Raw genomic sequence first — 144,179 nt, forward strand, 5'->3', positions numbered from 1 at the left:
GGGACCAAAAAGTTGCGATGCAATAGTATCGAAACAAAAAAGAAAAGACCGGCTATCACTAGCGAAAAAAAAGCCACGAGTTTCCGGCCGTAGAAACACAAAGAAGGAGTAGAAAATTTTAGAAAAGAAAAGAAAAAAATAGCCACGAGTTTTCCGGCCGGGAAAAAACGCAAGAATTAGCTTTTTACTTGCGCAGTTAATCGGAAATTTTTATAAAACCAAAAAGGTTTATCGTAAAACTAGTCCTATAAGGCGTTATACCAATGAGAAGATTTGCGATTTGCTTCAGCCTAAATTTTGGCGGCCCTGCGACCATACCAAAAGGATCGTATAATATCTAGGACACAACTTCAACACCAAAGGCGTCAAGCTCAAAGACTGCTTCATTAGCACTATTGCTTACCTCAGCTGCACGTCCCCAACTATATTCAACTCATCGCAAAACACCCTCGCGTGCTGTGCATATTTTCAAGAGAGTATTGTGAAGAACCAAAGGATACCAAACCAAACTACCAAAGAATAAACCGGGAAATGCCCAGAAACTAGGAAGAGTCGATAGCGCAAAGTCCATTCCGACAAACCTCTTTTCTACTCGTCTATTTTGGGTGGTAATAAACATTACAACGGTTATGTTGTGTTGGCACAAACTCAACGTATCGAATATCCAGTTGAAGTAGGGCGGCGTTTCACAGTCACACCTAGTGAGGAAAGTACAAGTGATTGCGATTCCGATTCAGACGGCACTAAACTAATTGTGATGACAACCCTTGTTATCCGAAGATAAACCCCTTTCTCTACGTTTACGAAGTACACTACCACCTTCGGAAAAGCGTCCGACACCACCTCCGCCTCCAGGGCCAGCAGTACGCTGCAGCGTAATACAACGAACGCCAAAATTACCAAGTCATCCAGATCGTAAAGGTCAGCACGAAGTTTTATCGCCACCAGGTTCACTCGATTACCTCGGACCAGAGCGCAACAACCACCAACAGTACCAACACAGCGCGCCCAAGACCGCGCGCCATAACCAACAACGGCGACGGGTTCACCAGCAACAACAACATCACCAGTAACCACGCCGGCAGAGGCCCATGGTACGTACTCTGGCGGCTATGTAAGTACCAGCAAAGTATAACCTTAGATATAAATAGTTAAAAGAAACTTCTAAGCAGCACTTAGAGAGTTTTATACAGCCCGGTTAACCCATTTAAAAATGGTCGATTTTTCTCGTCAAATTTTATTATTGAATACTTGAAATTGTTAGCTTTACAACAAAGGGCATACATCCTTTTTTTTATATCATTTTAATAATATATTTTGTCGCTTTAAAATGTCTGAAGTTAGCTCTATAAATTTTATTGATAATAAGCTGTCCTTATCACGTGAAACGTTTTAGCGATCCATTTTTGGAGCTCAACCATAAATTGTTAGAAAAAAAAAATTTTATGCACGAATTGGCTAGAAGATTAAAACTCTCTTTTCTTATATCATTCAAATACAATATATATATATATATATATCTATACATATGAATCACTATTGCTAGCGATATCGTTCGAACAACCAGAAGAAAATAATATACGTGCATATAATACATAGCGCTATACAAATTTAATCTTTATTGCTTTTATAACAAATTTTCTTGGTACATATTACATGTTAGTGTCATTATACTATGCGTTATACCAAATTGCTATTTTGTTACACTCAAAAATAAGTTCTATTACAACAACATAATAATTTTGTAAGAGAGCCCCAATTATCGGAATTTGTATCCCAACTTTATAGCCCTAAAATATGTTTTGTGAATGGAAAACAGAAAAGGGGTACTCGACCTATTCTTACGTTGTATGTAGTATATTTACTATACATAAGTACATTTAATTACATTTTTTTTTCTTTCCACACAAAGCGTTTATAACGATTGTCAAAAAAATAAAAAAAGGGGGAGACACAAATATATGTATAACGCGAAATATTACGAGCAAGAGTAAGAGAAAAGAAAAGAACCCCCAACAGAACAAACTGGGCCAGACTTAAGTATTCATATTAGATTTCGTTTTCGATTTCGGCCCAATAAAGTGTGAACTGTTGGATTATTTTTTTTTTCCTCTCACTCTATACCCTACACACACTTACCTACATTTTCATAGTGTGAATAGCTATTTGTAGTTCAACAATGCTTTAGCCCTGGTTAAGAAACCTGCACTTTCGTATTTTTTTCGTAGCATACATACGTTAAAAGAAATGAGTATTGAATAAACTTTTGTTCTGGCTCATTTAGAAGGCACCCGAAAATTTAGGTGCGTCGGTGGCCATGGATTTTGAGGGTGGGTTAAAGCACCGGGCGTCGCAACACCACCCGCGGTGCCCCTCTATATATTCGGCCCATTTCTGTTTCTTCTTTTTTTCATTTTCAGCTTTTTTTTGTATTTTAATTTTCAACAGTTAGTAACCGGTCGTTTCCGGTTCGATTTTTTTTGCGTTATAATGTAGTTTTTTTTTGAATTTTTGAATTTTGCTTAACGGTCTGTCCGTGGCATCCGGTTCGACCGGATGTCGGTTTGTTTAGAATTTCCAGCGTTTTGAATTAGTTCTGCGCTGTGTCAGTTTTTTAAAGGCATGATAGGAACTTTTTTCTGATTATGGCGCAGAAACAGTAAGGTTGGCAAGGACCCGCCCCAGCCGACAATGACTAGCCATTGCGCACCACCGCATCATGCCGACCGCCTTCCTTACTGCTTCCACCGAAAATGCGATTCCATAACATGTCTGCAAAAATTGTTCAATACAGCTCTATTATGATCCTTATTTAATACTGTTTTCACAAAGAAACTTAATGATCTCATTTCACCTGCTAATGGAATCGTAAATTTGTTGCTTTCACACAGAAGTAACTGCTCGATTAGTATGAATGATGAGACAGATAATCATGGCGGAACGATACAAGGTGGGAGCATGGTGGCATACCTACAAACAAAAAAATTCCATGTACTTGTAAATTCGATGGACAAATGTCAAAATCGTACTGCGCCGGTAGTTGATGTATCAAATCAAATAAAAAAGGTTATAATCAGCTGTTCGATGCGGCCACCTTGTATCGTTCCGCCATGCAGACAATGACATTTGCTTTGACAAATGACATTTTTAAGCACTGAACACACCAAAAACTAAGAAGCGGAAACGGAAGCGGAACGCTCCCAACAGAGTTGCATTGCGCTTTTGACTTCATTAGGCATTCGATTAGCTACCCTACAAGACAGGTACCCGTTACCTAATCGATTACTTAATCGTTACCAATAACTTGGTCACCAATTATCGTCATAATGACTTTTACATTGCTGTCGGGAAAAAGGTAACGCATGCGCTCTCTCAAAATAGTGTACGTGTGACTCGCTTTCTCGCTCTTACCTATTGTGTTTTCGACATTCCTTCTCGCTCGATGTTATTTACATTTTTAAGTTACTTCATTAGGTATGTTTTCGTTATCGCTAACCAAAACATATGCAACAACAACAACACGGGTAACTGGCCTATCGGTTACCCATACCGGTTACCTTCTGTCAATTCGCTATTTATATGAATGAAACGCGTCCTTTTTGTTTAAATAATATTTAATTCATAAATAATGCATGTTTAAAATAGTTTTTACAGTTAAAATCATGTCCTATTATTCTAGTAATTTTTACATATGTGCATTTTTATATTCATAAACTATATAAATACATTAACGTCTATTCATAGGCGTGCACTTTCCGAAACCTTGTTTTGAAATTCTTATTTTTCATGCGGTGGTGGTGTTGCTCACTATCAGTTTCCAGAGTCATATTAGTTTGGTAGGTATAGTAAGTTCAGTCGTAGCGGAATATAGGCAGCATGTCAGGAGCATCACCAGAATCCAAATAAGCATTGTAATTCATTTCGTCATTATAAATAACTTGTAGATGCCACATAGGTGTAACCATACTCTGAGATTTTTTCCGTTCAGATCTTGTAGTGTACAATGAGCAAACTTTTCATAAACATGCACACGTAAACTTGTATTTGTTCAAAATTCTTCACCACATTCGAAACATGGAAAAGATGTTCTTTCATCCGTTGTTTTCTTTTGTTCCTGTGTTTGCGTAGGTACCATTGTGATGCAAGTTCTTGATTACAATATGGACAAACAGTTAATTCTAGACTTTTTGTTGTTACATCAATTGTTTCAGCGTGTTGTGCATGTAAATTAAATTTCATACTTGAATGTGTTTTAGTCTTCCAATGGCATAATTTACATTTTAAATAATGACTATTGGGCATATGAGAAATCTCATGGTCCAATAATTTGTTGAAGCTTGGTGTAGCTGTTTGAAAATCCCACAATTTTTAAATTGTAAATGTTCTAGCTTCTCTAGACGATGCATAAAGTAGAATGGCGTTGGCTATCTTCACCTGGTATATATTGATATTCGGGCGAATAAACAAATGGACCACTTATAATTGCACACCTAATGTGCATTCGCATACATATGTTGCATATGTGAAACATATAACGATGTACCAGCGGATTTTTATGCAGCTGACGCTGGATGAAGCATTGGATTTTGTGTTGCAAAGTAGGCGACATATATTGCTGTTGATGGATGCGCATATTGCGAATATGTTGGTGGTTCACTAGTCATTAATTGATTAGAGGTTTCAACTTGTTGCGATTCTTGTTGTTGTTGCTGGCTGCTGATGTGGTGTTAACGTCTGTTGTACAAAATTTATTGTTGGTGTTGTTATGGTGCTTACATAACCGGTTGACTCTAAAGTAAAAACCAAAACAGAATATTAGAATCAGTGTTTATGAAAAACATGTTTAAAGTAAGCTCTTGCAACAACGTGATCGGCGGCTACATCCTGGAGTGCAGGATAGTGGTTCACTAGTCATTAATTGATTAGAAGTTTCAACTTGTTGCGATTCTTGTTGTTGCTGCTGGCTGCTGATGTGGTGTTAACGTCTGTTGTACAATTTATTCGGGTGCTTGCACATGTTGTTATTATGGTTCTGGAAAGCCTTCCGATATTGAAAGTCGTTGATTAATGTAATCTCAACGTAGTGAACTACTCCCACGGCCGCGTCCGCGGTAAGTATTACATTTGAAGGCCCTTAAGTTACATGCATAGTTGACATCACTTACATAACCGGTTGACTCTAAAGTAAAAACCAAAACAAAATATTAGAATCAGTTTTTATGAATAACATGTTTAAAGTAAGCTCTTACAACAACGTGATCGGCGGCTACATCCTATGAAAGTAGTGTGGTGTTCCACCTTGTATAAACATAGGTACTGGATGTGCTCAACCGTGCAGATTAGCATTACCAGTAACATCATTTACATAAATTGGTCCAGTTTGATTTGCACCAGGCTCTGGCGGAGGAGCTCCTAACTTCCAAATCGATTCAAGGCAAGTTAATTAAAATCATAGAAACTGTTAGAATCAAATTTCATTATTAAATTTTTAAAAAAAATTAATTAATTATTATAATTCATACAACATACTTGCACGCCAGTCATTGCTATATTTGCCTCAGGAGATGATAATAATGGCACAGCAGTATTGCAATGCATACTAACCCGATTTGATTTGTTGTGTGATGGATTTTTTTTTATCGAGGAATCAATGATTGGACCACTGCTTTGCCGATTCACTACCAAATTAGGACCATTATTAGTGTGCTCATTTGTCTTATGATGACCAGGTGTTGCATTATATTTTTATTATTCGTGCTGACATAATGACTGGGTGCATCAATTTGACAACCATGCGGGGTGTGAGCGTGATTATGATATGAGAGTAAAATATTCTTTTGCACATACAACTTGTCTTTATATAATTCAACTTCCTCCACCCATAATTCTTGAAAATCTAATATTTCCAACCCTTTTGATTTTGCGCTTCCTTCCCCCATGTCTTAAAAGGTGGACCGCAAATTTACTGGGTGGTCGGCAGGCAACGGTGCAATTTAGAAACGAAACATCAAAACCAAGAAGAATTAAACAAGGGGTGCCACAGGGTGATGTCTTATCCCCACTTTTGTTTAATTTCTACATATCTAAACTACCTTCGCCACCAGAAGGAGTTACTATCGTTTCCTACGCCGATGACTGCACAATAATGGCTACAGGCCCAGGTCCAAAGATCGATGAGCTTTGCAACAGAATAAATGGCTACCTCCTTGATCTCTCCAGTTTTTTCGCCTTGCGAAACCTGGCATTATCACCGACTAAATCCGTCCCAAATGTCGACCATTTTGAACATCCACGTCGCTATCGCTTCCCAAGGCAGTCGGTTCTATGTACCGGAGCGACTCGGGATTTTTCCCGACCAAGGACTGTCATTTCAGTGTAACCCCATTTAATTTGTTTCGGCCCTCCCACAAATTGTCATCCTCCCAGCAGCTCCTTGCAGCAGGACTGCTCCATATTCTCTTGCTCCGGGAAGGTATCGAATCCAATCCGGGTCCGTCTCCTGACCCCGGTCCTGAGAAATGGTTTTGCTGCATCTGCCGGAAAAGAATCTTTTTAGGACGGTCATACTCTGTTCAGTGTGTCTCGTGTAAGGGATGGTTGCATCGGACAGGTTGTTCTGGGCTTGATCCCAAAACCCGACGTCCACGTAACCTTTATAAATCTTTTGTGGCTCCTTGCTGTTCACACCCAAGGGCGCCCCGTAGTCTACGTCTAAGCGCCCCCCCCCCCCCCCCCCCCATTACCTTCCAGCAGCCCCGCTGCTCAGCAAGCCACAACAAGTACCCGCTGCTGCTCGCGCCCCACGGCGCCAACAACTCATAACTACAATCTTCGTAGTAGAGTCGGAAGCAATGCTGAGCAACAGCCCCTGCCCCCGTCTTCTCCCCCCCCCCCCTCTTTTCCGGCAGCAATCGTGTAGGTCAGGGAAACATACTCTTAGTCCCTACCTCCGTTTGCACCGTTTGCCAGCACAGAATATATATGTTTGCGACATCCGCCCAATGCAGCTCCTGCCTTGGGTGGTGCCACTTTCCTAGATGTTCTGGTCTCCGCGACGGCAACCCCTCGACGGGTTTCATCGCGCCATGTTGCCAGGTCGCAAACCCAAATCATCCGGGTACCCTAATGCTTGCCCAAGGACGCCCAGTCCCAGGGCCACAACAGCAATTGCGTCCTGGCCTTCCTCAACCCAGGCGTAGTCACCCGTCACTTACCCCCAGGGTGGCGACGTCTCCCCTCGTGCACTTCAGAATTCTGCAGTTAAACTGTAATGGACTAACTGGGAAGATTACGGAGATAGTCAATTTCATGAAGCGGCACAACATCCGCATTGCTGCGATTCAAGAGACTAAACTCACAGCACGATCTGCATTGCAGACCTGCTCTGGGTATAATGTCCACAGAAAAGATCGCGAGAGCGGAAATGGAGGCGGCCTCGCGTTTATAATACACCACTCTGTGCAATATCACATATTTGATCCTGGCATCGACCGCAGGGACAACGTCTTAGAACGTCAAGGCCTATCTGTCCGGTCAGGCGATGCAAACCTAGAAATCATCAACATCTACATCCCCCCTGCCACCTGTTGCCCCGGTGGATACCACCCTAATATCAGAGCCTTACTCACTGGAAACAATCGCATTATTTTAGGCGACTTCAATGCCCATCATGATCTATGGCATTCAAATTTGCGGGCGGACAGTAGGGGCGAGATGTTGGCGGATCAAATAGAAAAAACGACGTTCTGCACAATAAACGGAGACGCCCCCACACGTATGGTAGGAAGCTGTCACAGTTCGCCAGATATCTCAATCGTGAGCGCAGAACCCGTAAACTGCGTCAACTGCCAGCCGATGGTATCATTGGCATCCGACCACCTGCCTATACTTGTTTCGCTCGAGCGTACCGCCTACTTCATCGTCACCGAAAAACGCACTTTCGTAAACTTTAAAAAAGGAAAGTGGGAAGAATATAAATCCTTTACAGACAACCTCTTTGCTGCCCTCCCTATCCCGACTGATGCCCGCCAAGGGGAGCGTGCCTTCCGCAAGGTCATTGAATCCGCCTCGGCACGTTTCATTCCCGCCGGGAGAATTCCCGAAATCCGGCCCCACTTCCCGGCGGAGGCCGCAAACTTAGCGAGAGAACGTGACCTTATAAGGCAGCTTGATCCAGGCGACCCCCAAATAAGGGATATAAACCAACGCATCAGATTGCTTGTGGATGAACACAAGCGGGCGAAATGGGAGGAGCACCTAAGAGGTTGTAACCTCTCTACCGGTGTGGGTAAACTTTGGTCCACCGTAAAGTCCCTATCGAATCCGACTAAGCACAAAGACAAAGTTTCCATCGCCTTTGGCGACAAAGTGCTGTCGGATGCGAAAAAATGCGCGAGCGCTTTCTGCCGACAATATATAATGCATTCTACGGTCGACAAAGATAGACGGAGGGCCAACAGACACGCACATAAACACAAATTCAGCGCGTCACCAATCACCATCACCGCTAAAGAGGTTGAGGACGCCATTGGTCGCGCTAAACCATCCAAAGCAGTGGGCCCAGATGGCATAGCCATGCCGATGCTTAAAAGCCTAGGGAAAGAGGGTTTCAAATATTTAGCGCAGGTCTTTAACCTGTCTCTTTCCACCTTTGTCATACCCGAGAAATGGAAAATGGCCAAGGTGGTCCCGCTACTAAAGCCTGGTAAACCAGCTAACATAGGAGAGTCGTATCGTCCGATATCTCTCCTATCGCCAGTAGCAAAGACGCTCGAAGCCATTTCGCTCCCTTATTTCCAAGCAAATTTGCAACTAGCCTCCCACCAGCATGGCTTCAGAAAACTCCATAGCACTACCTCCGCGCTAAATGCCATTGGCACCCAGATAAATTGCGGTTTAAATCAAAACCCCCACCATAGAACAGTACTCGTAGCGCTAGACCTATCAAAAGCTTTTGATACGGTCAACCATGGCTCGTTACTACAAGACCTGGAAGGGTCTACCCTTCCCCCATGTCTTAAAAGGTGGACCGCAAATTATCTGGGTGGTCGGCAGGCATCGGTGCTATTTAGAAACGAAACATCAAAGCCAAGGAGAATTAAACAAGGGGTGCCACAGGGTGGTGTCCTATCCCCACTTTTGTTTAATTTCTACATATCTAAGCTACCTTCACCACCGGAAGGAGTCACAATCGTTTCCTACGCCGATGACTGCACAGTAATGGCCACAGGCCCAGGCCCACAGATCGATGAGCTATGCAATAAAATAAACGGCTACCTCCCTCATCTCTCCAGTTTTTTCGCCTCGCGAAACCTGGCATTATCACCGCCTAAATCTTCCGCGACCTTATTTACAACATGGACGTCCCAAATGTCGACCATTTTGAACATCCACGTCGATGGCTCTACGCTACCGACTGTCCTACACCCCAAAATCTTGGGTGTGACGTTTGATCAGGATCTACATTTTGGTGAGCACGCAGCCGCAATTGTTCCGAGAATTCAGAGCCGTAACAAAATCCTCAAATCCCTTGCTGGCAGTACCTGGGGAAAAGATAAAGGAACGCTCATGACTACATACAAAGCAATTAGCCAGCCGATTACGTGCTATGCGTCACCCATATGGTCGCCAAGCCTAAAAATTACCCACTGGAAGAAGCTACAGGCCTGCCAAAATACTGCTCTCAGAATTGCCACGGGCTGTCTTCTTATGTCCCCAGAACACCATCTACATAATGAGGCGAGAATACTCCCCATCAGGGAAAGAAACGAGATGCTGACCAAACAGTTCCTGTTGAATACCCAGAAACCTGGGCATCCCAACAGACATCTGATTGACGAGCCAGCACCGCCTAGGGGCTTAAGGAGTCATCTCCGTAAGCATTTTGAGGAAATACGGCATCTGAGAACACAGCCGTATGAAGCGAAAAAACACAAGCAGGTCCTTGGTGAACTCCACAAACAGGCGTCGGACCTTTATGCCGGGAATTGCCCGGTGAACCCAGTACTCAAAGTAAAGTATCCAAAACTTGCGGAAGAGGAACGCATACTCCCCAGGGAAACGCGTGTCACTCTGGCTCAACTTCGTTCTGGATACTGTAACAGGTTAAACTCTTACCTATCCAGAATCAACCCCGACATACAAAATGTATGCCCCGCTTGCAATGTGTCCCCACATGACACCAACCATCTCTTTAATTGAAATGTGGAACCAACGCCTCTAACACCCCTTTCCCTATGGTCCACCCCTGTTGAAACAGCAAGTTTCCTTGGACTCCCGTTAGAGGATATTGATGACAGTTTGTGATCGGTCGCGTCTGTTAGGTGGGGCGAAGCACTGCTACAACAACAACAACAACAGCTCAATATTAAAGAGCACAATGAAATGCTGATATTTTTTTTTTGACCCACTGTGTCAAACATGCAGCCTTCCACCCCACCAAAATCCATGTTTGCGTACAAAATGCGCCAACTGCGATAAACAACACCCATCTATTTCGAATAAATGGCCGGTTCCTTCCAGAAGGAAAAACTTATTTCCTACAGCTTCATCCCGACTCTCCTTCGCTGAAGTAGTCCACCCCAGCAACAATGGACTTACGACAAAAAACATTCGGCATATTCGATATAAAAGCTAGTGCAAACTCAGATCTGTTACTCATAGGAGATCTGAATGCATGGGGTTCAGAAACCACCAATCAAAAATGGAAAATAGTTGAAAACTTTCTGCTATCCAAGAGCCTAAAAGTTTTAAACGACATGCCACCGACCCATTTCACAACACACCAGATACATATTTACACACATTAATGTATGCATATGCTCCGCTGGGATGCGTCCAAAACTAAATTGCTCAACCCTATCCCAACTCCATGGAAGTGACCACTTCCCTTTGGTCACAAAAATGCTGTTACCTGGATCAAACCCGCGCACCCCCAACCCGAAGATCATTATTAACACTTCGGTAATAGTCTAGTTGAGGGGTCGACTGCTAATACGCGTCAAAAAATATCGAGAGAAGTGTCAAAAGACGCGTAATAATCTCGAGAGCAATAATCCGAAGGAGGAAAAGAAAAATTGTATCTCTGTCCGGAGATATTTGCAGTTGAAGTTGGTGATTTTCATGTGGTTGTTGTTGTGTTTGTACCCACAAAAAAAATGTGCATCACCGTGGGGGTAGCCACGGTTATACCACACACCCGGACTTGGCATGACGTAGCACAGGATCATTTTCTATAAGCGCGGCCGAAGGCCGCCAACGCAGAAAGGTGTTCTTCGCAAAAATACTATGGATCCCACCCCGGTTTCGGAGGTACCCGCGGGTCTTTTTTCGGTATTTCCTCAATATCTTTTGAACGAGTTAAAATTTTTATTTTCCGCCTTCGGATTATCAATACTGATGTCAAGACGCGTCGTTTGACACCTCTCTCGATATTTTTGGTAGCGTATTAGCAGTCGACCCCTCAACTAGACTATTACCAACACTTCTTTTCCTCTGCTAAATAAATAAAATAATAGGCGGTAGTAGTGCAGTTTAGGGGCCCCACCCTAAAGTTGGGCCAAGACTTTCGTGTGAGGTATCAAAAGACGCGGATTAATCTCGAGAACAATAATCTGAAGGCGAAAAAAAATGATATCTCTGTCCGGAGATATTTGCAGTTGAAATTGGCGATTTTCATGTGGTTGTTGTTGTGTCGTACCCAAAAAAAAAAATTGTGCATCACCGTGGCGGTAGCCACGGTTATACCACACACCCGGACTTGGCATGGCGTAGCCCAGGGTTATTTTCTATAAGCGCGGCCGAAGGCCCCCAACGCAGAATGGTGTTCTGCGCAAAAATGCTATGGATCCCACCCCCGGGTCTTTTTTCGGTTTTTCGTTAATATCTTTTGAACAGGTAAACAACGTTAAAAAAACTTACATGTTACTCGCTTCATGCTACTAGCTGACTTGCTGAGAAGGATGATGCTGTTCCACAGTCTTATTATTGAACTGAATTGGCTGTAATAAAACAAAGAAAATATTGGCTTTATTAAGGCATCAATTTTTGTAAAACTACTTACATGTTACTGGATGATGCTTTTCCACCGTCTTGCGAAAATTTTATTGAATTGCAGCTAAAGACAAAGATGGTCGTACCGTTTGAGAAATTTATAATAAACGAGAAGTTTTGCCGGTTTTTCTTTAATGAGCGAAGGCCGCCAACGCAGAAAGATGTCCTGTGCAATACAATTTTTAATTCCCGTTTTCAGATTCTAAAAACGGAGCTCGAAATGCGTATTTTGTTACCACCTTTGATAAAAATTAGGTTGTGCTCTGTCTTGTAAAACGTTACCTTTTTTGGTTTTGGAAATCGAATCTTCCAATTGCAATTGGTGGCATGAGGACTTGGTTGCCTCTAGTTATATAGCCAGGTTAACGTATAAGGTAGAACGCAATATACTTACAACATTTAGAAGTGCCCAAACAACTAGCACATATCACAACTAAAAGCACATGAATTTTTCCTTTTTATTAACAACTTAATTATATTTTTTGCGTTTTAATATTTTCCGGAATAATTATTGTACCGTTATTAAAGATGACACTGTCATTTCGATGACAGCATGAAACGTCGATGGGTTAGTGGAGAGCGAAAAAAGCTTTGAATGTGTGAGTGCACTGGTTACCTCCGTCTTGTAGGGTACTAATGAAATAATAATAGATTCGAATTTTGTAGGGAAGATTGATAAGTGGTAGATAAGCGGCATAATGTAGAAAATTGCCTTTATTATTCAATAAGCCGTCTGTGTGAAAATAGTATTAAAATGGGACAAAATGTTGATTGGCTTGAATTGACATTTCATCCTCGTGTTCCAATGGTACATGAACCAGGGGCCCTATTCAGTAGTGTTGGGAACTATCGAATGAAAACTATCGAGTTATTCGATAGTTCACTAATTTTCATTCATTCGATAGTCATTTGAAATTCGTTCATTACTATTTTTTCGAATTACTAGTTTTAGGTATGAATGATTCGTTCACTACTATTTTTTCGAGTTACTAGTTTTAGGTATGAATGATTCATTCATTACTATTTTTTCGAATTACTAGTTTTAGGCATGAATGATTCGTTCACTACTATTTTTTCGAGTTACTAGTTTTATGTATGAATGATTCGTTCATTACTATTTTATCGAACTACTAGTTTTTGGTATGAATGATTCGCTCATTAGTATTTCTTCGAATCGTTCGTCCTATTTATATTTTTGCTGTGCATATATCAGTGTTAAAAAGGTATTAAAATAAATTTAGCATACGTCAACCTAATCGACAAACGTTTTAAGCGTGGTAATTATTAAATATTTTTAACTTAGGAAGTGATTTTAACGATTTAATTTGTGTAGATATTTATAATGCGGCCTGGATTGAAGAGATCTTCCGTTTGGGAGTTTTTTTTACCAAAAATGGCAATGAAGTTAAATGCCATATATGCAAAAAAAAAATTTTTAAATTTCTGGCAACACATCAAATTTAAATGACCATCTACGCCGTAAGCATCCGTCTTCCTCAGAACATAGGAATCTAACTTCAGGAGAAATAGCGCCAGTAATTTCAGAAGAGGAACGTAGTTCCACTTCTCTTTCGTCAACTACTGCAGGGAGTGCAGCGCGCAGTTCGTTAACAGTACCTACCGAAGACATTTCCAATAGTGGATGTTTGAGAAGGACTGTTCAAACAAAATTATTTGTTACCAGCACACGTTCTGAGCTCTCAGAGCAAGAAAAAAATAATATTGATGAATCTCTTTTAAAGATGATTACAAAAGACTTGCAGCCGCTTTCCATAGTTGACAATGTAAGATTTGTAGAATATACAAAAAAGCTTCAGACATTATATTCCGTGCCAAACAGAGAAGTTTTATCAAATATAATGCTACCTTTTAAATACAATGAAGTAAGAAAGAAACTGCATGACTTGCTCAACATTGTAACACATATTTCAGTTACAACTGATATGTGGACTTTTGATAGTCAAAAATCTTTTTTGTCAGTTACTAGTCATTTCGTTCGGGATAACAAAATGATTTCTGCAGTTTTATCAACAAAGGAAATCTTAGGAAATCATACCTCCCAAAATATATCTACAGAATTGGTTAATATTTGATGAGTGGTCCGTTTTTGACAAAATAGTTACTGTAGTAAGTGATAACGGGGCTAATATTAAAAAGGCTGTAATTGAAATGCTACAGAAGCACCACCACCCATGTGTAGCGCACACATTAAATTTATGTGTAATTGATGCCATCAAAGCTGTTCCACAAGTTACTGTGCTCATAACCAAGTGTCGTGCCATAGTCACTTACTTTAACCATAGTTCTCAAGCGACGGAAAAATTAAAAAATATTCAAAAGCAAATGGGCGTTACTGAACTGAGGTTAAAACAAGATGTCCCTACCCGGTGGAATTCCACCCTTATAATGATGGAGCGCATATGCTTGGTAAAAGAACCACTCTCTGCCATAATAACTTCTTTACCAAATGCTCGCGATTTCCTCAATTCATCAGAATGTGAAACATTGTTGGACTACACTAATCTTTTCAAGCCCGTAGAGGCCATGACAACCGAATTGTCAGGGAAAATTATCCCACGATGTCACTGGTAGTGCCCCTAATCAGATGTCTTCAATACGCAGTACGAAATCGCAAAATGAAAACTGTAGAGGGAGAAAGTTTGAAGAGCAGATTGTTAGAGGTAGTTTGGAGACGATTAGGGCAGTTGGAGTCTGAAAAAATGTGCGCCAAATCAACATTCCTAGATCCTAGGTTTAAAAAAATTGCGTTCGGTAATGAAATTAATGCAAATAATACAACAAAATGGCTAGTGGAAGAAGTAACTTCCCTAATACGGCAACAAAACACAAGTGTTTCTACCAACACCCCAAGAGAAGTATCGGTCGATAAAAGCGAAGTATCTCTCTGGCACCTTCTCGATGAAAGAGTTGCTGAAGCAAAAACAATTTGTCAAAACGCGCCCAATGTCAATGCAAATATTCAGTTGGAGCAATATCTAAGGCAAAATTTTGTTGATCGCTCAAATAATCCCCTAGACTATTGGAATCGTAGCCAGTCAACATTTCTGGAACTATATATGCTTTCGAAAAAATATTTATGTATACCCGCAACATCGGTTCCGTCAGAACGAGTTTTCTCGAAAGCAGGGAAAATAATTAACGACAGGAGAAACCGACTTAAAGCACATAAACTAGATATGATAATATTTTTGAACAGCAATTTAAACATTGAAGGTATTTTTCATGTCAACTCGATGTACATACTTGTATTATTTACTTTACAATCAATTTTTTTAGGGGTTTAATAACACAATCAGTTGCCATCTCTGCGGCGAAAATTTAATATAGACCCTCATGCACCATCCGATTTTGGCTAGAACAACTATAGCGACTTTTAGTATTTAAGTGCTTGAAATATTTGTTTTATGTTTCTTTTATAAGTGAAATTTAATGTGCAATTTTTATATTAATTAAACGTGACCTGAATTTTGGAAAAAAAACAGTAGCTTATGTATAAGTTAAGGCAATCAATAATGCCTCTGAAACAGATTTGAATAATACAGATAAAAATCAATTTTAAGTAACCTTCTTTCCTATTGTTGGTGTTGTAGAGGCATAAAATATCCCCACAGGTTTGGGGGAGACCAAAAAACTCAGTGGGTTGCGAACCAAGGTCATTTGCATATCATTCATGCGCTTTGCATAACATGTAACAAAGGCATTTAAATTGAATATTTTCATTATTTACTTGAAGCAAAATTTACACCATTTTACGTTTTTGTTACGTTCCAATGTAGCGTGATCCAGATACGGATAGAAATTTAACATACAAATGCAACAACAAATTGATCCATATGGTTCACATTGTTGTCGCATTTGCATGTTAAATCTCTAGCCGTATCTGGATCACGTTTCATTGGAACACGACGTTTTTTGTCTTATATAGGTTTGTTCTTTAGCTACCCCGAGGGGTAACTAAAACAATCCAGAAATTGTTCTTTTGGCTTCTGGCAAGCTAAAGAACAAATCAAATGAATGAATGAAAAAATTCGTTCGATAATTAAAATCATTCATTAACTAACTATCGATTGTTGAATTCATTCGATAGTTCCCAACACTACTATTCAGTAACTAAGAGTTTCGAAATGTACATTTTTCTTTCATACAAATTATAATATGACATGCAAATGCAACAACAATGTGATCCATATAGTTGTATGGTGGTATGAATTTGACATTAGCTGTGCTTTTTTTACCTCTATATACTTTTACGCTTAAACTTTATATGGACCGCTAAGCGACAAACTTTAAATACACCTCTGAAATTGCTGCGCATAAAATTTGTCCTACTAAATTTCAATACGCATTATACTCAGATGTAACTGGAATATGTCTCTTTGTTTCACCCTCTACACTAATTCTACGTATTCTGTGTGTGTCCACAATTCATTGCAACTGATTCAGCCATATGTTATACCCCATGGCCATCAGCGGATTGTGTCTCCGCTTTTCGGTACACCCTGTGCTGCAGAGGTAGTTATTTGACATATATGTAATACTCCTATATTGCTACAAAAGGCTAGGTACATTCCCAAACATCAGAGTGCCGATATATTGCTTTTTAAACGTTTTGTTTTTGTATTCAATAATTGAATGTACCTAAATTTTAATTTTTTCTTGTCACACTTATGCTGCTAGAATCACAAAAATTGTATAGGCTGTCTTGTTTTGATTTCGAATTCAAACACATTGCGAGCATTTTCTATTAGCAATATAGGAGTATTAAAGCCTTCCGCGATTTACAACCAGATTGACTGAATTTTTGTATGTGTGCGTGTCGGGTATTTGACGCTTGCCCCGCGACTATCAAATAAAAAGCCATCAATCAACACTTGCATTGAGAAACCGTAGCGTTCGGACGTGAATATGCCGTCATCGGATGATGACCTTTTTTTACTTGCAATTACAGCAGTTTTATTAAATAATAAAAAAATTAATAAAAATTTTATTAAATAATAATAAAAGCTTTACATTCCATAAAGCTGCTAAACATTGATAATTTTCAATAAATTTTAATATGAATTGCTGTTCTTCCGCGCACTTGTTCATTTTGAATGTCGACACAAACTAAATACAACCCTGCGTTTTGTCAATCACACCCCGCGACTATCAAATAAGCTAGCGTCAAATGAAAAAATCAAAATTTTTTGATTTTCATCAACGTGTAGCCGACAACAAATACGTGTGTCACGAAGCCACCCGACTGCACTAACACACACAAAATTCAGTCAATCTGGTTGTAAATCGCGGAAGGCTTTTACATATATGTTATTTAACCACTGCCGCTAGATGGGTCTCCTAAGCATTATCTAAGCGAGGGTATGCGTTTTTTCACGCGCAAACGTAAATGTATACGCGTTTGTAAAAAACACGGCTATTAGCCTTGATCCGGTGGCAAAGAGCCTGACCCAGATAAATAATTTTGCATGTAAATGCAACAACAGTGATTTGAGCCAGATAAATCCAGATAGAAGTCTGGTTCAATTTGTAAGCCAGATAATTTGTTAATTACTTGTCTTGAGTTTGGCAACGCTGCCTTTAATAAACCTACTTTTTCAAAAAAAAATAGTCGCTGCTTAGCCTTTCGCCGTGTGAGTTAAATGAAAAACAGCGGCGACATGTGCCTATCACATTTCACGTGTGCGAAAATATCACGACATCTGCTTCTCAAGTCTCTCAATGATCCAGAGCATTCCAGTGAGAATTGAGCGTTAGCCGGAGCTGTAAAACTCACTGGATGACGGCATTATCCATATGGTTCACATTGTTGTTGCATTTGCATGTTAAATCTCTATCCGTATCTGGTTCATGTACCATTGGAACACGAGGAATGCTGGCTTGAAATTTGACAAATTTGTCAACACGAGTTTCCTGGAGTTTGCCCAAAACAATGTTTTATGCGTTCTTTACCCTTCCAGCAACATTAATTTGGCAATTTCCAGGCTTTTAGCATGGCGAAACAACCATCGTAAAACCAAAATAAAAAAATTTCCTAAATTTCCAGCGTAACTGCATATGATTGCATATACCAAAAAGGCTTTAATTACTAACTAGTATTTTAGCATATGTAAAATGACTCCCAAACTTGGTGGTTGGATACATAGTTTTGCCGTCACGGATACACAAACACACAAAGGCGGTTACACCATTTACAAGATAACTTCAATCGTAACTATATTAAGATAAATAATTTTATCTGTATGTATTTATTAATTACTACAAAATTCTCTAGGTTTTTCCAAGGTCCTTACCGCAAGCACTCACGTGCCTCACAATATGGAAGCGTTTCCACGACGTCAAACGACTGCATCGCGAACTATCACGTCGTCATCGCAGCCTCAAATTGCCAGGTCAACTTCCTGAGCCAACTGATTGTAGTTTCTTCAAACGTTTCGACACAGATGTTATACGACGTCGTAAGGATTATATACTAAAATTGCTGGATTTTACGGCACAACATCCAGCTCTATATAAATGTCACGCATTCACGCAATTCTTTAGTGAGGCACAACAAACGGGCATAGGAGGGCTGACCAGCGGTGGTTCAAACAACTTAACTTTTACACCAAATGCCTCTCCATTACACAGCTTACATACGGCATGTATAGATGGTGCAATAGAAAATATATGTGATAACCTTGATTTGCATTATGACCCATACGAAATAGGCATAGATAAAAATTTGTTTGATTCGGAAGAGAACAATTCGGGCACAACCAAAGATGGCGCAGAAATCGTTAATAGTATAAACGCAGATAAGGAAAATGATAATCTTATTGTTACTGATTCGTCAATTATTGAAGATGGAGTTGAAGAACCAAATACACATACAGCCGCACAAGATCAGTTTGATCAAACACCATGTAAAGATTATACACGTTTTCTTACGCCAATGGCTTCAATCGAAAGTGATGATAGTGATTATATATATGAAGCAGCTTTAGAGTTCAGCAAAGCTGTACAAGCGGAAGCAAATTTAGATTATAAAGAAGCTTATTTGCGTTATAAGCACGGAGTGGAGCTCTTACTGATTGGGTCCAAAGGTTAGTACATGAACATTATTGTAAATTACCTTCTTACAGGTAAGCTATACTGCATTTTAAACTGCTAAGGGAAAAAAGTATGTTCCACTGTAGGCGATAAACTCCCTGCTTATGTGTAAAAGACAATATACTTGAGAAGTTATTTAAGGACGATGATCTAAGTGGACAAGCTTCCCCCAGCGGGTTACAGGACTTAGAATATGGTACGCGGCAGGTATGCCTGTCGTAAGTTGCGTCTATAATACCAATTTGATTTAAGGGAATTTGTCAAGGGGTTGGTTGTCAGCGAAATTTATGGCTTCTCCAACACAATTGTCAACCTCATCTTCCCGTGGTGAATCCTGCTCCTTCAGCAGCCGAGGCTCTGGCGATCCCAAGTGGATCTAGGGGATGGGATTTCGGTATTCCTAGAAGGTTTCTTGTGGTCATACTAAATCGTTCCCGTGATGGGGGGCCTATCGCTACAAAAACCAGAATAACAACAAGGTGGAGATATTGATATATATGGTCTGTGCCCCCTTGTCATCAGAGTTATTATAACGGGAGTGGTATGAAGATGACATTATCGGCTAATATCAATACTCGTATCGTTACTCTCTCAAAGACAGAACTACTCAGATTATTGTTACCACTAAAACACTGCCTTTCTTTATCATCTCGAATGTTTCAACCATCCTTTGCACGTTACACACTATCGAAAGTATGACCGGGTTAAAAAAATTCTTTTCCGGAAAATGCAGCGAAAAATTTCTTGGTGTGGGATTGGTTTCAATACCGATCGAAAAAAAAATTACACCGAAATGACAGACTTGGGTCGGAGAAAAAAAATCTCCAGTCGCTCCGGTAAATAAAACCGGCAGTCGTGGGAGTAGTAGGAAGTATTTCGGATATGGGCACTCCTTTGTCCTTTCACACCCTTTCATTTGGTATGCTCCTCGTATGAAAAGGACTGTAAATACACTACACTGTCACATCAACCAACCATACCTACTCTTAATAAAGCTCAATAATTTCTTTTCAGATGATACAAACGATGAGCGAAAATTCATCGCTAAAGCAAAAATATCTAAATATCTCGCCCGCGCCGACGATATATTTGATAATTTTGTATGTGAAAATACCAGTACCGGCTTTAATGGTATTCGGAAAAATTTTCAGCTATCCATTGATGTGGCTGAATGTGGTAGAGATGATCAATTCACCGCTTATCTTGAACGTCCTTGGAATCATTTAGCAAAATATAAAGTTTTGAAAGTGCTTGGCGATAGTGTAATGCAGGTTTATTGCGTTACAGAACCTGAGCCGCGCACAACATACATAATGAAAGGTATTGAGAAGCCATCAAGTAATATGCCTACGCAGACCATTTTTTTGCCACAACATGTGCCATATATGGTCGATTTGTTGGCATTCTTTCAGTCGGAACAAAAAGTATTTTTACTCTTGAAGCATGCTGAAGGTGGACGCCTATATGACTACGTACAATCTTATACATCAGCAAAGACAACGGCTAGAGCAAGTAATAATATTTCATCTCTATTCCCCGATGAAATGGATATTCCAATATTGGTTGTGTTGAATGGATCACCAATTGAAATTGATAACGCCGTAAAACAAAACGAATTTATACTACCGCAACAAGAAGAACTAGAAAATAATGAATTTTCTCCTGATGATGAAACGACACAATTGACATCTTCAGATTCTGTAGATTTTACGGAATTAGTACGTTCATCTCAAAATTTGCTTCAATCAGTATCGCATACTTTGCAGGAAATCAAGCAATTAGAAGAGATGCCAAAGCCGGTGATTATTGCGGCAACAGCTCAACCCACAAGTGATCCAGTGCCAGTTTTAACATCACCACTAACCAATGAATCTGTTACAAATACATTTACAATATTACCTGAGGCTTGTCTAAAGCAATGGGCGCGAGAGTTAGCGGTTGCTATACATGGACTTCACGTTAAAGGAATCATATTGAGGTGAGTGTAATAGTGTCTTAAGTGCTATTATATTGATGAAATGAAGTTAGCTGAAGACAAAGCACTACTGTTTTGCAGGGTAGGACAAAGTTAACTTTGTATCGAATTAGTTTAGGTCAAGACTCATGCCAATGGAATTGCATAGTTCGACTAACAGCCCAACCTATCACTGAAAGAAATGGTGCGAGTAAAATCAACAAATCGGCTCTGTTGTTCTTGACTTAACGGAAGTTAACAAAACTCTGTAAAATTGACAGATTCCTAATCAATCTAACTTATTTTTCTGTTAACACAACTGATCTCACGGGTCATTTTAACAGCGAACAACAGTCAATGCATGAGTAAATTTCAAAGAGAATTTTACGTTCACTACGCTCTCTACTTTGTACTTATGACGATGGTGCCACTTGTTGAAAACAAAAACAGCAAAATAAGAAAACTACCAAATCGAAAAAACACACAAATTGGGAAAACAACAAAAAACTAGTTTTTCAGTTATCAATACAAAAAGGAAAACCCTTTTTTGAATTTACCTACTGTGCAAAACACAGCAAAAAATTATGCGATACCGGGACACCTATTTATCGGGTACAATTTTGCAACTTCTCCTCCAAGCGAAATGCAAAATTGCGCCCTCTTGTTGCAAAAGTTTTGTTTGAACGAACAGGATTTTTCCAAAATTAGTAACATTTTGTTCAAGTTTTTACGAATTTTCACTCACGCGAACGAATCTAATAAGATAATAAAAAACGTCCTTTTTTAATATTGATATTTCCGACAGCATACAAGTTTGAGTTGTTTTGGAATCGTTTCAAAATAAAGTGTTACGAGAATTTAACTAGCCGAATTACATATAAAGTTACTCCAGTGGTGAATTACCTTCCCGCGATTTTATTCTTTACTTTTCTATAACTTACAAGTTCTCTACTTAAAATGTTATGTCAAACATTTATACAACAAGTTTTGTTCGAAACAATCAAGTGTGGTAACTCTACATGCGAGAGAAAAAATTGCGAATGAGCTGCAACTGAAAGAATTGAAAATCAGTGTCGTGACTGCTACGAAGTTCTAAACCAAGCGTCGGCAAATTGGAAATGCAGATGTGTTAGTGAGAGCGCGATAATCGCGCACATCACGTGATGCCTCGGTTAGCTTAGTTCATTCGCTTCATTGCGAATCATAACTAAGTGTGATATCTTATTTGTCAAATGCCTGACAGGATGTTCAATATGGCTACTTTTTAGCGTTTTGACAGAGTGTTCAATATGGCGGCGGCTATCTTCAGCGGGTGATAGAAAGAGATACGCAATGAATAAAGAATGAGACAGCGATAGTAAAATTCAAATCAGGTGATCCAATCACTTTGGAATTTTGACGTCTATGCAGAAGATATCACACTTAGTTATCATTCACAATGATTCGCTTATTAGCAAGCAACAAGACAAGATCGTTTGTTATTATATTTTTAATGCGCACAATGGGAAGCAAAAGGTTTACACAATTAAAGAGATTGTATTTGCGCAAAAGGGTTGGTCAACATTAAATATTTTTCGCTTGTGCGCACTGAAAAAATTAACAAACGATCTTTGCTTGTTGCTTGCTAATAACTTTCGTCAACATTGCGAGCGACGCTTACAATCGATGTTGCTGCGCCAAATGCTCACTGACTACTAAACTAAAGAGAATAAGAATACATGTGAATTGAGTGTGCGCAATTGTGCCAGTAAATGCCGATGCCTGTTCTAAATTAAATAAATTATAAAAAATAATATTTGGTGAATGTGCGTTTCATAAAACAAAGTTATAAAGTGTATAATGCTTAATGTGTGCCAGCATATTTGATGTACGCCCAATTGAAGTTCGGTTAGTAAGTACATACATATGTAATTATGTACTTATTTGTCCGATTTTTGTTTTAAATTTAAAGAAAATGGAAACATTTTGCAGCGGTCTACTGTTATGGTCTACAGTTACGGTATACTTGAGAGAGTCGGCGTGCGAACACGCCTAGTGACTAGTGATGGGACCTAAAAGTTGCAATGGAAAAGTATCGAAAAATGACAAGAAAAAGATCGGCGATCACTAGCAAAAAAGAAAGGGAGAAATCACGAGTTTCCGGAAAAAAGTCGAGGAAGAAGGCCGCTGGTAAAAGGGCTGATAGCGAAAAGAAGAAAACCACGAAACCACGAGTTTCCGGGGATAAGAAAATTTTCTCTCCCCTTTTTGGTTGGCACGCTGACGAAACCGGTCAGAAAAAAATTCATTCGTCATCATATAAAGCTGGAGCACAGCCGTATTTCTGCTAACGACAATAAGAGGAAACATTGGGATTAAGGAAGTGCATAATACAGCGTAATTGCTCACAAACCAACGAACAAACACCGGCATATACATACAAACAAGCGCAGCTCGCGCCATTTCGAATATTTACACCCTTCGAATGTTGGAACTTGGTTAAATTTTGTACTAAATCATCGCAAAAGCCAGTCCAGACTTACCACCAGCACCAGCAAGAACCATAATAGCGGCAACAACGTCTAACCTGCAACAACACAGAGGTACACCAGCGGATGCCGCCGGACGGTCTTTTGCCGGATAAGTATGTACCGGCCTACTGGGTGAGTCCGTTTTTTTGCTTTAAAACGCGTACACATCTTTGGGCGCTGATACTTTACCTTTCGCTTGTGGGTCGTGCGTTTATGTACCCTATTGTATGAAGTCCTGTCAGAAGGCAAACCATCATTGTCCCAATTGTAATGCATTCATTGGCACCTATTCAAATTGGTTTCCAGTAAACTGAAACCGAAAAATTCTAATATGTCCTCACTAAAGCCAGAGCAGAAAAATTTCTGTCTTAAACAAATCAGAAGACAGCGCGAGTATAGATCGGTTGGAGGTGATAGCTTTCACATTACAACATCCCAAGGGCGTGCACATAAATGTATTTAGACATATACGCGCCCATACTTGCTATTATATGTATTCAATCCATATACGACCCCAGTAATTTTTATTTGTAATATGTCATATTGATAATATGGCAGCATTAACGATTATGAAATTAAAATAAACTTTCTACAAATATTCACTTGCATGTACACTCAAAAGAAAATGGGTTGCGATTTTTAAGTAAAATTTCTGAAAATGATTTAATGCACTTTCTATTTATGTATATTTTTCTCTGTATACCACCATGCTTTGGTATTTTTATAAGCCAATTTAAAAAAAAAAGAAAACTTTGGAATTATCTGCCAGAAAATAGATTGTCATATCAAGGCGGTAGACTTCGCTAAATCGTAAATATATTTCTAACATATACATATATTTTTCATATGCCCTTTATGAGAATTAGCACATTCATACCTACTTAAGCATATTGGAGTTTTCTTTATTTTTTTAACTTAGCAAGTAAACATAATATATATTCTAGATGGTATAGCGCGCCTAGTATTTATTTCTTTTTATATCATACCTAAATATAAATGTAACCTTTAAGTACGGACGTTGAAGAATTACGTCAAACGTCAAAGGTTTATTGCTCAATTCTCACCAGCTTATGTATCAAAGTACTTGGAGAAGGTTCGTGTTTCAAAACCTGAAGGATTTGTAAGAATACATTCGTCTGTACCCGCGTATAATTAAGCATGTTTATTAAAATAATTGATACTCAGAAGCTAGATCACGTTATCATTGTAATATTTCTTTCATCTAATACCTGTAATAAGGTTAACTGATCTGATAAAAGCCCATAATTTGCATGTGTAACTTTGAGCGGAAAAGGAAATTTTTATGAATAGGGTAATAAAAAGGGAAAATTGGTATAACTAGAAGTAATGTTGAGCGAAGTGACATTAAAATAGAATAAAAATGAAAAAGGTAAACAAAAATTTAGTTAAAATAACATTACCTAAAATAAAATAGACTAAACTAAAGTAAAATAAGATAAACTAAAATAGACCGAACCAAAATAATATACACTAAAACCAAACAGGCCAAAACAAAATACAATTAAATAAAATACAACCAATTTTTTCCCTTAAATACATCCCCCTCTACTTAAATACATCTAGGGCCTTCCGCCAAATTTACTACTAAAACTTTTTCTTGTTATATGGAATATCTAATTCAACCAGATCCTCGTACATTTTGTAATACATACCACTTAAGATTGTTTCTTTTTATGCTTTAGGGTTCTACTTAGATTATTTCTAATAAGTCTCAGTATTGTAACAAAATGAATTATAAATAAATTGTAATTAGAATGGGAATGCTGACGTCTCCCTTTATTTAGAAGGCATAGGGTAAAACAGGTAAGGGGCCACCGAAATATAGGTGCGTCGGTGGCCATGATTTTTGAGGGTGGGATCAGCACCTGGCGTCGCAACAACACCCGCGGCGCCCCAATGTATATTCGGCCTCTTTTTGTTTTCTTTCAATTTTTCAGCGTTTTTTTTTTTGATTTTTGTATTTAGCGTTAGTAACCGGCCATGTCCGGTTCGGTAATTATTTTTGCGTCAGTTTTTTTTTTGAATTTTGAATTTAAAAATGTTTGAATGTTAACGGTCTGTCCGTGGCATCCGGTTCTGTCGGTTTTTTCTTGAATTTGACATCTGTTGGTTTTGATAGGCATGATATGACTTTTTTTCTGATTATGGCGCAGAAACAGTAAGGTTGGCAAGGACTAGCCACTATGCACCACCACACCATACCGACCGCCTTCCTTACTGCTTCCACCGAAAATGCGAATCCCTAACAATTTTATATCAAATGTGCGTACACAAATATATGTAAATATAATTATAATATAACAATATGGTGAAAATTTTTGAAGAAAAAGTTGAAATAAAGTTCTTGAAACCGACGCCAACGTGGTTTAACAAACGAAGCAGTGCCGTTATTTTCCCTAGAGCATGTACAAACTCGTGTGTGAATATGTATGTAGCAAATATGTACATATGTAGCAAGTAAGCATTTACGTATATATATATGGCAACATACTTTCGTACAAAGCTGTCGTTGGTAATTCGGAACAAGTTTTGTTTATTTGAATTCAGGTTTCAGTTATTATTATTTTAATTAATATTGCTAAATAGCAATAAAATCATTAGAAATTAAATGTTCTTATGTGTAATTTATACAAATAAAAAAAAACTACATAAGTTTAAATATATGTATATTTATCCGGCTTTTATTTTTTCCACAGGTATTTATATCATATGAACAGAAAACTCTGTTGATGTAAAAGTTTACGCTATTAATCTAGAAAAAACAAAAATCTATGTCATTTCTACGGCTTTCACTGTTAGTCTCATCTTAACATAAAATCTGTTAATCTAACAGTTTGCACTAGTCATTTAAAAGAACAGAAATCCTTTCCATATTGTAACGAATTTAGTGCAATTCCGCTTATTCCAAATCTTGTACTAACGTTCGAATCACTAAACTGTTGAATAAATAACTCCAATATTGAATAATGTAAAAATGGCCTTTATTAAAGTACTTCACAATAACACTTATACTTCGCAACTGATAGCTTGCTTAAACCAAACTGATTGTCGCGCCTCTACTGTTGCTGCTTTTTATACTCTTCGATTTCCTCGTTCCATACTTCTAGGCGTTTCTAGAATTTACTTAGTTACTGCTATAAAATTATAACTACAGATGCACGTGTATAGCTTCTCATATACGCGTGTATATGTGAGTGACACTTCCACAGATAATTGCCTACTTTTGTGAGCATCTCAGATAAGATATATGCATGTGTTTGTGCGTCTCTTCTCTGCTGCGTCTACGTACATATGTGTATACATAATGATTGATTCGTATATGTAAATACAAGTGACTGCCTGCTTTATTGTTGTTGTGGCTTCATTTACTTAGCATTAGACTAGTGATGTGAGTATCACTTAGTGTCACTAATATTCGTCACACTGGCCTCCACCTATGTCTGATCGTCCCGATCAGACAAACATCTCGATCTAACCGCTGCTAGCATCTCGAAATGAACCACCCTTCTATTTCGTGAAGTCCCAATGGTTTGTATGCGGTAGATGGTATCACTGATCTTCTTCACAACTTTGTACGGGCCTTCCCAAATGCACCGAATTTTTGATGGAACACCTTTCCGCCGGTGAGGGTAGTAGCAGTATCAAATCTCCCTCCAAGAAACCTTCCGAATTATAGTTCTTGTCGTACCTGTGTTTCATCCTACTACTCGTTGCCCTGAGCCGTTCCCTTACACTTTGTTCTTTGGCCAATGAACTACTTCGCAGAGCTTGCGCTTGACGGATTGGCTTCGCATAATCAGTATCGTTCCCACGTTTCCCAACAGTAGTGCGCCCTGGCTTGAAACTTCCCTCGCATTCCTTCTGGGAAATTCTTTCCTTCGTTTTCGTGCGTCCTTTTGGTTTTGTCAATTCCAGTGTTTCTCTCGCAGGTACTTTTGATTTCGCTTTATTTGGCCCATTCGATCCATCAACCTTTACCTTTGACTTTCGTGGTATTTGTCGAGTCTTCTCCACCAGTACTCGATTACTGCTGAACCCTTTCTCCAAACTAAAGTTAAGTGGTATATCCTGGTTCTTATAGCGCATATTCCTTCTTTGCATGTCGATCCTGATGTCATGGTCAACTAAGAAGTCCACTCCCAATATGACTTCATCAACAATCTCCGCCACAATGAATTTGTGTAGAACCATGACCTTCCCAATTAAGACTTCACATATCACTTCTCCCTGGACTTGGTTATACTCGCCCGTGACCGTACGCAACCTTGCTCCAGGTAACGGTTTTACTGTCCTGTTGGCCAAATCAGATCGAATCAAGTAATGAGATGCGCCCGTATCTACAATCAGTACATGTTCTTTGCCATCGACATTTCCTTCGGCGGTAAGACTGCTCGCGTTTCTTCCAATTTGCGAGATAGATATCACAGGACATTCAATAGCTGGGGCAAGTTTTTGTTCTTTATATCTGACTCGCTCTTGCTTATCTCCTCCAGCTTTACGTTTACGACCAGCCAAGTGACGACCAGCAATGACGTGCAATGTGACCGGGCTTCCCGCATTTGAAGCATTTGATAACTCTTTTCACCCCGCTTTTGCGATCCTTTTAGCGCCTCCAATATTGCGTCTACCCACTCTGGCTTTTCTACTTCCACATGGCGTGCTTTGAAAACTGGCTTACACAGAAGCGAAGCTGTTTCCTGAATCAGAGCATGTGATACCGTCTCTGTGAATGTAGGTTTTGGGTTTGCGTATGTCGCTCGCTTCGTTTCCGCGTCCCGTATGCCATTTATAAAGCACGGGTGCGTCCGCATTCGCCAATATGCCAGCCTTTCAACATCCGACGCAAACTCTTACAATGTTTCACCAGGCCTCTGGAAGCGGTTCAGTAACTTCATTTGGTATATCTGTCTCCTATGCTTAGTTCCGTATCGTCTCTCTAGAAGCGCCAAAAGATGGAGTTTTTACCTTTGTATTACTCGCTAAAGGAGCCGGGCGATTAAGTTGCAATTCCTGTATACGACCTCTCAAAACATCCACCTCGGCTTCGATTTTTTTCTCAAACTGCGTTATTTTCTCGTCCATACGCGCTTCGAGTTTTGAAGATATACGCGCTTCTTGCGCTTCGAGTTGTACTGTTATGCGTGCCTCTTGTTCTTTCAGTTGTGTTTCCATCTTTGATGTTATACGTATCTCCTGTGTTTCTATCTGTGATTCCATGTATGTCTTCTGTTCTTCCAGTTGGGATGACATTTGCGACGGCATTTCTGAAATGCGTGCCTCCTGTGCTTCCATCTTGGATGTTACTGTCGATGTTTGAGCAGATACTGCAGCCAAAATCGTGTTCAAGTCTGTGCTCGTAACTGTCTATGATGTTTCGTTTTTCTCTTCAGTTTTTGTTGTTGATTCTTCCACATCAGGATAAAAGACATACTCGTCCACATCAATTCATTGCGACTCCATTTCCTCTCGTAGCCGTGCATGAAGTTCGATCTTATTGCCGGTTGTATTCAATCCACGGTTCTCCAACTCCTTTTTCAGTTGCTGGATGTTTAATTTACTCAACTTTGCCATGTCCAAGTTGTATTCAAAATCTTCGGAATTTATTCATTATTGTAACGAATTTAGTGCAATTCCGCTTATTCCAAATCTTGTGCTAACGTTCGAATCACTAAACTGTTGAATAAACAACTCCAATATTGAATAATGCAAAAATGGCCTTTATTAAAGTACTTCACAATAACACTTATACTTCGCAACTGATAGCTTGCTTAAACCAAACTGATTGTCGCGCGTCTACTGTTGCTGCTTTTTATACTCTTCGATTTCCTCGTTCCATACTTCTAGGCTTTTCCAGAATTTACTTAGTTACTGCTATAAAATTATAACTTCAGATACACGTGTATAGCTTCTCATGTGCGGGTGTATATGTGAGTGACACTTCCACTGATAAATGCCTACTTTTGGGAGCATCTCAGATAAGATATATGCATGTGTTTGTGCGTCTCTTCTTCGCTGCGTGTACGTACATATGTGTAGACATAATTATTGATTCGTTTATGTAGATACAAGTGACTGCCTGCTTTATTGTTGTTGTGGCTTCATTTACTTAGCATTAGACTAGTGATGTGAGTATCACTTAGTGTCACTAATATTCGTCACAATATTAACAATTTTGATTGGTATTCTTAGAGCGACAGTAATAATTGTTAATTTAACAAAACTATTGGTAAAGTATAATGAAACAACTTTTTTTGTTTATTTGACTAATAAAATGGTCAATTACAAATCAGCGATTTGTGCGCAGTTGATTTAACATCTTGTTGCTATGGATAAAAATTTACAGAAATTTCGGTTGAATTGACCCGTATTTCGGTTGATTTTACTAGTCTTTTTCTTTCAGTATAATACAAATGCAGTGCGTCAGTTTTCTGTCAATTGTCTCAGACACATACATTTTGTGTGAGAGTAACACAAATTTGGATTTACTGTGTAAAATCATAGTTTGGGGTAGTGCACTTAATTTTGATTACATTGCACATTGATTAGCTTTACACTATGTTGGAAACATTTTAGTGGGCACATTTTTAGTGATAGTGCTGCATTTTCCACTACGGAAAAAAATTTATTGCAGTCATTTTATTTTTTCACTGCCACTCAGCTGAGAAAAACAAAAAATATCATTCTTTCATTTGAGTGAAGCAAAATTTTGTACACTTAGCTGAAGCTGGAAACATTCTAACTTTTAAATTTTAGTGAAAAACTTGTCAGCTTCCAGTGGCGTAGTAACGGGAGAGGGGGGGACAAAACCCCTCCCGAAATATTAGTAGTGTAAAATTGATTTGAGATGATATACATTTCAAAAACGCGAAGCTATTCTCAAGTATGCCGTCGAAACTTTGAATTGTCCAACAAAGAAAGAACGTTTGAAGCGATTCAGTGAAACAAGATGGACGGAAAGACTAGATGCTGTGATATGTTTCAAAGAAATGTTTGCTCCCATTTATTTCAGTTTAGAAAAAATTCATGACTGTGGAAACGCTGAAAGTTCTAGAAATGATTTCAGTTATCTACACTGGACTGGAGGATTCATTGTGGCAATGGTTGTTATTAACGAACTTTTTTCTTTGGCTCAACCTTTAACCTCTTACCTTCAGGGGAAAAGTGTTGATCTTTTTGCAGCAGTTACAGCGGCTGATGATCTGGATGTTTTGTTGAAAGAAATGAGGGAAAATGCTATGTCAAAGATCAAAGAAATGGTTCTTGATGCTAAAGAAATAGCTGAATATATCGGAGAGAAGATTGAAGTTCACAGGATTGTGAGTCGTCAAAAGAATTGAGAAAACTACGAAAACAGCTCAGCAGAAGAATATTTTCGCAAATCAATATTCATCCCTTTCATAGATCACTTCATATATTCAGTGTCTAATAGATTCATCAAGCATAAAAACACATTGCCCATTATTGAAAATGTCATTCCCGATAAATTGGTCAGAAAAGTAGGTGAAAGCGTTTCTGAAACTGTCGAAATAATAATGGATCAGTGGCCAGCACTACAACAACAACGTTGGGTTGGAGCAGAATATCGCTCAAAGGCATTCATCGACGCATTGAATCTTTGTAATGAAGAACTTTTTCCACACGTTTTCAAGTTTTTGAAGATTGAAGCCACGTTAGTTATAATCATTGCCAGCAGTGAACGAAGTTTTTGAACTTTGAGGCGTTTGAAAAATTGGATAAGGAGTTCAACCGGAGAAGTTAGGCTGAATGGACTTGCCCTATTAAGTATCAATAGAAATATTGATATCACGGTGGAAGAAGTCATTGACCGATTCGCTCAAAAACAGAGGAAAATCAATTTGCATTTTTGCTTTTTACTATTAATTATTACAACAACATTTTCAATAAATGGATCACTGAATAAATACAATACTATTTCCTCCCAATAACATTATTCCATGCAATAAGTGGTTTTGCAATACAGGGTAGTTTTTTTTTCTCCGAAATTTGTATGTGCTCACTTCTAGAAATATTCTATTAGATATAAAAATGCAATTGTAAAAGTTTCAGCTAAATCGGAATTCGCCTTCCCGTGCCTAAAGAGCGTGGAAGTTTGACAAAATCCCAATTTTTACCGAAAACTCGAAAATTTTTTGTTTCAACCTGCGATAAGATATTCGCATTGCAACAGGTGTATTATTAAAAGAAATAAAATTTAATAGACTTTAAAGTATATAATAACATTTCTTCTCTAAAACTGGACAGTTGAAAAGATATTTAACATTTAGTGGACAAAGATTGTTACCTGGTAAGGTATTTCGTTGTTCCTCACAATTTCGAAAACAATTTTACGTTTACCTTACGTTATCTTACCTTATATGTAATCAACGGATGCACTTAAGTATCTTTATTTATTGTAATAGAAAAAACTGAAAGTTAAGAAATTGTTGTAGTTATGTATTTTCAGTCTTTAATTAATGAGTACAATGCTTAACAAAATGGTGAGATGATGGTAACCATTCTAGAGTTCACATTCGAAGAAAGAATTCATATTAAAAATAAAAGTTAAAAGGATTAAACAATTAAAAAATATTGATTTTCAATTTCAGTCATTGGATACGGGTTGAGAAAGGGTACACTTTGAAGCATCGGGGTAAAGCTGCCGGCAATCCGCCACCACCTGAAGCAACAATTGGGTCTGCTCCTCGTCTTTTGTAAGAGTGTTATTAAAATCTTGAATCTTTATGCTTTTAATAAAAGGTTCAAAAAGTCTTTATTATCAAACCAGCTCATTGGGGCCTCTGCCAAAAAATCCGTTCCGACCTCAAAATACTCGAAAAATACAAGAGATTGGTCAGAAATAAACTCATCAAGGGAAACATTTTTAAAAAACTTCACAGCTTCCTTTTCAGAAACTTGTACTCTCACTATCCTTGGGGATCATTCATTTTCTGTTAAATCCTTGTATGATAACATCTTTTGTGCAATTTTTCCCCTAAGTTCATTTGAAAAATTTTTATCGAACAGACTGAAGCAAACCAATTCCGGATTCAGATACGACATGTGATGCAAATATTTTCCCAATACCTTTTCTGATATACCTCGATCAAAACGTTTGTACTTAATGACGTTCTGAATAAACCAGGGATGCACCTTAACGTTAAGCTAATCGTTTATCAAAAAATTTCCACCGTTTCCGTTGAAACACTTCGAAATATTATCGATAAAGAAATTATCAAGATAAATTGTATCTCGTTTTTAACCGAAATGAAAAGCTTTCGTTAACGTTAAAAACGTTAACAAAAACGTGATACTTTATGTTTGAATTGTGCTGGCAATGCTATAGCCATGGTGAAGCCGTAAGGTGGCAACAACGAGCGCACATACACACACAAACTCCATGTAATTTGTTTGTGTAATTCGTTGGTGGTAATGTCAAAAATACTCTGAGAAATGTTCGTACTGTCAAAATTCATGAGAAAAGTTGCAATCAGCCTGGCTAATGCTTTCACCTTTAATGACTCCGCCATCAATCATCTTTGCCAGCATAGTTTGAAATTAATAATCAACATAAACGATTTGATTTCGTTTTGATATGGCAGAAAACGAAACGAAATCACTTCGTTAATTTGACGATCTTAACGTTAATAAACGAAACGAAATGACTTCGTTTCGTTTATTAACGTTGATTATCGTAACGAAATGATATCGTTTCGTTGGTTAAGCATGCCTGGAATAAACATTAAATCAATATTTGGCGCCATAATAGCGTTTGAAGCTTGACACCACATTTTAACATATAGATTGACAATAAATAAACAAGTAACTTTTATTGAACTGAACTCTTCTTTGGACATGGGAAATTGCTCCCTAAAAATAAAAATTCTTAAAGAGTAAATGGCTTTAGCCATCCAACGAGCGTGATGATAAGCATCAGGAGAGCGAAATGAAACATCACGAGAAGGGAGTTTTCCTAGAAATATCAAACATAACTTGATACATTCTAGGTAATCATCTCTCAGCAGTTTTTCAGTTAACTGAAGGCGAAGAAATTCCGAAACGTCTTTTTCGAATTCTTTCACTGATCTCTTTACCGAATCATCTTTTACCCCTTCCAAGTACTTAGACTGATCTATGTTAGGCCAATGAATTTGAAATTTTCTAAAAATATCGGGTGGGGGAGCAGTTGTTGATCCTATTTTGTACTCAAACACTGACCGTAAAACTTCAAAATGTGATGGCGACACGCTAAGTGCAACAGAGGTCTACCCAGCTCTTTTTCTAACAAGGTGCAAGCGTCTTTCATTCGACCGGTATTGGAAGCTGTCGTGTCAGAACACATACCAACAATTTTGTCTCGAACATTCCATTCTTCTAGGCAACCGCTAACAGCTTCCGCCTGACAGAAACCTGTGCTATTCTCTAATTCAGGGACTGCCAGTAGTTGTTCCTCATCTCCTGTGCGTACTAAGATTGCAAGCCTTTCAGTACAGTCATTCTGAAGAAGTTTTGGCAACAGTTTTCCATTCCAATGAACAACACAACCCTTCAAGTCTGAATTTCTAAATCTGGCCTTGATTTTCTGTGCCCTTTGCTCCCGAAATGATATTCTACGTTTTCTTATCGTACTTCTACTAAGTGCTAGTTCGTCCACGTTAGAGCCCAGACTTTCAGCTGTTGCGAAAATTATTCGCACAGCATTTCTATCTACATCTATCTAGCACAATCGACAACTTTTCCGTTATTACTTCCTTCTGCCCACGACTATGTACTGTTTTCGTCGTCAATAAATTCTTCTTTTGAATCCGAAGTGGAAGAAATGAGTTCTCTTCCACTTCGGATTCAAAAGACTCTGAATTATCTTGCATACTTTCCGCTGCAGTGGTAAAAGAAGATAAAGTTTAAAGTTTTTAGGAGGAATCTACTGTTGAATTTGGTAAAAATAAAAGCTATCACCCCTATTCAGCATTTCGATTACGTTCCCGTTCTACGCTCCGCTTAAATCGAAGTTGGGTATTCTGCATTACGACGGAATCGTAACGAGAAGAGGAAGAGCAAATGATTTTTCGAAATCAGCTGTTTGTGCGGAATGTGTGAACATTGGAACAAAATAAATTAAAGAAAATTTGTAAAAAACACTGAAAAACGTTAATATTTTATTATCCAAGACATTTTATACAAAGAAAAGGAATAGAATATATTGCCGCCGTGTTATATTTTTTTGAGTGAAGAGCTTTCATAATTGTTAGTGTGTTTTTGTCGTTCTTTTGTCCAATTCCCTGCCGTGGCCTCCAAGTTTTGTTAAAACGGATTCCTGCACGAATATAGTTGCCATTTTCTGAATTTTATGGATGATAATTTCATTGCAGTGGCCTAAAATACTTTATGAAGATTTATTATTCTTTCCGCAAGGATTGTTTACGTTTTCGCTTCACCTTCTTCTACGCCGGCAGCTTGCTTTGGCATAACACAAATTAGAGCTGTCTATTATAATGGAAGCAATGGCCGCTGCATTATTTGTGGAGTTGGAAAGCAACGCATACGAAAATGGCCAGGCGAGAATGGAAAGGCAAATATTGCGAGATTTGTGTAATCCATTTGAGATGAGTGCCGAATTGTAAGAAATTTAACTTAAAAGTGGTAGAGTTTAATGAGTTATTTTCTTATTTAGGTTCAAAAAAAAACTTTCGACTTAATAAGGATGCTTTCAAGTATGTGTTAGATACTTTTGCGGGGCAAATACGTCCAAGGACTTCGACATCGACATGTTGTTTTTGACCTGGAAACATATAAAAAACAATCATCATCAAGCCTTTTACGTTTCTCAATAAGTTTTACTTACAATTTTGATAAAATTTCTTCTCTTCTTTTCTCTCTTTCTACTCTTCTTTGATCAGCTCGAGCAGTATTCCTATCGACACCTTCCATGTGACCTTTGCGACCTTTCATTCTCTGACTTTCCAAAAATCGAACATCTTCTTTATTCGACATTTTGGAAATGGCATCTTCCACTGCTACATCAAAAAGGTCGGGCAGCTTGGATTTGAATGCAAGATTCTTTGCGTCCTGGCATTTTGTCTTCAATGCTGAATTCCTTTCAAGTGATCTCCATTCGTTATATAATTTTTCAACTTTGCAAACAGCATTTTTCGGCATCTGACAAGGTATTCTTGGTTTTGTACGACCCGTTTACACTAGGCAATTTTAAAATTCATTTTATGTATAAATATCAAATGAACTAAAATATGCCAGAAGTTTCAAGTATCAATATTCGCATAATTAATTTTAAAACTATTAGACTATATTCCAATTGAGTTATAAACTATTGTTTATGGGACGTTTTTGACATTATTTTGTATTGTTTTTGTCAAAAAACTCGAGTTTATAGGTCTGTTTAATGAACAAAAAAACGTTCAGAGCAGGTTAGAGCATAGCAGAGGACAGCTGACAAAATAGATATAGAGCAAATTAGAGCAACTCAGAGCAGAAATGACATGAAACACTTGAATCTCGATAGTTTCCATTTATTATTATTATTTTTTTTAAATCTTCAAAATTAATGCAAATGCACGTATGCAAAAACGTGGTTTTTCTGGCAGCAATTTTTTTTTAAGTTTTCGAAAATTTATTTTTTCTTGACTGACAATTACTTCTCTTACTCCACAAAAAAAGCTAGAGCAGAAAAATTCGAAAAAAAAAATTTAAAAACCACCCTAATAAGTACTTATCATCACTTAAAAAAATTTAAATTTTTTTTGGGCTGTAACAGAGCTGTAAAAGTGTGCAATCATTTGAAATTTTAAATCATTGATTTAAGAATGCTGTTTCTTCATTCTTTCATTCCTTGTTAAGGAATGTGGCTTAAAAGTCAACCCATTCTTCATTCAGTAGTGAGAAAGCAAGAATGCACTCTTGAACTCTTCGAAGAAAGAATGAAGTAATTGAATGAAACACAAACATTTTTCAACACAGAATTAGCATTCAAATGAATGCAGAGTTTGCTGAGTGTGCACACACTTTTCTAGTACCAATCAATTATGAAAAATGTCGTACAAGCACAAAACCCGCTCAAATATCACATGGTTGCATTTAATTAAACCCACTTCAAAATATCAACACAAAAATTTAGTTATTGACAGTGATGACCAGTTTTTCCGTTATTTAAATGGTAATAAAGCACAAAGAAGTTAATTGAAAAAGCATTTTTATTAAAATTGTTCTAAAAATTTAATAATAAAAAAAGGAAATGACAAATATTTCAACATCCCTGTTCCGAAAATTGTCATCGTTCTAAATAAGTGTTGCTAATGTGCCATATAAAAGACTTGCATTGAAAAGTACTAGCCTACATTTGCACGTCCTCAATTGGTTATTAAACAATTGAAGAAAAGGCAATACATTATAAAAGCTCTTAAGTTCCTCCATATATTCTTCCTAGCGGTATATGGTCAAATACTGTATCTATATTGGTTTGTGAATTTGCAAATTGCAATATCCTATTTTCTAAGAAAATTATTCTTCTAAACACAATAGTTTGTAATTACAGCTATTTAAAGTAGGTTCTATAGATAGTTGTAGCTGTTTTGATAGCAAGGAAATTAATTTTGAATACAAATCTGCTCAGGTAAGATAGAATTCAACCAAAACAATTTCAATATTTTACCAATGCCGTGCCAATAAGTAGAGAGACTATTCTCAACCACTCTTGTCCTATATTTATATTCCGTCAAACACTGTTAAAATATCAGCTGTAAAAAAACTGTAGTCCGATGGAGCCATTCAATAAACCTCTGAAGAGTTTCTCCCAATGGAAAATTTTTTTCAGGTGAGGGAAAACGGGGAAGGTGAATCAGGTGAATAGAAAAAGCTTGAATCACCGTAGGACGACGCCATGGAAATAGACATATGTTTATCGAAATTCTCGGAATTAGGAAGCTCCGACGAAATCGCCGATGGACCTATGCACTTTGATGTATTTAAATGACTTAAACTCAAGTATATGTTTTTGTTATATTATCGACAAAAAATATCCACAATTTACTCTATTTGATCAATGCACAATGTGTTCATTTAAAAAATTCATTTTACAACAATAGCAAATGAGTAGTAACATTTTGACATATAGCAAAAAGGCAACAGATTGTCTTTGCGAAGTTTCAGCCAAATTCGACTATGTCTTCATGTCTTTTGAATACTTTATATAATCGAGAGCCCTATGGTTTTATGTATGCGAGTTATCCACGAGAGCTACCTAAAAAGGAAACCAATCAACCCACAAGAGCCTAAAATTTTTTGATCTCACACGATTAATTAAAAAAAAAATCAACCCAATTACGAAGTATACAAAAACTGCTATGAAGTACTATTTCTTGTATGTCTTATTTTCGGACTCCATGAAGATGATTTAAGAATTTCCTGGTTTATAATTAACTACTTGTTTGTTTGTTTTCGAAATGGTACCGTCGCAATATATCAGTAAATACTTCTTTCTTTTCATTTGCTCTTAAAAAAACATAATAATTCATATTCAATAATTATAAGCCGGTGTAAAGCTCATGAATTCTTAAATATTAAACTATTTGAATAATTAGAAGGTGCTATTTTGGCTATTGACCAATTTTACGCCTTTTTTGCACCCAATTCCTAAATTGATTTAACATATCTGATGGCAATGAAAGTATACAAAAAATAACCTTGGGGAAAAAGTATTTAGTACAGAATGGAAAAAAGTGTGCATTCATTTCAAGTTTACATTCATTAAAGATTGGTAATGGTTCCTAAATTCACACTCTATATTGAATTATATTTTACCATTCAATAACACACACACTTTTGCTTTGAGTTAAAGTATTTTAAGCCATTCAGGAATGGAGATTTATAATATGCAACCAAAAAATCACAAATTTTTAAAAGAATGCTGAGAGAATGCACGCTCAAGTGATTCAATCTTTTTACAGCTCTGGGCTGTAAGCCATCTAGGTCGTTTGAAAAAGGAGTTTCAATAGGTCTAAACAACTTTAGATCATAGACATATGTGCATGAAATTCTTGGGCCAAATAAAAACAAAACATTAGCTTAATTGACTTTGCTCACAATAAATTTGAATTGATTCTAATTATATTTTTTCCTAATTATAGTGATCTCCACATGAATAATTTGCTACTTGGTGCGAAAGGTCAATTATTGCTCACATATTTCTATCAAAATGAAGGTCCCAGCGATGCCGATAGCTATATTCATAAAGCGTATAGCTTAACAGCGTTGGAGGGTCACTATGTTGCACCCGAACGGCCACTTACATTCAAATCAGATTGGTGGAGTTATGGCATTATATTATACCAATTGCTTTTGGGTTTGGTGTGTACATATATTTATAGTTGATATGAATAAGAGCATATTCAAAATTACGGTAATTTATTTTATTACAGCCGTTTAAATCTGCACATCCAGGGAATATTGATTTATATGGTTTTGTTCAATATCCAGAAAATGTTGAAATATCTGCCGGTGCTAGAGATTTGCTCGAAAAACTATTACAACAGTTGCCTGAAGAACGTGCGGACTACGAACAAATTCAAGCACATGCATTTTTCACGGGTACAGACTGGGAGTTGGTGCGAACTAATGGAGTGAACTGTTATACTATGGATCATAGTAAATGTAACTAGAAACCGGTAAATATGTACAACTAAAAACAAAAACATATGCATATATCGAGCCATAACCGCAGAAAGGGCTTAACCGACATAAACAAAATCGTTCAGTATACGCTTTTTTTGTATTAATATTGCGATTACTTTAGATAGTAACGTGAAAGTTGGTGTGTATATAAGAATATATATGTAATTGACGTATATTGATGTGAGATTTTTTTTGCATTTCTTTAATAATAATGGCAGTTTTGTCGCTTACGCCATTTTTGCTTTCAAAAAAAAAAAAACACTTCATTACTTGAAAGTGTCGGTTGAGCCAAAATTAAAATATTAAAAAATATACATTTGAAAACATTAAACTAAGTGGTTGGTGATGCAGATCAATGTTTTTATTCAGATTTCAAGACGGAATTCATATTTATTCAGATTTAAAGATGCACACTGATTAAGAAATATTTTAAATTTACAACTAAACTAAGTATTTTTAAACAAAAACTATATAACTAAGGTACAATCTATTCATTTCACATTGCCGTCTTCTCCATCAGTATCTGGTAATGTATATGTGATAAAAGAGTTGTGTTTTAAGTTTAGGTACTCTCTGGGGAAAATTTCGGGAGTTATTTTTATCACAAAGTGATTTTAAATCTGAATAATTTAACTATGAAATTCTCTGTAAGCTCCTGTATAAACTGAAGTAGAAGGTCCCTTCTTTCGTAGAAGTATTTTGGGTAGTGGTTTCGGAATCCTCCTACATCGTTTCCGAACGCAAGTATATTCTTCAATTATTTCCTCCGAAGAATGGGTGTCTCTTTATGGAACTAGTGCAACTTTATTTGAAATCTGCAACAATAGTTTGGCTATATTCATTATAATCCTTATTAAGAAAAATATGAATCTAAAAAATAATCACCTGTGTTTGCAAGAAGTCCATATTTAAATTAAAAACACGAAAATTATGAAACATGCACACCGAAATGTAAAAATCTTGTATTAAAATGACAAAATTTTCTCGAAAAAAAAAAGCTTAACCTACACTTTGCGAGCACAAAAAAATATAAACATATTGTTTTGTGCACTTGAGTGCAGTTTTCATCAAAAACAAAAAGTCAGAAATAATGTCGGTTAAGCCCTTTGTGCGGTTATGGCTCGATATGTATTTATACCTTTTGATACTTTTTTTCTTGTTCAAAAATTAAAGGGTTCTGCAAAATAACTCGTCGAATGATCTCAAATCCAAAAATGGGTAACTGAAAATCGATGAATATTTAACTATAGACAAATATTTAAAAAATACACTCCCATAATAGTTGCACATTTAATATGAAATGGCAAACTCAAAAATGACGCCGGTTGTTATGCCCACATCATTTATTTGGTTATCAGGGACGTCTGCTAACGGGATAGTCAAAGTCAAAGTCACAACTAATAATACCAAATTCATATTATTCTGCATAAAACTTAGGCCATTATTGCTTTCTTTGGTTCAAAAGCTGCTAGTGCTACCGTCATCAACTCGATGTCGCCAGTAGCGCCAATAGTACCAAACTCGTGTCTTGACACACAAAAATCGTTTCACTCAATAACACAAGTAAAATGTACCACCAACTCACTACTCAGCAGCATCAGAAATTCGCTTGGAATCATTGCGTCAATGAGCTATCATTGAGCTGGCACCGGCATTGGCACTGGCGTCATGCCATTAACACCACAAAAACTGCGTGAATGCCCAGGCTTATGACTTTTTTAATCCTGGTGGTGAAAATGAAACAGGGACATTCCTCTCGCAAACGTTCTACACCTACATACCACTCTACAATGCGCCCTCCTATTTTTGTATCCTCTTTGCTTACAAAAATGTATGCCATTATAAATCATCTTTATTCAAGAACTTATTAAAAGGTTTTCCGTATCTTTACTCAGATAAACCCGTGCAGGTTGAAAGATCCTTATACTTGTGCTACCTACCAATAAGATTAAGACACACAAACACACGTTTCTTAAGAGGTGGATACTACTACTTGACAAACGAAATTTTTCTTGCGTATTTTTTGAGCGTTTTTTTTTGTAAAGAATTTTTAATTTCTTGTGACGAGGATATTGCGCTTAAGCGCCAAAACGTTGCAAAAGCCGAAGATGTTTGTGCCTTAATCGCGTTATTATTGAACTTGCCAAATAAATAAAAAAATAAAATAAAATAAAAACGAAACAACTGCAGAAAATAAAACAAAAAATATACCTGAAGGGAAATAACATTTGCCACGCATGTAGATATGTATTACATTTTTTTTTATTTGAAACATTTAAAAGTAATATAAATTTTAACTATTCTGTTCCTTAATATGATGCATAAAAATTAAACCTTAGTACTAATGAATGAATAAAAATTTAAGTATTACAAAAAAACGTTTTTTTATTTATTTTGTTATCTATACGAAAAATATTTGTAATGTCCCTATGAATTGTTTTTTGTTTAAATTATTTAGTTTTTAATTACCATTAAATGTATTATATTAAATTTACTTAAAAACGATGAACAAACCTACTAGTATTAAATTAAGAAACATTTATAAACATGTCATATAAATTAAAGGAAATTATTGTCAATTTCACAACAGCATATATTGTTTTATAAAAATAAAGTTTATAAATATGTACAAATGTAATTATTTTACATGAAACCAAGTTTTTATTTAATTTTTAGCTTTTCTTAACTCAAGAAGCAGTCTTAACTGCCCGATAGGGTGGAGCGAAATTTTTTAAGCGAAAAATTGTCCTTTTCTTAGGATGGAGTTTGGTTCGTAATCCTGAAAATATATACCTAAATAATTGTGAGACTATACAAATTAATCTTAAGTAAATTTGTTTAATGTTTTAACATTTGGAGTTTTTTTGGGTTTTTGAAGCATGCTTTACGAGATTTTTTAGATTAACATTTGAGGTTCATAACTTTTGGATACAAGATGCAAGTTATTTATTTTTTTTTTTTTAGTTTTCTTTTATTTTTGAGAATAAATCTTTCTTTACGGAGTTTTTTCATTTGGCTCCACCCTTACATATGTATGTCTAAGCTAAGTCGTATCTTATGAAGGCACATTGGAATGCATCAAATATTTGTTTTCTTGTACAAGATCTCTTGGGGTATGCACGTAGGGTCGGTTATCAGGTTATTATTTTTTTTACTCAGCTTAGTAAAAAATTTCAAGCAGATATTTTAAGATTAACACGACGTGAATACCCTTATAAAAAAATTTCTTAATTTAATAATAGGCACACATGGAATGCATTCAAGATTTGTATATTTACTTTTATACTGAGTCGAAAAAAGGTGGCAAAAGTTGGCCCTTAAACTAAAAGCCTACGCCGAAAGGGTCTCGGATATTTTTGTTTTTAAATTTTTTTTGATCCTTGTAAATACAACCGAAGGTGTTTTTTTTTGTGGTATTTTGGTAATTTGTATTTGTATTTTATTAAATTTTTCCTAACACAACAATTTGGCAAAATTATTTTATAAGTAGTGCTAATCAGAACCGTAACAGAGAACAAAAGCAAAAGTTCAAAAATATTTCAATAACGTAGATAAACAATAGATTATTTGTAAACTAAGATATAATGGTTACATTATAACTGTATAGATCTTAATGGCCAATTAAACTTTCTTAACCCTAACGCTATAGTCATAACCATACCCATATCCATAACCATTTCCAATGTGATAGATTAATGGTGCCTTAACCTAAAAATCGTGAAAATTTCATAAAAATAAAGAAAACGCAAAAAATTACAAACATATTCCACAAAAAATAAGTCTCTTAGTCATAACGTGTCCAAAACAATGTATAAAATCTATAAAAAGTTATTAAATTCACCAACTCAAATATTTTTAGGTTATGGATATGGCGAGAAACCAAAAACCTATGTGTTGGCTATGGTATGGTTATGGCGTTAGCGTTATGGTATATCACCATTAATCGATTACATTGATTTCCATAAGGTAGGTTCTGTTTTATCTGGTTATGGTTTTATGGATACAAGTCTCCATTAATTGGCCCTTAAGTCACCATTATGTGGCCTTTAGTGTAGGGACGCAGAACAGAAATAAGAATAAAGGAGACTGCAATGGTAGTACAGTAAAAATTATTAGGTTCTATCTTTAGAGAAAATAGGAGGTGACAAGAAAAACGGATAGAAGATCAGTAAAGAGAGTCCGTTGAAGAAGGAGAGGTGTGTCAGTTATAAAACAAGATGAATTCTTTTTTGAAATGCAGCGTATTACTTATTTGTATTGAAAGCAACCGATTTTTAAGTTTTACATACCTATATGCAAAAATTTCAACCTTGAAAATCTTTATTATAGTTTATTCGAAGGACCTTTTGAGCTTTGGAAATCGTTTTATTACAGTTTTGTCTGCTAAATCAATTGTAGCCCCTGAAAGCATAATTATCTCACTATGAAAAAACGAGTTTGTGAATACGACTGCAGAGCTCGAAAGGACATTAAAAGGAATAATAGAGACATATCAATTTTAAAAATCGGATGTCAAATAACCAAGTTACAACAAAAAAATTATTAAAAAAAAAAACAAAAAATTTTTCCGACACCCTCTCAAAACAACTTCCAATTTAGGGACGGAAATTTTCACCTTTTTTATTTCATATTCAACACGGTCCACTTGGCAAGGTGAAAAAAAGTTTATAAATATTCAAGGTTCGATTCAAAAAAAAAAAACAATTGTTTATAAATATTTACATTATTTTACTCACTATTGCATTAACTAAAAATATACAGATGTATATATATATATGTTATATGGCAAGACTCTTGATTCTGTTGCTTAAATTTTTTAACCTTCCAGTTATCGCATTAGGGTGGCGGCTAGGCATATTGAAATGATCCCTAATTAATCCTGAAATGAGCCGGACCCAAAACATTTTAAAATCATTCGACAATGGTACCAATAATGTTATCGAGCAAATCGGGAAATAGTTCTGTAATCATTCGAAATAAAATTCGGAAAAAGGTTGCCGAGTGTAACCTTGAAATAATTCAGAAGTGGAATTCACCTACATTAAATCAGAATGGTTCCGAAAATATTACCGAGTCATTCAAAAATTACGTCCGAAATCATCGTAAACAATGCGGAAACAGTTTTGAAACTATCCTAAACTGCTAATCTATCACAAATTTTTTCTAAATGTGTTGGCTTTCCTAACCAATGGCCCAGTGTTCAATCTAACTAGAGCGGGATTCGTTGTTCAAGAGAAAAAATATGTTTGTGTCCGAAAGAGCAATGTTGCCATTGAGTAGTTTACATGCGTGCTTGTGCAAGTATCAAATTTTAGATTTCAGTATCTCACTTGCTGCTGAGGACTGGAACTGCTATAACATTAGTATAACTAGTTAATTTATTTATAATCCGCCATCTAATGTAATAATTTTGGGTAATTCAAGGATATTCAAAGCATTAATTAGGCATTTTTATATATTAACTGAAAACTTAAGTTTGGTAGACAACACTGTGCAGTGGCAGAGCAATTCGCTGCCTATGTACAATCGTACGTAGAATGTCGGTGTGCTTTTTTTATTTGTGTGACTTTCTAGTAAAATAGGTCGTTCTAGCTGCCACGCACTACGTACGTCCATTGGTGAGTATTCGAAGTATTAAGCACCACCCTAATACATACTTGGACTTCAAATCTTAATTATTTAAATAACTAAACATATCAAATATAATTTCTATATTTTTCATCACTTAAAAATAAGAAAAGGAACCAAAATCAGTAAGTTAAACCCCCTATTTGTAATGAAATGCTCTTCACAATTATTATTTTCAATTGCCAATGTAAAACTAAAGCCATTGTCAGAAAAATATTTTTTTGTCTTAAGCTGACATTACAATCAAAGTAGAATTCTGTTATGGGTATTTAATTCAGGTCAATGGAATTTGAGAAATTTTGTTTATTTAAATGTTCCATAAGACGGCAATAGATCCTGATCGTTCCAATGAGATTTGATTGTACTTCAGAGCTCGATGACTCACTGGAACTCTACTAATGAGACGCACCACAAGTCATACCTAGAAGATTTGGAACTTCTTTTCCTCATCCCAAATCCTATCGAAAAATCGATGGCGCGATATCGGCTAACTTTCAACAATACAAATCGACCCACCCTAACTTATATGCATACGTAGAAAATCAAATATCAACAGACTTCTTAGTCAAGTTAAGTATTTCTACTAAAGTGCTGCGTAATGCAAAGCTATTTGAACAGAACCCTAAGTGATAGTTCTCAAGACAAATCAAGTCTCTCCTAAACCCGAAATCGGCAATAATCGAATGTGCTAAAGAATTTTTGTAAACAAACCAAAGAAACTCACACCTATGCCATTTATCTAAGATGGTTTTAAATTCGGCGCTGAAACATTCGCGACGCCTTATCACTAGACATTCTTCCCTGAATGCGACGTCGTCTCAAAATTTCATGGATGCTTGGCCCATTTGTTGGCAGTGCCCATTGTTGTTGCTGCTGATGATGACACTGCTTTTGATGTGAGAGCATTTCTTTTAGTGCAAAAAAGGCGGCAAAACATAACTGTGCGTTACATTGGTACCTTGAGTGGAACCGCCGCTACCACCCTCCTCATTCTTAATCACAGTTTGTAGCCCGCTAGCTGTCGTCGCACCATCATTGCTAGGATCTTCCACTACCGATGCGGTAACGATACCATAGTGTTGTTGTTGTTGTTTCATTGCAGCATTAGAATTGTCAATTAAATGTGATTGTCCGTCCGTTATATGACAACCCCCATTGGTATGGTGAGCATCTAATGAACTAAGCGCGTGCGTCACACCACCCACACTTACATATTTTGCTTCTTCACCGCTTAAATATTTACCATTACTTGTAATTTGATGATGCATTACAACAACATTGTGATCACCCATATGTGCTGAAACCGTAGATTCATCCATTGTCGCAGACGAGCCATATGGCCCATCATTTGTATGCATTTTATGCGTCACACTACCATCATCTGCACTATTGATTGAACCGCCGCCACCCATATCTAGTCTAGGTGGACTACCGTATTCAAAGTGACGCATTGGGAAGAGTTGACTTTCGTGTACGTAAGTGCCGTATTGACTTGAGTACGTGCCATATGGACTGGCGGCAGGTGAGAGTAAACTAAATTGTGGACTCAATTCGTAGGGCGGTTGATAGCTTGTCCAGCTATCCATGCTGCCGGGTGGCGTAACAGTGGTTGTTTGTGGGAAGGTGGCAAATGGTGGTCCCAGCGTTGTGTTCATTGTTGAGGTAGGCGGTGTATTTGTTTTAATGTAGCCTGTTTTGCGTGGTGGTTCGTGTTTGCGCCATTTGGCTCGTCGGTTTTGAAACCATACTTGTACTCGCGATTCACTGAGATTTAGTTTGATAGCAAGTTCTTCACGCGCAAAGACATCTGGATAGGGAGCACGTTCAAATGCGCGTTCTAACTCTTCCAGCTGGTAGGCTGTGAAGGTGGTTCTGAAAGAAAAAAAGAAATAAATACTTATCAGAAATGAGCAATAAAAAAAAAAAAACCAAGTAAGGAAGGCTAAGTTCAGGTGTAACCGAACATTACATACTCAGATGAGAGCTTTGGAGACAAAATAAGGGAAAATAATCATGTAGGAAAATGAACCTAGGGTAATCCTGGAATGTGTTTGTACGATATGGGTATCAAATGAAAGGTGTTAATGGGTATTTTAAAAGGGAGTAGCCCGAAGGCGTTTTCAAGATATTGACCGAAATATGGATCAGGGTGACCCAGAACATTATCTGTCGGGTACCGCTAATTTATTTATATATGTAATACCACGAACAGTATTCTGCCATGATTCTAAGGGCTTTTGATTTTGCCCTGCAGACATTTTTCATTTTCCTCTACTTTATATGGTAGGTGTCACACCCATTTTACAAAGTTTTTTCCAAAGTAATATTTTGCGTCAAAAAACCAATCCAATCACCATTTTTCATCCCTTTTTTCATATTTGGTATAGAATTATGGCATTTTTTCATTTTTCGAAATTTTCGATATCGAAAAAATGGGCGTGGTCATAGTCGGATTTCGCCCATTTTTATTTCCAAGATAAAGTGTGTTTAGATAAGTACTTGAACTAAGATATATCGATTTTTGCTAAAGTTATCGTGTTAACGGTCGAGCGGAAATACAGACGGTCGACTGTGTATAAAAACTGGGCGTGGCTTCAGCCGATTTCGCCCATTTTCACAGAAAACAGTTACCGTCATAGAAGCTATGCCCTTACCAAATTTCATAAGGATTGGTAAATTTTTGTTCGACTTATGGCATTAAAAGTATTCTAGACAAATTAAATGAAAAAGGGCGGAGCCACGCCCATTTTGAAATTTTCTTTTATTTTTGCATTTTGTTGCACTATATCATTACTGGAGTTGAATGTTGACATAATTTACTTGTGTACTGTAAAAATATAAAAATTTTTGTTAAAATTTAACTTTTAAAAGTGGACGTGTTTGTCAAAACGATTTTGCTAATTTTTATTTAGAACACATATAGTAATAGGAGTAACGTTCCTGCCAAATTTCATCATGATATCTTCAACGACTGCCAAATTACAGCTTGCAAAACTTTTAAATTACCTTCTTTTAAAAGTGGGCGGTGTTACGCCCATTGTCCAAAATTTTACTAATTTTCTATTCTGCGTCATAAGTTCAACCCATCTACCAAGTTTCATCGCTTTCTCCGTCTTTGGTAATGAATTATCACACTTTTTCGGTTTTTCGAAATTTTCGATATCGAAAAAGTGGGCGTGGTTATAGTCTGATTTCGTTAATTTTAAATAACGATCTGAGATGAGTGCCTAGAAACTTACATTCCAAATTTCATTAAGATACCTCAAAATTTACTCAAGTTATCGTGTTTACGGACAGACGGACGGGCATGCCTAAATGAATTTCTTTTTTCGCTCAGATCATTTTGATATATAGAACTCTATATCTATCTCGATTAGTTTATGCCGTTACGCGGTACCGTTGTGCGAACAAAGTTAATATACTCTGTGAGCTCTGCTCAGGTGAGTATAAAAAAAAATGCTCAGCGTAGAGTAAAAGCAAAATCGGATAGGACCATCATGGCATCATGGAAAAAGTTCTAAGGGCTATCATTTGGAGAGAAGGACCTGGACCAATAATAAATGCGATGATCAAAGCAAGGCATGAAGTCAATCGGAACTTAAGACGTACACTATAGTGGCTATTTAAAAAAAAGTAAGGAATTTGCGGGGCTAGAGATATGGTAGGAAAGACACTGTGTGGTATTCATCATAAATAGGCCTCCCAATTCGGGTGCCGATAGGAATCATTTCTGGGTCGTAGCATATTCTTTCATTTGTGTAACATGACCTAGCCAGGGCATCTTTTGGGATTATATTTACTTACTTAATTGTCTAACAAGTCGCGCCAGTCCCGACTTCGCTCATTTGGAACACGTTGTCATCTCGTAGAAGACCAAAAATTGTAAGGAGAACTCTTCTCTCCAATACTATAAGGGCCAACGCATCATATCAAATAACGACGTGAGTACCAAGTACTCATGAAGTGCAATGTGTGAGCATACAATAAGTAGATAATGTTTTAAAATTTGCTAGAGCTCGCCCAGGTATTAAAGTTAAACCACAACAAAGGTAAATTTACCTGAGCTAATTACTATCGTCGAGTAATCGATTTGTTATTGGTTTGAAATCGCCGGCTACAGATGTGTAGTCGATTTTATATTGAAGTTTTATCGGTATATGTTTCACAACAAACCGATGAGTCGTTAAAAAATCGATATAACGCTGATAGCCAATTGGTAACACTCAGACTCAGATAGGAAATCGATAAGGAATAGATAATACGCCGAAAATAAATTAGTAACAATCTGCAAAAACATCGATAAAAAATCCATAACTTTTCGATTACGAATCGATAACTTTTGGATAAAAAATAGATAGGACGCCAATAAGAAATTGGTAATACTGCTTTCTGTGCTCGTGCCCAGCGCTTGCAAGGTTAAGACTGGAGCTATTAGAAGTCGAAAGAACAGCTATCAGATCTAGAAGCAGCAAGTAGCATAGATCCTATAAAGTTTCTAGCATTTGCCAAGAGGATAAAGATTGTTTTATAACACAGGACCTGCTTTCTGATAGTGTTTTTCAGTTTGGTCGTTGAATTTCTGGTAACTTTAAAAACACATTCCGTCTATGTGAGGTCCTCACGGACCAGCGATAACCAATCGAAAAATTTTCGCTAAGAAATTAATAGCACTCCGATAATAAATCGATATATTTTTGATAAAAAACGCACATTTTCTATAAAAGCGATATATTTCGATGAAAAAGTCAATAACTTTTCGTTAAACAATCACATGAACTCTAGCACGTGCATACATTGCTCTCACATAACGCTACAGTGCACTGTACTACACTGCAGTATAGTGACTACACTTGCGCCGTTTTAGAATCTGTTTGTAAGCTTTTTGATAGATATCAATTGTTTCGTGAAGAAGGCATCAGGTGAATTAAGAGAGCCCTTCCATAGTACCGTGCAGCATTAAAAATTGTCAAGCGGTTAGGAGTAGTGGTCGAAGCAACAAACTTGGAGAGTGAGCGCTTGGCATGGGTCCGATAAGCGGTAAAAGTAGGCCGAACGCAGTTAAAAGGTTTTGACGCGAAAAACCTTTGGTACAGCAACAAGTATAAGGAAGAAGAAGCTTCGCATGGCAGAATGAAACGAGCACGTATAACTATCGAAACGGCTCAAGAACCATCCTTTTCTGCTACTTCTGATGCTTCCAACGAAAAAAAACGTTGTTCAAATTGTGATTGGTGATTTGAAATAACTCTAGGTTATTTCTTTTGGTTTTTTATGTAGAGCAACACCACAAAGTGCGGTCTTCACACCAAAATTTTTATGTGTGTATTTAACTAAAATTCAACGAGCCAAACAAGAGTCGAAAGCGCTTAGAGACTTCACAGGCAGCGATCACCAACATATTTTTTTTCCAACTCGGGTAACAAGAAGCGCCTAGGGTGGACAGAATTAGAAGAACCTGGAGATAGAAATAAACAGCGGAAATTATCATTTTACTGGTGAAAAGAAGAAATAGCAGCGATAAGAAGAAACTGCTCACGTTTAACAAGAGTATATAAAAGGGCCAGACGCTTGGGATAAGCTAATGTCGAAGCAGAGTCATATAAGAAAGATAAAAAGCACCTGAAGGCCGCTATTACCAACAGCAGGAAGCGGAAATGGAAGGGGCTTGAGAAGATGCTAACAGGGGGCCTTGTGGCATGAGTTACAAAAGAGTACTAAAAATATTTGGGCCAGGATGCAGTCACCCGAGGAGCTATATACACCTGAAAAAAAAAAAAAAATAGTAAAAGAACTTCTCCGCACCCTAGAAATAAGGAGAGATAGTGATTTTCATGCAAGCAAACTTGAAGAACTTCCGCCATTTAATCCAGCAGAGCTGCAACTTGCAGGAAGAAGTGTGAAGAATAATAGGGCCCCAGGACGAGATGGCAAAAGCCATTAAAGAAATCGCAAAAATGCGTCTAAATGCATGTCTAAAGGACGGATTTTTCCCGAAACATGCAAAAAGCAGAAGTTAATTGTCCTCCTTAAGGAGGTTGCAAGGCGTAAGAAACGCTTTCAACAGCGCGATATGGGCATACATACTGGCTGCCTTAGAGCTACCTACATTGTACCATCAGAAGAGCCCTCAGTAATCGCATTCTTATATATCAAACCACAGAGGGCCCGCGTACCACAAAAAATCATATGCAGAGCAGCACAGGGATACATTTTTTGTCCTGACCTGTACAGGGCCAGTTACAATAAAATATTAAATTTTGAAATTTCTGATGATTCGTTCTTAGTTGGATACGTAGACGACATTGCTGCAGTCCTTACAGCTCGAAACAGAGAACAAGCACCTATAAAACTCAAAGGAGTAGGTGGACGCGCGTGTCCTTCAGTTGGCAGCATAAAAAGCAGAGTTGAGACTCCTAACAAAAAAGCATACACGGTTAGAAGTTAGTTTTCAAACCTTCCCCGAAAATATAACATAAACGAAAGCAATTATTGTACTAATTTGTTGTATTCAAGACCAAGTTTGTTATAGTCAACTATTTGGGAGTAAGGTCAGATGTCAAACACCGGCGGACCAACAGAAAGCAAAAGGAAATTGCTGATGGCCAGCACCCTATCTACGTTACTTTACGGCTCCGAACTGTGGGCAAACACACTTTGTATAAAAAGAATCGTTGTAAGCTTCTAGCAGCTGTACAGCGAACAGCAGTTCTGAGAGTAGTCTCTGCTTAACGTACTGTATCAGGACTAGCCGTACAAGTGATTAGCGGACAAATATTTTCGACCTAACAGGGAAGAAACGTTTGGGTTGTGGGAAGTACAGAGGGAAAATGAACAACGAGGCAGAAGGACAGCGAAGCTAATGACAGATGTTGAAGCATGCAGCAACAGAAGCTTTAGCAAGGTAAATTGCTACGTCATCCAAATGCACTCCGGGCACAGGTAGATCAAAAAATGTTTGCGCAAGATAAAAAAGAACGATGATTGAAAATGCGTTTACGGCGATGTAGAATAGAACGATGCTGCACACACACACACTTGTCAAATGCTCCCCGAAGGTCTTGGGGAGTGTTATCGATGTTGATAGTCCTTTGCCGTATGGAGATCCTGTACGTTCCGGTAGCCCGACCAACTCGGGAACGATTTGGTATGACCACATGAAACCTTCAATGTCATACCGCCCTCCCACCCCCCTTAGATCCATCAGGAGTTCGGGGTCGCCAGAGCTTTGGCTCTTAATGAAACAGGATTAGTCACGGGTAGGTGAGGTTGACAATTGGGTTGTATAAGCTTTATATTGCGCTGGCAACCCTTTGAATCAATTTAGTATTTTAGACGCATCTTACGACAGTCATTCCTACCGCGGGTTATACTCTAATACGCATATTGTCACTTGCGAAGCGAATATATTTGGCGAGTCGAACGTATTGGCGAATTCACATCAAATTTGCATTGTGAGTGGCGAATGAACTTATTCGACTGCAATGTGTCATTGCCATTCAAACAAATTTAATTAGTTCATCCGAATTTGACGTTTCTGTCGTCTGTTTTTATTATTTATTTGTGCACAAACAGAAATGTAAAAAACAAGTTTATTAAATAGTAATAAATAAAGTTAAAAATGTTTTATAACGTTGATCTTTTTTCCGTTATTACCCGGAATATTGGTTCCACGCCCGTTATCACCCGGATTATTGGTTCCAAAGGACTGTCCTGTCGGGTTGGCGGCTTCTTGGAGGTTCAGTAGCTCATCCACGGATCTCTCTAGCGCAGATAAACTTCGCTGGGCGTACGGTCCTCCTCCAGTGGCTACGGTCTCGCTGCGATTTGTAGAAACCTTTTTTTTTAAGCTTCAACTTATAATCTAACCAAACCTAGGACAAATATATTGGTAAGTATGAACTGACACGCAGAATACAATTCAGTTACTACTAGAGGCCTGCACGGATACGATGGTTCGGGTATATAACTAAGTAAAGCTTCTGACAATTATCACATTGTCAGTTACTTTGGAAACTTGCATCGTGATATCGTACGGTTACCTTTGAAACTAACTGGTCAAGTATCTTATCGGGTATTATCAGAAAAATAGTAGGCGGTGGCTCGGAGCTAGGATCTAACCAAACCTAGGGCCCATCTCTGCACCATTCACAATGCCAGTAACATACCCGAGTAGATACATTAGCAGGTAAAGCTGCTTTACTCGAGTCGATTTCCTGGTAAATTTTCTCAAACAAAGTGCCTACTTGTATATGATGGTTGAATTGAGTTGGGAGTCAAAAAAACCATCAGTAATTCGACTCGTGTAAAACAGCCTTAAGTATCAAAAGTAACTCCAGTCAGTAACCGTACGATGCTACGATGCCACGATTCTGCGATGTATACTTTTGTATTATTCGTGCAGATATATTCTTCTTATCTTGTTCCACTCACGCCCGTTACGTATTGGAGGACCTATGGAGTTAAAATCCGTGGCGAAATGGTCCCACAATTCTGCCATGCTCCTCCTGGTCTCTCCAAAATTCCCCATGCCTCTGGCGACGTCTGGATTATTTTCCATTAGCTCGACCAGCTTTTGGAATTGCTGCTGCGTTGTTCTTCTCATTCTGAAAACTTCATTTATTCAAACCAATAACTCAATTTAATTTAATGAATTACTCACTTTTATTTATTTATTCAATTTATTTACTTTTTTCAATTGAAAACATTCAAATAAATGCCAATGCGTCCTTTTCTATTTTCAAGCGCGAACAAAATAAGCATTCGACAAATTTTGACAGATTTGGCGAAGCGAATATGATTTTTTCGCTTGTGGCAATTCGACAAATTCATCTTCGTCACTCATTCGACTTTTTTTTGCGAATTCGCTAGCGATTCGCATCTCGCAATTCGAGACCGCGAAATTCGACAAAATTTTCATTCACTTCGCAAGTGACAATATGCGTATAAGCCCCCTAACCCCTCGGCCAAATCGCTGTCGATAATGTTATTGGAAAAATGCTTAGCGGCACATAAAAGTGGCATTAAATCAGTAACTTCATAGAAACGATACGCAGCGAAAAAATGGGGACCTGAACGCAGGAGAGAAATATGCAACGTCACCCTAAAACTAAGCGAAAGCTGTCCGCGGTGGGCGACGGGTGGTTCTAAGTACATGGACAAAGGGTTGCACTGCGACGGCAGCAATTATGGTGCATTAGGCATTTTGCATCCCAACCCGCAAAACTGCATTTGTTTTATAGTTCGTCGACGTGAACAAAAGCGCGGGGCTCATGGCAAATCCTACGATATTAGACTGACAAAGTGGCTCATATCTCTGAAGAAAGAAGACTTAAGGCTCACAATAGGCACACTGACTGGTCACTCACTTCTGGCGTCACATGCTTATAATTTAAATCTGGTCATTAGCCATCATCCCGTCGCAAAGATCCTGAGCCAGATAAATAATTTTGCATGTAAATGCAACAACAACGATTTGAGCCAGATAAATCCAGATAGAAGTCTGATTCAATTTGTGAGCCTAGATAATTTGTTAATTACTTGTCTTTAGTTTGGCAACGCTGCCTTTAATAAACCTACTTTTTCAAAAATAGCTGTCGCTGCTTAGCCTTTCACCGTATGAGTTAAATGAAAAACGGCAGCGACATCCGCCTATCACATTTCACGTGTGCAAAAATATCACGACCTCTGCTTCTCAAGTCTCTCAATGATCCAGAGCATTCCCATGATAATTGAGCGTGATACGGAGCTAGAAAACTCACTGGATGATGGCTATTAACAGCATGCACAGGAAGTGGGAGTTGCAGGAAGAAACGGTTGAGCACGTTCTGTGTTCGTGTCCTGCGCTCGCCAGGTCAAAGCACCAACTATTAGGCACGGCATAGTTGCCAGATCTCGAGGCTGGATCCAAGAAAGCTGCTAGTATTTGCCAAGACGACGAAGTTATTCTATAACATATGTGCTGGCAACTGATTGGGGTCTTTCCGTTTGGTCGTGAAACAAATTCTGGGAACAATATGGACACATTCAGTCTATGTGTGGGTCTTTATTGACCGGCCAGTTCAACCTAAACTTTTATAGTTCGTCGAATTTTCACGAATTTCGCAATTTAGTTTGTTTGTAGTATATATTAGGGTGGGTCAAATTTATTTTTGAAAAGGCACATCCAGTTTCTGAATCTATGGGTCATACTGACTAATATTGCCCTGGGACCATAGGTCTGAAATAAATTTCGAGCCTCCCTAATTTTGTTAGAAAATATTTTTTTTTAGAAATTTTTATTACTATTTTTATTATTGTCGCTATAGGGCGCTTTACTACTATTTTTGGCATTTTATCGCAACTTTTTGGAGAAAATCGACGAATTTGTTGCAAAAATCGACGAAAATTTTACTTTTCTATATTGCAAATTCAATTTTTAAATAGCCCAAAATATTTTCTAACAAAAATAATAAACATTTCTAAAAAAAAAAAATATTTTCTAACAAAATTAGGGAGGCTCGAAATTCATTTCAGACCTATGGTCCCACGGATTGCCCATTACTCAGTATGACCCATAGATTCAGAAACTGGATGTGCACCTGAAGTTTTTTCCCCCATAAAATTTGACCCGCTCTAGTATATATAATTTTATAAAAAATGGAAAAAAATTAATTAACTAAAACAATCATGAATGATGTTCATGTGTTTGCAAATGTGCGCGAATTAAGGCATCCTGCATGCTTAACCCTTGACATAATTTCATCACACACGAAAATGAGTTCATAAATAGCCCATAAAAACGATATCAACAAAAAGCAGCAAAAAATATCCCACTGTGCGCTTATGTAAAGAATAATTGGATAATTAACACTTCTTACTAATAAAACACAACTCATACTGCGCGCGATTAGTAAGTGGTATAAAAAGGACACATAAAAATTTGGATTTCCTACTGTTCGTTATCTAATAATTGGCAATAAAGAAGAGGGAATAATAATAACAATTCTATACATACCGAGTTTTCTTTTTCTTAATGCAATTAGGATCACCCTTTTTCTTATCATTCTTTGGTTTAGCTGCTGATGTTTGCGTGGTTTGCGCGCCATTCGAGCTGGGATTGCCATTGGCACCACTGGAGCCGATGCTACCGCCGCCACTTGAATTCACATCGTTAACCTGCCCATTAATAGATGCCATTTGACACATTTCATCTGACTTCTTATGTTTGCTATTATTATTGCTATGAATATCTGTGGCTGGATTATTTGCTTGAACAATTGTAGCGTTTGTCATATTAACACCCACTAGACCTGTTGCGCCTGTATTAGAATTTAAATGCACACTACCATCAGTACTACCACCACCACCACCACCACCACCACCACCGTTGCCATTATGAGCCATATTACTTGTGATAAGATTATTTGCTTGCTGCGCAGACTCATTACCATTCAATACGACAGCAGCATTATCATGTCCATGTGGCGTATGATGAGGGCTCGTGCCGTAAATTTGTTGCATATGATGTTCATATTCTAATTTCGCTGCGGCGACTGCTGAGTTTGGTGAGTAATCGATTTTATTGCCAGGATGCTGTGCATGATAATCACTCAACATGGCAGCTTGATGATGATGATGATGATGCTGATGATGCTGTTGTTGTTGATGATTGTGCATTTGTTTATGCTGTTGTATAAGACCATTAGGACTTGGAATACCAACGCTACTGTTGCTTGCTGTTGTAGTTGTTGTTGTTTGGTGTTGCGGTGGTGGTGGCGGCGTTGGTGTTGCTGCATATTGTTGTTGTGCATGATGATCAAGCTTGTGATGATTATTATTATTATTAATATATTCATATTTTTGTGTAGGTGAATAACAACCCAATTTATTTACGCTACCATAACCATCCATCTTTTGACTAACATAATCAGCTGTTTTATAAGGATCTAGCTTTGGTGAGCCACCTGGTAGTAGCGTATTACAATCGGGCAAACGTTGATTGTTACACATTTCAGTGTTATTGTTGTTGCTGCCGTTATGTTGTTGTAGCACAGTATTTGGTGGTAAGCCCAACATAATAGCACCACCGTGTAGACTATGCGGTCCACCAGTTATGCTAATACCACCAGTATGTGCGTTGGCGGGTGTTAAAGGCTTGTTGGCGCCCAAAGGACTAAGTGGCGCAGAAAAATCGTTAAATATTTGCTCGTCGAAAGCGGCATGCTCCATATTAATGTGATAGCTATTTAGTGTTTCGCTGCTAACGCAAAAATGTGTGTCTAACATCAGTGTGCAGGGGACACGATTTTAAAGGATATATGGTGCTTAAAATTGTTCTAAAGGAAAAAGCGCACGCTGTAGGTGTGACGAAGTGTGATATGAATCTGGATGCTTGTGTTGTTTAGGCCGCTCCACTTCTGTGGTATAAGTTAAGTGAGTATTTAGTTGCTATTTATTGAAAACTAGTCTTAAGCTGTCATTATTTTTGTTTTTTTTTTTTTTTTAATTTAATTTAGTTCACTTTTTACTGTTTATTAAAAAAAAAAAACTGTATTATCAGCTACTATGCGCATTATGTAATACAGTATGTACAAGAAGTAAACAAACGCTCAATATTTTCATTCATTTCTTTGCCACAAAATGAGTGCTTGAATTATTCCGCCTGTGCTCCATTTACCAGCAATTTAATCCATTACGACGATTAATCAATGTGCGCGTAAAAATTAAATCAAAATCAATTAATACAAATGTATTAAAAAAAAAAGAAAATTAAAGTTGTGGCGCTACAATTGTTGTAAATATGTATGCCTTGATAATAGTCATGAATCCTGCTCCTCGGCAAACAAAATTAAATTGTAGTAAATTAATTAATTGCATTTACCGCGTTACGTTCATAATGTAATTGGTTATTTGGTGTTCAGTGGTTTGGTGTTGTTGAGCCTCCTCTCAGCCTGCGGCTCTTTTACCGCTCTAGTCTCTATTAGTTATCTTGCACAATTTTCCGCACACTTTTCCAATTTAGTTATGCATATTTGTGCAGCTAACACACACTTTCGGGTGAGTTTTAATTCGTGTCACCAAAGCGCTTTAATTAAAAGGAATTAAGTCAATTTAAAATCAAAAACAAAATAAAAACTATTTAGTATCCATCTGCCAACTTGTTGAAATGCAACATCTTTGAATAGTTTCAATTTGGCACACACGGCATTTAGTTCGTTAAGTTTAACGCGAGCACAACTGTAAACGCAGTAGTAGTTTAAATGAATTTTACCGTTATCAACAACCGCAACGCATGTCTATCGCTAACAAAGTCTATGCCCTTAATTGTGCCCACAAAACGATGATTGCCTTTTTATACTCAATTTAGCCATCAATTGACTTTGGTTAAATTTCCACCAATCAGCGCATTGCAATGGCCGACCGCTTACTGTTGTTCAGCGTGAATGCAATAAGCATAGTGCACAGTTATGCGAGGGTAAAACGAATCGCAACAGTTGATTTTTTGTGTGTGTTGTCTTGTTGTACTTATGTATGTATGTAAGTAAGCTTAGTGTAAAACATTTGAACAGATTTATATGTACACGAGTGTGAGGAGCGTGGTTGTTTGAAATACATAGAGATATTTGTTTTGCGTTTTGGGCATTGGTATTTCTTTTTGTAAACCTATGTATATATGTGTGTAAGTATGCAGGCAGGATTACCCTGCAGGAAATCAAGCGTATGCCAATTTCATACACGAAGCTAATGATGAATCCGTAAAAATGCAACAAAAAAAGTGAAAAATAGGGTTCCATGGTGGAATCACCAGGTGAAGTAAATAAAAAAGGACAGAAGATGTACGCTATCTGAAACGGTAGGGATGTATTATCAACGGGCAGAAGAGTGTAACATCTTTACCCGTTTGGAAAAAATAGGAGTAGAAAAATAAATACCTTGCTACGAAAGCCATTACAGAAACTGTTTTTTTTTCAGCATATCAGTGCCACCTAACGCCAATGCTAAAGGGGATGCACTGGACCGCGCGAGTTTATATTACTTTAGGCATCGAATAAAATTAAAAAAAAGCGTCTAAAGTAAACTAACCTTACCTGTAGTTGAAGCTTTCATCGAAAAACAGGACATAAAGGGGAGCGGTGTTATTATCCATTATTTAGTTGAACTGTAGTAACTTTGCGCACTTAAATGGGTTCGTGCTTGATGAAAAGTTTTATTTGGAAGTTATTGTAGTTAATACTGTAACGAATTTACTTGCAAATCCTCTTATTTGCCCTTTTGCTAAGTTCGTATCGCTAAACTGTTGAATAAATAACTCCAATATTGAATAATGGAAAAATGGCCTTTATTAAAGTACTTCACAATAACACTTATACTTTGCAACTAGCTTGCTTAACAACCAAACTGACTGATAGTTCAAATGAAACTCTACTATTGCCCGCCAGATTGCGTGCTTAATTCATAACTGCTTGATAGCTCCACTCAAACTGAATTCCAGCGCCTCTACATTTGCTGCCTTTTATACTCTCTGATTTAAACGTTGCATCTTCTAGGCGCTTCCATTTCCAGAATCTTCTAGTCCATTAGCTCTTAAACTTCTCAGCTGTAACTACAATTGCACGATTTTATAGCTTCTCTCATTGCATACTTTCAGGAGTATCTCAGATATATGCATGTGTTTGTGCAATGACTCTCCGCTGCTCGTATACGTACATGGTACATATATGTAGACGCAGTTATTGTTTCGTTTATGTAGATACATGATGATTGAATTATTGATGTGCATCAAGTCACTGCTTAGCATCGGCTTAGAGACGATAGCATCGCTCAGTGCTGCTAACATTCGTTACAATACTTTTAAATGTGTTTCCATCCCTAAAAATCCATTGTTATTTCCATCTGCTCTGTGGATTTGTCGTTAAGAGACGGAAGTAAAACTCATGCCCTCCTAATATATCATACAAACTTAATCAGAAGATCCCCCAAAAGCTCTTGATTGTTGAATTCATGATGTATTACAAATGTTACCAAGTTATTATTTACTAAAATATGTCAGGGGATATAATAGCCTCGCCGCAGTCGGCCTAAAACCAGGAGATGCTGATCCGATCGAGCCGGATTCATATGTTCTAAATTACATCCCATAACTGTAACATTTCGCTTATCTTAGTGCTTAGTGGTCTAATTTTTAGGGCAAAACAACAACAGCGAGTTAACATTTTCTGTAACTATATTTAGAAATCCATTATTTTAACGAAGTTTTTACATAAATGATGTATAATACAACGGCTTTGGGATTCTTGATGCAGCAATGACAAAAACATTTCCCTAAAGTTTTTAGTAGCGCTGTACAGGCGAAAATCCTTGTTGGGTATGATGTGAATACAAATAGTTTGTTTTAACAAATTCCTGTTTCCATTTTTTGTGGAATAAATTAAACACACATGTATAATGGAAACATCAACAATATGAACGTAGTAGTTTAACACGGCCTTACTTATGGAAGCCAACACCAAAGATACCCAAATGATGAATCTCTGTAATTAAATCCAGTAAATCCAGTAAAGTTGTACCTACATCGATATATTCACCTACTACTGGTTTAGTGAAAAAAGTACTAAAACTACCATATTTTACTCCTGAAAAATGTAAAGGAACCACACTTTTTCGGGGACAACGTTGGTGAAAAATTTTCAGATAGCCGAATTACAGAACAAAGAAGAATTTAGAGCGAGACAATTGACGGGTTACTTCTCCATGTAGGGTGCAATAGATATTGACAAAACTTACATAACGTTTTATTTTCACGACTAAAAATACAACAATAAAAGCTATGAGCTATGAAAAATCCAAGTTCATACCATAATACAAAAAAAAAAGGTAGTTCCACTCAAAATTTTTTGACTTATTTGTAGATTTTTGAAGTTTCATAATTTTTGTTGTTTTGCCAGAAGCGTTGCAATGCAGTTTAAGGCGAAATTGTGGTTTTTCGAGATGGAAATTTCCTTTAGAATGAAAACGTAATGGTCATCTGAGACAATATGATTATCCTTTAGCACAATTTATGTGAATATATGTATATCGATTGAGAATACAGTAAAACATGCAGTTTAATTGAAAATGGGGATTTGTTCTGAGCAAACGTACGGACGTTAAGAAGGCCTTTTTCATGACCTACTAAAAAAATTTTCATATGTATACCCTGTCCGACCCAAAAATGTCTGCTAAAAACGTTGTCGATAACAGTCATTGTTTACCCCATTTTGGCAACTTAAATTGAGGTTGCGAATAGAGTGGAAGGCAGTAAAAGAAGGCAGTATAATGAAGCACAGAGTTGTATCGCATCAATATACCTTCAATCTTTGTATCAATATTGACGATAAATCCCACATAGCATATGGAAGATTGATTAAAGTATAAATCACCACAATGAGACATTTTCGACTCCGTTTGACGACTAAAAACTGTTTAATCAAATCTGCGATCAAAAGAAGACTCGAAATCGACTCCCTCTTATGAGTGAAATATGATTTATCGAAAAAGCAACAACAAAATGTAAAGCGATCACAAATTGATCACATTGGGGATCGAAATATGATTGAGTAAACAATTTTTGCCTGCTTTACATTTTGGTGTTGCTTTTTCAATAAATCATATTTCACTCATAAGAGGGAGTCGATTTCGAGTTTTCTTTTGATCGCAAAAGCTTTAAAACACATTTAAAAATTATTCCCACAAGACTCATAAATTATGGCAAGTATAACTCGAAAAAGACTAAATACTGATTAGAAATATAGGTTAAAAGAGGCTCACCAAGTGTAGTCGCGCGTAGGGTACCATTTTCTCCCGCGGAGGGATTCTTTTCTGATCAGAAAATGAGCGCATATATGCTTATTTTGATCATGCTGGAGACTCGAAAAGGACTCTAATATGATTAATAATTTCAAAAAATGCTGGGTGGGATGTAGAAAAAATAACTAAATAATTGAATATAAGCAAACTTTTTCTCTTAATTACTGCAAAGAAGGTGTCCTTAATGCTATATTATACGAAATTATCACAATTTATGACTGTAACTTGAATTTCTTTAAAGATTTTCGTAATATGGCCATTAGTGATGTTTGTGTATGTGCTAATTTTGAGCGATCAGCTGTTAGTTGCGCTACTTGGTAAGGTTTACAATAGCTGTGTTTTTTTTTACATCTATATGCGTTTACGCTTAAACTTTATATGGATGCTAAGCGACAAACTTTAAATACACCTCTGAAATTGCTGCGCATAAAATTAATACTACTAAATTTCAATACGCATTATACTCAGATGTAACTGAAATATGTGTCTATGTTTCACCCTCTACACTAATTCTATGTATTCTATACGTGTCCACTATTCATCGCAACTGATTCAGCTTATGTTATACACAGACATAGGCTTTTCGGTACACCCTGTGCTGTAGCTAGTTGTTTAACCACTGCCGCTAGATTGGTCTCCTAAGCATGATCTAAGCGTGGATAGGCGTTTTTTTACGCGCAAACGTAAACGTATACGCGTGTAAAAAAAAACACGGCTAATGATAACAGTTTTCTGAAAAAAAAAAAAAAATTTACACTCAAATGAAAATTTTTTTAGTAGATACGTCATGAAAAAAAATTTAAAAATCAAAGTCGAAAAAAAGTAAAAAAATGAAATTTCGCAGGCTCGAAAATTTTTTTTTTGTGTATGCGTTGTAGAACTTTTTTTCCTGAGCCCAAATCCTATCGAAAAATCGATGGCGCGATATCGGTTAACTTTCGTCCATACAAATCGACCCAGGTTAATGTACATAATTCATTGTAAATATGCAAATTTATGTCGGAAATTGCATGAATAGTACTTGCAAAATAAAATTTTCATCTTCATCACTCAGATATGAGCAGAGAGATATCTGCTTCAAATAAATATCTAAGAAACAAGAGACAATTTTCTATAAGCGCTCTGGTTTTTGACATCCTTACAATCTGGACTACTAATGCTTCCCGAAAAACAAATTATGGGATCGTTAAGATATCTGAAAATATCATCAAGTGTTAAAATTTTTACACGTAAATTACCGCTTCGACCTATTTTCTAGAACTTAAAATACCAAATGCGTCCGAAATTTTGCAAATTGTTACATATTTTGAAAACACATCAAGCCCCAACCCCAAATTTCCGGCTCGACCTATTTTCTAGAACTTAAAATACCAAATGCGTCCTAAATTTTGCAAATAGTTACATATTTTGAAAACATTTCAAGCCCCAACCCCAAATTTCCGGCTCGACCTATTTTCTAGAACTTAAAATACCAAATGCGTCCTAAATTTTGCAAATAGTTACATATTTTGAAAACATTTCAAGCCCCAACCCGTACATTTCAAAGCGGTTTTTACTTTTTTTACTATTTTTAACAAATTATTTAATAAAATATAGCTAAGCAAAAGCTCTATGACAAAAATTGCCCAAAGCTCGCTAATAGCCCGAATCTCCATCTTTACAACCAAAACTTTATTTATAGATTTGGATTCCAAATAAGAGCGAAAAAGGGAGCCGTACATAAAAACAGCAATTAGAAATAATATATATAATGATATGTACGATTACCCTTTAACATCATCTTTATAAGCCTAATAATTTTACAAATATTTTTTGTTATAGAGGACAATATATGCGACTGTCGATTGATACCTATAAAATTTTCCTATGCAAAAGTTAACTTTATTACCAGTTTATTTCAGCTATCATATTTGAACTGTTTGTAACGGTTGTCTTTAAATGCACCCCTAGTATATACATATGAGAGCACACAGCTGGGTATATAATGTTCTCAATCGATCGAATTTTAACTTCCTTACTAGTTTTCTACAAAAATCTAGTATACTCGATACCTTTTCATCGGAGTATTTTAAATGAGTACCGGTGTCAATAATTTTTCTAAAAGTTATACCTCTACGCATGCTCCTTAACGGGAGCCTTAAAAACCATCCCGAGAGCAGCATTGCATGCCATTCTATACATCCCGCCTGCAGACCTAACGACCAAAAACATCGCGTTAGCAACTGCAACAAGGCCTAAGGCCACGGGGCAGCTTGAGTGCACGCCTTATGGCCACAGCAGTATATCGCCATCTAATATCAGGAATACGGAATATATGGTCCCGTGCCTGAGCTTCGAAAGAGATATTGGGGCCACAATTTAGCAGGAGGGTAGGTGCCGGGATGCACAAATGGTAGAACATACTATACTCGTGTATACGGATGGTTCCAAATTAATGGAAGGCGTTGGGTCTGCTGTTTACTGTGTCGGCACAGAAATAACTTGCGGCCTGTAGGATGCAAGATTACTACAGCGTTTTTGAGGCGGAAATTATAGCAGTGAAGAAAGCAGCAAAAAATCTGGAGGAAGCGTGCTTAAGCTGCAGTCGCTTTAATATATATATTGATAGTCAGGCTGTGATTAAGGCAATAATCTCACACAGTACTTCATCAAGAAGTGTTCTGGAATGCAAAGAAGCATTGGAAAAACTTCGCTAAGGCCGGACCATACATCTTTACTGGGTTCCCGGTCATAAAGGGATAGAAGGTAACTAAAAGGCCGCTGATTGCTGATTTGGCAAAGGAGGGTGCAACACTCGCTGAGTCGACGATAGACGTCCCAATCCGTTCGGGAGAATTCAAAAGGAGACAGGAGCTGCTAATGATCCATAAAGTAGGAAAGGCGTGACGCCACATGCTTATAAGTTAGGTCTCGTCATTAACAACAAGTGCAGGAAGTGTGAGCTATAGGAAGAAACGGTTGAACACGTTCAGTTTTCGTGTCCTGCGCTCGCCAGGTCAGAGCTCCAGCTATTAGGGGCGGCAGAGCTGCCAGATCTCGAGGCAGCAATTAAGCTGGGTCCTAGAAAACTGCTAGTATTTGCCAAAAGAACGGAGTTATTCTATAACATAAGTCCTGGTACCTGATTGGGGTTCTTCCGTTGGTCGTCAAACAAATTCTGGTAGCACTATAGTAACACATTTAGTCTATGTGAGGTCTTTATTGACCGGCCAGTTTAGCCTAACCTAACCTACGTATGCTCCTTTGCGCAGCATCGCTGATTCATCATAGACCAGTCGAATTTTTTGTAGGGTATTTATGCCTTAACGGGCTTTGTGCATATATATGTATGGATGTATGTTCTTAATTTGCTTTTTTGTATTTGTTTCTCACCATTCAAAATTTCCTGAATGCTTATGATGATTTGGCATGCGAACTGCTTGTGTCTGGTATCGTTTTGTCTAACCCCCGACCAATTGGAACCCAACCGCTTCAGTTTAGGAATGCTTAGAAGCATATAGATGTACAAGTAAATACGAGTGAAAACATATCTACATATCTACATTTTTATAAATTCATGATGCATGAGTATGCGTTGAACTATAGGACATTCATTGCATTTAGGGGTGTCAATCCCACATACGATCTTTGCTTTTGTGCTTTAACAACAACGCAAACAGATAGATTGCGTGAGCGCTTGCGCGCCCTCAATTGTCAAATCGTAAAGGACTTTTAAACTGAAGTCGGCGGCTTGGCTGCGTTCGCTATCAAATATTTTGGGTGTGAGAAAATTTTCGGGGATATGTTAGGATGTAATGAATGGAAAGATCTTTTAACTTTGTGTCTAAACGCATCAAACAAACAACAAATGAATTCATTTGATTGAATGGCCAAAACAAAAAAGGACCGCAGCTAAACATTGGATAAAGTACTTAATAAATAATTTTCTTTGCTATTGTGTGAATATGTACATATGTATATGAAAGTAGGTATGTTTGCATGTAAATCGGTAGATGCAATATATCGGATATCTTGCGGCGTTCTGTACGAATTCCCTGGACATTGGCGTATTTAAACTCCGTAAACTGACCCTTTGATAATCCTAGAAGTTCTTCTGATCGAATAAACCATTAACGAGAAGGATTTGTAGATTAGAGATGGGTATGGCTGGTTGGTGTGACAAGTACCTACTGACTCAAATTAGCTCTGATATATTCTTTCATGTCACAATTTGCGACTTGCCATTAAATTACTCAGAAGCTCGTCCAGTCGTGGCATGACATGGACAAAGACGGGTGGGGTATACATTCGCACAGTAGGTGCTCCACCTTTTCTTCAGTACACGGAATATTGAAGCTGGCACATATTAATTTGAATATTTAGTGAATATCGTAGTAAATGTGGATACGTAGGAAGCTCAATTAATATATGCACAAGTTTTTTAGCGTGAAGTGGAACGGGAATTCGGGTGGAAAGGAAGAGGGAGTTGTTCCGCGTAAGGGCACATTCGTCCAATCAAACAACTTTTGCTTAGCCTTATGAACTTCAGCAGGACGGAAAAATCCACTCCCTTGAGCTCCGCTAGATTATCGAAAAAATGTGCACCCAGAAATCTGAGTGGTTTGTCTATAATTCTGCACATCAGCAAATAAAAACGATAAATCCAAGTCTCGTTATCTTCGTCAATACAGCTTTTGTAGAGGAAACTTGTTGGTATACGCCATCGTCAAAAAATCGGTGTGATAGCACAATGCTCCTCATGGAACTTGGGGGTGGGGAGGGATAATGTGACCATATAAATCGTTCTCGAGATAGTCGGGCTAGCACCTTAATTGTGCTGTGTTATCGGAGCGTACCGGATCTGTATCCGGCAAGGGACCATCACATCGATAACGCTCCCCAAAGCCTTCGGGGAGTAACCTTATCGCTTCAACAATCATTGTCTTAGTAATCTCTAATTCCAAATCTGAAAGCAAACAACTGCCGTAATGTGGTCCTTGTCAGAACTTAAATGGGAGTTAAATAGGTTAGTTCTGATATCGTTCACCATCGTGGCCACCGTGGTGTGTTGGTAGCGTGCTCCATCTACCACACCGAAGGCCTTTGGTTCAAATCTCGAAGAAGGTAACATCAAAGATTTTGAAAACATTTTTTCAATGCATTTAGAAATCACCTTTTCTAACCGAGGTAAACCCTCGGCAGCTGTTTGGCAAACAATCCGAGTGTATTTTTGCCATGAAAAGCTTTTTAGTGAAAATGCATCTGCCTCGCAGCTGCCGTTCGGAGTCGGCATAAGACACATAGGTTCCGTCCCGGGAATTGGAGCACGAAGTGAACTTGACCTAAATCTCTTCGAAGGTAATTCGCGTCAAGTATTTCATTTTTAGCCATCGTTCAGTATTATTTGATATACATCAAAATTGCCCTTTCCCAACTTCCAATTGATTGCTGTCTTTGTTTAACGCCTTCCACCATACAAGAGCGCTATGCGTTAGTATCGGTCTGCTGACTGCGTTGAAATGCCATGACAGTCTCGAGTTCTTCCCCAGTTTCTGTTTTAATAGTGAATAGCACAAACTCCGTTTTAGTGGCATTTACCCCCAACCCGCAATAGAGGTGGAGGGTTGGCGCAAGGGTGCTCAAATTGCGGACGAGGCGATACATGTGTACACAGATGGTTCCAAAGTAGTGGAAGGAGTTGAGTCTGCGGTATATTGTGCTGATCCGGAAATAAACAGATCGTACAGGCTGCCGGATTACTGTAGCGTTTTCCAAACGGAAATAGTAGCCGTAACCAAAGCAATAGACACCCTGGAAGATAATAGCTTAAGCTGCAACCGTGTTAACTTTTATATTGACAGTCAAGCAGCAATTAAGGCAATAATCTCACATAGCAGAGCATCTAAAGGTGTGTTAGAGTGTAAGTCGTCCCTGGAGAGAATCAGGACAGGGAGAAGCATCATCTATGAATGAAAAACCGGATGAACTAGCTAAAAGGGCGCATCCCTTGTAGCTTGCTCCGTAGACGTCCCAATTAGACTGGGTGAGATTAAACAAAGGCGAGAGGTGCACATAATCGAGCAGGAAAGGCGCGGGTTCAAGCGCGGGGCTGTAAAGTGTCGAAGATTATGTTTAGGTCTTACAACCTTAGACTAACAAAGTTGCTTCTATCATTAAAAAGAGAGGACTGTAGACTCATGACGGGCATTCTGACTGGACACTGCCTTCTGGCGTCACATTACGCTTGGTCAGTGATATCAGATGTAGGAAGTGCGCGCTGGACGAGGAAACGATCGAGCACGTTCTGTGCTCGTGCCCGGCGCTTGCCAGGCTAAGACTCCAGCTATTAGTAGTGATACAGCTGCCAGATCCAGAAGCAGCAATTGGCTTAATTCCTAGGAAGCTTCTAGTATTTGCTAAGAGGACGGAGTTATTTTATAACATAAGTCCTGGTTTTTGATAGGGGTTTTCAGTTTAGTCGTTAAAACAAACTTCTTGTAACACTACGGACTCATTCAGTCTATGTGAGGTCCTTATGGACCGGCCAGTTCAACCTAACCTAACCCCCAACCCGCACTATCGCGCCCATCGCGAAATCTCGCAAAGTGCTGTTGCCATGAGCTCACTAAATTTATCGGTCAGTATTACTAAGGGATCAACCTATGCGACTTCTCCTTTCTTTTTGCTCTAAAAGTTTTCTGGATTACATACCAGTATACACTCTGGAGAGGTAACTGAACTCTTCCTTGAAAGCTGCACCTGGTTCCTTGTTTTACGTTAACGATATAACCCATGCAACTACAGTATAAAGTCCTGGGGTCCATGTCACAACTCCCTATCATACAAGTGAGCACATAGATACTATGCACAGTGGTCGGTTCCATAGGCCAACAATAAAGAATTAAAGTGAAAAGTTTGTCACTAAATATGTCGTTAGTATATCTTATTAGAACAGCCTTTTAAAAGGACCTTCAAAAGTGAGGTTATGGTATTAGAGTTGGTTTTTGCAGTGTGAGCAAGTTAAAAATAAAGTGCAAGTTTAAGTTATTTAAAAATACATAAAATATCATTGTATTGAAACATGATGCAATTACAAGGTGACTGACGTTGGCAGCTTCTCTTTCTTTTAGAGGCTTTATTTTTATTGGGCCAGGTACACCTTTGTTAACCCTCGCGTTAAAGTCGGCAAGTGTGTGGTTTTATACACAAGTAGAAGTGGTGTTATGTACCTAGTGGCAGAGGTAGTGCTTGTACAATGCAATATTCTTCGTCGGTAGTGCGTAGATTAATGTCATAAAGAACTACCCCCGGATCCCACACCAAATTGAAGGTTATCTACCTCGGTCTGCGAGCAATAGTGTTAGATTACACATTGTAATGCGGTCCATCAGAAAACCTTGACCTTGCCTGGGTTTAGCCTTAAACACATCTTTATACTGTTGGCCAGTTTACCCGCAGGTTATTCGGTGGTGAAGGCTGTGGGCGCTGATGGATTGCCTGCGGAGCTATTCAAGTACGGCGGCGAGGAGTTGGTAAGGCGCTTGCAGCAGCTTCTTAGCAAAATATGGGCGGAAGAGTGCATGTCCGACGGTTGGAATCTAAGTGTTCTTTGCCCAGTCCACAAGAAGGGGGATACTGTAAAAGGCACCAACTATCGTGGAATCAACCTTCTTAATATCGCATATAGGGTTCTTTCAAGTGTATTGTGCGACAGATTGAAGCCCACCGTAAACCGGCTGATTGGACCTTATCAGTGCGGCTTCAGACCTGGTAAATCTACCATCGACCAGATTTTCACAATGCGCCAAATCTTGGAAAAACCCGTGAAAAGAGAATCGACACACATCACCTCTTCGTCGACTTTAAAGCCGCCTTCGACAGCATGAAAAGGAGCTGCCTATATGCCGCTATGTCTGAATTTGGTTTCCCGCGAAACTTATACGGCTGTGCAAAATGACGTTGAGCAACACCATCAGATCAGTCAGAATTGGGAAGGACTTCTCCGAGCCGTTCGAAACTAAACGAGGTTTCAGACAGGGTAACCCCCTATCGCGCGATTTCTTTAATTTGATGCTGGAGAAAATTATACTAGCTGCAGAACTTAACCGCACTGGAACAATATTCTATAAAAGCGTGCAATTACTGGCATATGCTGATGACATTGATATCATCGGCCTAAACACCCGCGCTGTTAGTTCTGCTTACTCCAAACTGGAAAAAGAAGCGGTAAAGATGGGTTTGATGGTGAATGAGGACAAAACGAAGTACCTGCCGTCATCGAGCAAAGAGTCAGCGCATACGCGCCTTGGCAATCACGCTACTGTTGGCAGCCATAATTTCGAAATAGCAAAAGACTTCGTTTATTTGGGAACCAGCATCAACACTAGCAACAACATCAGCACTGAAATCCAGCGAAGAATCAATCTTGCCAATAAATGCTACTTTGGACTAGGTAGGCAATTGAAAAGTAAAGTCCTCTCTCGGTACTGGTACTCCGCAATAACCCATGCTCGGATTAATTTACAAATACATACCCTTATCTTTATTCAGAAAGTCCCCAATAATTTGTCGAAGTTACATTGATTACAGATTTTGCGTAATGCTCGGGAGTCTGAGTTTTTTGGTACTCGAGTAATACCCGGTCAGTTGGATCCCGACACCTGAGTACCCGGGTACCTCATTACTCAGGTAAAATTATCAGCCCCACCTCGCATCAGATGCATGGAAAACTATAGGAGCATACTGGTATTTTCATCGTCAGCGCTTCGGTATGGAACCTTCTTCCCCCACTGGAGCCGCTCGCAGCGGAAGTTATTTCGGCAAAGTAGCTGCTTATTCTACGACCAGCTAACTCTAATATTTAAATTAACCGGCAGCATTAGGGCAGGAGTGTGGTGTACATTAAGTTGCTCCATACAGTTCGCTGTTTATTGTTCTTATAATTGACTAGCAGACCCGGCAGACGTTGTTCTGCCCTAAATTTGGTCTATCTGCATACATTTTAATAAGCTTTTTCCGTCTAACTCTGCCCTCCCCACCTCTTCACTTTTTCCTAATCCTTTTATTCACTCCTTTCTCCGTCTTTTCGCTTCATCTATCTCTATCTTCGTTCCATTATATCACTTTCTCAGTCTCCTTCTTCTTCTTTCTTTTCTCCTCTCTCTTCTTCTCTTTCTTCTTCATACCTTATTGCCAGTTCCAGAGGGTGGTATGCGATTTGTTCCAGTCCCAGTCCCACTCCGAGTCACAGTGCCAGTGCTAGTCCTAATCCCAGTCCAAGTCCGTCTCTGGTCTACTTCCCGGAAAAAAGGATCGTAACTACTAATATAGGCAAATTTATATACCAAATTTCAAGAAAATTGAATAAGAAGTATGTAAATAGGTATGTTGGTATTATTAATTCATGTCTTTATTTCGGCTTCGCATGCATATTTATCAGTTTTGCCAGATTGATGCAACTAAATCGAATATCTCAATGAAAATTACTTTGAAGCTCTCAGCAACAGCTTTCGTTTGATATCCATATTTCACACATATTCTAGGGGTATCCGGGTTCACGTTTTGACCAATATCTCGAGACCCTAGTCACCCAGCGGTACAAGACTTACTCTGTACTAAAGGACATATCAACAGCTTCAATTCGATACCCGTAAGGTAAAAACACATCCTAGTGTTACCCTGATCCACGTTTTGGCATATATCTCGAGACCCTAGTCACCCAGGGGTATGAAAATTACCCTCTACTAAAGCACTCATCAACAGCTTTCATTTGTTATCCATATTCTATAAACTCATTCTAGGGGTACCCGGGTCCTTTTTTGGCCTATATCTCGAGACCCTAGTCACCAAGGGTACGAAAATACACCGTATGAAAGTACTCATAAACAGCTTCCATTTGATGCCCATATTGTACAAACTCATACCAGGATTACCCAGGTCCACGTTTTGATCTCAAGACCCTAGCATTTGTGCGTCGATCGCAACAAAACCTATGTAATAACCACCGCGTGAGGTATACGCAACTTATGTGAAAGTTTGAACAAAATCGACCGACGCATCTCTTCAAACACCGGCGACCAACTAACACACATTTTAGCCTTTCTTTTATATATATATGGGGTATTCCATCCCATTTCGACCAATTTTGAACCCGACCCCTTTAGAATTGGCTGAAAGTTTTTCTTCTTTTTCTAGCTTACGAAAGACGTTTTTCAGAATTTTTTAAAATTTTTTCATCCAACTCAAAAAAAGTTATGAATTTTTAAAAAAACACCGTTTTTGTTTACAAAATGCTATAACTTTTTCAAAAATAGACCGTTTGGGATCTTTTTTTTTTAAAAATTTGTTTTTAAATGTACTTTTCCGAAAAAATAAAAAAAAATTTTTTAAGTTTTTTTTTTTGTAATTTTTCAGTTTTTCGAGATTTTTCGAATTTCGCCATTTTTTTTTTCTTATAAAAAACTTCAAACAATTCTATTCTGCAATCACCCCCACTAATCCCGGAGTGGGCGGTTTTTTTTTTTTAATAGAAAAAAAAAAACTTTAAAAATTTTTTTGTATTTTTTCCGAAAAGTACATTTAAAAACAAATTTTTAGTTAAAAAAAAAAGATCCCATACGGTCAATTTTTGAAAAAGTTATAGCATTTTGAAAACAAAACCGGTGTTCAACTCAAAATAAGTTATGAATTAAAAAAAACGGTGTTTTTTTCAAAATGCTATAACTTTTTCAAAAATTGACCGTTTGGGATCTTTTTTTTTTAACTAAAAATTTGTTTTTAAATGTACTTTTCGGAAAAAATACAAAAAAATTTTAAAAGTTTTTTTTTTCAATGAAAAAAAAAAAAAAAAAAAAAACCGCCCACTCCGGGATTAGTGGGGATGATTGCAGAATAGAATTGTTTGAAGTTTTTTATAAGAAAAAAAAAAAAATGGCGAAATTCGAAAAATCTCGAAAAACTGAAAAATTACAAAAAAAAAAAACTTTAAACATTTTTTTGTATTTTTTCCGAAAAGTACATTTAAAAACAAATTAAAAAAAAAAAGATCCCAAACGGTCAATTTTTGAAAAAGTTATAGCATTTTGAAAACAAAAACGGTGTTTTTTTAAAATTCATAACTTTTTTTGAGTTGGATGAAAAAATTTGAAAAAATTCTAAAAAACGTCTTGCGTAAGCTAGAAAAAGAAGAAAAACTTTCAGCCAATTCTAAAGGGGTCGGGTTCAAAATTGGTCGAAATGGGATGGAATACCCCATATATAGATTTTGCCCTTCGAAACACAAACTAAGCGACGCATCTCTGGTTTTGCTATAAAAAGTTTCTGAGCGAGAACTTAGCAGCCCTAGCAGATGCAGTTTGGAGTTTGCATAAAACATGCAAGGCCGGCCACTTAGAGATATATCTCTATCATTTCTTCAAATGCTTCTTGTACCCAACGTTTTTGAATTCATGTGTAGTATGGCAAACTTGAAGTATATTCAGAGAGCCTGTCATAAACTTGTATTAATATTTTAATGAAAAATTAAAAAAAAATGCACTTAGTGCTTGGATTCAAAAAAGTACCATATTTAATACTATTTCACAAAACGGCCTCTTCTGTTCTTCCCCTTTCTTTCATCATTCGTATTGTATGGGAGTTTTCAAAATGAGCTGTCACTACATATACCACCTTGTCTTTATTACATCATAGTATTGAAATAAATAAAAATGAATAATGAAGTCAAAGGTATTTACGTCATTTTGAAATAATTTTAGTGTCTTTAGCTTGTTGTGTTTTTTTTTTGTTATTTAAAATTTCACCAGTGCCTTTATTGGGTTTATTATTTTTATACTCAGTTGAGCAGAGCTCACAGAGTATATTAACTTTGATTGGATAACGGTTGGATGTACAGGTATAAAGGAATCGAGATAGATATAGACTTCCATATATCAAAATCATCAGGATCGAAAAAAAATTTGATTTAGCCATGTCCGTCCGTCTGTCCGTTAACACGATAACTTGAGTAAATTTTGAGGTATCTTGATGATATTTGGTTTGGAACGAAATCGGACCATAACCACGCCCATTTTTTCGATATCGAAAATTTCGAAAAACCGAAAAAGTGCAATAATTCATTACCAAAGACGGATAAAGCGATGAAACTTGGTAGGTGAGTTGAACTTTTGACGCAGAATAGAAAATGAGTAAAATTTTGGACAATGGGCGTGGCACCGCCCACTTTTAAAAGAAGGTAATTTAAAAGTTTTGCAAGCTGTAATTTGGCAGCCGTTGAAGATATCATGATGAAATTTGGCAGGAACGTTACTCCTATTACTATATGTACGCCTAATAAAAACTAGCAAAATCGGAGAACGACCACGCCCACTTTAAAAAATAATTTTTTTAAAGTAAAATTAAAAAAAAAATGTAATATCTTTACAGTGCATAAGTAAATTATGTCAACATTCAACTCCAGTAATGATATGATGTAACAAAATACAAAAATAAAAGAAAATTTCAAAATGGGCTCCGCTCTGGTCCATCATATATACAACTAAAGGGCCACTCCCTTTTAAAACCCTCATTAATACCTTTAATTTGATACCCATATCGTGCAAACATATTCAAGAGTCACCCCTGGTCCACCTTTATGGCTATATCTCGAAAAGGTGACCACATATAGAACTAAGGCCCACTCCCTTTTAAAAAGACTCACTAACAAATTTCATTTGATACCCATATCGTACAAACAAAGTTTAGAGTCACCCCTGGTCCACCTTTATAGCGATATCTCGAAAAGGCGTACACCTATAGAACTAAGGCCCACTCCCTTTTAAAATACTCATTAACACCTTTCGTTTGATACCCATATTGTACAAACGCATTCTAGAGTCACCCCTGGTCCACCTTTATGGCGATATCTCGAAAAGGCGACCTCCTATACAACTACTACCACTCCCTTTTAGAACCCTCATTAATACCTTTAATTTGATACCCATATCGTACAAACACATTATAGAGTCACCCCTGGTCCACCTTTAGGGTGATATCTCAAAAAGGCGTCCACCTATATAACTGAGGCCCACTCCTTTTAAATACTCATTAACCCCTTTCGTTTGATACCCATATTGTACAAACGCATTCTAGAGCCACCCCTGGTCCACCTTTAGGGCGATATCTCGAAAAGGCGTACACCTATAGAACTAAGGCCCACACCCTTTTAAAATACTCATTAACCCCTTTCGTTTGATACCCATATCGTACAAACAAATTCTTGGGTCACCCCTGGTCCACCTTTATGGCGATATCTCGAAAAGGCGACCTCCTATACAACTACTACCACTCCCTTTTAGAACCCTCATTAATACCTTTAATTTGATACCCCATATCGTACAAACACATTATAGAGTCACCCCTGGTCCACCTTTAGGGTGATATCTCAAAAAGGCGTCCACCTATATAACTGAGGCCCACTCCTTTTAAATACTCATTAACCCCTTTCGTTTGATACCCATATTGTACAAACGCATTCTAGAGTCACCCCTGGTCCACCTTTATGGCGATATCTCGAAAAGGCGACCTCCTATACAACTACTACCACTCCCTTTTAGAACCCTCATTAATACCTTTAATTTGATACCCATATCGTACAAACACATTATAGAGTCACCCCTGGTCCACCTTTAGGGTGATATCTCAAAAAGGCGTACACCTATAGAACTAAGGCCCACTCCCTTTTAAAATGCTCATTAACACCTTTCATTTGATACACATGTCATACAAACACACTCCAATGTTACCTCCGGTTCATTTTCCTACATGGTTATTTTAACTTATGTTTTCACCATAGCTCTCAACTGAGTATGTAATGTTCGGTTACACCCGAACTGAAGCTTCCTGTTATTTCAATTTCAGCTAAAGTTTTAGTTAGGTTTCTCACCGATCCTCACGTTGGGACTTATATCTTATTATTATTCATAGTTTTAAGATTCCAAAGTGTTAATATCAGCTGCCACTTTCTGTCACTAACTATGTTTTGCGACAGTTTTCTGATAGCATCACCCTGATAAATTATTGTCGTATGTTATATGTGCTCACATATTTTTATCCATTCGACGATATGCAAATGTAAACCTTTGTGTGTGTTTGTTGTTTTGTTATTGTTATGTATGCAAGATCTTTCAATAACTTTAGTTTCTTTATTTAATTCTATTAAACATTGTATTTGCGATAGACACATCTTACCACTTTTGCCCCCACATCTACTTACTTTTTGTATGCATGCGCTGAAAATGGGTGGTTGTGAGTTAATATGAAGGCATCACCCGCACCAATTTTATAGAAAAAATAATTCTCACATATTTGTAAATCCGTGACAAAAGTTTCACATTGTTATTTCTACCGGAAGTATTTTTGGCCACCAACTCCATATAAGACCGACCACTGTGCTATGGTGGTATTTACACTGAAAGAAAAAGACTGGTAAAATCAAACGAAATACGGGTCAATTCAACCGAAATTTCTGTAAATTTTTATCCATCGCAACAAGATGTTGAATCAACTGCGCACAAATCGTTGATTCGTAATTGACCGTTTTAGTAGTCAAATGAACAAAAAAAGTTGTTGCTACAGCTTTGCACGAAAGTACCTATGTTGCGGCATTTGCAAGGCAGATGAGTTTTCACTGAGATCTTTTCATGGCAGAAATACACTCGGAGTGCTTGCCGAACAGTGCCGAGGGGCGACCCCGCTTAGAAAAATTTTCTTCTAATTGAAAAACTATATTTCTAAGATTTTGATGTTGCTTTGCCCGGGGTGTGAACCCAGGGTCTTCGGTGTGTTAGGTGGAGCACGCTACCATCACACCACGGCGGCCGCCATATACATACGTAAATATGTGCATGCATATAGTACACAGCATACATAAGTACAAAGTAGAGAGCGCAGTGAGCGTAAAATTCTCTTTGAAATTTGCTCATGTATTGACTGCTGATCGCTGTTGAAATGACCAGTGAGATCAGTTGTATTAACAAAAAATTAGTTAGATTGATTAGGAGTCTTTCAATTTTACAGAATTTTGTTAACTTAAGAGCGACAATTTCTCTTCTGTTGAAATAACTATACTAATTTGTTCGCTTGACAAAGAACTCTGTCGAATTAACCATAATACCCACCGAATCTCCGTTAAGTTAAGTCAAGAACAACAGAACCGATTTCTTGATTTTACTAGCACCATTTCTTTCAGTGTACGCATGTTGCCAGAATTTTCTCATATCCTTAAATATGTCCTTTACGCTTTAAACATATTACATTGATTGAAGAGCGGCAATTCAAAATTTAAGTGTTTTATTGGTCAGTGCCAACTTTTTTCCCATGTTTTTAAAAATTGAAAGTTTTAAGTACTGTCCGTCCATCTTTAAATGCGGTTTATGCCTGGTTGCATGTTCAATCTATCTACATTCCTATCTTTCCATAAATTGTACGATCCTCTACCCTATTTTCTCGGGTTTAAAGTTTTTGCTTACATATTCTATTCATTTTGAGCTCATTAGTAAGAGTCGATACTCATATTGCATATCATGAGTATGAATGAGTGACTGCTGTTTGCGTCAGTTGTTCCGCTGTGGGACACGTGTTGCACTCACTTCGATTTTTTAAATAAAATTTAAATAACGCTACAACATAAAAATATCAACCACCGCTTTTAGTATAAAACAACACATAAACATAGATACATTTATGTTTTTTATAAATCCTCAACTTTGGAGAGACCAAAACTTAAACAAATTACATACTAACTTGGCTTTGGTTGCACAGTGTTTTAGTTTATATAAACAATTGGCATAGTTTATTTCGATGACTGAGTGGAATATCTTATTTCCTTTGTCAGTACACGGTCAACAATTTTTGTTTATTTTTTAAACCTGGCAAAGTTTATTAGTGATTTTAAGTTTTTATACACAGCTGTACTTGTACACAGGGTATTATAACTTTGATTGGATAACGGTTGTTTGTACAGGTATAAAGGAATAGATATATAGACTTCCATATATCAAAATCATCAGTATCGGAAAAAAATTTGATTGCGCCATGTCCGTCCGTCCGTCCGTCTGTCCGTTAACACGATAACTTGAGTAAATATTGAGATATCTTCGCATGGTACACGATCTTATCTGGACCCAGAATAGATTGGTATTGAAAATGAGCGAAATCGAATGATAACCACGCCCACTTTTTATATATATTACATTTTGAAAAACACAAAAAATCTGATTATTTAGTAAATAATACACCTAGGATGTTGAAATTGAACGTGTGGACTGATATTGAGACACTTGATAAAAATTTGAGAAAAATTGTTTAAAATGGGCTTGGCACCGCCCACTTGGGATAAAATCAATTTTACAAATATTATTAATCATAAATCAAAAATCGTTAAACCTATCGTAACAAAATTCGGCACAGAGGTTGCCTTTACTATAAGGAATGCTTTGAAGAAAAATTAACGAAATCGGTTAGGGACCACGCCCACTTTTTATAAAAGATTTTTAAAAGGATCGTGGACGAACAAAATAAGCTATATCTTTGCAAGCGGATTTATAACAATAAATAGGAAAAACTTCAAATTTAAAAAAATGGGCGTGGCACCGCCCCTTTTATGACTAAGCAATTTTCTATGGTTCGGGAGCCATAACTCAAATAAAAATTAACGGCTCGTAATAAAATTGGGTACACAAATTTTCCCTATAGCAGAAAATATTTAGAAAAAATGGACGAGATCGGTTAAAGATCACGCCCACTTTTATATAAAAGATTTTTAAAAGGGTCGTAGACTAGAATAATAAGCTGGCGTGGTTATCATCCGATTTCGGTCATTTTAAATACCAATCTATTCTGGGTCCAGATAAGCTAGTGTACCAAATTTGGTGAAGATATCCCAATATTTACTCAAGTTATCGTGCTAACGGACGGACGGACGGACATGGCTCAATCAAATTTTTTTTCGATACTGATGATTTTGATATATGAGAGTCTATATCTATCTCGATTCCTTTATACCTGTACAACCAACCGTTATCCAATCAAAGTTAATATAATCTGTGTGCAAAGCACAGTCTCACGTTTTTTGTGGCCTGCATGAAAAAACTATGGCCATGAATCACTTATTTCAACAATATAAGACGTAAGCGTAAGTATTTGATGAACTTTTAAGCTTCTAAAAAGGGGGCAGAAATGAGAGTTTTTATGGGGTATATACTATATATACTATATACTATATAAAAAAACGATTTTTATGATATTTTCAGACAACAATATATGATATGTACGTAAGCATTTTGTGAAATATGAAGCTTCTAACTGTTAAAATGGGGCAGAAATTACGGAAAGTTTCTCATCTGAATAATCGGTTGTATGAGATATATACTATATAACCACCGATCTATACAATTTTTTCAGACAACAAAGACTGCCCTATACGTAGGCATTCGGTGAAATTTGAAGCCTCTAGCTGTTACAAAATGGGGCAGTAATTACGAAAAGCTTCTTATCTGAAAAATCAGTTTTGGGGATATATGCTATATATACCACCGATCTTTTTAATTTTTTCAGACAACTACAATATACAAAAACATATGGTGAAGTTTGAAGCTTCAATCTGATAAATTGAGGAAGATATGACAAAAATCCTGTTTTCTGAAAAATCGGTTGTATGGGGGATATATGCTATAGTGGTACGATCCGGCCGGTTCCGACAAATGTCTAATCGGATACCGAAATATACCCGCTCGCCAAATTTTATCAAGATATCTCAAAAATTGACGGACTAGCTAAATCAACTCAGCTCTTCATCCTGATCATTTCGGTATATTAAAGGACTTACAATTTTGAGATTCGTGACAAATTTAATATACCATTTCATTTTCATGAAAGTAGTAAAAAATATTACCCGTCGCTCGTTTGTAAACTGGTTTCGTCTATATTATAAACTTTTAGTGGATAAACCCAATGTTTAACATTTGAAAAATATTATTTCCAATAAGTTGTTTGAATATAAAACCTTTAACTCTTACATTCTAAGCTAAAAGGGGAATAATTTTTAATATTTTTGGGTTTAAATTCTAGACCAATGAGTAGTTTAAAACTAAAACCAAAACGTTCTACCCTTGTTACGGTTATTACCTAAACTCTTTTACTTTTATTTTCAATCAAAAAGTTTATAATGTAAACGGCGCGAAATAAAAATTCAAACCGACAAATTTTAACTGCAGATTGTACTTCTTAAGGACACTACAAAAAGCGAAAAGTAATCCGTGTGATCGATCAGATGGTATTGCACGTTAATAAAAATCGTAAAATTCTAGCAATTTCCCGATTATATCGATACCGATACGCCGACGTACTTACTTTAAAAATCTTGTTTTTTCTATTAAAAAAAAAAACGAGCCGGACCCGTGCGCATCTTGCGCAAACAATATAAAAGTCTTTTATCAAATATCAACAGAAATCAGCTGTTCTATCAATTAATTAATTATTAATTGCGCTGCCATCTGGCGTGTGGTAGAAACTGCCGGTAATGCAGTGCAAATATTCGCAATAGTGCCTTAGTACAAAAAGATTTCTTTGTGTGTTCACAATCGTTTATTTTTAACAAATTATTTTAATAAAATATAGCTAAACGAAAGCTCTACGACCAAAATTGCCCAAACCTCGCTTATAGCCCGAATCTCCATCTTTACAACCAAAATCTTATTTATAGATTTGGATTCCAAATAACAAATAAGAGCGAAAAAAAGGACCCGTACATAAAAGCAGCAATTAGAAATAATATATATGATTATTCAGGAAAGGCTTTGTTTATACTTCTGTATTTAAGGAAATCGACGTTTTGGCCATTTCGTGAAGATCTGGGGTCTTTGCATAAAAATTTCGCAGATCGTTCAAAAAATTTCAGGAATAGCGCTTTGCGGAGAAACTGTCCTTCATTCACTTACTCCAGGGAGGCTTCGAACCTAAACAGCTGCATCGCGCTGGAACCCGCTTTGAAAAAATCCAAATTTTTTTTGTGATTTCTATAACCACAAACGATGCAATTGATTGTAGTGAAATTCATTTTTTTGTAGTTCTTATAGTTACTCCGAAAATATAATACATTGCGCGGAAACCAAGCAATTTAAGTAAATTTAGTTTTTTTTTCTTTTTGAAATACGTTTTAAATCGTTTGTAGTTTTTCATACGAAAAAAAAATTTTTTTTGGTCCACTGGTTTCGGAGATATCGCTAACGCATCTCAAAAAAACCAAGAACGCAGCTATTTGGAAGCACTAAAAGTACTTTTCCTATAACTACAAACGATGAAATTGATTGTAGTGAAATTCATTTTTTTGTAGTTTTTATAGTTACTCCGAAAATATAATACATTGTGTGGAAACCAAGCAATTTAAGCAAATTTGGGTATAGTTATAGGAAAAGTACTTTTAGTGCTTTCAAATTGCTGATTTCTTGGTTTTTTTGAGATGCGTTAGCGATATCTCCGAAACTTGTGGGCTAAAAAAAATTTGTTTTCGTATGAAAAACTACAAACGATTTAAAACGTATATCAAAAAGAAAAAAACCAAATTTACTTAAATTGCTTGGTTTCCGCACAATGTATTATATTTTCGGAGTTACTATAAGAACTACAAAAAAATGAATTTCACTACAATCAATTGCATCGTTTGTAGTTATAGAAATCACAAAAAAAATTTGGATTTTTTCAAAGCGGGAGCCAGCGTGATGCAGCTCTATTAATGGTCTATTAATAGTCATGATTCTCGTGGCACAGTTTTAATGATTAGCATCAATGCTGGCATATTGTTGAACGCGTCAAAGGGCGCCTCCAGTTATTTCCAGCTTTTTTAAGAGCTACAATTTCGGAAATGCGTACAGGAGCAATTCCGACCACCAGTCGCTTCACTTCCTCCTGGCCCTCATATCATATGCTAGTACAGATGCTAAAGGACTGCGACTTCGAACTCATACCTTCGTCGACGTCACTTTCCTAGAAGCTCTAGGTGTAGCTTCGAAAACTTTCTGACTGATGCTTTTGTCGCGTTATGCTACCAAGCCACAGTCACAAAACACCTTGAAACGTTAGGAAGTAAGAATTCGGCCAAGGATGCCACCCGTGAAATCATAAGCTGTCTAAGTGGATATCATTGCGTGGGGTTAAAATCGTATAATTCTAGGCGGATCTACACGATTTCAGTTTTACAAAGACCCTGGATAAATTTTTTAAAATTTTTAAACCAAAACGATATTTTAGAATGGAAGTCAACCGATTTTAAGTTGAAAGGGTTATATGATTAGTTCAAATTGTTTTTTCCTGGCCTTATGATATAAAAGTTTATTATAGATTACCGCATAGCTTCAGTTTTAGGACTAGTTCGACTGTCCACTACGTAAGGGTAGTAGCACACCCGGCATTTGTTCGACTGTCTTGGGAAAGCCTTTGCTTTACCACTTTGAGTCTCTTTGGTAAGGACAAAGCCACCTGGTTAATATATGTGCCTACGCATTCACATTTGTAACAGGAGCCGTACTGTGTACGTGATTTTAACATTCCAGGCGCTATTTTATAGTTTCGCAAATAAAAAACAGAGGTTTGAATATAAGGACAAGGGATTTTTCAAACCCTTCTCAAACGTACAAATATCTTTAACTTAAGTATGAAATGAGAATCATTTCAAAGGAGTATTTAAACCCCTGGAACATACTAAAGGTTTTTGCATAACCGATTTCGCTTATTCTTTTAGCCAATCGGAATAGAGAGTTTTTGAAAGAGCTGCACCTTTTTTGGATAACTTGCTCTTTTAACAACTTGAGGACAATTTGAAAACATGTTCGCCTTGGGTCATCTTATTTGAATTGATTGTTCTTTATAAATTTTCTGAAAAGTTCAAAGTGAGTATTTAAATTCATTATATAACTTTTCTTTCAGAGTTTTGTTCTAAAAACTAGGTGAATTCTGGGATGCGAAATCCGTGTTGAGCTGGCATTGAAAGTGTCAATTTTTATACTCAGCTGACCAGAGCTCACAGAGTATATTAATTTTGTTCGCATAACGGTAATCCGTAACGGCATAAACTAATCGAGATAGATATAGACTTCTATATATCAAAATGATCTGGGCGAAAAAAGAAATTAATTTGGCCATGTCCGTTCGTCCGTCTGTCCGTTAACACGATAATTTGAGTAAATTTTGAGGTATCTTGATAAAATTTTGTATGTAGGTTCCTGGGCACTCATCTCAGATTGCCATTTAAAATGAACGAAATCGGACTATAACCACGCCCACTTTTTCGATATCGAAAATTTCGGAAGACCGAAAAAGTGCGATAATTCATTACCAAAGACGGATAAAGCGAAGAAACTTGGTAGGTGGGTTGACCTTATGACGCAAGATAGAAAATTAGTAAAATTTTGGACAATGGACGTGGTACCGCCCACTTTTAAAAGAAGGTAATTTAAAAGTTTCGCAAGCTGTAATTTGGCAGTCGTTGAAGATATCATAATGAAATTTGGCAGGAACGTTACTCTTATTACTATTTGTATGCCTAATAAAAATTAGCAAAACCGGAGAACGACCACGCCCACTTTAAATAAATTTTTTTTTTTTAAAGTCAAATTTTAACAAAAAATGTAATATCTTTACAGTATATAAGTAAATTATGTCAACATTCAACTCCAGTAATGACATCGTGCAACAAAATGCAAAAATAAAAGAATATTTCAAAATGGGCGTGGTTCCGCCCTTTTTCATTTTATATGTCTAGAATACTTTTAAGGACATAAGTCGAACAAAAATTTACCAATCCTTGTGATAACGCCCAGTTTTTATACACAGTCGACCGTCTGTCCTTCCGCTCAGCCGTTAACACGATAACTTGAGCAAAAATCGTTATATCTTTACTAAACTTAGTTCACGTACTTATCTGAACTCACGTTATCTTGGTATAAAAAATGGCCGAAATCCATGCCCACTCTTTCGATATCGAAAATTTCGAAAAATGGAAAAAAATGCCATAATTCTATACCAAATACGAAAAGAGGGATGAAACATGGTGATTGGATTGGTTTTTTGTCGTAAAATATAACTTAAGAAAAAACTTTGTAAAATGGGTGTGATGACACCTACCATATTAAGTAGAAGAAAATGAAAAAGTTCTGCAGGGCGAAATCATACCCCTTGGCATCATGACAGGAATACTGTTCGTGGTATTACATATATAAATAAATTAGCGGTACCCGACAGATGATGTTCTGGGTCACCCTGGTCCACATTTTGGTCGATATCTCGAAAACGCGTGCACATATACAACTAAGGGCCACTCCCTTTTAAAATCATTGTAATACCTTTAATTTGATACACATATCGTACAAACACATTATAGTGTCACCCCTGGTCCACTTTTTTGGCGATATCTCGAAAAGGCGTCCACCTATAGAACTAAGGATCACTCCCTTTTAAAATAATCATTACCACCTTGCATTTGATACCCATATCGTACAAACCCATTTTAGGTTCACCCCTGGTCCACCTTTATGGCGATATCCCGAAATGGCGTCTACCTATAGAACTATGGCCCAGTCCCTTTTAAAACACCCTTTAATACCTTCCATTTGATACCCATGTCATACAAACACACTCCAGGGTTACCATAGGTTCATTTTCCTACATGGTGATTTTTCCTTATTTGACAAAGGATGAAGGAAAATCGTTACAAAAAACGTCACCCTTGGTCTACAATTTGGTGGATATTTCCCAAACGTATGTGATATGGAAGTAAAAACCACTTATGAACCATCTACGAAACACTGCGAAACCAACGCAGCTTTGCATGTAATGTTCGGTTACACCTGAACTTAGCCTTCCTTACTTGTTTTAATAAGTTTTGAACAGTTAGAAAGAGTTAAATTTCGAAATTGGATTCTTATAACTGGCAGTGATGCGCATCCGTTGATATCACGTTCCATCATATCGGTAAATTTTCGTCATGAACAGTAAACGGCCTAGACAGTTGTAAATGAGTAGAGAATATAGCAACGCGCCGAACGCCGGGGCCTACGCGGCCGGTATTTTTGGCATTCGGCGACGGCGTGCGAAAAACGACGTATATCTCTAATAACACCGGGCAATGCCCAGTAGTCATGGGAGTGCTTCTGAAGATTGCTATTTATTTGTCCTGTCACTTGAAATTGGGACGGGCTCATTTGTATTTAACCTGTGCCCTCAATATTCTAGTGGACAGTAAGTCAGATGATCGTGTGAACTGGGGAGTCGGCTGCTGAGTGTAGCATATTCTTGCAGATATGGCTGAATTCAAAGCCATGATAGTTGATTGACTGTCTGCCCGAAATATCTTATGTGGGATATAGAAGCAAAGCGAGATCATATACTGCTGAAGAAAACCCCTGCTCCAACATTGCAGTCCAAGAGGGTGTTCCGAACGATCGGCATGCGTTTAGTTGCCACAGGCTTTGAGTTGTTAGCCCATAACTTTGTTCGACTATGTCCAGCGTAATATTTCGTTATTTTTAGGCATCTACTTTGAATATTGATCTGAAGCCCATAATAGATCCAAACAATTCCAGATACATTTTTAAAACATAGTTACTTCTAACGTTTCACTGTGCCCGCATCCATATTTATGTAGATAAATTCATTACATAGTGTATATCGGAACTTTTGGTGGTTTCACGTTCCATCACAAACACTTACCACTTCATTAGGGGGTTGAAAATCGCTTTTTCCTTCCTCACAAGCCAAAAGTAGCGCGTGTCATGCTGAGTTTGATTGACTGACGACGACGACGGCGACGTCTCATCGGGACTCGAATGATCGTAACCTTTTTGCCAGTATTACATTTCTCGTGTGATCTTCTTTTTTTGTTGGGCGGTTATGTTTGTTGGAATGGAATGCTCAAAGTAGTGTTGAAGGGAATATTTATGATGTAAGGACCATTTCAGACGCAAAGCACTCACGCGAAGGGTACTCGTACGTTGCACATAAATACTTATGCATGTGAATATTAAACTCTTATAATATATTCAATTTTTGCATAGGGGGAGTTTTATCTTAAAAATTATATAGTTATTGTGTGACATATGGGCCTCATACTGAGTTTGAGTTAGTAATTTTTGCTTTTCGCTTTTTTGGTGAGATCAATTCCGAAGATCGATGAAAATGATTTGAATATATTGTTGTGCTCATTTGGGTTGGGGTGATAATTTGAATGACTTGTGGGACCATCAACAAGGAATGGTAGCAATAAAAGTTAAAATATGTCTAATGATAGGTCACCATAGCTAAGTTGATTAAGTATGTAGATTGTCTGAATGTTAGATTGTGGCATGCAATTTATGAATTGACTGAATGTGACTTAGAATGAGAAAATTTAATTCCATCGTCTGTCAGCGAATGTTTGCGAATCCAAAAGAGGAATAAATGCATACGTGCATATCTGTTACCCATGTGGGTATGAAATGAGTGTTTTTTGAATTTGGGTGCAGGGCCGGATTAACCCTCAACGGGACCCTAGGCAACCATCAATTCGGGGACAATTTTTTTCACGTCCGTTCCCTTCTTTTTTCGATTAAAAAATACAAACTTATATCTTTCATAAAAATTTTATTGTCACAATGTAATAATATCAATAAAATTACTATCTACCTTTTAAAACATGTCATTTTCTACTATTGTTTTCGGCAAATTCATCAATTATATCATCAATATCGATTTTGTTCAATAGATCTGACTCAATAAAATGCATGCCTAACATCTCGAGGCGCTCTTGTCGCGTTGTAGCACTTTCAGCAGCTTTGATTCTTTTTAACCGTCCGTTGTGTGAAAGTTTTATATCCTTTCATTGTTTAAAATGGCCTGGCCAGGCCCCCTATGAGAAAACGTGCTTTGTTTATAGGGTGGTGCGAAAATTATGCCTCTAATCAATATAAGTGTAATACTGATAAAAAAAACAGAAGTTTTTTAAAAATCGCAGACCCACCAAATTTTTATTCCATACTTTGCCGGCTTAGACGGAATATACTGCGTAAACTTAGTTCACGGTAGGAAATAGCTGCTCATCTACTGTTATTGCTGCGTTAGGGGTATATGTTTCTTGAAGATTGTGATTCATCATAGTCAAGATGTCGTCAATTGGTGCAGATTTACTCAACAGAATACGTTCAGTACGAGTGTTAGCTCCTTCAAAACGAACAAACCGAAGCAACATTTTGAATCGATCTAACGTTGCATTATAAATATCAAAATGCCGAGAATGCCATAGAACCATTACTTGCATATTATTACAGTGGAGTACACCAGAAAATAATAGCAATCCAATCAGTGGGCTTCCACTCCTTTGGCTTACATGTTGGATTAGCCTTATTCCAGGTCTTGATCACTTCTACTGCTTTCCAATTCGTCTGATGGACAATTATATCCACTATTTCAGGTGACATTGCCACGAAAAATGGACATTGCAATCGGCAGAAATCTATGAGCAAGTCCCACTGGTCTGGTGCGGGTACTGGTAAACCGGTTCCAATGGCGTGCTCTAGGTGCTAGCGGTTCCTTTTTCCAAAACATATTGTCAATCTTGCAGTCGTTATATTGCTCTTTTTCACCTAGTAATCGATTCACTCCACTGGCAAGATTTGAGACACTAGGCTCTTTTTCGATTACTTCATCCCATTCAACGTCATAAATGTCTTCGTTTTTAGGCTTTCATCATCATCGTCGTCGGTGACATACGGTTTATCTTTCTCATCCTCCGCTGCAGTGCAGTAAATTTGCTCAGCACTTCATCGTGATGGCGCACTTTCTCACTTGATAGATGATTACAACTTCTACAGATAGCTAATAGAGCCCTATCTACCTCGTCTAAAAGTGATATTTCTGTTAAGGGAAAACACTTTATGAATAATACAGATCACTATTTCAACAGTAAATAAATACTAACTTGTCTCCACTCAAACAAAAATGATTGCAAAAAGCGAAATCAATCATACACAACAAAAATTTGCAACCGAATTCAATTCTAACATAACTGCGGATATCTGGCGCCTGTTCTCGTGCTTTTTTTTACTAAATCTAGTAAAACTGTCGAAAAGTACGGTACATGACCACACCAAAATTGGAGTGGTGGCCTGTGCGGCCTGCACAGCATAAGAAGTTTTTGTGTAAAATATATTTTTTTCATAATCACTTCGCTAGATATGGTTATACAATTTTCAGAAGCTTCAGCTAACAGACCTGTATGGTATATTGGCGCCGTTTTTAAACGGCTTTATTTAGCTTCAGTTGACAGGCCGTTGTGAACGAATTTTGTAATTGAAATTTAAGTAACTTTCCGATAAGCTACAAGCTTGAAACATGGAATATAGTTCAGAACCCGATGACAATGCAATAATAAGAAAAAAAATCGCCGCTAGGTGGCGCAAGGTTCGAGATATTCGCAATATTCGCATTTATGGTCCGATTTGGCTCATATTTGGAAATCGACCTGTGAAAAAAATCGCCGCTAGGTGGCGCATGGATCGAGATATTCGCAAAATTCGCATTTGTGGTCCGATTTGGCTCATATTTGGAACACATAATACATTCAAGAATAGAAATCGACCTGTGAAAAAAATCGCCGCTAGGTGGCGCATGGATCAAGATATTCACAAAAATCGTATTTGTGGTCCGATTTGGCTCATATTTGGAACACATAATACATGCAAGAATAAAAAGCGACTTATGAAAAAAAAAAACGCCGCTAGGTGGCGCATGGAGCGAGATACTCACAAAAATCGTATTTGTGGTCCGATTTGGCTCATGCTTGGAACACATAATACATACAAGAATAGAAAGCGACCTATCAAAAATAATCGCCGCTAGGTGGCGCAAGGATCGAGATATTCACAAAAATCGTATTTGTGGTCCGATTTGATTTGGTCCATATTTGGAACACATAATACATACATGAATAGAAAGCGACCTATGATGCCCGATTTGGCTCATATTTGGAACAAATATTGCATACAGTCCGGTAGAAGTGACATCAAAATATTTTGGAGTTTGAGGAGGGACAAGCATACGTGGCGCAGAGTCGAGTAAAATCTTTGGAAGGATTATGTATTGAGGACTTAGGTTGTAACAAATTGTCAGGGAAGAGTCCTTGTAATAATGAGTCACTAAATGAACTAAATAGAATGAGAAATAATAGGCAATTAAATAAAGACTAAACAGTTGAAAATAAAATAATTAAAAAAAAAATTTTAAGTTAAACGGTTTTATTGAAAACAATACTTACATGAAGTAATAATAATACGAAAAGCTAGAAAATAATTAGGTAGGTCCTAGGTACTAGTCATCACACTCCTTATCAATCTAGGACATTGATCAGACAATTAAATAAAAGCGTTGGACGCGTCATATTTCTATTGATAGTCATAAGTAAAACCAACTGAACCTTAATCAGGTTAGGCTACGCCTCACATTTTTAGAAAGCAGTGTGATGACTAGTACCTAGGACCTACCTAATTATTTTCTAGCTTTTCGTATTATTATTACTTCATGTAAGTATTGTTTTCAATAAAACCGTTTAACTTAAATTTTTTTTTAAATTATTTTATTTGAAAAATTAACGAAACAAAAAGATATACCCCTTAAAAAATAGAAATGGCCTGCATAAGCCACATAACACAACGGAGGGTTAATTGCGAGAAGGATCGTTCGGCAGAACAATTTGTGAGGCGATAATTCTACTTCTGGAGCATTTCCGTCATTAGGTGGTTTTTTTCTACGACGAGTACGTTTACCGGTTTCTGTATAACCTACACCAGGTAATAATTGTTTTGTTTTTTCCTTGCTTTTTCACTTTGCAATGACTTACTCAATGACGGCATAGCAGTCAAAATAGAGTTCCATAAAATCAACATGAAACCAAATTCGAATTTTTGCATTTTATTCGCGATACATGTCGCCTCATAACGAGTATCAGTATTTTGTGATTCATCATCAGCAATGAATTCTAGAGCCTCGAATATGATATCAAATTAATCATAAACTGCATTCGTCGCACTCGAATATGCTTCCCAGCGTTTAGTTGACAATGTCTTCAAGGTTTTCTCATTATTTATTTTACTTTTTAATACGCCCCAACGATAGGTGGAAGCGGAAAAAAATTATATAATGTCTGCATAATGGCGAAAAAATCTACTGCATAAAAACAGCACTTCACAGCCTGCTCTCCAACCAAATTAAGGGTATGCGCGGAACAGGGAACATGGATGACATTCTCATTCGAACTCAATATTCTTGCTTGCACGTCTTTATACTTTCCGGGCATCTTTAATGCGTTGTCATATGATTCTCCTCTACACTTTTGAATATCTAAACCACAGTCTTCAGTAAAGTCTAGCGAATCAGTCTACTTTAAAGTTTGATTCGCTAGTATGACCTTCCAACTGAAGAAAAGTTATAAACCTTATTTATTATTCAATATACTCTCCTTCCACTTCGATACACTTCTTTGCACGCTCATACAATTTGTCAAATGAGTCGGAAATGTCCTTTTTAGGAACCTTGTCTAGTTTGTCGGTCGTCGCCTTTTGAATGCGGTCAATTGAGTTTTATATATTTGAGTAAAATTTATTTTCAGTTCTGATTATATTTTTCTTTCACTCTCTAGAATTTTATGTTTGTAAGAAAATTTTAGAAGTATTTTTCATTTTTCGGTGGCTCCTAAAATCGGGGGCCCAGAGAACTGCCTATTCCATCTACCTGTTAATCCGGCCCTGTTTGGGTGTATAATAATTAAGAGATGTCTTTATTTCGTCAATATTAATTTAATATTGTTACGAATATTAGCAACACTAAGGGGTACTGTCATCTCTAAGCCGATGCTAAGCAGTGACTTGAATGCACATAACCAAATTAATCATTATGTCTACACATATGTACGTACACGCAGCGGAGAAGCAACGCACAACAACATGCATACATCTGAGATACTCCTGAAAGTATGCAATAATTGTGCAAGTATTACTCACAAACACACGCGCATGAGCTATGACAGAAGCTATAAAAATTGTGCATCTTTAGTAGTTATAGCTGAGAAATTTATAGCAGATAACCAACTAGTAGATTCTGGAAATGGAAGCACCTAGAAGATGCGAACGAGAAATCGCAAAGTATAAAAGGCCGCAACAGTAGAGGCGCGACAATCAGTTTGATTTAAGAAGCCACCTGGCGAGCAATAGTAGTGTTATTGTGAAGTACGTTATTGTGAAGTATTTTAATAAATGCCATTTTGCATTATTGAAAAGTGGAGTTATTTATTCAACAGTTTAGCGATACGAACGTTAGCAGAGAATTTGAAATAAGAGGAATTGCAGTAAATTCGTTACAATTGGTGTCAGAAGAGGAATTGTTGAATAAATTCTGGAGATTTCGAATACAACTTGGACATGGCAAAGTTAAGTGAACTGAAGATCCAGCAACTGAAGAAGGAGTTGGAGAGCCGTGGATTGAATACAACCGGCATTAATCTAGAACTTCAGGAACGACTACGACAGGCAATGGAATTAGAAGGAATTGACGTGGAAGAGTATGTCTTTCATCTCGATGGCGATGAGACAACAAAATTGGAGGAGAAAAATATATTGGGAGTGGACTTCTTAGTTGACCATGATATCAGACTCGATATGCCGAGAAAGATTATGCGCTATGAGAACCAGGATGTGCCACTTAACTTCAGTTTGGAAGAAGGGTTCAGCAGTAATCGAGTGCTGGTGAAAGAGATTCGACAAAAACCACAAAAGTCAAAGGCAGCAGATCGGGCAAGGGTTGATGGAACGAATGGGCCAAACAAATCAAAACCAAAGGTACCTACGAGAAAAACACTGGCATTGACAAAACCTAATGGACGCACTAAAACGACTGAAGGAATTTTCCAGAAAGAATGCAAAGGTGGTTTCAAGCCAGCGCGCAGCTCTGTTGTGAAACGTCAAGACGATGCTGATGATGTAAATTCAACCCGTCAAGATCAAGCTCTGCGAAGTAGTTCTTCATTGGCCAAACAACAGAGTGCGAGGGAACGATCCAGGATAATGAGTAGTAAGATGAAACGCAAGTACGATGATAACAATAATTCGGAAGGTTTCTTGAAGGGAGATTTGGTACTGCTATACAACCCTCACTGGCGGAAAGGTGTGCCATCCGAATTTTTGTGCAGTTGGGAAGGCCACAAACCATTGGGAAACCACGAAATAGAAGAGTGGTACATTTGGAGATACTAGCGGCGTTTAAATCAGGAAATTTGTCTGATCGGAACGATCAGACTTAGGTGGAGGGAAGTGTTACGAATATTAGCAACATTAAGTGGTACTGTCATCTCTAAGCCGATGCTAAGCAGTGACTTGTATGCACATAACCAAATTAATCATTATGTCTAAACATATGTACGTACACGCAGCGGAGAAGCAACGCACAACAACATGCATATATCTGAGATACTCCTGAAAGTATGCAATAATTGTGCTAGTATTACTCACAAACACACGCGCATGAGCTATGAGAGAAGCTATAAAAATTGTGTATCTGTAGTTATAGCTGAGAAATTTATAGCAGATAACCAACTAGTAGATTCTGGAAATGGAAGCGCCTAGAAGATGCGAACGAGAAATCACAAGGTATAGAAGGCCGCAACTGTAGAGGCGCGACAATCAGTTTGATTTAAGAAGCCACTTAGCGAGCAATAGTAGTGTTATTGTGAAGTACGTTATTGTGAAGTCCTTTAATAAAGGCCATTTTGCATTATTGAAAAGTGGAGTTATTTATTCAACAGTTTAGCGATACGAACGTTAGCAGAGAATTTGAAATAAGAGAAATTGCAGTATATTCGTTACAATATTACAATAAAAGGATTGTAGGAACTAACGTTTTTGTTTGAATTTTGAATATCAAAAAGATGAAAAACGCAGGAACAGCTGGTGACTTGTTGGCAGGCAAACTAAACCAGAGCCGATGGCAACTTCCAAATCGCCACCGAACCCCGAATTTTCTCTCTTAACGAAAGAAAATGCTGGATCAAGAGGAAGATTGGAAGTTAGCCGTTGCTTGCTGACAAACGAAAAAATAGTTAAGTCGAGGGTGGCTACACGGCAAGAAATTAATAAGGCCACTGGCCTAAATATTGGGAAAATTCGATAAAATATTTATCTTACTTACGATACAACCGGGCTAACTGTCGCCGATTTGTTATTTCGAGTTTTAGGATGATCTTGCAAAAAAAATCGAATCAGGCCAGTATGCAAGAATTTTACTACGACTACTTCGTAACAAACAGGGCGGGGTATGGATGGACTCGGCAGAGGACTTGCTGAATACTCTTATGAATACACACTTCCCTGGATGCGATAATTCACAAAAAAAAAGTATGGAGGCACTCTCGGCCCTCGGAGGATTTACTAAACGCGATAAAGAAAAAAAAAACAAGGTATAACGGTTTCTGGCACTGTTGACGTTTTCCGCAGTCAACAGAATTTCAAATTTCGGCACACATATATATTTAATTTTCAAACAAAAACAAATTTGATTATTTTACTTTGTTTCCTGCAAACCATGAGTGGATAAAAAATTGGGTAATCATATGTTCGCGCTACCGAAAAAATCGGATACAAAATTGAGTAGTTTTGTTCGGCGAGGCGCCGATTTGACCCATTGTGAAATGGGATTTTTCGTGTACGTGTGAGATGTCAGTCTGCAACGACTGCATAGTTATAGCAAAAAGAATAGAAAAACAAGAGGCGTCAGTTCGATTATTTGTAATTTACCAACTTGTCGGGTATTAGAAAATTACCTTCTACACATTTTTAAGAAGTTTATATTAACACATACTGTGATTGTTGGAAAGAGGATGAATGAGTTAATACAATCCCTTACAACAAAAAAAAAACCAAATAAAAAAAAAAAAAATTAAAATGTGTAGAAGCAATTTAAAATTACCCCACAAATGGAACATTGCAAATGTATTTCGCAAAAAGTACGAACTGAAGTCTGTTATTATTTCTATTCTCAAGACTGTCCTTTAAAACATCCAAAAACGCTTTCGAAATACCCAAAATTCGAAATGCTCCAAAAAGTTCCAAAAAATTCTCCTGATATTTTGTTCACTTTTTATATAAAAAAAGTTCCTAACAAAGTGTTACATATTTTTTATTTACAAATTTCATATAAATGCAATGAAATTTACATTTTTAACGAAATACATCAAAATTAAATATAATTAGAATAAAATGAAATAACGTCGAAAACAATAAAAACGATAAAATAAAAGAAAATAGGTAAAAAGTTGAAATAAAAAAAATAATTAAAAAAAATGTTGCTAAAATAAAATAAAATGAAATTAAATGTCATGAAATAGAATGAAATGATTTCAAATAAAAGGAAAGCAATGAAACGAAATGAAATGAAATTAAAAAAAATTTATTAAAATAACAAAAAAGTTAATGAAATAAAATAAAATGTTGAGGAATGAAAAAAATAACTAAAATGAAGTGACTCAAAGCTGTTGCTAGTTATTGTAAAACCAACAAAAAAGCTCTGTTTGCCAGCGACATCTCAATCGAAGGCTCTGCTCGAATTTACGTACGTGAAAGCCTTTCGAGAGCGAACCGCAAGATAATGCAATATGCAGCTCAGCTAAAGCGTCAAAAACTCTTAGCAGCAGCTTTTTCTGTGCGAGGACAGGTGATGGTTCGAAAAAGAGATGGCGAAGAAGCAATTAGGGTAAATGATAAGATAGACATTGATGAAATTGTTGGCAGAGCGTAAAACTATAAAACTTTATAATTTTTAACATAATGTTATTTATGGTTTATAATTTTAAGAGTATAACAGAATTTATAAATGTAAGATACAATGATATTTTTTCCTTTCTCTTTCCGTGTTCTACTTATATACTCTCTATTGCGTTTTTTCCACCTTTCTCCCTTCCTTGTCAAAGATATGTGTTTTGTAATATAATGATGTCTCTATGTCAGCCCACAACATTTAATTTAACATAACTGATAACTCAACTACCGGCGCTAATGGTAATCATAAGTTGTTGTTGAATAGTTTGTGTAAACAATCTGTTGATCTTAACATGGTTCACTTTAATGCACGCAGCTTAAGCTCTGATAAAATGGATTATGTTAGATACATTTTTGAGGAATCGTTGGTTGATGTTGTTTGTGTAAGTGAAACATGGTTTAGTGAAAATACCTCTGATCTGCATTCTTGTATTAGTAGCTATAACGTCATTCGGAATGACAGGAAAGGTAGGAAAGGGGGTGGTGTGGCGATCTATTGTAAGAAAAATCTTAGCATTAAGCCTCTTAGTATGTCTGTTGACTCAGATATTGAGTTTATCATTTCTGAGGTCTCTGATGGTGTAAAAAAAGCTTTAGTTTCTTGTGTTTATAACCCGCCTAAATGTTTCACGTTAGATTGTTTTTTTACTGCCCTGTCCGTGTATATAATTGATTATGAATGTTACCTCATTAGTGGTGATTTCAATGTTAATTTACTTGTAAATGACTCGTATAGTAAAAAACTGTGTGATCAAGTTTCAACAGCTGGTTTAGTCATAGTAAATGACACAATGCCTACGAGGTACGCTAACAACTCCAATCCCAGCTTATTAGACTATTTTATGATATCTGACCTGACATATATTCTTAAATTTGACCAGCTTTGTTTTGTATCAGACCATGACCTAATTTTTTGTACTGTTACGTTGGGTTTAATCGTCCTGAGCCATATGTTTATGTATATCGTGATTTCCGTTCTGTAGACACCAAAGTGTTGCTCAGCGATTGTTCCTGTATTCCTTGGTACGATTGTTGTTATTTAGATACGGTAGATAAGAACTTGAAACTTGGTTTAGTAGAAGAGTTATTTGTGCAATAAAAAAGCGCAATAAGCTGCACGCCAAATGGAGAAGGTCCCGAAATGATGCTTCATGGGCTTTGTACAAAGCTGCTCGCAACGAAGCGACTGCCGTTATTAGGCAGTCCAAAAAGAATTTCTTTCATAGTAAATTGGATCCTTCTCTGCCATCAAAAGCGCTTTGGCGTAACCTTAAAACCCTAAAGGTCCATAGGAGAAATAAGGTGGAATGCAGTATTGACCCTGACATACTAAATAATTTTTTCATCGGTTCCAGCAACAACTCCAGCTCTGTCTCTCCTGAGAGGATGCCTGAACTTGTCAATACTTTTATTAATACGTTTGAGTTTAAGTGTGTTAGTGAGTGTGACGTAATAAAGTCTATCTTGTCTATAAAATCGTGTGCCGTGGGTAATGATGGGGTTTCGTTAAAATTCGTAAAAATTGTTCTTCCTTTTATTGTAAATCCTCTGACCCACATTATTAACCACTGTTTTACAAGTGGTTGTTTTCCTTCTGCTTGGAAGAAAGCAATAGTTGTGCCTGTGCCTAAGAAACCGCTTGCTGCGGATCCTTCGGACTTCCGACCGATTAGTATCGTACCATCGTTCTCAAAAGTGTGTGAATCTTTAATGGCTGAACAAATATCTAATTTTGTTAGAGAAAACAACTTGCTCTCACCTCTACAGTCTGGCTTTAAGCCTAAACACAGTTGTGCCACTGCTATGGTAAAAATCATGGATGACATCAGAGGGCCATTTGATAATGGCGACCTAACCATTCTTTGCATGTTGGATTTCTCTAAGGCATTCGATTCGGTCAGCCACGAGCTATTGTGCTGGAAACTCCGTCACTTCTTTGCCTTTTCTGATAGTTCCATTAAAGTCATGGCTAGTTACCTCCAAGGTAGGGAACAAAAGGCCAGAGGAGAGAAAGCTTCGTCAGAATTCAAATCCATTAAAGCAGGTGTTCCTCAGGGATCAATTCTTGGTCCTCTATTATTTAGTATGTTTGTCAATGATGTGTTTTCCGTGTGTAAGTATGTTAACGTCCACGCATATGCTGATGATATTCAGTTGTACCTTTCTAATCGTGTTGGCCTCGTTGAAGACTTATGCTTCAAAGTAAACTGTGATCTGTCTGCTGTTTTCTGTTGGGCTAAAAACAATGCTTTATGTCTTAACGCTGCAAAATCGTACGTTATGCCGATATCCAAAAATGAAATCGACCCTGAAAGTATTCCATCTTTAAAGATTGGCTCGCAGGCACTTAGTACCACTGACAAAGTTAAAAATTTAGGCTTTGTATTAAATAACAAATTAACTTCTTTCGACCACGTTAATAAAGTAGTCCGCAATGTTTATGTTATACTGCGGACCTTACGCATATCGGCACCGTTCACACCACAGGAAACTCGTCGCAAGCTTGCAATGCAGCTAATTGTACCCCAATTCACATACTTTGAACTTGTGTATACTAAACTTGACTCGGAGTCAGCCAACAAGATCAATGTAACCTTCAATAATGTTACCAGGTACGTGTATGGGGTAGGTCGATACGATCACATATCACCCTGGAGGGATAAAATTCTGGGATGCAACATCCTTAATTACTTGGCTGCCAGAAACTGCATGTTCATGTTTAAACTATTAGAATGTAAGCTCCCCAAGTATCTTTATGACAAACTGCATTTTACCAGGTCTCAAAGAAACCGTAAATTGGTGGTTCCGATGTTCAAATACTTAGCGTCTAGCAGATTGTTTTTTATTAGCGCTGTTAGACTTTGGAACGCTATTCCCGAATCAATTAAAGTAGGGCTGAATAATAGAAACTTCAAAAGCATTATATTGAAATACTTCGCAGAAGTTGATATTTCCTCTATATTTTGACTAAAATACTATTTCTAAAATAATCCTTATGTCATCTAATTTCCTTGCTTCTCCTTTCATTGTTTTCTGTATCTCTGCTATTCATGTGTCTCGATTAATTTGTAATAGTTATAAGATTAATTTAAGTAAGTGCATATATTAAACGCATACTTTTATGTCAGTAGGTAAATTTTAGTTTTCTTTTTTTATATTGTGAACTTCCCATTTACATAAAATGTATTAGCATAAGTTTTTAATGTCAGTTGATGTACATATAAAAGACTTAAGTTCTTAGTTGTACAAATTTGTTAAATAAATGAAATGAAATGAAAATGAAAAAAAATGAAAACGTAATGTAACGAAATTGGATAGAAATGAATCAAATCAAGTGAAGTTAGATGAAATGAAATATATAAAATAAAGGAAACTTAGATATGTATATTAGTATAAAACTTAATTTAATTTAAATACTTTTTGCAGAACGTTGCGAGCCATAACGTAAACATCCTTAGAAAAGTACTGCTATGGGCTCATTGCACAACGGGTAAATACAATTTTGTCACTTATCGGACATTATTTCTAACGACTGTACCACTTCCACCATCCAATTTTGATACACTTTTTGACGACCTCTAGATTGCTGCCGAGACAGAGAACATGTATGGTGTATGAAACAAGTGTGATATTTTATCCGTCAACTGCCTGACAGGATGTTCAAGATGGCTTCTTTTTAGCGTTTGGCAGCGTTTTGATAGGATGTTTAATATAACGACGCACACGGACGGCTATCTTCAGCGGCTGATAGAAAGAGATGCAGGATGAGATCACGATAGTCACTTTGAACATCAGTGACATACATACTTGTTTTAACCACAAAGGTTTACTATATAATTTGGCAGCTTAAATTGAGGTTATGTTGCGAATAGAATGGGAGGCAGTAAAAGGAGGCAGTCGAATTGAGTGGAATTAAGAACAGCAGGAAGAGCAGAGTTGCATTGCGTAAACATACCTTCAATCTTTTTGACAATATTCAAGATAAATGTAGAAAAAATTACGAAATACTTGAATATAAGCAAACATTTTCGATTAATTGCTGCAAATAAGGTGTCCTTAATGTTATATCTTCCAAAATTATCACAGTTTATTTCTTAAGTTTAAAAATTTATCTTTAATTTTCTAAAAGATTTTCGTAATATGGCCATTAGTGATGTTTGTGTGTGGGCTAATGAGTGAGTGATCAGATGTGAGTTGCGCTACTTCCTAAAGGGCTAATTAATGGTGCCATACCATAACGCTAACGCCAAAACCATACTATAGCCAACCAATTGGTTTTTGGTTTCTCGCCATATCCATAACCTAAAAATATTTGAGTTGGTGAATTTAATAACTTTTTGTAGAGTTTATTCATTGTTTTGGATACGTTATGACTAAGAAGAGACTTATTTTTTGTGGAATATGTTTTGTAATTTTTTGCGTCTTAATTTTTATGAAATATTCACGATTTTTAGGTTAAGGCACCATTATCGATCACATCGGAGATGGTTGTGGATATAGGTATGGTTACGACTATGGCGTTAGGGTTAAGGAAGTTTAATTAGCCCTTTAAGGGCTAATAAAAATTTCATAAAAATGAAGAAAACGCAAAAAATTACAAACATATCCAAAACAATGAATAAACTCTACAAAAAGTTATTAAATTCACCAACTTAAATATTTTTAGGTTGTGGATATGGCGAGAAACCAAAAACCAATTGGTTAACTATGGTACGGTTATGGCGTTAGCATTATGGTATGGCACCATTAATCGATTACATTGATTTCCAAAAGGTAGGTTCGATCAGCTGTTTTATCTGGTTATGGTTTTATGGTTATAAGTCACCATTAATTGGCTCTTAAGGAAGTTTAATTAGCCCTTTAGGTTTACAATGGAGGTGAAAGTGGCAAAATGTGGGTAACGTTGGTTGGAAAGGAGGGGTTTATTTACAAAATTAACTATTCAAATTTGTTTTGTTTGAGAAAAACATAAATCCGTATGCTTGCAATTGAGAAATTTTAAAATGTTTTCATTGCCCAAAAACGTCAATAAGGTTAGACATGGTTATGCCTTGTAGGTGCTTTTGTTATGGATATAACCCGGCAAAAACCGTTGGATCATGTGGTCCACTTGTGTCATACTGGAGTACTCCATGGATTACTCTGATGCAATGCTGAGCTGGAGTATATGGTCCAGTCCTAGGACATCTCAATGTTAATTGGACCATATATTTTGTATGAAATGTGTTTAATTTTGGGGCACTCGCTTGGTCCATAGCGAGTACTCCATACATGCATGCATGGAGTACTCGCGATTTTTGCAGGGAAGGCATGAATCTAACCGTGAAAATTTAATAAGCGAAAAAAGTCATTAGCAAGAAGAAGTCAATTTTATAGTCCCATTAAAAATACCCTTACTGCGTGAAAATAACACTTGGATTAACCTTTCCCCGCCGCTGCTATCCTCTTATGAAATACATAAGTCTTATACACTAATAATTTCGCTAAATTTCCCACATTAAGAAAAACAAACCATTCAACAAATACAAAAAATACAACACACAACCAGAAACAAGATAAAATCTCTAAATATTTGATACTTTATTTCGCGGTATGATGCAGAATCTATCTGCGTCGGTCCGATCCCGTATAGGCATATCAACCGCAGTTTTCTACGATACGGGCGCCTCTTTTACTATGACCTTCTGCACTTAGCTCGCACATACATACAACCACAGCAAACATACAAATGTGCATAATTTGAGATCTACAATGTTATAATACAATAAAAATTCTACGCAAACATTTAGTCACACGATATCAAATACTATATAGTAGATATGTATGTATGTACATGCGACTATGCGCTTTAATGAACGGCCAAAAAGGAATATGATGCACCCTAAATATAGTTGCCTCTTCGGTTTTGGAAATGTTATTAGTTCGGTTTGTTCAAGGATTCGATAAAAGCGATTACAAACGATCATCACATGAGGGAGACAAACTACACACACACACACACGCGCACACATCGTTTGCGTCGTATGCTTTTTGTTGTACTTTATATTTTTGTTTTTGTTATTAATGTGACAGGGGGTAAATGTTTTATGAAGGTTTAAAAGGTCCTTAAAAGGTGAAGTGTGAATTGTTAGTTGCGCTGGGCTGAGTTGCTTTGGGTTGCATTGCTCTTGTAGTTTCGTACTTATCATCTTCACACAATTCAAGCTGGTTAATTACACGCGCCGCATCAATCAATTCAAAGTTAAGTAGAGATAAAAATTTTCTTCACGCTACCAAAAAATTGAAAATTAGAAAATGAAAGGGGTGTGGTGGGAACAAATAAAAGACTTTTCACACTTTTTAATATAATAAAGAAAATTGTAAAATATGTGTGTAATTTGCGAAAAACAACTACATATATTTTTATGTACATTAGACTGTTGAAAAGTCCAACGCTTTTATTTAATTGTCTGATCAACGCCCTAGATTGATGAGGAGTGTGATGACTAGTACCTAGGACCTACCTAATTATTTTCTAGCTTTTAGTTATATTATTACTTAATGTAAGTATTGTTTTCAATAAAACCGTTTAACTTAAATTTTTTTTTTAAATTATTTTATTTTCAAGTTTTCAGTCTTAATTGCCTTTTATTTCTCATTCTATTTAGTTCATTTAGTAACTCATTATTACAAGGACTCTTTCCTGACAATTTGTTACAATCTAAGTCCTCCAACTCCAAATATGAGCCAAATCGGGCCACAAATACGAATTTTTTGAATATCTCGATCCTTGCGTCATCTAGTGGCGATTTTTTCATAGGTCGCTTTCTATTCCTGTATGTAATATTTGTTCCACCAAATATGAGCCTAAACGAAGCACAAATACGATTTTTTGAAATATCTCGATCTTTGCGCCACCTAGCGGCGATTTTTTATAGGTCTATTCCTGCATCCAAATATGAGGCAAACCATACCACAAATACGATTTTTTGAAATATTTCGATCCATGCGCCACCTATCGGAGTTTTTTCTTATTATTGCATTGTCACCGGGTTCTGAACTATATTCCAAGTTTGAAGCTTGTAGCTTTTCTTGAAGTTACTTAAATTTTAATTACAAAATTCGTGCCGGCCGGCCTGTCAAGTCAAGCTAAATAAAACCGTTTAAAAATGCGGCTCTCTTAGAACTCGCTTTCTAGGAAGGATAGAAAGCCCGTCTAATGTACATATGTACATTTGTATAAAAAGTATTTAAATGTACTTATTTTTACCTAAGAAGGGATCTTGATCTAAGATTGAGGAAAATCGGTGGCGTAGTTAGGTTTTCTTGCGCCCGGGGCAAACTATTTTTTTGTAAATTTTAGGATGCAATAGTAAATCGTAAGCGCTTATCTAGGCGTATAGATATTTGCAACATATAAGGCGAATAGAATATGAGCGTTGATTTAAACATATTCTGAGGTAAGTATATACACATGTGCATAATTTGCTGCACTCATTATATAAAATAATAACGATCCTCTATGGTTTCATCCTTAAGTCTAGCCAATTTTGTTATATTTAAAATTAATACATATATCCTCTATTTTGGATTAAGTTATGGCTATCCACTGATTGTTTTGTAATAAAAATTTATCATATTGTTAGCTTTATTTTTGTAATATTGGGTTCATATCATCGCCACTGTGTGAGTGTTCTTCGTCCCACACTTTTAGAGAGCTTTAGTAAAAATAAGCATTTTTATACACAGCGTGCTTTACACACAGAGTATATTAACTTTGATTGGATAACGGTTGGTTGTACAGGTATAAAGGAATCGAGATAGTAATAGACTTCCATATATCAAAATCATCAGTATCGAAAAAAAATTTGATTGAGCCATGTCCGTCCGTCCGTCTGTCCGTTAACACGATAACTTGAATAAATATTGAGATATCGAAATCGGATGATAACCACGCCCACTTTTTATATATATAACATTTTGGAAAACACAAAAACCTGATTACATAGTAAATAATACACCCAGAATGTTGAAATTTGACATATGAACTGAGACGCTTGATAAAAATTTGAAATTTTTCTTAAAATGGGCGTAGCACCGCCCACTTGTGATAAAATCAATTTTACAAATATTATTAATCATAAATCAAAAATCGTTAAACCTATCGTAACAAAATTCGGCAGAGAGGTTGCCTTTACTATAAGCAATTGTTTGAAGAAAAATTAACGAAATCGGTTAAGGACCACGCCCACTTTTATATAAAAGATTTTTAAAAGGGTCGTAGACGAAAATAATTAAATATATCTTAACGAAAAAGAGCTTTGTATCAATAGAATCTTACTTTCTAAATTGAATTATAACATTAAATTAGAAAACACTAAAATTTTGGAAAATGGATGTGGCACCGCCCCTTTTAAGACTATGCAATTTTCTATGTTTCGGGAGCCATAAATCGAAGAAAATTAACATATCGTAATGAAATTGTGTACACATATTTCCGTTATAGCAGAAAATATTTATAGTAAAAATGAACTGGATCGGTTAAAGACCACGGCAACTTAGATATAAAACAAGTTTAAAAGGGTTGTAGACTAGAATAATAAGCTATAACTTAAAAGAAAAATAGTTTTTAATAAATGATATTTCACTTATCAAGTTTTATTGTAAGAGGAAATGCAGAGACATTTTTTTTAAACGTGCGGTGCCACGTGTTATCTAGAAAAGTAATTCATCAGAGATGAAATGTACAATTGAAGCTCACGCTGAGTATATAATGTTCGGTTACACCCGAACTTAGACAACTTTACTTGTTGTTTTTCATTAATTTATTTTGAACGACTCCAAATCCTAAAATCTACTTGTATGGAGAAATTATCTCGTGCATGCAACAAACGAGAATTTTTCTTTCAACAAAGCGAAAAGAGAATAAAAAAAAATAAAAAATAATCAAAAGTAATAAATTTTTTTTTCAATAATCGTAATCAATTTCTAATTGCTTTTTTAGGAAAATAATTGAAATAATCATTGGGCATTAAAATAGGTAAATAAGTAATGTTAATTCAAATTTAACAGGTATAAATTATAATACATTAGTAAAACTAATATCTATGTGCAAATTTTCCTTGCCTTTGACGAAGCAAATATATCAATGATATCATCAAACTTTATCATTTAAAAATTTTTTTTTTCCACATTTAAAAATGTTAGCTCACTTACGCGACATTGCCCATCAAAATCAGTTTTAATTTGCTGAATGAACGTTCGCAGCTAGCAATTGATACTGAGATAGTCAAGAGTATTTGAAGAGCCACTCGTAAGTTTGGAAAAACATCTTCTCCATACGAGATTATAACAATAAGTAATTCTAACCGAGTTTTATGTTAAATTTCTTTTCTAATGCGAAGTAATATTTTCCATAAATCAGTTATTATAAAAATACAAATTATACAGGCAGTTCTGCTTTGCAGACCATTTGTAGCCAGTGAGTAGCGCCAGGGGCAAGATACCCCCTCCCCCCTCCCCCTCCTTCATTACGCTACTACGGAAAATGTCACTTTGAAATACAGATATCACTTTGGAACTGTTGAAAGGTTCGCTACATTAAACATATTCTTTCAAACGATAATTTTATATTTATTTGCAAAATAATGTTATGGTGTTGCTAATTAAGTTGTACTGTACAGAGTTTGGTACGCTTTTTAAAGGAGGGGCGACATAATGTCAAGGGCCATAACGTGAAATAACCTTATTACCACTTCAAATGGCCACAAATTCAATTATAGCTTCAATTGATCGTATTAAATGATAACAACGTCGAATTTTAAAGGGTAACAATGTCAATGATATTGACATTATGACCATCTTGCTTTTCTGATATTGTCATAAAGACAAGTCTTTTTTTCTCAAGTGGCCATTAGATCAATTGTTTTGATGTATATTGGAACGAAAAAGGACACTGAAGATGGCACAACGCCGAAATTGGTTTGTCTCCAAACCAAATTTGTCAAGGGATATCCACCTTGTCGGAAAATCAACAAAATAAAATTAAGTCAATTATTTGGATTCGCACCTCCTTGTATTAAAATATTAAGCACTGTTGAATTAGAGTCACGTGTTATCTAATGCCTTTCATTCAATTTTTCAATTTCAAATTTTATAAATCTCTCTTCCTACATATATTTTGATGCGTTTTTAATGAAAAATTTAATAAAAAAACTGGCCCAATGAGGTCCGCTATGAAATAAGAAGAATTAATTCAACTAAAAGATTCAAATCAGGAAATTTTTTATTTACAATTTTCGCTTCACAAAAGGGCTGAAATATTTAAAGTTGGAAAATATGTACATACCACAATATGTAGTCGTTGTAGTAACTGTTGTAATCCATTGCGTTATTTCTAATGAGCTTATCAAGGAGAATGTGTGTAAACACTCCAAACAGTTTTTGTTTTCTTTGTGGCACGTATATGTTCAAGAAAACGATGTTATATGGACTTATTCGGTTCCCCATATGAAACTAAAATAACCTTGGATTTCAAGTTTTGTATGAGGAAATGAAAATGACCTAATTTCAAGTACCAAACTCCTGTGATATGGCGTGAGCCGTAGGGCCCTTTTATCACAACCTTCTGACTGAATGTAGGGAAGGTTAACACCATCAATCCCCCACTAGTACCCAGACACCGTCCAATATTACCTCCTCCGCATATCAAATTGGGTCTTATGAAACAATATGTGAAAGCTTTCGACAAAAGTGATAAATGTTTAAATACATTTCTAAATCAATCCTAAACTGAGCTCTGAAAAGAGGAAAGCTGGGATTTTCGATGGCCCACAGATTAGAAAACTAATTCGCAATCCCAGAGTTCACTAGCTGCATGCAAACACCTGAAAAGTCAGCATGGGACCAGTTTTTTTGGGTTGTAAAAAACTTTTTAGGAGAGAGGAAATAACCTTATTTCTCTGAGTATATACACAGAGAAAAACGCTGTTCTAAAATCCACCACCACCGGACTCAATTCAAGCTTTTCATATTCTTACTATTTTGTTCTTGAAAAACGGGCGACCTGTTCGTAAAACAACAACATTGTTCTTGAACTGACAACCATGTTCTTGAAAAGAGAACGGTTGGTCTTAAAATATGAACAAATGTTCTATTAATGAGAACGATGTTCTTAAATTAAGCACAATGTTCTTAAATTAAGTTCAAGAAAAAAGAAAGGGTGCAATTCGTGTGTACTACAATGTTAAATAAAACATTTGGCACAAGTTATCAAGCAGTCGTAGTGGCCCAGCGGGTATGATGTTGCGTTTGCGATCGTGTGGCACGAGTTCGATAACCGTCAAACTCCTAAGTTTTTTAAAACAATTTTTTTATATTAAATTTTTTTAACTTTTATTTTTCGTTCAGTTCCATTCACGTAATTCTCAAACTTGTTATGAAATGTTTTAAATATATATTCAGATTGCATCATCAAATAAGAAAAATTTCTCGATAAGAGAAATATATGAAAAAATGCATATTATGCGTTTTTTCAAACCCTTGGCTTTTAATAATAGTTTTTTTGTTATTAATATTTTTTATTAATAACAAAAAAAATTATTTATTAATAAAAAATAAATAAATAAATGGGTAATAATTACAAAATTACCTTCCTCCCACCAATGATCAAGCACAAACCGTTCTTGAATTGAGACCGAAAATTGTTAAATCGACCACTAATGGTTCTCGAAGCGTGAGAACGAAAAATCTTAAATCAAGACCAAGTAGTGCTTGAAATGAGCACAATACCAAAGTGGTCATAAAATACGAACGGTGTGCTTGGAAAAACTGTTCTTAAAACAAGCCCATCGGTCACGAGTTAAGAAAAAACGTACTTAACAGACTTTTGTCAACGAATGTTCTTAATGTTAAACTTGTTTCGTTCGTTTTAGAACGATTTTTTCTCTGAGTGTACTATGGAAGAACGATATCAAGGACACATATGTTAGTTGATTACTGCTCCTGAATCAGCTCATAAAAGAAAATCTCTTAAAATAAAATTTAACCCACTGTTATTGATAATGTAACGAATTTTGGGAAATTTCACTTATTTGAAACCTTCTGCTAACGTTCGAATCGCTAAACTGTTGAATAAATCACTCCAAGATTCAGTATTGCAAACTCGTCTTTATTTAGATTATTTTGGGAGCATTACTTCACAATTATACTTCAAAACCAATAGCGTATTTAAATCAAAACTAATTTAGTTATTACCCAGCTTGCGCCGCTTTCATACTCTCGGTTTCCTCGCTCACCCATTTCCCCTAACGTCTAGTAATTTCGCGAACAGTACTTGGTAATTGAGCTATATGCGTGTGTATGTGCGAGTAACTACTTCGGCTGATGACTACAAGTGTCTGTGTGAGATAAGATATCTCACTTCTCGTCGCCTTCCATGTATGTATGCATGTGTGTAAATGATGATTGAAGTGATCATGAACAGAAGTGTGGTTTTTGTTGTTGCGTGATTATTTACTAACAGCCTAGTGATGTCAACATTCGCCACAATAATAATAAAGTTTGTTTATATTTTTTGTTGAATTTTGTCATAGACTAATCCGAACTAATCGCTGCTTAGTGCAAATGAAACATTCTACTATTTTTCCCGACGTTTCGCTAAAACTTTTATAGCATCTTCAGGGGCATTTTCATTTTATTTGCTGGTGAAAAACAAGAAATTACAAATGTAAATTTTAATTTAAAGACCATTACAAACATATGTACTTGGTAATCCCAAACATTCACGTAGACACATACATATATACATATAGCATAGTTTATAAACTCACAGGCCCGTAATCATAGTCGCTGACTAAAATACTCTTTAGTTAAAATCTTGCCTAAATTAAAATGGGGTTTAAAATTTTGGTCTAAAACAAGCATGGGCAGGGTATCCGCATGAAAAAAGGTATTGATTGGCGCTATGAAGAAATTTTTTAGAAATTCTAAAAGTTCACCCTGTTCCTTACAACCGTGGTTACTTGACTCCACGTATAAAAAATGGTAATTGTTTACTTGACAAACTCTTACGTCTATTGAAAACTATCGTGGAATAGCAAACCTCTCCGCTATCCCTAAGCTTTTCGAAGCAATCGTTACTAATCACCTTACATTTTCGATTTCTACATTGATAGATAGTTCTCAGCATGGCTTTTGTAGAGCCAAATCAACCACAACCAATTTGCTTGAATTTACAACTCACGTCTTTAATGGTTTTAGAAACAATCATCATACCGACGTTATATAAATTGATTTCAGCAAAGCATTCGACAAAGTACGCCACTCATTACTTGTTTATAAAGTCGAATTGCTTGGCTTTCAACCTGGCCTAACTCGCTGGATCTCCTCCTATCTTTGCGGTAGAACTCAAAGTCATTTTTAAAAACATTTGTTCGAATGTCATCGATGCTCCCTTCGGTGTGCCTCAGGGCAGCCATCTCGGTCCTATTCTGTTTTTGCTCTTTATAAACAATATTTCCACAACTATAAAATACTCTAAAATTTTAATGTATGCCGACGACGTAAAACTTTTTAAGTCATACGCGTCGGTTGAAGAACGTTCTGTACTCCAGGCGAACTTAAATTGTTTAGTTACTTGGTGTAATGCGAATTTTATGTCGCTCAACATAGAAAAATGTAAATTCATGTGTTTTTCACGTGGGAACGTACAGCCAGCTTCTTACACAATTAATGGCCAATCTCTGGAAAGCGTTGATGTTTTTGTCGACTTGGGAGTTACAATGAATTGCAAACTTAGTTTCAACCCTCATATTAATGCCACAGTCAATAAAGCGAGAGGAGTTTTAGCATTTGTGAAAAGATGGGCAAAACAGTTTAATGATCCTTACGTTACAAAAACCCTTTTTACATTATTGTTGAGGCCGATATTAGAATATGGATCGATAATTTGGAATCCTCGTTATCAAGTTCATGTGGATAGGCTAGAATCAATTCAAAAACAGTTTTTACTTTTCGCCTTGAGAAATCTTCAATGGGACTCTCCGTATAATCTTCCTCCTTACACTAATCGGTTAAAACTAATAAATCTTCCTACCCTTGCAAGTCGTAGGGAAATGCTAGGTGTACTATTTATGGTTAGACTTTTAAATGGATCGATTTCAAGCCCATTTCTTTTGAACGAAGTAAACTTGAATGTTCCATGCCGAGTTTCAAGGCATTATAAACCTATAATTCTTAAACAATGCAGAAGCAATTTCCAACTAAACGAACCTTTTCTATGTTTGTGTGAAGATTATAACTCTCACTCGAGAATAATTGATGTTTCGGACTCGCGCTTTGCCATAAAAAAAAACGGTTCTATCTTCTCTTAATAATTAAAAAATTATATTTATACTTTTAATATATTGTATTTTGTGAATCTATATTTCTCAGGTGATGAGTTTCTCTGTAGCTGAGCGGTTTTAGATCTCGGCGCTTAAAAAAGCCACTGCTTCTCAAAGACTCGGTAACAATTAAAATTATAAATTACAAATAAAACAAAAATAAGAATTAGGATACCAAAAAAAAAAAAAAAAAAAAAAAAAAAACCATGTATGAAAAAAAAGAAAAATAATAATAATAACAGGATTAGTCTGGTTTCATCGGGCCACTTGAGGGCAGTCCTGCCCCAACGTCCGAGAAAAAAAATCGCAAAGGAGTACCTGAAAACGCGTTTTGATCATAATCCAGTGGCGGATCATTATCATTCAACTCATTAGCAAACGGTTTGTAAAAATTCGCTGTTTTTTATCAACCGTCAATTTAAAATTGAGTGCACAATCTTTTAATTGAACATGAACATACTTATTTGAAGAAAATTTACTTAATTTCGTTCTTAAAAAATTATTTAAATCTCGCAACATAAACGAATAAGTAGTTAAAGCGGATTTGGGCTCCTTAAAGCGAAGGAAGCAACAAGGCTATCCACTCATACACTCTTTTACATTAGAAAATCATTGAACTCAAGTCGATCATGACATAGACTAAGAGGGTGATAAAGGAGGGAAGTAGTACAACAGCGCCCGTACCAAGCAGTTCTTAAATTTTTTGTTGCTAATTCTTGCTGTATTCCGTGTTTTATTTCACGCTTTCTTTTAACAGGAATTGGCAAATGTAAAGGGGAATAGAAGACACAAAAGGAAATGCCAGCAGAATTGAATTCAAGAATTCTGTAATGTAATTCAATAACTAGAAGTCGGAAATAAGAAATTGTTCTTTTATTAATAGATATTCACAAAAAACCGAATAATTATCTCAAACGGCTGCGAAACTGGTGAAAGTTGTATCAGCGCAAAACGCCTGTTTAGTTAATTATTTTCTGTGTACAACAATATCACCAAAATTAGATACATCAACCACATCAAAGTCGTAAACTTTTTTTGCAAAAATATCTTGACAGAGTAAAAGTATTACTTTGCCGCCTTCGGATTATTGCTTCCGAAATTAAAACGCGTCATTTGACACCTCTCCCGAAATTTTGTTAACATGTATTAAAAATCGACACCTGTGGTAAATAATTCCTTCCATTGAATATTTATTTCTAAATTTAATGCCAAAATCAGTATAGGATGCTACTTTTTCCTCAAAAGATACTAAAATATCAAAACTCACAAATATCTTTGAATGCGGAATAGTCTTAATTAAAGATTTCGCATATGTGGAGCCAAGTAACCATCCCACATTATAAGATTGTGTAATTTTCGTGTCAAACATATTAATACGCATTCTAGGTATAATAAATTAGCCCCTGACGTGAAGCCTTTTTTCGCTTCCATTTAAGTTCATCGCGTTTAAATAGCAAATTGTTTAATTTCTCGCAACTTTTGACAGCAGACCACCAAATTAAAACCTATTTTAAAAAATTAAAATCGGGCCCATGTCATTTTAAATTTAAAATATTTTTTGGAGATAAAATAATGTTTAAGTGTACTATAACAGACTTAAAATGATATTTAATTTAAAACCATGTTTGAACCAATAAAACTCCATTTTATTTCGACTATGATTACGGGCCACAATATCTATATCACATTAAAAATTGCACTTATTAAAGAAGAAAACATAAAAATATCGGTACCACCTCTTGTGGTAGTGTTGTCAATACTAAATCTTAAATTCTTTTCATTTATTATGTAAACATAAAACATATGACGATGCTATTTGATCTGTGTCTTCCTTCTTATTTATTGTTATTGAACAAAAAAAAAATATTTTTACTAAAAACTTTATTATTAAATATTTCGGAAACTAGACCTGCTAGGAAATAAATTAGGGCAAAAATTGCTTTAACAATTATGCATAAAATCCCATGCAACTTAGTCTGTGTCCACCAGCTGTATAAATTTTATTGGTTCGAACATGTGTGTTATTACCGGTCTTTTTCCTTTTCCCACTTTCACTCCCACTCCTACTCCTAACCCCACTCCATTTAATATCTGAGCATCCAACATTTCAGAAGCTATCTCGAAATGGATGTAAGATATACACTAAATGGTAGGGTGACATAAGGTCAATTTTAAATTTGACTTAATGCCCACTTAGTATTTTTCCCTTTGACCTTATGATCATTTCTGGAAAATGCAATAACAATAATTTTACTTATTTGATGAATTAAACGTTTAGTTGAAATAGCTCTTCGTATTTCAAAAAATCTTCGCTGGCCCACTTTTAAATCCGATTTCTCACTGGAGCAGAACCAAAATATAGAAAAAGCAGCACCTTGTAAATATTTGTGATACAAATTTTACGCTGTGACCATTTCATGTGCTCATAAATTCAATTGTCCTTGTGGCTATTTGAAGTGGTCATAAGGTCAATTGACGTTATGGACGTTGATCTTATGCCACTTCTCCCCTAATAGATTAGGAAACAATATTGAAGTGATTTCGAAAAAGTGCTGAAGTGACGGTTTTCGAAGAACAAAAAAAGCTAAAATACAGCACGGTCTCGGCTGAAGCTGTCCTGGTCGTTGCGGGAATCATACGGATATATCTTCTCGCTGAGGAAAGAAAAGCAATATACGACAAAGGATCGCAAGCGAGTAGACCTGCTGTTGCCATGTAGACGCGGGAAGAATCGATTGGATGCTGGCAAGAACAGTGGGGCAACAGTATCGTAGGAAAGTGGACCAGGGAACTAATCCCACTAACTGAATCCTTGGTTGAAGCGACCACACGGAGAGGTAGACTTTTACCTGACCCAGTTTCTAAACGGACACGGTTACTTCGGCAAATACCTTCACAGAATGGGCAAGGTTGATAACCCGAGCTGCCTGTACTGTGGGAAAATTGACGATGTACGCCACAACTTCTTCGAATGCGGCCACCTCTCCGATCAGCGAAGGAGGCTAGAAGAAGTACTTGGCGACCTACCATCGGGCAGTGTCATCAATAACATGACCTGCCGAAGAGACAGATGGGATACAGTCAGCGCATACGTGAGGTATATGCTTATCAGTAAACGAGAAGATGAATGCCTAGCCCATTAGCGTGATAGTAGCCATAGAGCTCACGCACCGCGCACCCGTACCCGAAGTAATGCTAAACGCGGTCCCAGGTATGGGGATTTGCGCGGGCTGTGGGAGGTTTAACTTTAACTTTAACATTAACTTTAACTTTAACTTAAACTTTAACTTTAACATTAACTTTAACTTTAACTTTAACTTTAACTTTAACTTAACTTTAACTTTAACTTTAACTTTACCTTTAACTTTAACTTTAACTTTGACTTAAACTTTAACTTTAACTTTAACATTAACTTTAACTTTAACTTTAACTTAACTTTAACTTTAACTTTACCTTTAACTTTAACTTTAACTTTACCTTTAACTTTAACTTTAACTTTAACTTAACTTTAACTTTAACTTTAGCTTTAACTTTAACTTTAACTTTAACTTTTACACTAACAGAAATGTGTGGCGCAAAAAATGTGCATATATTTAAGTAATAAAAATACTTAAGTAATAAAATACTTACTATGCAAGTAATCATTTCTTTCGGGAGTTCACCAAAAAGGTCCAAGGCGATCTAACGAATTAACAATTCATTTTGACGACAAACATACATACGTTTTTCACTGACAACTGCGATAATGATCGTGATCCATGCCACTCAAACTGCGTCAGCAACTGAGTAAATGTCGGCTAACAACAAGTGAGACTGAGGAAACCCATTAGAATACAATAAAAAAAACATAAAAAATGGATGACAAAGACAAATTTTAAATATGGCGTCGTCACCACCATTCCTCATAATAGTGCTTTCGATGTCAACAAGTCAAACCAAGAATAGAACAGTGATGCCACAAGTGAAGATTTATTTCCAAAAAGGGAGGTTTTGAAAATTTTCTAACAATTTCTTTGTGAAGACCTTTAGGCTCGGTAATCATAAGAACAAATAAATATTGAGACGCACATATACTTCCTAACGAACCCAGGTTCCTTAGGTACCCCTGAGCGTTATCTGTTCGAAAAAAAACTATAGAATATAATGATAAAACGTTGCGGTCGTCATAAGTGGAAAGTGCCTTCCAATAATTAGCTCTTTGATCTATCAGGCGCTTCGGGATAAAAATACAAAGGCATCTAATGTCGGATTAAGTGTCGAAAGCCTTACTTCTTTGAGGCTAGAACTCCTAAATGAACCAGGGAAATATACCTTCGATACAGGTACCAGACGATCCATTATAGATCTCACCTTCGCTAGCAGCGAAATAGCAAGACGAGCAAAATGGTCCATAAGCAACGTCTACACACACAGCGACCATAAAGCTATTAGCGTAGAGCTGCTCGAAACTCCACGAACGGTAGCAGCAAGACATCAACAAAGTAGGAAATGGAAACAGCACCTTTTCGACCCACAAATATTTGACATTATCCGGAAGGACGCCATAGTACGAGAATCGCATGCGGAAGACCAGTCGGTTCAAATCACTAAGTTGCTATGTATGGTATGTGATGCTGCCATGCCCAGAAGTCGCGGAAAAGCACAGCGCACTCCGGTATATTGGTGGAATGACGAAATTGCGGAAGAGCGTAGAAAATGTCACAAAGCACGAAGAATAGCGCAGAGGGCACGCTCATCACCACGATATGCGGAGTTACACAACACCTATGTCGCACAAAGAAAGGCACTTAAAAATTACATAAAAAGAGCAAGAAGTTATGCTTTAGGGAAGTGCTGGATAATGTCGAACTAGATCCTTGGGGATCAGCCTACAGAACTGTGATGGCCAAAGTTAAAGAACCAATATCACAGCAACCTACGTGCCCAACACTGATGAATATTATTGTTGAAACACTTTTCCCGGCGCAAGATCGCTGGACTTATCCAAGCGAGGATCTAGAAAGTACGGAAATTCCGCAAATTACAGAGCAAGAGGTGCTGAACGCTGCAAAAAGGGATTCAAGGGGTTGTGTAGCGCAATATATAGCTTCTCCAACCCAATTGTCAACCTCACCTTCGAGCGGCGAATCCCGTTTCACTAACAGACGAGGCTCTGGCGACCCCAAGCTCCTCATGGAACTTGGGGGTGGGGAGGGAGGGATGGCCTGAAGGTTTAATGTGGCCATATAAATCGTTCCCGAGATGGTCGGGCCAGCACCTTAATGGTGCTGTGTTCCCGGAGCGTATCGGATCTGTATCCGACAAACGACCATCACATCGATAACACTCCCCAAAGCCTTCGGGAAGTAACCTAATCGCTACAACAACAACAACAACAACAACGCTGCAAAAAGAGTTGCTGATAACAAATCCCCAGGACCCGATGAAGTACCAAACATAGCCCTTAAAGCCGCGATCACAACTAGGGCTACATTATTTACTGATCTTTTTAATGTGCAAGAATGTGTTCTCTTGCCCGTGGAAACGACAAAGACTTTTCCTATTGCTGAAACGTGGTAAACAGCCGGACCAACCATCCTCATATAGGCCACTTTGTATGCTGGATTCCCTAGGGAAGATTTTTGAGCGTATAATTAGTGAGCGCCTACAGCTGACTCTAGAAAGACCAGGTGGCTTATCGAATAGTCAATATGGATTTCGCAAATCAAGATCCACCGTAGATGCAATACAAACAGTCGTCAATATAGCTAGAGAAGCTATCTCTGGAGGCCAAAATAAAAGGAAGTTCTGTGCACTGATTTTGTTGGACATCAAGAATGCTTTTAACACTGCGAACTGGATGCAGATAATGGCAGCGCTGTAAAGCTTCGGCACTCCAGCTTACTTACGCAGAATAATAGGTAGCTATCTTAAAGACAGAGTACTTCTTTTTGACACGGATCAAGGAGCAAAAGAGTACAAAATCACAGGAGGCGTCCCACAGGGATCTGTTCTCGGTCCAACGCTTTGGAATGTAATGTATGACAGGGTGCTAAAGATTGATCTACCGGAAAACACGCAAATTGTGGGATATGCTTACGATATTGCAGAGGTAGTAGTGGCCAAGAAACTGGACCTGCTTCAAGCATTATGTAATGACGCCGTAGCAAGAATAAATGAATGGCTGACCAATATGGGACTGGAGTTGGCTAGCCAAAAGACGGAAGTGGTATTAATAAGCTCCAAACGGTCGGCGAACGAGTTAGTCTTAACTGTCGGGGATCATCAAATCACTTTAAAGGATTCCTTAAAATACTTAGGAGTGCACATTGACTCTAAGTTAACTTTCAAAGAGCACTTCAGAGCGGTGGGGGAGAAAATTACCAAAGTTAATTGATCACTTATGCGAATAATGTCTAACATTGGTGGTCCGAGCGAAGCTACACGTCAGCTATTGTCCACAGTAACCAGCTCAATAATACTATACGCAGCACCAGTGTGGTATGGATCTAAACAGACCCATCAAAAATATACATTAGCAGCGTACCGACTTGCTTCTTTAAGAATAGCAAGTGCTTATCGGACGGTGTCCGATGACGCGATCCTGGTTCTAACCCGGAAAATCCCAGTGGACTTACTGGAAAGCGAAATGGCCGATCTGTATAACACTAATATCGAGCAACCATCTGAAGAAGACAAGAAAAGAGCAAGGACACAAACAATAGCTATGTGGCAAGAACGGTGGGAGGCCTCGAGTAAAGGGTGTCGGACTTTCACGCTAGTTTGGAACGTAGCTCAATGGAATGAGCGGAAGCACGGCGAACTGAAATACCATCTCACGCAGATAATGAGTGGACATGGCGGTTTCAAAGAGTATTTATGGAAGCGTAGGATAGAGGAAGATCCTCATTGCCCAATGTGTACCACGGAGTTAGAAAACGCAGAACACGTCATGTTCCACTGGCCCCGTTTCCACGAAGAAAGACTCGCCTTGCATGGAGTCTTTGGGGAGGAACCTAACACGAGAAATTTAGTATCACACATGTGCAACAGGAAAGAGTGCTGGACTGCAGTGAGCAAAATGGCATTTATAGTAATGACACGCCTGATGGATGCTGAGAGGAAGCCCAGAGAAATGCGCATGCGAAGCAGTGGCGATTAAATGGACACTCAGAGCAAATAGCGGGAATCTGGACGCAGGTACAACAGTAGGCTTATAAAACATGAGAAATATGGAACGCCACCCTGAAGTAATGCGAAAGTGGTGCCGGGGTGGGCGACGATTCCAACAAGGTTGCTGCGACGGCAGCAATTATGGTGCATTAGGCATTTTCCAGCCTCCCCGCAAAAAAAAAAAAAAAAAAAAAAAGTGTCAACGCCGAGAAAACGGATGTGTTGTTCTTACCAAGATGTGTAAGGTTCTCAATTGGACTAGACCTAAGCTAGGTGGGGTGACATTGCAGAAGAAGCCTTGCACAAAATATCTAGGAATTTTTCTAGACAGTAAGTTGTCGTGAAAGCTCAACGTGGAGCAGAGAGTGAAGAAGGCCTCGACTGCGTTTTATGCATGTAAAAGAATGCTCCTGTGTACGTGGGGTCTTTCGCCCCCCTATCATTAGAAACAGCGATTGTATTCCCTATCTTTTACTATGGAGTCCTTGATTTGTGAACGGCCACACAAAAAAGAGCACTCCACTAAAAATTTTAGGGGGTATGCTGGCTTTCGCAACCCAATTGTCAACCTCACCTACGCGAGGGGAATCCTGTTACAAATATGAATGTGTCATACACATATTTAGCAGGCGAGGCTTTGGCTACTCCAAGTTCCTCATGGAACTAGAGGGTGGGGAGGGCGGGATGGGCTAGAAGGTTTACTGTGGCCATATTAATCGTTCCTGAGATCGTCGAGCTAGTACCTTAATGGTACTTTCTTACCGGAACGGACCCGATCTATATCCGGCGAAGGACCATCAACATCGAGAACACTCCCCAAAGCCTTCGAGGAATGTATTTATCGTTAATACAACAACAACAACAAATGGTTCCAAAGTGATGTAAGAAGCAGGGCTTGCAATATGCTGCGCTGATCTGGTAACAAACAGATCGTACAAGATCACTGCAGCTTTTTTCAGACGGAAGTTTTTAGTAGCCATAACCGAAACAGTAGAAACACTGGATGAAAATAACTTAAACTCCAGCTGCGTCAACTTTTATATTGAGAGCCAAGTAACAATAAAGTGTGTTAGAGTGTAAGCAATCCCTGGAAAGATTCGGGATAGGGAGAGCTTACATCTATGTTGGGTTTCAGGGCATATGGGAGCAGATGGAAACGAAAAAGCGAGCGAGGTAGCTAAATAGGGCGCATTCCTCGAAGCATGTACCGGACTCTTCCAATCAGATTGAGCGAGATCAAAAGAAGGCGAAAGTTGCACATGACCGACCAAGCAGGAATTGCGTGGAACCATGTGCGGGGCTGCAAAGTGTCGAAAATTACGTGCGGGCCATCCCACCTTATACTAATAAAGTTGCTCTTATCTTTAATATGAGGGCACTGTAGGCCCATCATTTGTGCTCTGACTTGACACTGCCTTCTGGCTCCATGCTTTTAAATTAGGTCTTATCAGAAATAGCAGATACAGGAAGTGTGAGTTGGATGAGGAAACGATCGAGCATGCCTGTGCTGTTGCTTGCGCTCGTCAAGGAAAGGGAGACAAATAATAAGTGGGGGAGAAATTATACAGGAAATGGGAGAGAAAGTGGAAGAACGGGGCAACAGAGGGAGGAAGACTGAGCTATGAAACTTTTTTAAATTATTTCAAAATTACGCAGGTAAATCAAAGTGCTACAGGGAAACTAATAAATAATCAATATAGAACCCTCGGCAAATGTTTAATGGACATAGGGCTACCTATAACCAAAGGTTCTCTAGCAAGAATAGAGGACTGTGTATGCTTTTAGCAAATGTTTTATAAAAAGTTGTGAAAAAGTTGATTAAATAGAGTTTTCTTGGCATAATTTTAGCAGTCCAGATCAAAATGGGCCAGGAAACGCAATGTAAACAAAAAGAGCCATACCCATTTACTTCAAATGGACAAAAGTGGCAACCGTGCGTACGAGTTTGTATGCTTAAAAAAATACGAATGTATATATGTTCGTACTATGGGCGGCGCACTTATACATATGCAATCAATTAAGCTTCATTAAGATCAATTTAAAAAGTCCGGCATAACTTACTTATATGCTTAAAATGTGGAAAAATAGTGATAGGCGATTCTTTTATAAAACCGCATATATGACAGTATGGAAATTTCACAGGGCAATAGGAAAAGCTTTTGTGTTGGAACTCGGTTTGAAAAATGAAACAATATTTGACAGTTGATCTTCGTGGTGATGTTCTCACTGCCTAGGTATAAGTTCGAATCGTTTTCATATCATTCATAAAAGCATTTTTGAAGTTTCCAGGTCGATACCCAAGGATGACTCCGCACGGCTCTCAAGGCATAATGTCTACGATGGGAAGGTGTAAGCACTGGTAGGAGAGGTTAAAGTCAAAGTGCAGACCTATGGGGCAGCCTGAATAGGGTTGCCGGGGCAACAACCAGTCCACTACATCACTGTTCGTTTTTGTCGCAGCTAGACCTATAGCTCCGGCTTGAACCCAGCAGCAAATGGCATGTCAGGTGACAGATGATGTCACGTTCTCTGATGCGAAATACCACCTTGAATGGGATAGCAGTTGCAAAGAAGATGATCCACAATTTTGGGCTTATCTTGCAGTATTTTGCACTTTTACTTTGATTCGGTGAAATGGCTGTTCCAATCATACAGAATTGGAGTCGACCAAACTAAAACAGAACTGGTTATTTTCACTAGAACATAAGTGATCTCTCAGTTCCCATTGCTGGTGAATCATGAATTAATCTGAGGCATTAAATTGTAATTTACACGAAGGCTGTTTTGTCGCTGCGACGTCTTCAAAGCGCGGGTCAATGTCATTAATAGTGCGGTAGATGAAATGCTATTCAGCGCCCTTACGCTTATGCGGAGGATGTTATAATATTATGCATATAAAGATGGAGTATGATGTCTGAAACTTGGAGTTATCCAATCTCAGTTTTACCATTTTCCGAGTTAGGCGGTTTTTCTTTTGATCAGTGGGAGGTTTTGGAAAAACATTGTCTATATACGTACGTAAGAATGTGACAGTTGTTGGTATGTAAACAAGTCCAAAATTTTTTTCTCATCTTTAGAGCATAGGCGTCTGAATAAATCTTAAGACGACTGGTGAGCTATATGTATGCCTATTCGACGATCTTGGAAATGTCTTAACATACAAATTTTTAAAAGATAATTTGGGAGCACCATAACTAACATCCGAGATTCTTACAACCGTTATATTAAGCAGCATTCCTGTCTCTCCATAATTTTACCAACAAAGACGCTAATAAATGCGTATAACATAGCTTAGAGGGCAAGAAGAATCAGCGGAAAAACAAAGCCGCCAAGGTGAGTCTTCATAGAAGACAGGTAAAAGAGATTTTGAAGCTGGCATACGTCGCAGAAAACGAAGCGGGTTCTTCGCCCGTCTCAGGGAAAAAATGCTATGCGGACATCGAGTGCTTCAGCGAAACAGCGAGGTTGAGGAAAGTTTTCTTTCGAGGAGACATACATAATACTGAGACTAATAAAGAAAAAGAACGGGGTATGCTCGCGTAACAGTAAGGAGTCCCTGGAAACCCTTCTCGACACACATTTCCCGGTATAAACTTCGATCACGAAGCGTGTAATGCCATTATTGGGGTCTAATACCGTAATTGAGTGAGCGTTAAAATAAGTGTTTACTAACTATGTACATTAGACTGGGTCGATTTATTAACCGATATCGCGCCATCGATTTTTCGATAGGATTTGGACTCAGGAAAAAAAGTTTCACTGAGCATACCCAAAAAAATAATTCTCGAGTTTGCGAAATTTCATTTTTTTACTTTCGACTTTCATTTTTAAGGTTTTTTTCATGACCTGCTAAAAAAATTTTCATTTGATTGTAAAATTTTCATGTATACCCTGTATTTTTATTTTTTTTTTTTCAAAAAACTGTTATCGCCAACGTTTTTAGCGGACATTTTTGGGTCGAACAGGGTATACATACGAACAAATCCTATCGAAAAATCGATGGCGCGATGTCGGTTAATTTTCGGCCATACAAATCGACCCACCCTAATGTACATGCATAAAAAGATATTGTGACCGATCGTTATTGTTGTTCCTGACCATATTAGTTATTGTATTCAACACAGATTTTATAGTTAGTTGGTTGTTATTGTGATTACAAGTTGGGAAACGATAGTTTGAAGTAGTAAGCTAGCTACCCACTCTCATAAATAATAAAATAATACAAGTACCCAAATTTATATGTAAATACAAAAGTAATAATAACAAGAATAGATCAAACCGCAACAAAAGAAACAATCACAACTAAATTTCGAAATGATTTCGCTCACCCTTGTCCTCGTAAGCGTTGCAAATACCTCAACACAATACATCTTTAACAAAATAATTACAAAAAGGAATAGAAAAACGGATATGAAAGTACTTTGCTAAAATAAAATAAAATAATATTCAAAACCAAGCCACATTTTGTGCATAATTGTAGTTATGCATGTACATTTGTATACGGGGCACTCCATATCAACTCATCTCAGCGCCGATTCGCTGAAATTTGAACATTTTGCTGTACCCCTCGAGTAGGGCGGTCGTGGAATGGCTTAAAATAATATTCGATGGGTGCATAAGGCTTAATCATGTACCGCACTCTTGGAGAACTGTTCGTGTAGCTTTCCTACCAAAGGCGGGGAAGATCGGTCACGTGTATCCCAAAGACTATAGACCCCTTAGCTTAACATCATTTCTGCTCAAAACCATTGAGAGTCTGTTAGATGTGTACATAAAGTCCAACGTGGATGAAAAGCTGCTCTCCACAGCACAGCATGCGTACACCAAACGAAAGTCGGTAGACACCGCATTGCATAGGGTGGTAATAAGCATAGAGAAAGCCCTGGAATATAAGGAATATGCTCTAGGAGTCTTCTTAGACATTGCCGGGGCTTTCAATAATGTTTCTAAATGGGCGATTATGGATGGTCTTAATTACATTAAAGTACATCCAGCCTTAACGAGATGGATCGGCTTGCAGGAAGATTACATCACAATGGGGATTGTACGAGGCCACGAAATCAGTGGACAGGGGAATGCCGCAGGGAGAGGTGCTATCACCTCTGCTGTAGACGCTGGTCATCAATCAACTGCTCAGGCGATTCGATGAGGGATCCGTAAAGTTTACGGCTTGCGCAGATGACGTTGCAATTGTCATAAGTGGAAAGTGGCTTCCTACGATTAGCTCTTTGATGAATCGGGCGCTTCGGGATATTCTTACCTAAGCATCAAATGTCGGGTTGAAAGTTGACGCGGATAAACGGATATGGTCTTGTTTACAAAGAGGTACAAGGTCCTAAATTGGATCAGGCCTTAGTTAGGAGGGGTGACCCTACAGGAGAAAGATTGCACAAAATATCTAGGAATCATCCTAGACAGTAAGCTGTCATGGAAGCTCAACGTGGAGGAGAGGGTGAAGAAGGCTTCCACGGCGCTTTATGCATGTAAAATAATGCTGGAGAATACGTGGAACTTATCGGTGGACGGTTGGCGCAAGGGTGCGCAAATGGCGGACGAGGCGATACATGTGTACACCGATGGTTCCAAAGTAGTGGAAGGAGTAGGGTCTGCCGTATACTGCGCTGATCCGGAAATAAGCAGATCCTACAGGCTGCCGGATTACTGTAGCGTTTTCCAAGCGGAAATATTAGCCGCAACCAAAGCAGTAGAAACCCTGGAAGAGAATAGCTTAAGCTGCAACCGTGTTAACTTTTATATTGACAGTCAAGCAGCAATTAAGGCAATAATTCGCATAGCACAGCATCTAAATGCGTGTTAGAGTGTAAGCAGTCTCTGGAGAGAATCGGGACAGGGAGAAGCATACATCTATATTGGGTCCCAGGGCATATGGGAATAGATGGGAATGAAAAAGCGGACGAACTAGCTAAAAAGGGCGCATCCCTGGAAGCTTGCTCCGTAGATGTCCCAATTAGATTGGGCGAGATTAAGCGAAGGCGAGAGGTGCACATGATCGACCAAGCGGGAAAGGCGTGGGTTCAAGCGCGGGGCTGTAAAGTGTCGAAGATTATGTGTAGGTCTTACAACCTTAAACTAACACAGTTGGTCCTCTCATTAAAAAGAGATGACTGTAGGCTCATGACGGGTATTCTGACTGGACACTGCCTTCTGGCATCACATGCCTTTAAACTAGGCTTGGTCAGTGATAGCAGATGCAGGAAGTGCGGGTTCGAGGAGGAAACGATCGAGCACGTTCTGTGCTCGTGCCCTGCACTTGCCAGGCTAAGACTCCAGCTATTTAGAGTGATACAGCTGCCAGATCTAGAAGCAGCAAGTGGCTTAAGTCCTAGGAAGCTTCTAGTATTTGCCAAGAGGACGGAGATATTTTATAACATAGGTCCTGGTTTTTGATAGGGTTTTTCAGTTTGGTCGTTAAAACAAACTTCTGGTAACACTACGGACTCAATCAGTCTATGTGAGGTCCTCATGGACCGGCCAGTTCAACCTACCTACCTACCGCTCTCACATTTTTAATTTTTAATTTTAATTTTGTTTGCATAACAGAAAATTATAAGCAACATGTATGCTTTTTAATTTTTCCTTTATATTAGGTCGGTTGAATGTTTGTCCGCTTTTCATACAAATCTTGCAATCGATTTTTAAGTAACTTCTCATTGAGCTTGAAACGTGAAACTTTACACAGAGGTTAGAACACCGTGACAATGCAACAAAAGGAAAAAAGTCCGTTAGGTGGCGCACCGATCGAAATAATTAAATAAGAATTTGAAAATTTTCAAACCAGCTTTTAAGTAACTTTTCATTGAGCTTGAGACTTGAAATTTCAAACTTAATTCAGAGGTCGATGATAGCCAATCACACAATACAAAAAGATTCGCTACGAGGCACACGGACTGAGATATTTAGAAAAATCAAACGGAACGGAGGGAATTTTGGGATTGATTTTTATGTAAGTTCTCGCTACAACTGTAAAACTTCACAGATAAGATAAGACGAGAAAATTTAAGAAAAGGAGAAAGAAATTCCGTTAGGTGGCGCAGGGATCGAAATATTTGGATAAGAATTTGGAAATTTGGTGTTTTGCGATCGATTTTAAAGTAACTCCTCAATGAGCTACAAACATGAAACCTCAGAGACAGGTTAAGACTAGAGATGCCACGAATAGTGAATTGGCCGAATACCGAATACCGCATATTCGGTAACGCTGTCGGCCGAAGCGCCGAATATTAGGCCGCCGAATATTCGGCACGAAATACATGCTTGTCGGGCGAGTTAGTTATGATGAATCTTAGTTGTGATGAATCTAGTAGTACCGATGACGATTCTTCTCCAGTTCATAAGAAAAGAAACTTGAATGAAAATGATAGGACTACTGAATCACACGACAGTTTCTGGAACTGCCTTGAGGAAGTCGCTACAGATAATATGCGAAATGCTAATTATGAGGAGGACGTGGAGAAGAATGCTGTCGCAAGCGAGTTGGATTTTTATTTGAAAACGGTTCGCCTAGATCGGAAGGCCGATCCTTACAAGTGGTGGTTAGTAAACGAAAAACAATACCCAAACCTTACGAAATTTGCTAAAGTTTATCTTTCTTCTCCTGGAAGTAGCGTGTGTAGTGAGAGGTTATTTTCTGAGGCTGGTAACATTTACGATGAAAAGCGTAATCCTTTGCTACCCAAAAATGCTGAAAAGCTTGTTTTTATCCATCACTAGTAGACCCGGCAGACCTTGTTCTGCCCTAAATTAGGCCTATCTGCATGCATTTTAATACGCTTTTTCCGTCTAACTCTGCTTTACCCCTCTACACTTTTTCCTAATCTCTTTACTCACTCCTCCCTCCGTCTTTTTCGTTTCATCTCCATCTTCGTCTCATTCTATCTATTTCTCAGTCTCCTTCTCTCTTTTCTCTTCTCTCAAGTTTTTCTCCTTCTTCTTCATCTTTTATTGCCAGTACCAGAGGGTGGTATGTATTTTTTTCCAGTCCCATTCCGAGTCTCAGTCCCAGTCCCACTCCGAGTCTCAGTCTCAGTCCCAGTCCTAGTCCTAATCCCAGACCCAGTCCGTTTCTATTATACTTCCCGGCAAAAAGCATCGTAAATACTAAAATATGCAAATTTATATACGAAATTTCAGGCAAATCGAATAGGACGTGTGCAAATAAGTATGTGGGTATTATTAATTCATGTCTTTATTTCGCCTTCGCATGCATATTTATCAGTTTTGCCAGGTTGATGCGACTAAATCGAATATCACAATGAACTTCAGAGCTCTCAGCAACAGCCTTCATTTGATATCCATAATACACACACATTCTAGCGGTATCCGGGTCCATGTTTTGGCCTATATTTCGAAACCCTAGTCACTCAGCGGTGTAAAACTTACTCTGTATTATAGCACACATCAACAGCATCAATTTGATACCCATAATGTAAAAACACATTCTAGGTGTATCCGGGTCCACGTTTTGGGCTATATCGCGAGACCCTATCCTCCCAGTTGTATGAAAATTTTCCTGTACTATAGCACTCATCAACAGCTTTCATTTGATATCCATATTGTATAAACACATTCTAGGGGTACCCGGGTCCACGTTTTGGGCTATATCTCGAGACCCTAGCCTCCCAGTTGTATGAAAATTATCCTGTACTATAGCACTCATCAACGGCTTTCATTTGATATCCATATTGTATAAACACATTCTAGGGGTACCCGTGTCCACGTTTTAATCTCAAGACCCTAGACACGTAGCAAAAAAAAAGGTAGACGTTGGCCGATTCTCAGACCTACACAATATGCTCACAAAATTTCATGAGAATCGGTTCAGCCGTTTCGGAGGAGTTCAGCCTCTAAAACCGTGACAGAAGAAATTTATATATTAGATAACTTACCACTGATGAATTTTAAATACTAAAGTGTTGTAATTGGGAAATAAATACATAATTTTTATACTCAGTTGAGCAGAGCTCAAAGAGTATATTAAGTTTGATTGGATAACGGTTGGTTGTACATATATAAAGGAATCGAGATAGATATAGACTTCCATATATCAAAATAATCAGGATCGAAAAAAAATTTGATTGAGCCATGTCCGTCCGTCCGTCCGTCCGTCCGCCCGTTAACACGATAACTTGAGTAAATTTTGAGGTATCTTGATGAAATTTGGTATGTAGGTTCCTGAGCACTTATCTCAGACCGCTATTTAAAATGAACGATATCGGACTATAACCACGCCCACTTTTTCGATATCGAAAATTTCGAAAAACAGAAAAAGTGCGATAATTCATTACAAAAGACCGATAAAGCGACGAAACTTGGTAGATGAGTTGAACTTATGACGCAAAATAGAAAATTAGTAAAATCTTGGACAATGGGCGTGGCACCGCCCACTTTTAAAAGAAGGTAATTTAAAACTTTTGCAAGCTGTAATTTGGCAGTCGTTGAAGATATCATGATGAAATTTGGCAGCAACGTTACTCTTATTACTATATGTACGCTTAATAAAAATTAGCAAAATCGGGGAAGGACCACGCCCACTTTTAAAAAAAAAATTTTTTTAAAGTAAAATTTAACAAAAAATTTAATATCTTTACAGTATATAAGTAAATTATGTCAAGATTCAACTCCAGTAATGATATGGTGCAACAAAATACAAAAATAAAAGAAAATTTAAAAATGGGCGTGGCTCCGCCCTTTTTCATTTAATTTGTCTAGGATACTTTTAACGCCATAGGTCGAACAAAAATTAACCAATCCTTTTGAAATTTGGTAGTGGGATAGATTTTATGGCGTTAACTGTTTTCTGTGAAAATGGGCGAAATCGGTTGATGTCACGCCCAGTTTTTATACACAGTCGTCCGTCTGTCCTTCCGCATGGCCGTTAACACGATAACTTGAGCAAAAATCGATATATCTTTACTAAACTCAGTTCACGTACTTATCTGAGCTCACTTTATCTTGGCATGAAAAATGAACGAAATCCGACTATGACCACGCCCACTTTTTCGATATCGAAAATTACGAAAAATGAAAAAAATGCCATAATTCTATACCAAATACGAAAAAAGGGATGAAATATGGTAAGGTAATTGGATTGCTTTATTGACGCGAAATATAACTTTAGAAAAAACTTTATAAAATGGTTGTGACACCTACCATATTAAGTAGAAGAAAATGAAAAAGTTCTGCAGGGCGAAGTAAAAAAACCCTTGAAATCTTGGCAGGTATTACATATATAAATAAATTAGCGGTATCCAACAGATGATGTTCTGGGTCACCCTGGTCCACATTTTGGTCGATATCTGGAAAACGCCTTCACATATAAAACTACCACCACTCCCTTTTAAAACTCTCATTAATACCTTTAATTTGATACCCATATCGTACAAACTCATTCTAGATTCACCCCTGGTCCACCTTTATGGCGATATTTCGAAAAGGCGAAAACCTATAGAACGAAGGCCCACTCCCTTTTAAAAATACTCATTAACACCTTTCATTTGATACCCATATCGTACAAACAAAGTCTAGAGTCACCCCTGGTCCAGAAAGGCCCACTCCCTTTTAAAATACTCATTAACTCCTTTCGTTTGATACCCATATTGTACAAACGAATTCTAGAGTCACCCCTGGCCCACCTTTATGGCGATATCTCGAAACGGCGTCCACCTATGGAACTAAGGATTACTCCCTTTTAAAATACTCATTAACACCTTTCATTTGATACCCATATCGTACAAACGCATTCTAGAGTCACACCTGGTCCATCTTTATGGCGATATCTCGAAAAGGCGAACACCTATAAAACGAAGGCCCACTCCCTTTTAAAAGTACTCATTAACACCTTTCGTTTGATACCCATATCGTACAAACAAAGTCTAGAGTCACCCCTGGTCCACCTTTATTGCGATACCTCGAAAATGCGTCCACCTATAGAACTAAGGCCCACTCCCTCTTAAAATACTCATTAACTCCTTTCGTTTGATACCCATATTGCACAAACGAATTCTAGAGTCACCCCTGGTCCACCTTTATGGCGATATCTCGAAAAGGCGAACACCTATAAAACGAAGGCCCACTCCCTTTTAAAATGCTCATTAACACCTTTCATTTGATACCCATATCATACAAACAAATTCTAAAGTCACCCCTGGTCCACCTTTATGGCGATAACTCGAAAAGGCGAACACCTATAAAACGAAGGCCCACTCCCTTTTAAAAGTACTCATTAACACCTTTCGTTTGATACCCATATCGTACAAACAAAGTCTAGAGTCACCCCTGGTCCACCTTTATTGCGATACCTCGAAAATGCGTCCACCTATAGAACTAAGGCCCACTCCCTCTTAAAATACTCATTAACTCCTTTCGTTTGATACCCATATTGCACAAACGAATTCTAGAGTCACCCCTGGTCACCTTTATGGCGATATCTCGAAAAGTGGTCCACCTGTAGAACTAAGCCCCACGCCCTTTTAAAATAATCATTAACACCTTTCATTTGATACCCATATCGTACAAACGCATTCTAGAGTCACACCTGGTCCATCTTTATGGCGATATCTCGAAAAGGCGTCCACCTATAGAACTAAGGCCCACTCCCTCTTAAAATACTCATTAACTCCTTTCGTTTGATACCCATATTGCACAAACGAATTCTAGAGTCACCCCTGGTCTACCTTTATGGCGATATCTCGAAAAGGGGTCCACCTATAGAACGCAGCCCCACGCCCTTTTAAAATAATCATTAACACCTTTCATTTGATACCCATATCATACAAACAGATTCTAAGGTCACCCCTGGTCCACCTTTATGGCGATATCTCGAAAAGGCGAACACCTATAAAACGAAGGCCCACTCCCTTTTAAAATGCTCATTAACACCTTTCATTTGATACCCATATCGTACAAACGCATTCTAGAGTCAACCCTGATCCACCTTTATGGCTATATCCCTAAATGGCGTTCACCTATAGAAATATGGCCCACTCCCTCATAAAATACTCTTTAATGCCTTTCATTTGATACACATGTCATACAAACACATTCCAGGGTTTCCCTCGGTTCATTTTCCTACATGGTTATTTTCCCTTATGTTGTCACCATAGCTCTCAACTGAGTATGTAATGTTCGGTTACACCCGAACTTAACCTTCCTTACTTGTTAATAATATAACGTGTCTTTTTTACATGGTTATACCGAATAGCAAAAAAAGTGGCCGAATAGGCCGAATACCGAATAGTTGCCGAATATTCGTGACAACTCTAGTTAAGACACCGTGACAAAGGAACAAAAGGAGAAGAAAATTCCGTTAGGTGGCGAACGGATCGGAAAAATTAGATAATAATTTGGAAATTTGAAATCGGGTTTTAACTAACTTTTCGACGAGCTAGAGGCTAAAAATTTAGAGCTTAATTCAGAGGTCGATGACAGCCGATCACACAATACAAAAAGTTTCGCTAGGGGGCGCACGTACTGAGATATTTAGAAAAATCAAACGGAACGGAGGGAATTTTGGGATTGACTTTTATGTATGTTCTCATTGGGCTATAAGCGTAAAACTTACACTCATAGAAAAATGCCGTTCTAAAATCCAGCACCACCGGACTCAATTCAAGCTTTTCATGTTCTTACTTTTTTGTTCTTGAAAAACGAACGACCTGTTCTCAAAACGACAACCTTGTTCTTGAACTGACAACCATTTTCTTGAAAAGAGGACGACTGGTCTTACGATATGAACAAATGTTCTATTAATGAGAATAATGTTCTTAAATTAAGAACAATGTTCTTAAATTAAGTTCAAGAAAAAAGAAACGGTATAATTCGTGTGCACTACAATGTTAAATACAATATTTTGAACAACTTATTAAGCAGTTGTAGTGGCACAGCGGCGAGTTGCGATCGTGTGGCGCGAGTTCGATCACCGTCAAACTCTGAAGTTTTTTAAAAAAAAAATTTTATATTCTATTTTTTTAACTCTTTCGTTCAGTTCCATTCACATATGCACAGGTAATTCTTAATCTTGTTATGCAATGTTTTACATATATATTCTGATTGCATCATCAAATAAGAAGAATTTGTCAATAAGAGAAATATATGAAAAAATGTATATTATGCGTTTTTCTTATCTTTTGGAATTTAATAATAATTTTTTTGTTATTAATATTTTTTATTAATGACAAAAAAATATTTATTAATAAAAAAAAAATAAATAAATGGTACCTTCCCACTCCCACCCATGATCAAGCACAAACCGTTCTTGAATTGAGACCGAAAACTGTTAAATCGACCCCAAATCGTTCTCGGAGCGTGAGAACGGAAAATCTTAAATCAAGCCCAATTAGTGCTTGAAATGAACACAGAAGGTTCACACATCAATACCAAAGTGGTCACAAAATACGAACGGTGTGCTTGGAAAAACTGTTTTTAAAACAAGCACATCGGTCACGAGTTGAGAAAAAACGTACTTAGCAGACTTTTGTCAACGAATGTTCTTAATTTTGAACTTGTTTCGTTCGTTTTAGAACGATAACGATTTTTTCTCTGAGTGTAACATATAGGTTAAGACACCGAGAAAATGATAGAAAGGAGAAAATAAAAATAAAATATTTAATGATTTGGGAAATCTTTTTTTTAAACAACGTGACATCAGGACGGACAAGGCGACAGCTGTTTCGATTATACCTTGTAAATCCCTTCAGGCTTTGATTAAATTAAAAAAATAAAAATTGCTTCAAATAAATGTTTTCATATATTTAAAGCAATAAGGGTAATCCCCGCTTAAAACTCATACAAATAGACAACATTGGTTAATTCGTTGTAGTTCTATAAATAAAATAAAAAGCAACAACACCAAGTTTATGTGAAATCGCCTTACCAACGCATAACTTTACCACATGAAGCCATATGAAGTATGGACTGTGAATAAAGAAAAATATGCAAAGAAGGCAATTTGGATAAGGTTTACAACAACTAAGGCATGACGTGGGACGTGTCGTAGGAGTGCGGGTTCAAATCCCACTCCCGGGAGAAAAGGCTTTGAAGAGATTTACAAGGTATAATCGAAACAGCTGTCGCTTTGTCCGTCTGATGTCACGTTGTTTAAAAAAATATTTCTCAAATCATTAAATAAATTATAAAATTTAAAATTGCTTCAAATGTTTTCATACATTTAAAGCAATAGGGGTAAACCGCGCTTAAAACTCATAAAAATAAAATATAAAAATTTTAAGCACTTCCTTTATATAAATGGACAAAAATCAGCGAAATGTGTCTCCTTATATAAAGACATATTCTTGCTAAACTTAGATTTTTTAATTTTGACATAGAAATTGCAAAAATATTTATGAGAAGTAAAAATATAAAGGTGGACCGCAATCGATTGACTAATAATATCTCCTTTCCTACCAACTTTCCAATCCAAGTAATGTGCGCTCCACTTTTATATTTTTACTTCTCATAAATATTTTAGCAATTTCTATGTCAAAATTTAAAAATCAAAATTTAGAAGAATATGTCTTTATATAAGGCGACATTTTTCGCTGATTTTTGTCCATTTATATAAAGGAAGTGCTTAAAATTTGTTTATTTTATTTTTCAATTAAATGTGTTTTTCTTAAAAATTATTTAGCAGTGGAAAGTAGTTTTTTTTCCGCTCATAAGTAATCACAACTTTCAGTTTCAGTTCCGCACTATTGGCAACGTTGTGGAAGGGTAACAGGATAGGAGGATTCGTTCCCCAGCGATCTGAGTGTCTAAGACTATTGTTACGGTAAAGCGCGCCTGCCATAGAAGGTGACAGTAATTGGACATTTGGGTTGATGGCTTAAAGTTGTCAACTGTAGAATACCCAAAACAATCAGCGATTGCAATAAAAGTCAGTTACTGGCAGCACTTGGGGAGAGGATAAATAAATACTGCTGGACACGTATTGGTCGGCCAATATTGTGCTACACTTCCCCAAAATGTTCTCTCGATCCTCTGAAAACAATTGCAGGCCTGATAAAACTTCGCACTCACATTTCCTACGGAATATTTCATGATGTCCGAGCACCATCACATAACGAGGAGGAAGTGCTCTGGAAATGAGATGTTGAACAAATACTGCCTACTGATTTGTTCCCAAGCGGAGCATACCTGCTGTCAATTATTTGATGCAGCGTTTCAGTAACCGCAAAAAAAAACGTACACTTCCCAAGGAGATGCGCGCGGGACCATGGCTTTTTTTCGATCTAGATACTGTGGATGGTTAAACACGTATTTATCCAGTGTAAAGATCAGGCTATTGAATACAATAGACAGAATAGCCAAGTTACATAACCTGTCTTGTCTCATAGAGTTTTTTAAGAAGGTTTTTTATCAATTTTAGTTTTGAAAATAACCGTTCAGCACTAGCTGTAGGAATTGTAAGAATTAACAGTAATGCAGTGCATACTTCAGGAAAGTTGCAAGACACAAAATGATTTTTTATTATTAATAAATCAGCAAGGTCTTCAATACACGACGACTTTTTTATTTCGGTGTCATTTAAAAGGCTGGGAAGCTGCAAAACACTGAAATCATTAATTGGAATGAAACGCGAATTCAGTTGGTTTATAATCATGTCAAACAAATAAATATATTGTAAATGTAAGGCGCGATAACCTCCGAAGAGATTTTAGGCCGAGCTTCTCTTCCTATTTGCGTCGTGCTCCCTTTAATTTTCCTTACAAATTGGCTGGAAGGGACCTACTGGTTTTATGCCGACTCCAAGGCAATGAGTTTTCACTGAGAGCTTTTCATGGCAGAAATACACTCGGAGTGCTTGCCAAATACTGCCAAGGGGCGACCCAGTTTAGAAATATTTACTTCTAATTGAAAAAACTTGTTTCTAAAATTTTGATATTGTTTTGATCGGGGCGTGAACCCAGGATCTACAGTCTGGCAGGCAGAGCAGGCTACCATCACACCACGGTGGCCGCCAATCATGTCCAATACTCGATAAAATATGTTCGGGTCTTGGAGAGACTCATCTTCGCAAAGCTCCTCAAAATGGTATTTTACCATCCTCTGGCGAGTTTTAGAGAATTCAGGAGTGATGGACTATTTTTCTGCTATACTAATTCGCTTCCATTTTTAATTTCCAATTCTTTTAAATAAATTTTCAATGGCTTTAGACTGAAGTGCTTTAGATTCTGCATCGATAGTAAGTAGGATCTTGCAATGGAGAACCAATAATATGAAAAAATTGTAGTTTTCGAGTGAACAACTTTATTCCTTTCATCTGATTTGCAACTAAAAGAATGCTTTCGTAAGCGCATTTTGGACTTCAACAAACGGAGCTTTTTTTAAAGCAAAAACGACATCATAACGTCCTGCGCATCCAGCCCTGCCACCCAGGGCCGGATTAGCCCCCAACGGGGCCCTAGGCAGCCATCAATTTGAAGGGCCCTTTTTTTCATAAAAATTTTATTGTCACAATGTAATAATATCAATAAAATTACTATCTAAATTTTAAACATGTCGTTTTCTACATTTCTTTTCGGCTAATTCATCAATATCGATTGATGAGCTTTGATTCTTGATTGAGCTTTGATACTTTTTAATTGCGAGAAGGATCGTTCGGCTGAACAATTTGTGATCATTAATGTTAAAAAATCCGAAGAGCTATTTCTGTGTTAGGAAATACATCGGCTAATTGATCTTCTATTAGAATCTTATACAAATGACTATGAGTTTTTTGTGCATCAGTGTATCTGGAGTTCACGTAACTTTTGAATTGTTTCATTTAAATGAAAAATTCGAAAATTCTACTTCTGGAGCATTTCCGTCATTAGATTGTTTTTTTCTACGACGAGTACGTTTTACGATTTCTGTATAACCTACACCAGGTAATAATTGTTTTGTTTTTTCCTCGAATTCATTGAACTTTTCACGGAATAAAACTAAACTCTATTCTAACAATCCGTACAAAAAACCACACATTTGCAAATCTGATTTTTCACTTTGCAATGACTTACTCATTGAACGCATAGTAGTCAAAAAATTAAGTTTCCTAAAATCAACATTCATCATCAGCAATGATTTTTAGAGCCTCGAATATGATATCAAATGAATCGTAAACTGCATTCGTCGCATTCGAATGTGCTTCCCAGCGTGTAGTTGACAATGTCTTCAAGGTTTTCTCATTGTTTGTTTTATATTTTAATACGCCCCAACGATAGGAGGAAGTGGAAAAAATTATATAATGTCTGCATAATGGCGAAAAAATCGACTGCATAAAAACAGCACTTCACAGCATGCTCTCCAACCAAATTAAGGGAATGCGCGGAACAGGGAACATATATCGCATTCTCATTCAAACTCAATATTCTTGCTTGCATACCTTTATACTTCCCGGACTTGTTTAATGCGTTGTCATGTTATTGTCCTCTACACTTTTAAATATCTAAACCACAGCATTCAGTAAGAAACTTTATAGTTTGATTTGCTAGACTTTCACCAGTTTGACCTTCCAACTGAGGAAAAGTTATAAACCTTTTTTATTATTCAATATACTCTCCCTTCACTTCGATACACTTCTTTGCACGCTCATACAATTTGCCAAATGAGTCGGAAATGTCCTTTTTAGGAACCTTGTCTAGTTGGTCTGTCGTCGCCTTTTGAATGCGCTCAGTTGAGTTTTATCTATTTGTGTAAAATTTATTTTAAGTTCTGATTATATTTTTCTTTCATTCTCTAGAATTTTATATTTGTAAGAAAATTTTAGAAGTCTTTTTCATTTTTCGGGAGCCCTCTAAATTTGTGGCCCAGGCAAGTACCTATTCTGACTACTTGTTAATCCAGGCCTGATAGCGGATCTATATCCGTCAAGGAACCATCAAAATCGATAGCCCTCCCGGGGGTGTCCTGATCGCTACAGCAACAACTGCACAATAATCAGACTCAGCAACAAATTTGAAGAAAAATTGTTAAAACTAACATATTCGAATTTAAAATGCACTTTAGTTAAAGAGAATACACTAAAAACGATAAAAAGAACACTAGCACTTGAATTGCAAATTCCATTCAAAAATTAATTACAATAACTGTTAGCCTTTGGTATTTAAACGATTTTTGCTCAAGAAATAAACATAAATTTCTTGGCGAAACCTTGTGCTTGATTGCTCAAAAATCTTTAAAAAAAAGGTGCCAGAAAGTGTATGCGTTTTTTTAAAGGTGGATACTTTTTGACAAACCAAATTTTTCTTGAGCGTTTTTTGTATGGAATTTTTCAGTTCTAGCGATATGGACATCGCGCTTTAATGGGGTTTAGGCATTGTTCAAAGTTTTAAATCTCTAGCACTCGGCAATTTAATTAAAACTTGTTCGCAAAATTTCCAAATTAAGGCGATTATTTTGATAATCACCATCCCTGCGTGACTTGTCGAAAAATTTTTTCCCTTTTGTTTAATTGTCATCGGGTTCTGAAGTATGCTCCAAGTCTCTAGACTCTAGCTCCACGGAAATATCTATTGCAAATTTCCCCAATTTTGTACTGAAACATGAAACGAACCCAATATAAAGGAAGTAATAATAAAATAATTAAAAAAAAAAGTTTAGTTAAACAGTTTTATTGAAAACAATAATTACATTAAGTAATTAAGCTAGAAAATAGTTAGGTAGGGCGTTGATCAGACAATTAAATAAAAGCGTTGGACGTGTCTTTTGCTCGATGACAGCAGGTACTTCGTTTTGTCCTCATTCACCATCAAACCTATCTTTACCGCTTCTTTTTCCAGTTTGGAGTAAGCAGAACTAACGGCGCTTAGGCCGGTGATATCGATGTCATCAGCATACGCCAGTAATTGCACGCCCTTATTGAATATTGTTCCAGAGCGGTTAAGTTCTGCAGCTAGAATAATTTTCTCCAGCATCAAATTAAAGAATTCACACAATAGAGGGTCACCCTGTCTGAAACATCGTTTAGTTTCGAAGGGATCGGAGAGGTCCTTCCCAATTCTGACTGAGCTGATGGTGTTGGGCAACGTCATTTTGCACAGCCGTATAAGTTTTGCGTGGAAACCAAATTCGGACATAGCGGCATATAGGCAGCTCCTTTTCGTGCTCTCGAAGGCGGCTTTAAAATCGACCAAGAGGTGATGTGTGTCGATTCTTTTTTCGCGGGTTTTTTCCAAGATTTGTCGCACTGTGAAAACCTGGTCGGTGGTAGATTTACCAAGTCTTAATTCGCACAGATAAGGTCCAATCAGCCGGCTCACGGCGGGCTTCAATCTTTCGGACAATACACTTAACAGGATCTTATATGCGATATTAAGAAGGCTAATTCCGCGATAGTTGGTGCAGTTTGCAGTACCCCCTTCTTGTGGACTGGGAAAAGAACACTTAGATTCCAATCGTCGGACGAGTGCATGTCCGACGATATTTTGCGAAGAAGCTGATGCATGCGCCTTACCAACTCCAGCGCCCGCGGCCTTGTAGTTTTTCAATCTGGTTATTGCTATTGTGCTTTGGTGATATGCTCCCACTGCTACTGCACTCCTTCAGGCTGAGTTGTGCTGTCAGAGAACAGGTGTAAGAGTCGAGTTCCGAAATCGATGGCAGTATATTCCGATTGCAGCCTTTCGACGTCTACCTTTCCTTGGGTTTTTTGTTCCTTGATTTTAGCCGCGCAGAGGCGGGTGCGTATTTCGTGCTGGATATGACCATGTTTCGAGCACCGGCAAAGCAATCAGTCTCAGTCCATTAGGAGAAGTTTCATTCTGCAGGCTGAACTTTCCGATTGTAGGACCAGAAACACGTTCTTTGCCCACTCTGGAGTTAAAGTTGCCAAGCACGACTTTTATATCATGGCGAGGGCAGCGCTCGTATATGCGTTCGAATTGTTCAAAAAAAGCGTTTTTCACCGTTTTTTCGTATTTCTCCTCTGTCGATGCATGGGCGCAGATGAATCACATATTAAAAAATGTTGCTTTTATTCGGATAGCAGCGAGACGTTCGTCCACAGGCGTGAACGCCAATATTTGGCGGCAAAGTCTCTCTCCCACCACGAATCCGACGCCGAAACTGCGCTTATTTGTATGGCCACTCCAATAGTTCATTGTATGACTCATTATTACAAGAATTCTTTCCTGACAATTTGTTACTATCTAAGTCCTATATACATAATCCTTCCAAAGACTTTACTCGACTCGCCGCCACATATGCTTGTCCCTCCCCGAACTCCAAAGTATTTTGATGTGACTTCTACTGGACTGTATGTAATATGTGTACCAAATATGAGCCAAATCGGACCACAAATTCGATTTTTTGAAATATTTCGATCCATGCGCCACCTATCGGAGCTTTTTTTATTATTGCATTGTCATCGGGTTCTGAACTGTATTCCAAGTTTCAAGTTTCTAGCTTATCGGGAAGTTACTTAAATTTTAATTACAAAATTCGTTCACAACGGCGGCCGCTAGTCAAGCTAAATAAAACCGTTTAAAAATAGAAAGACATGTGGCGATGTGTAGCTATACAGACCAATTCTAAATATACTCGCGGAATTTTGTTCTAGCGGATTTTTTTATTCCCGCGGAAAAATTCCTCCAATTCTTTTCTCCTAGGGAGAAGAATAATTGGGGAATAGGAATTTCGAATTTTCGAAGTCAGCTGTTTTGTGAATTGAAATTTCGGTGCGCATTTCTTATTTCGTTTAAAAAATTGAAAAGTTTAATTATTGTTGCAAATTTGTTTGAAAATAAGAAATAAAATATAAACAATGCACAGTATTGCATTTCATGTGTTATTCACTCAAATGAGTAATGAATTTGTGCCACAGCAACATCAACAGAGGAGCATAAGAAGAAGAAGACGGCGGGATAACACAAATCCGCTGGGGGTTGCCTGCTTTCATTCAGCAAAGCAATTTTCTGGCGGCCAAGTCGATTTGAGTTCGCCTTTCGCCATATGCCGAAATCTATTTAAGCCTTCTTAAAAATCCTACTAAATTCTACTTAAAATAAAGAATATTATGGTTGTTGTTGTTCTATTAACAGTGAGAATATTGTGGTAGAATGTGCATACATATTTTTGCACAAATTTGTACAAATAAGTTTTCTTTCTTAAAAGAACCAATTTCCTTTGATTATTTTGATGCATTCCCTTTAATTTAACAAGTGAAAAAACTCCTATGAAATGGCAAAGAAATCTCCCTCTCCGTCACATTCATAATACTTACTTTTCTCCCATAACCGGTTTCTGCTTTTTCGAACATTGTTCAGAATAGGAGGAAAGGGAGAAGTGAAAAAACTCACAAGGAATTTTTATTTAGAATACGAGGAATGGGAGAAGGGAAAAAACTCGCACGGATTTTTTGTTTAGAATTGGGCTGATAATGTCAACCGGTATGTTTAATTCTTTTCAGTTTTTTCGGTCATAATAAAGCTTAATAATTAATAAAATAAAACAAAGAAAAGAAAAGAAAAGAAAGGGAAAGGAAAGGAGAGGAAACTAAAGAAGAGAAAAGTAGATGAAAGGTAGGGAAAGGAAGGGGAAAGAAAGGAAAGACATATATATACCGATCAAACTCAACTTTAATTAATTTTACAAAAATTATTATTAATTATAGCTAAAGCAAAAAGACCAAGGCGACCGACGCGGTGTGATGGTAGCCTGCTCCAACTACCACACCAAATATCTGGGTTTACGCTCCGGGAAAAGCATCATTAAACTTTTAGAAACAAGTTTTTTTTCAATTAAAAGAAAATTTTTTTACGCAGGGTCATCGCTCGGCAGTTTTGGCAAGTACTCCGAGTGTATTTCTGCCATGAAAAGCTTCTTAGTGAAAACTCATCTGCTTTGCAGATGCCGCTCGGAGTCAACATAAAATTAGTAGGTCCCGCCCCGCCAATTTGTAGGAAAAATCAAAAGGTGCACGACGCAAATTGGAAGAGAAGAAATCTCTTCGGAGACTATCGCGTCTTACATTTATTTTATGTTTTTTTTATTTAAATTATTTAAGCTGGCATAGGAAAATTATGCACGCAAATTATCCTTAGAACGGCGGATGTGCCGGAGAAAAATGTTTATAAAGTTGACAGACCAGCAGAAATAAGTGTTCACAGTTCTTAGCAATAGCAATTTTTAGGAGTTCAATTCCAAATATACCGCCAATACACATCCAATATAAATGTACAAAATAGACTACGGCTGTGATTTTCACTAGAGCTAAATCTAATAAAATGAAGCGCGATATTGACCTAGAGATAACTGTAAGTCGATTAAATTCAATTAATCTCTTTAATTGATCCGGCGGTTTGAGTGTGTTTATTAAAATTTAAACATCAATAAGACTCGAATAAAGAAACTCAGCACTAATTAGTGATGTGCGGATACAAGTATTTGATAACTGTGTAATACGTTCGAGTTCTGTATCAAGTAGTCTTTGGTGCGGTTTTCGTAGGTAACACCAAAAAATGATTACACATTTTATTCCAAATTTTGTATTTTGCTTTGCCCTGAATTGAACTCAGGATTTTCGGTGTGGTAGGCGAAGTACGCTACCACCACACCACGATGACCGGATTATAGTTACCGAAGTAAAAACACATCTTTCGATACCCCAGGCGACATTTTTGGACTTGGCTTAGTAGTCAACAATCCATGCAAATATTTACCTTTCAGTTAAGTTAATTTGCAATTTATGTCACTCAGCGAAATTTTAGCTTAATTACTCCTCCAAGTATATTGAATTTAAGAAAATTGAAATTTCTGCGCAGAACAACTTTCTGCTCGGGAGGATTCCCGATGAAATGGATAATTAGTTTCCGCCTTCGGTATATTAATAATGACATAAATATACATACGTATTTGGATACCCCTTTGGACCGTTTTCGCTAGGAATAACAAAATAAACCATTAAGGTGCAAAAGACCTAAAAGTTGTTTTAAAATGTCCCAAATATGAGTTCCACAATAATGGCATCAGTGGCCAATATTATCAAAAATTAATATTGTAACGAATTTGCTTGCAAATCCTCTTATTTGCCTTTTTGCTAAGTTCGTATCACTAAACTGTTGAATAAATAACTCCAATATTGAATAATGGAAAAATGGCTTTTATTAAAGTACTTCACAATAACACTTATACTTTGCAATTAGCTGGCTTAATAACCAAACTGATAGCTTAAATGAAACTGACTTTCAAAATAATACTGCTATTGCTCGCTAGATATCGTCTTAATCGAAACTGCTCATAGCGCCTCTACCGCTGGTGCTTTTATACTCTGTGATTTCCTCGTGGCATCTTCTAGGCGCTTCCAGAATATGCTTAGTTGCCGTCATATAATTATAACTACAGATGCACGTATATAGCTTCTCATATGCGTGTATTTGTGAGCGACACTTCAACAATTACAATTGCATACTTTTGGGAGCATCTCTTCTCTGCTGCGTGTACGTACATATGTATAGACATAATGTTTTATTCGTTTATGCATGTAGATACATAATGATTGTTTTATGGATGTGCATGCAAGGCGCTCCTTAGCATCGGCTTAGAGATAGCAGCACCCCTTAGTTTTGCTAATATTCGTAACAATATTTTCGTGTGCTCTCAGAGAGCAAGAAGCTTCATTAGGGCCACTCTTGGATAATGATAATGCTGTGGCGCAAAATATCCCACCTCCCTGTTCCCCATTCAACTGTGTAATGCCAGATCTTTAAAAGTGTCGATATTCGTCGAGGCAGACTATTAAACTATCGCGATAGATCGGACATCATTTTTGATTTTCCTAGTAAAGTACAGAAAAGCACTTAGACCTATAAAGAAATTATCTTAATTTTCGTTCAACTAATCGTTAATTAAATAACTAGATTTCCCATATAAAATTTTCCCTTCGATAACCGGTAATTATAAACAAAATTTAGAGATGTCGAAACTCTAAATGGAAGCCTAAAATTAAAGAAAAAAGCGAATATTTTTTTCAAAATCGCCCTATCGTAGCTTATGCTCGATATATTTTCACATTAGCTGGGGTGTCTGTGAAAAAAATTGTGAGATGGGGCATTCTTCAACCGAGTTCTCAAATACGCGTTTTTGAAACAAATTCTGAAAGAGGATGTTTTGAAAAATATTCGCTGATAGAGCGTTTTCTTACTGGCAGCTGAGATAGGAAGATATCCCATTAACCAATAGATATATCGATATCGATATATATGTTAACATCGATATTTTTTAAATCCTAGCGTATGCCGAGTCCGAACGGCTTTTTTGAAGAGGATGTATTTTTGCTGAGAAACTTTTCATAGCAGAAAAACAATCGGAGGTTTTGCCGAATCGCTTGCCATTGGCGGCAAAATTTTGAAAAGTTTTTATCAAAAATTTTCATTTCACAGGGAATATGAACCTATTGTAGCTTCAACAAACACATGAAGCAGCCACTCTTATGTACAAGGCAACGAAGAGATACCTCTCACACACAGATGTAGTCATCAGCCGAAGTTGTTACTCATACATACACACGCATATATGTAGCTCAATTAGCAAGCAGGAGATACAGCAGTTCTAGAACGCGAAACGTCTAGACTTTAGTAGAAATATGCGAATGAAGCAACGGAGAGTATAAAAGCAGCGCAAGTTGAGTAGTCAGTATTCAGTTTTGATTTAAGCACGCTATTGGTTGTGAAGTAGAAGTGTTATTGTGCAGTACTCTCAAAGTAGTCTAATAAAGACCATTTTGCATTATCGAATATTGGAGTTATTTATTCAACGGTTTAGCGATTCGAACTTTAGCAGAAGGTTTGGATTAAGCGGAACTTCCCAAAATTCGTTACACCATTATCACAGCCAAGTAGTTTGCTATATATGTAAACATTAAAATAAATTTCCCCATCTTGTTGAAGTCGCATTGCTAGTTGTGAGTAGTAGGTAGGTATAATGGCTGCGACCCAAGTCCCCCGAGTAGCTGATAAAAAGTCGTTAAAATTACACAGCTCGTAAAGTACTTCCACTTTTGCTGAGCTGCCCCTAGGGTTATGCCTACTTCAACGCTGGTTTTTCCCTAATTTGATTTCTGGATATTTCTGGAATGTCGACTGCTGCTAGTAGTAAAAGTAGATTACGAAAACCGTCAAAATTATCGCGGTATGAGTCTCTATATCGCATATAAATTTGTTTCTTGTGTATTTTTCGAAAAACCGAGTTTGAGTGCGGTTTCACAAGTCCACTATCAATCGGATCTTCACGATGCGCCAAATTTTGGAGAAGACCCAAGATAAGAGGGCCAATATGCATCATCTTCTATTGTCTTAATAATTCCAAGAGCTCTTAAACGTTTGGGAAGGACCTAACCTATATGGTCAGTACCAAGGCGGACTTCCGATATGGCAATGCTGAAAATTGTGATCTCAGATGATGCCTGATATTGAGGTGAGCGAGTACAAGTCTTTTTACCATTACATGTGCTATTTTGCGAATAAGTAAAGTCGGGAAAAAAAGTTCAAATATTATCTACATCTGCCGTTGGCAGCGGAGGAAAGGGAAAATACCTTTTGAGCTGGAAAAACAGGTGAGGGGTGGCGTCAGTTGTCGAGAGAAAAAGTTGACTAACAACCAAAACGTTATTAGCGATTATGCGTCCGATTCCTCTGCTCTGCGCGTTACCAATACGAATACGAAAATACACCTAAACTCCTACAAACAAAAGTGCACCAAATGTCACTTTCTTACTTGAACGGCCTTGAACAATTGGCTTAATTATCGAATAATTAATTGGCAAAAATATTTACGTAGATATACCCATTTATAAATAAATGTAGGTGGTCCGTGCGTGAGTTTATGAAAGTGAATTATAAAACGTCTACTAAAGATAAAGTTAAAAACCGGCGTTCCAGCCTCGGAACTTTGCTTCCACGATCGACCTCTTTGGTCGTGAAATAAGAAATCCACTATTTCCTCCGCCTCGGAAAGATTGCAGCTGCGGTATTGTGTTCCAATTCCATCCGTGCTGCATAAATCCCAATTGTCTAATTCATTTTAAGAAAGGTTGTAGGTTGTTTTTCGTTGTTTGATGGTCACATGCTTTTAGAAACTCTACAAAACTGCAATCGCTTCTACCGCGCTAGTCAAGTGCTGCAAGATGTGGCTCCTTCTTAATAGGCGGTCGCAGTTGTGCTACTTCATTTCGTTATACTGTATGTTTTGATGCCACGGCACTTAAGTCAAAGAAACATCATATATGACTCACGTGTCGTGTACCCGTATTTCTGGCTACCTTATTACATTAGCCGCCCACACTTGATGTAATCGTCGCGGAACCGAGTGCCGCCTAGCTATTTGAGACGATAGATACTCTATTGCGAGTGCTATTTTTGGATCCAGTAATGCTTACTGCCTCCTGGGTTGAAACACACTCATTTTGGTCCGGAAGATGACTGGATATTGCCCTGGTCGGCAGTATTGCAAATTCTCCCTCTCCCACTCCGTCCGTGAAAACAGTGATATAGTACCCCTGAGTGAGCACAATCCTTCCTTGCAGAAAAGACAGTTTTATGGTGTTTTCTTTTCTGAAAGTAAACCCTGATCGTTCTTCTCTGCTGTCTCGTAAGTAAATATTGTACCGAATTTAGGGGGGAATTCCTGCTTATTTGCAACCTTTTGCTAACGTCCGTATCGCTAAACTGTTGAATAAATAACTCTAATATTCAATAATACAAAATGGTCTTTATTAGACTACTTTGAGTGTACTTCACAATAACTCTTACTTCACAACTAATTGCGTGTTTAAATCAAACTGCTTACTGACTACTCAGCTTTTGCTGCTTTTATACTCTCTGTTGCCTCGTTCACCCACTTCTCCTAAGGTCTAGTAATTTCGAGAACTTTATGCTTGTTTACCAGCTACATACATGTATATTTGTAGTTTGTATTCATATGCGTGTGTATATGTGAGTACTACTTCGGCTGATGATGACATGCGTTTGTGAGTATCTCTCTGCTACCTTGTATGTATGTGTGCACATGATGATTGATTTGTTTATGTACATACTGCTTAGTATCGGCTTAGTGATGGTAGTATCGCTTAGTGATCAGACTATTCGTCACAATATTTTCTTTTGAATGAGAAAAGGGCCACGACTAAATACAATTTCAGTCATTTTGCAGAGCGCTAGTTGACCTACATAGTTCAAAAATTGAATTTAAGAGTGCAACATGTGGGTAAAATTTTTTCCAGAAAATAAAACGCCATTACGATTTGTATCGACGACTTTCGTAGGACATGCTCCCGGAAGCTCATTTTATTCCAAACTCTATGTATAGCATCCACTTTAGCTTAGCTGCTAGAAGCACTTCCAGGTATTTGGCGATATCAAACTTAAATACCTATTTATGGTTAAGACAAGGAAAATTAAAACATGGAATTTTCGTCCTAGTGATGAAAAGCTTTAACCCTCAGTATGATCCTGCTGATGATAGGATACCAGTACTGATACGTCATCACTTTAACACCATTTCGGTTGTGTTGAGTTGAAAAAGCCTGCTATTTGTAATGCTAAAATAAAGCAGCGGTTACAGGACACCTTGTAAAGCCCTTCATCACTCTGGACGCAGCACTCACCCTATCCAGTATACAAACGGATCTTCAATACCAAGGGTGTGGAGTAGATTTAAAGTACTATCTCTAGGCACCAGGGGCGGAAATTGTTATTGCTTTTATAATATAATTTCTTGCAAAACTATTAATTTTGGACTTTTAATATATTTGGATTAAGATAAAAATTATTTTCGGATTTTTATTACCTGAGTCTGATGGAACTAGTTAAACTCGCACTTTTAAAAAGTCCGAGTTTAACTAGTTCTATCGTACACAAAAAATAAAAACACAGATTTTACTTTTATATGTGAACTTTTATGGAAAAAGTTCGAAAAATAAAAAGGATGCATGATTCGACATGATATTGCTATAGGGATACCTGGGAACTCAAACATTTTCACCTAGGACAATCTTTTGACCAGGACTTTTTTGACTCTGAAAAAAAAAAATAATTATTATTTTCCGTCCCTGCTAGGCACCTTC

At 37.2% G+C, this 144,179-nt stretch overlaps 2 protein-coding genes and 2 long non-coding RNA genes across 6 annotated transcripts; 1 reads left to right on the plus strand and 3 right to left on the minus strand.

Moving 5' to 3' along the window:
• Window positions 1-3,618: 3,618 nt before the first annotated feature.
• LOC137254610 (uncharacterized) lies at window positions 3,619-12,643 on the minus strand. Of its 2 annotated transcripts, XR_010954048.1 has the most exons (6): window positions 12,062-12,640; window positions 11,920-11,999; window positions 5,530-5,678; window positions 5,250-5,458; window positions 4,861-5,179; window positions 3,619-4,790 (listed from the first exon to the last, which is right to left on the minus strand). It is a non-coding gene; the product is annotated as an uncharacterized lncRNA (long non-coding RNA). The 2 variants fall into 2 exon arrangements; XR_010954044.1 differs by having other exon boundaries at window positions 3,619-5,179; window positions 12,062-12,643.
• Window positions 12,644-17,967: 5,324 nt separating this feature from the next.
• Window positions 17,968-41,980, plus strand: LOC137254620 (ribosomal protein S6 kinase-like 1). Of its 2 annotated transcripts, XM_067792436.1 has the most exons (6): window positions 17,968-18,279; window positions 18,344-19,154; window positions 20,176-21,139; window positions 38,781-39,000; window positions 39,072-39,317; window positions 40,498-41,980. In XM_067792436.1, the coding sequence occupies exons 1-5, from the start codon at window positions 18,184-18,186 to the stop codon at window positions 39,309-39,311; spliced, it is 2,331 nt and encodes a 776-aa protein (XP_067648537.1). In that variant the 5' UTR covers window positions 17,968-18,183; the 3' UTR covers window positions 39,312-39,317; window positions 40,498-41,980. The 2 variants fall into 2 exon arrangements, with proteins under 2 accessions (XP_067648537.1, XP_067648528.1); XM_067792427.1 differs by having other exon boundaries at window positions 39,072-41,980.
• repo (reversed polarity) lies at window positions 41,571-58,345 on the minus strand. Its single transcript, XM_067792450.1, has 2 exons — window positions 55,946-58,345; window positions 41,571-46,824 (listed from the first exon to the last, which is right to left on the minus strand). The coding sequence occupies exons 1-2, from the start codon at window positions 57,214-57,216 to the stop codon at window positions 45,864-45,866; spliced, it is 2,232 nt and encodes a 743-aa protein (XP_067648551.1). The 5' UTR covers window positions 57,217-58,345; the 3' UTR covers window positions 41,571-45,863.
• A 48,395-nt stretch (window positions 58,346-106,740) lies between these two features.
• On the minus strand, window positions 106,741-112,767 carry LOC137242518 (uncharacterized). The gene is made up of 2 exons (XR_010950286.1): window positions 112,607-112,767; window positions 106,741-107,293 (listed from the first exon to the last, which is right to left on the minus strand). It is a non-coding gene; the product is annotated as an uncharacterized lncRNA (long non-coding RNA).
• Window positions 112,768-144,179: the final 31,412 nt, after the last annotated feature.

Source organism: Eurosta solidaginis, chromosome 1 (assembly GCF_040869045.1).
Source record: "Eurosta solidaginis isolate ZX-2024a chromosome 1, ASM4086904v1, whole genome shotgun sequence".
Lineage (NCBI taxonomy): Eukaryota > Metazoa > Arthropoda > Insecta > Diptera > Tephritidae > Eurosta > Eurosta solidaginis.

What these genes read in the sequence shown, in the direction of transcription:
- LOC137254620 (XM_067792427.1), top strand. Translation starts at nt 18,184, where the DNA reads ATGACTCCCAAACTTGGTGGTTGGATACATAGTTTTGCCGTCACGGAT. An exon ending in GTTAAAGGAATCATATTGAG is followed by an intron (nt 21,140 to 38,780) that starts GTGAGTGTAATA and finishes TCCTAATTATAG; the next exon opens with TGATCTCCACATGAATAATT. An exon ending in ACCAATTGCTTTTGGGTTTG is followed by an intron (nt 39,001 to 39,071) that starts GTGTGTACATAT and finishes ATTTTATTACAG; the next exon opens with CCGTTTAAATCTGCACATCC.
- repo (XM_067792450.1), bottom strand. Translation starts at nt 57,216, where the DNA reads ATGTTAGACACACATTTTTGCGTTAGCAGCGAAACACTAAATAGCTAT. An exon ending in ATTAAGAAAAAGAAAACTCG is followed by an intron (nt 46,825 to 55,945) that starts GTATGTATAGAA and finishes TTTTTCTTTCAG; the next exon opens with AACCACCTTCACAGCCTACC.